We start from the raw sequence: 106,620 nt of genomic DNA, 5'->3' as shown, positions 1-106,620 counted from the left end.
ACTTCACATAGATGTTTATGGTCATCTCCATAGATGCATGAAAAAGCATTTGACAAAACTCAATGTCCATTCATCATAAAAGCGCTATTTCTTGGGGTCAAAAGGGGAGTTCCAGAGAAGAGGTGAGAAGCTGGGCAGACACCCCTAAAGGGGTCTGTTTCCAGGACTATCAGTTCTTCCAAGACAACCTGTTGACCGAGGCACCTGGAGGCCTCAGGGCATCTCCCTCTCCATCTTCAAACAAAATTCCGCTTTGTGCTTTGTGTCCTGGTCAAGAGCACAACCATCTTTGGGTTTACAAGAATTCAAAGCGATTATGACTGAGCAGCTGTCACAGAATTTCCTCTCTGAGCCCCGTGTGTTCGCTGTAGACATAAAATCATCAGAATTCATCTTATCAGGAAGCACCATCTGGATGCATTTTAGCCTTGCAAGCAGCTGGGCAGGGCCGGTGGCCGGAGCCTTGCTTCTGCTTTCTTTACTGGGACTTCTGACGACTGTGCTTTGCTGTCGGCCCGTGATGCCGAGTTTGAGGAAGGAGATGGATAGATGGCTGCTGGGGGCATGTATCAGGAGAATGGCAAGATTCCCTCAAGGCACCAAGTCAAGCCAAGCCTGAATGCTGGAGGTCGGCCCCTCAACCGGAAGGACTTCCTCATGGGGTCATCCAGGGAGCAGCACCATCATACATGCTAACGGTCAGTGTTTCATCAGCAAGGCTCTTCCAGGGGGAGATGTGCCCGAGGAGCGGGCATAGGAGACCTGGAGGAGCACCCTGGATGATGAAGTCTGTGCTTTTCTTGTGGGCACCAGGGCTGGGGTGGCTGCAGCAGTGACCTCTCCTGCAGTAAGGGTGCCCTGTGTACACCCACGGTCTCCTCATGGCTCCCAGGGAACTGTGGAGACATCAGGCCATCAGCTGCACACGTGCTGTTTTCTGCACACAAACTGCACCTCTGGGTGTAGAGACGGGGGTTCTCAGGCTGTCCGGCGAGGGTATGTTTGTTGAATGGAGAGAAATAAAATCAGTGGTCTTACCCAGGAGACCACTGGTAGCAAAGAGATGAACTGCGGAAGGTTCATGCTGTAGCATCATTCACTTGTGTCTTTAGAATGGTGGGAAAAAATTTAAAATAATTTAAAAAAGGGACTTCCCTGGTGGTCCAGCGGTTAGGATTTTGCACTTCCACTGCAGGGGGACACAAGTTTGATCCCTGGTCGGGGACTAAGATCCCACATGCCAGAAGGCACGACCAAAGAAAAAAAAGAATGGTGGTTCTCCGGCTTACTTGTCCTTTGAAGTCAGCTGGGCCATAGCCTGTGACCAACTACATCAGAATCTCTGGGGGAGGGTCCTCAGGATCTCTAAGTGTTAAAACTCCCCAGGTGATTTGGAGACGCAGCCGGTTCTGGGACATGTTTTCCAAGAGCAGTTAAGAAAAATCTCAAGGTTTCCTTTGAAGAGTGTCGAGACCTCAATATCCGTTTCACATCCTCCCGAGTGTAATTGGGTTTGAGTTGGTTTCTGGCTTGAGTTGAACCGATTCTGCCTCAGCTCCAGAGATGGGTACTGCCTGATCTAAGCCCATCCAGGTGAACCTAGCTCACAGTGACTCACCGAGGTAGTTCTGGTCTAAGCCTTGTTTGGTGATGTTTAGTCACTAAGTCGGAGAAGGCAACGGCACCCCACTCCAGTACTCTTGCCTGGAAAATCCCATGGATGGAGGAGCCTGGTAGGCTGCAGTCCATGGGGTTGTGAAGAGTTGGACACAACTGAGCAACTTCAGTTTCACTTTTCACTTTCATGCATTGGAGAAGGAAATGGCAACCCACTCCAGTGTTCTTGCCTGGAGAATCCCAAGGACAGGGGAGCCTGGTGGGCTGCCATCTATGGGGTCCCACAGAGTCGGACACGACTAAAGTCACTTAGCAGCAGCAGTCACTAAGCAGTGCCCGACTCTCTTGCGACCCCATGGACTGCAGCCTGCCAGGCTCCTCTGGCTATGGGATTTCCCAGGCAGAAATACTGGAGTGGGTGGTCATTTCCTTTTCCAGGGGCTCTTTCCTTCCCATGGATTGAACCCAAGTCTCCTGCACTGGCAGGCTTTTTTTTTTTTAACCACTGAGCCACCAGGGAAGCCCATCTTAAGCCTACCAGCATGGAAACTGGTTCTGGAATGGTCCAATTGGCCCCAAGTTCAGGACCCTTGCTCAGTAGCGAGGGAGGCGATGCCCTCTCTCAGGGCAGGTGAATGGGAAGCAACAAGAACGCCAGGGTGCCTGCTTAGAATGAAGGTGACCAGGCGGGTGGCAGGACCAGAAGACAAGAGGCCCGGAGGCCCTGCCCGCATCGCTGAGCAGCCTGCCTTCTTTGGGCACCACGGCTGCTTGCGTTTTCCTTTGTGAAAAGCCCAATCTGAGTTGGAGTTCCCATAACTGCCAATGAGAGTCCTATGTCATAAAAAGGAGTCTAAAACCAGGTAAGAAGAGTTGGGTACTCACTGATGGGCAGAGACTTCCCTGGGAAACACTGAACGGGAGCCATCTGTTGACAAATGGGTTTGGTGCCATCTGGCATGCGTTAGGTAACACGAGTCCACAGAGACATATCCAATTTTTCCAGTCTTGCCTGGGTCAAGGAAAAGGTCTCATCTTGGTGCTAGTCTGCCCTGGATCCCTCTGATTTTCCTTTTTAACCAACAAAGCAAGTCTCGGGCTCACAGCCCTCGGCAAGCGATGGCAGGTGGCACAGTTTCAGTCTTAACGTTTTGCCTTGTGTTTTCAGGGGTGCTACCATTAATAGCAAAGCACGCTGGTTGGACTTTTCTTGCAAAAATAATTTTCCCTTCTAAAAAGGGGAGTTGAAACATACCAAGTATGTAAAGCAGCTGTTAGGCAGATGTGGCAAAAATGACGAAGATGGCAGTGTGAATGAGTCGTTTGGGAGACACTGTGCTGGGGAAAGTAGGTGTTGGTTTAAAACCCGGGGCTCACGTGTCTTTGCGTTCACAGCAGGGAAAGCCTTTCTCAAGAGGGTAGTCTTCAGCCAGAATCAGGGCTGGATGGTGTGGCTGGGAAACCCAGGGGCTGTGGACTCTGATAGCCTGGGTCCAAATAAGCATCTCCTCTCTGCCAGGTGGAGTCTTGGGACAAATTGGCTTTGCTCAAGCATCATGTCCTGGGAACTAACACTCCTTTTACAATACTTTTTTTGAGGGGGTGGGGGTGTGAGGCAGGACTGTTTTGAGGATTCAAATTATCTTGGCATCTAGTGCCCTGCAACTAAACACTTCTGCGATGTTTGGAAAGTTCTTGTTGAGTCAATATGTGCTCAGGATGTGTGGTGAGCTTGGGGCGATTTTATGAACAGTGTCAAACTCCTGGGAAAGGTGGACTCTCCCCCCTGGCCTGGAGGACTCTGTATTTAAGCCTCTGGAGTCCTCTCCCCCGGGGGAAGCCAATACCAATAGAGCCAGCCCAGCAGATGCAGCCGTGCAGGCATCTTTTCACCTGCCATCCTCAACGCGGGGTCTTAAAAGTTTTGACTCCCAGATGGCTGTCCCTCTTACACAGCTGTTGCCTTCTGCTTCAGGCCTGATGGCGACAGATCACATGCGTGCTTTGGAAAAGGTCTTTATTTCTAGCCTCTTGCTTTATCAGCTTCCAGGTGAACAATCTGCTATCAGGATATCCATTTTGTTTCACTTGGTAGTAAGAAGACATTAATAAAGGTACAGCCAAATCTTTGCAACAACCAGTTTAGGTTTGAATGCCTTTACGCCTTTCTAGGGGGTACTGATGGTGTCCTGCTGCGAGCGTGGCGGTTGGTTTGCATCACAGATGCACACTGTACATATGCTGAAAAAAACAGACACCCGCAACACCTCATTTACGCGGTGCAGAGCATGTGTCCTGGAAATCCTGGGGCCCGTCCCTCCTGTATCCTCGTAGCTGGAGCCCTTTGAAAACACGACTCAAGGATTTTCAGGGTATCTGCAGCTATGCCTTACATGCAGATTTTTAAATACAACTCCACTAAGTCGTAATCCCTCTAGGATTCAAGTTCTAGTGAATATTAATTTTTTGAGAGTTTGTTGATGGAAGTAGCAGGATGCAAAGAATTGCCAATACTTTTCCAAATAATCATTTTGTGCAAGTTTTGATCCATTTTTGAGCTAACCCAGTAGCAGTTGGTAGAAAACACCTTTTTATCTTTTAACTTGCCTGTCTGGTTTATCTCAGTCTTTTTCTAGATCACGTCAAGGCGGCCCTTTAATAACTGGTATGTCGGAATGCATTTCAGTTTGGTGAGAGCAGTCTCTTGCCTTAATTTTTGGTCCTCTGGGGGTTGAGGAGTTATGTTCCTACATGACACTTTGGTGAAACATGCCTGCAACTGGTGCCAGGCCAATAAGCTACTGGGTGGGTTAGAAATAAGTGTCAAATGGGTTGAAAAGACCATTGCCTAAGGGAGGGGCAGAAGGCTGACCAGCTGCTCTGTGGAATCCAGATTCAGCATGCTCTACCTAACTTCTTGGTAAAAATCAGATCCATCACTCAGGCTAAGTGGCTCTCAAGCTGTAGTGTCAAGATGATCTGGGAGCCCCACCTTAAGATTTAGTCCACAGAGCAGGGAGACACCCGTCTATATGGCGGTACTCATTTGGCAAAAGCAAGGTGAATCGCCCCTAGAGAAGTGTTTCAGGTGGGGCATTCCTCAATCTTTGATATAAATCATTTTCAAATCTTTTTGCTCCCTTTTGAAGAAGTGTGAATCTTTACAAGTGGCTAGACAGACACAGCCATGGGGGTTGGGAGGGGGAGGAAGGGGCATTTCCTTTTCTGCTTGGAATTTAAGAGGGAACAAAGAGCTGTTTGCTGAAGACCCTCGTACTACTCAATGGTAAGGAACCAAAGATGGGACAAGAAAATGCTTCTACGTGCTGAAACGGGAGAGAAACCACAGTGCTTACTCAGTTTGAGTCTGGAACTTCTGGCCACAGAGGGCAAAAAGTGCTCTGGAATTTTGTTTTTCCTTGTTCAAAAGAAAATCTACAGGATTATTCAGTCTACAGTTATAGACCCTCTCTAATTAGAAGATGGCAGAAAGCCAGCTTTTCTTTCCAGATTATTCCAAAAGCAAACAGTAGCAACGGCATTGTTTTAAAATGGCTTTTATTGAGACACTTTCAGGACTTCTCCAACAGTTTTTACTGGGGAATCTTTATTTCCAGTCCTTAGGTGGCTAAACTCTTTTCCCCCTGCTGACAAGGCCCACTCACACCACCACAGCACAGAAGCGTCCTCATCTCTCTGCTCAAATGTCCAGCCCGGAGCACACCTCCCCACCCTCAACCCCTATACTGCACAAGTCTCACTAGTACTTCATGTAGGACTCACAAGACCAGGCTAAATTCTTCCTATTAGGCAGAGTAATTTCAAAGCAAATGTGAGATGGCTTAAATGCAGGTAAGACATGTTCTCAACGCCACCTTTTCTGATTAGGTAATCTGCAGCATCTTGGATGTCCACAGAATTTATAATCTATCTGTGTGACAGTTTAAAATAGCTCAAAAAAAAAAAAAAAAAAAAAAAAATTAGCTCCGTGCCAGCTCCAAACACCCTGAAGGTTCTAGTCCATTCTTGTGCTTTCTCCTATATTGTTCTGAGAGGCACAGCTTTACATTTTGGGGGGAGGCTGGTCAAACTTTTGCTCGGGTAACAAAAGCGTTAAACTGAACTTTCTGGAGTCTTAGAAATCATGGAAACTAGTCCACTTCAGAACTCTTTAAGCCAATGTCCCTGAAAGGTGACTGACCAGCCTCCGCATGGACTAAAGAGCATCCATCCCGTCATGTTACCACCACCAAACACACTGGACCACTTCTGCCACCTCCTAACTCCCTGTTCTTTGGTACGGGGTCACTCGCGCCCTACCAGCTCCTGCATCTTGATAGCCCCCAGAACATGTGCTCTCCAAAGCCTTTCTCTTAATAGCAAGATGGTCCAGAGTTAAAAGAAGAGTAGTTGCCTGGTTAGTACAACTGTTCCCATTATGAAGTGAAAACTAACATGGACTTCATTTAGAAGAAAGAACACCAGGGTAGTAAGATTCTGCTTGCAAATCAATGCTTATTTATGTTTACATCCTTTATCACTGAGACATTTACATATCTAAGCAGGTTCTGATCCTTAACAACAGGGGACCTGAAAAAATTCAAGGATGTTTATTTTAGTGATTAAAAAGGTAACAGACAAAAGCCAAACCGAACCAAAGAATGTGTAACAAGAGCCTTGAGAGAAAGCGTTCTTTATGCCATTCCTGGTCTTCCACAAGCTTCCTCGGTGGCTGTGCCTCCTTCTCTGATGAGGCATCAACTGGTACAAGATGTGACGGACACAGAGGACTGGAGGTGTAATAACGCAAGTAAGTATCTACATTAAGCACAATACAGCAATTTATTTAGATGCTTAAAATGAATACAAAGGGAAATAAAGATCACAAAATTATACATACTACAACAGTGTGTCATATATTAGATGGTATAAATGAATACACCAGGGTGGTGTTTAACTAAAGATAAAACTAAATATCCAAAAAGCAGCACTCATTGGCCTGCTGCTTCAACACAACACACTTCCATACAGATCTAAAAGGTGTCAAAATTAGTCGCTGCAAAGTCAATTCTTGCATGTGATTTTTAGCTTAAAAGATTTCAGAAAACATCTGAAATACCAGTTTTTGTTTTTGTCAGCTGTAATGTCAAGGATATTCAGAACAAGAAAAATTCTATAATACAAGAGAGTCCAGATATATATCTTACGTGGCTGGCCTCTGTCGCGAGATTGTACAAGGTTATGTGCAAAAACTAAGTCTGTCCCGAAGTCCACACTAGCGTAGTTTCAGGCTTTTGCTAGGTCAGCTAGATACAGCGCTTATTACACAGCAAGGGCAACACTAAAAAAGAAAAGAGTCTATGATGGGTACACAGTAACAGTATCGTAAGCTTCACTTGAATAGGTCTAAAAGACTGTACAAATATACATTTCAACTATTCAGAATGAATACATGAAAAAAATTGATTTCCCCGAAGTCTACTGTACACACTGGACTGGTAGCTTGTGTGCTGGCCCTGCACGACCATTGTAATCAGGAGAATGCTTCTCAAGGACGTCCAACCAGACACTGTTTTACAGAGGGAAAGAAATGGTGAGACGGCAGATAAAACAAACCTCTGCTTTTTCTCATGTGCGTTCATGAGCCACCAGCTTATTGGTTTTTCACATTTAGTTACTGTGTCTGTCACAGAGCGTTCTAAAGCCAAGATCAGCCAATCACGTGTCACAGACTTAGAAATGACCACTGGGACTGGAGTGGCCACATGTCCCCACCGCCTGATGACCCGGCACTCGAAAGGCAGTACCAGTTAGAACACAGCTTTGCAGTCGTAACTGAAAGGAGAACAGAGTTCCAGGCCGCAGCATTTGTCACCAAGGCCCGAGAGGCCGGCCCTTAAGCCTGCTGGCTGCTCAGTTTGACCCCCGTCAAGCTGCCGTGCATCGGGTCGGCCACCCCGTCGGCCATGCTGTCAAACTGCTCCCCATCCTCACTGTCAATGGTGCTGTTCTGCCACTCGATCTGTGGGGTGGATAAGCGCTCATCGTTTTCAGTGGCATTCTTCCACTGTGACTGGTCCTTGGACCAAAACCCTTCAACTTTTCCATAGGAACTATTCTTCCACTTCAACTGCTCTCTGTCTCCTTGCACGGTAGCCTTTTTTTTGGCAGCTGGCTTACTGCTCCTCGCGTCTTCACTCTGGGAAGACTCATCGGACCAGGTTCCTGCTTTCATCTCACACGTGTTGTCCTCAAAGTCTGACACCTGTTGGGAACCAGGGCCGCTCTCAGATGGAGAAGCACCATCTTTCCACTCAACAACATCATCTTGGTCAACCTCACTATCAGAGGCATCATGCATTAGTTTGGTTGGCTCCTCAGTCAAATGAATAGTTTCATATTTTGAACCATCCTCCGCTTTTTGGTCTAGCTTCTCAGATTCTAAAGCATCTTCAGAAATTACCTTCGGTATGTGTTCCTCTGGGTTATCATTAGGGATTTTAGGCTCAACTTCAAAAACAGGGTCAAAAGGGCTATCACTTCCATTGGATTCTTCCTCCAAATTTTCAAAACTGTCTGAGGAACTGTCATCTTCCTTCCCAAGATTGAGCTTTTTGTCTGCTGTTTTACTAGCATTGACTCTGGAATCCTTCTCATCGTGATTTTCAAAGAGCCACTCAGCATCAAAATCCATCTCATGCTTAACTTTGTTTAGCTCTTTCATGTTGAAGCCCAGTAACACACCAGGCTTGTACTTTTCACAGTCTCTGACACACTTCTTCCTCTTGTTACTAAAATGGGAAGCAATGTCACTCTTCCACAACCATAAGCTTGCCGCCAGCTTCTCAATTTCTCTCCTGGTGGGATAAGGTTGTTTGTTGAAGTATTTTGTTAGGAAGCTTTTCCTGGCTTCATAAGAATCATCTTCATGACCCTTAGGGTCTAAAGCTAAAACAACAGGCTCCTCAGGCTTCTCTTCAAAGAAGCCAGGTGAATCGCTATCTTCATCTAACTTTCGCTTCTTCAGCAAGGGGAACTCCATTTGCTCGTAAGTGCGCTTCACAGGTGCCAGGCCTGGGGACTGGTTAAGCCGCGAAGGTGCATTTGTCTTGTCTTGGCCGTTCTGGGTCTTTCCCACACCCCTGCAGTGAACCAGATGCAGAGTGATGGTGGAGGCGGTCATGTTGCTGGTATACACACCAAGGCAGTGGATGCACTTGTAGGTGAGCTTTTTCTCCACTGGGTGAACCGTCTGAATCACCTGGTGCCTCTCTCGTAAGTGATGTGCAAGTGCGTCAGATATGGGTCCTTTCAGGATTGAAAAGCAAAGAGGGCAGAGGGTTTTCCCGACATCTTTTTTATAGGGCACTGCAGCTTGAGGTGAGCTTTTAACAGGAATATCTGCCTTTTCCTGCACTTTTGGTTGTGGCTTTGGAGGGATGGGTGGGTTATTTTGGGCATGGTAAGCAACAGACTCAGCAGGAGCATCCCTCAGGTTATACGTGGTTACAAGGAGATGGATGTTAGTGTGACTACCCTGCTGCAATGTCAAATCAAAACTCAGAGTAGAATCTGTTTTAGGTCCCATCTCTTCGTCCACGTGAACCATGCGCATGTGAGCCGCCATCTTTTCCACGTCATTGAAGGTTGACCGGCAATACGGACAAGACAGACCATGAATTAGCATGTGGTTGAGCAGAGTGTCTGTGGGCAAATAGCGATTACAGTAAAGGCATTTGCTAGTGAAATTGTGTATTTTCATAATGTAGTTGGCTACTGCTGGGACTTTCTCAGCTTTATGTTCTTTTTCGAAGTGCACGCTATATACATTTTCAGGAAACAGCTCATTACAGATGGTACATATTTTCCACTTCTGAGTTGAGGAAGTATTGGGTGGTGGAGGGCCAGTGGCAGCTGCAGTTGGCTTGGAGCTGGACTGACCTAATACTCTGGATGCCTGTGACTGGGAGAGGGATGGAGACTTTAACTGGCCTGAAGAGAGAGATGGGGCATTCGGAGACTGCAGTGAGTATCTTGCTGGCGCCTGGGTCCTCTGCTCTGACCCAAGACCGTAAGATCTTCCATTTCCACTTGGAAGTAACTGCTTCACAGACTGAGACTGTTGAGGGATGGAAACCGGTGCGTTGCCACCTAGCCCCAGTCTCATTGACTGACCAACGCCATAGCCCTGGCCTACAGATTTGACTCCATAGTTGTTCTGCTGCAGGTGAACATTGGACATCATGTTGACACCTGTGGAATTTAAGTTAGGCTTTGGTATTGAGAGTCGATTCACCATCTGCTGTGATGGCAAAGACCGTACGTTTCCAGAAGCGAGGGAACCAATTCTTGACTGGAGTCCCATGCCCTTCTTCTCTTGAGGTTTGGGAGCAATTAGCATCAGGGGTTTGGATCGGGGAACCACCACATTTGTGTGACCAATCATGGCAGTGACCTGATAGCCTATGCGTTCATGGTCTTCAATGACATGTTGTACCAAAGCTTCGTAAGACTTTGGCATAAAAAGGCATCGCTTGCAGTGAATACTACTTTCCTCCCGGGCATTTGTGCCTAAGGGGACTGCACCATTGAGTGATTTTTCTCCTGCCTTTGCTATGTAAGGTGCTGCCACATGCTGAAAATGTTCCCTGTAAATGTGCTTCCTAACTATTTCATAAAGCGGATCTCGGTAAGTGCACTTCTTACAGTAATAAACCGCTTGCTCTACACTGTCAGCCTGCTTGGGTTTAAGGCCATCACTCTTGCTTTTATCTTTGAAAGTGCTGAGGCTGCTACTTGGTGCGCTGGCGTTTGGAGCATGAAATATTTTAATGTGTGTTTCCAAAGTCTTTTTGTCTGCATTGAACGTACAGTAGGGGCAATTAAGGAGAATCCTGTTTTCAAAGTCTTCACTATGGACATTCCGGAAATGACTTTTGTAGGCAGAGAAAAATTTTGAAGAAAATGGGCAAGCACTGCAGCAAAAAGGTTTTGTCCGATAGTCCTAAAGAAAAGACAAAAACTGGAATCAGAATGCCACTTCAGATAAGCATTAACAGGTTCTAGATTTTTTTCCCCAAGATAGTGTTGAAGAGACAATGCAATTTTTAGAACTGAAACTGTAATGCATTGATCTGAGTAAAACTTCCTTCTGCAAAATGCATAATTTATAAAACATTAGGTTGGTGCAAAGGTAATTGCGGTTTTGGACTGAATTTTAAATCATTATAACTAGGCTCAAACATATTTTTATAAATCAAAATAGGAACCACGACAATCAACACATTTTTGCCAATGAGAAGTAAGTTTGTTTATTCCTGCAGCGTGGTAAACACCTGTGCTTCAGGAGTCAACCAACTCTTGGAAAGCGTTTTCTGCCTCCTGCTGGTTGTGGAAGCGTTTTCCCTGCAAACAGCTGTCAAGATGCTTGAGGAAGTGGCAGTTGGCTGGCAAGAGTCCAGGTGGACACGGCGGCCGAGGCGGACCTTCCGGCATGTGCAGCCTGTGAGCGCCGCTGTGCCACGTGCGCCGGGTGGTGCTGTGCCCGAGAACCCGGCCCTTTCTGCTGACCAGTGCCGGCTGCAGGTGGTCGAGTTTTTGGTGCGTCTCATCGATTTGCTGAGCGTACTTCTTGTAATGATTTCGTCAGGATTCAGAAAGCTACAGTGGATCAGACAGGCAGCAGACCACCAGACTGTGACCACGTTCCTTCTTCGGTGCCAGCATGGCTTTGGGAAGTGCTGTGGAGCTTCCTCTCAGTCCAACCACTGAGCTGGTTGTCACCATCTGTCATATAAAATCCACTTCTTATTGCATGTCACAATCCGATAGAGAAACGGTTCACTGTTGTTGCGCAGAATAAGAGAAGACACTTCAAAACGACTTTTTGATTTTCGGTTAGCTTATCATGAGACACCCACTTATCGAGTTTTTTCACTTTTCCAATTTGCTTCAAATCGTGAACAACTGTAGAATGGGCAATGTTCAGCTCTTTGGCAACTCCTCATGCAGTAAGAAGATCAGCTTCGATGATGGCTCTCACCCGGTCATTGTCAACTTCCTGGTCATTGTCAACTTCCGATGAGTGATCACTACGTTCCTCCAAGGCTCTCGTCTCTTTCACAAAACTTCTTGAACCACCAGTGCACGTACGCTCGTTAGCAGCTCCTGGGCCAAATGCACTGTACTGCTAGTTGACTCCGCTGCTTTACAACCCATTTTGAACACGAATAAGAAAATCACTTGAATTTGCTTTTTGTCTAACATCCTTTCCATAGTCTAAAATAAATATAAACAGCAAGTAATAAGTCATTCACAAAAAAACATAAAGTGAGACATGTGCATTAAAACGTATAACATAACTACATTTATTTAAGTGTATTCCAACAGCAAAGGTAAATTTCAACAATACAAAAACCGCAATTACTTTTGTACCAACCTAATATAAACCCAAATGAAAACGCTGTTGTAAACTAATAAACACTTATTTTGGTGTTACAAATAAAAACTCCATTCAGAATTTTTCCTCAGTGTTTTTAGAAAAGAACAGTCACATTCAGTCACATTTGCTCACTGGTTTAGAGAAACCCAAAGACAAATGGCTTCAAGATAAACATTTTATAATTAGAAAGGACAAAGAATAAGCTAAGCGAAATCACTACAATTACTCTGTAAGTACAGCTGTTAAGTTGCTGAAGGTTCCAGACTCACTATACACTAAAACTCAGGCCCCAAAGTGTTCTAGTGCAATTAGGCCATACAACATAAAGACACACCTTTGATCCTTTCCATCATGGAAAAATTTTCATAGAAAAAAAAGGGCACATTTTCAAAAATTTCAAACATTCCCTCCTCTGATCTAAGTCGAGTGTAGCATTCGGATTTCACTGAGATCAAAACCCCACTGATCTGAAAAGTCAGCTTTCTTCTGTAAGCCACGCTGTTCCTTCTTCTCAAGCAAGAGCAGTTTCAAAAGAAGTAATGAAGTGACAGCTGCTCTGATTCAAATTAAGAAATTAAGTAAAAATTCCTACAGAATGTGGGGAATGCAGGATATTAAAAAGCCAATAAAACAAGCACTGCACAATTTACTAGTGTCAAAGAGCAACTTACAGAAACAGTTCATTAACATCTGTGCAGTTGGTCCTTTCATGATAGAGGAAACACAAGTTTGGTGAGAGGTGATCATTTTTTTCTTATAAAAAATCTACCTTGTTTCAGACACTGGTTACAACCAAAATGAAGTACTGTGCTTTTCCTTCTCTGGTATTGGTAAAACTGAATTAACTAAGTGATGTGTCCTACTGGAAGCTTTCCTATTTTAAGGCTGCTGGTTAATACCCTTTCCTGGGTTATTAATAAGAAAAGAACCAGATGACATCACATTTCTGAGGTGGCATTTAAAAGTACTAACTCCCTGCCAAGTATGTTCCAACGGATGAACAGATAAACAATCCAGAATTCAATCACCACTGAAATAAATGATGGTGCAGTTTGAGTTGATGATCACTTCTCCCTGGGAAGACACATCGCCCGTGGCCCTCTATCTTTTGTTGTAACATCACCTATTGCTATTTGTCGGCACTGCTGGTGCCTTTGATTACCTAATACCGTTTGTAATTCCAATCAGTAACAGTTAAGCTGCCCACCTCTACCACCCTACAGAGCCACCTATCCCACAGCCCGAGTGCTGGCTCAGACTACCCCACAGAGGCTGGGTGACGATACAGACGAGCAAGAAAACCTAAATGGAAGAAAGAGTCCTGACTTCCCCTTTATAGAAAAAAACAAGGACTGCAACACAGAAAAATGATGGATACCCTAGATAAACTGAACACTGGACGGAACACTTGAGAATCAGAAGAACCAGAATACTTTTGGCAGGGTGAGAGGAGGAGAGGGGATTCTGGTGCACACTGGGCGTTACAACTTTGAAGTGACAAACTTTGCTATTCCTCTTACATATAGTTTCAGGACAATGAAAAAAACTAGACCAAAGTTCTTCCTATTTTTCTCTATCTCTTAGGAAAGTATGAAATAATAAATTTTTAACACTTTCCACATTAGGTTGTCTACAAATAATGTAACACTATGAAAGGCCCAGAACTGAAAAGGGGAAACGCTGCCTTGGGGCAGCCTCCCGCGCCGCTTACCTGGTTCTTCGTAAGCGAGGGGTCCCACAGTCCTACATCCTCCCATGTAGTGTTTTTCAAATAAAAGTCATTAGGTTCAAACTGTTTAAAGTCCTAGAAAACAGTGAGAGAAGTTTCAAAAACATGGTATTAATTCTAGCCCAACTTGACATATAAATCCTCTCTCTTACTAGGGCTGGGGAGATGAACAGAAAGTCAACCCCACCCAGAACGAGACGAGGAGTCGTAAGGTTCTTAGGAAAAACAAAAGGGCACGTGGGTGTTACAGTGAACACGGTACATCAACTGAACATTCTCCTCATGGTCACCAGGTTTCCAAAGAAACCACTGGAAGCTCTACTTAAGTAAAAAATTAAGCCATGTATTGATACCAAAGCACCCTTCTTAAGAGCTGTACCTCATCAGCTGTAATATTAGAGCAGAGCGTAAGACAGCGACATTCACTCAGTCTTAGCACTACAAATGTGGTATTCTGGTTCCGTGAAGAAAAATGTTCTATGGAGATGGGGGTGGGGTGGGATTGGACTAGAAGGAAAACTCAGGATTTCTGAACCCCCAAAGGAGGACAGCTACTCAAAGAAAGCATGTGATATTATGTTAAATTACTCTTATGTAAAAATTTGACCCCCCCCCCCAAGCTTGAGCTAGGAATATTAAGTTTTATGGTAAAATTCCTCTTGTTCCCAAAAGGTTCACAGTTCAGTGTGGAATATCAAGTATACATAAATATATTCCAGAGTACGTAGTGGGTGTAATAGGGATGAACAAATCAAATGTAGGATAGGAAAAGTACCTTTAATATTTGCACTATTTATTCTTGTGAAGATTACCCCACTGCATGGGAAGTAAATGGACTACTTCATCAGGTAGATCTACCTGTACCTGAAGTATTGGAGAGGGTGTGGAGTGAACTTCCACACTGGGGATGACATAGCTAGAGAAATCCAATTCTGAGAAGCTTTAGTCTTCATGATATGCCCCTAGAGTATGTAAGGGAACCAGGAAAAGAAAACCTGTTGCATGAAGGAAATTGCTTTTTCACTTTCAATTTCTTCCCAACATTTACCAAGTGCCTGTTGCGTGCCCAGCACTGTGCTAGGTGCTGAGGAGACACAGATGGGCAAGGTAGTTACAGTCCCTGGCCAGCTGGAACATAAAAGGCTAGTGGGAAAAACAGCTTTAAACATTTCTTTCCAATCAGAGGTTTCTGATCCACTAAGCACAAGATCAGAGTAATGAGATCTAGAAGAGGAGACCACTGCACTGGTTATCCCACAGGGCTGGTAGAAAGCTCACAGAATAAAAGGCGAGAAAAACAGTTTGTAAAGTGCAAACTGTTCCCGAGGGAAAGACAATAGTCTACGATGGGTCAAAAAGGGCCTACAAACGCTCAAACCCGAGGAAAGAGACGACGAGCTCCCAAGCACTGCGCCTCAGCAATCAGGAGGCCGGCCAAACACTCAGGCACATCGGAAGGAGAACGGGCTCCGGAGTCCCACAGACAGACCTGCCACATGCTCAGCTGTGAGGGGACCTAGTCCTTTGCTGGTTCTTCACATGCGTATCTGAGAGAAGAATTCCTATACCCCCCTAGGGGCTGTTTTAAAGGATTTGAATTTAGAGACCATTTTAAAGCACCTAGTAGAAAACGTCCGACGTGGCACGTTCTCAGTGGTAACTGCTTTTGCTTCAGGACGCAAAGATGAAAAAGCCCACTTTAGGGAGAAGGGAACAAGTTAGGCTAATTGAGAAAGTTCTAGCAAAGCTAATGCTGCAGTTAAACTTCAGAATCGCACCTAAAAACGAACGATCCTGGCCACCGACACAAAGTAAGGGAGCAGAAGCTGAGTCGTGTGAAAATTAGAAAACGGCATGCTACTTACTTCTATGTGTTCTTTACAGTATTCCAACCCAATGTCACTAAGTATTTTTTTCACAGTTTTCCGGGCTTTTCTTAAACTGCCAAGATTGTTGACAGGAAGTTGGAACATAGTTTCTATTGGAAAAAAAAATTTAAGTCAAGTCAAAACACGAGCAACTTGCAATATTTACTAATTCCACTGATGGTAGGATCATAAACCCTGGCCCAGTATGACAAAAAAAGGTGAGTAGATATCCTTATCCAGTATGTTCTGAACCCTTAAAGGAAGCACAGCCTGACCTTCTCTACCTCTAACAGGACATTTTATGCTGTAGATGACATGAATCCAGTGAGGCAGAGTTCTGATCAGACCTTTAAAAAACTAGTTTGGGATGAAATATTTAAAGTTGAGAATTAGGATTATATCCCAACCGATTACTTTAAAATCAAATGTGAATGTTTTTCTCCTTGTGATGTTGAACCTCTGAAAACAGAAAAATGTTCACCATTTCAGTGTCATTACCACCTAATCTTGAGTGCCAGAGAAAGTAAGTTTGTGTTGCCTGGGAACTATCCTGCAGATTGTGACGGGACTGGGAGTTTCTGCACACTACCCAAACTAGGCATGGATGGCCGTGTATCCCGCCCCACAGTCGGCACCACTCCTGGACAAAGGCGCTCTCGTGCCGTGGAGTCAGTGCAGAGACAGGGACAGCCCGCACTAGGCGTCAGAACAAACGGTTAACTGACAGAATCAGGGGATCCTTCTGAGAAAGGAAAAGCTTCTGTGTATATGAGGGAACTGAAAAATTATTTAAATGACCCAATACATAAAAGCAGAAATTTAGATCCACTTTTCCAAGTTCCTTAAAAACAATGGTTAAGAAAATAAGATAAAACTTGGGCAACTGATAATTTGTATGGCTTGCAAAGTGACCATGAATGTTCCCTACAGAGCAGGGTAAAAATTTATCATTGACTTAATAATCTAAATAAAATTTACAGGCTATAACTCTAAAGACCAAAACCAGGCAGAAACAAAAGCCAATACATTAGGATTTAAAGTTCAGTACATGCAAATCTGGCTTTCTAATCATTAAGGCTGTCACTCTCATACCACCACCGTTTGTAAACCACGATCATAAAGTCAACTAATTCAACTGTGGTAAGATAAGTTACTGCACTACTATTCTAGAAATCAATATTAACTATGAAAAATGAGGGGGAAAATGAATCTTACCAAAAACCCCAGCAACTTCCAGAAATCCTAAATCTGGATATATTACCAGAACTTGGTATACGTGAGGCCAAAAGCAGCATGCAGCTCACTGAGACAAACGTCCTCACGATGGAACCCTAGTTAGTCATAAAGCATGGCTCTGGCGTCCTCTGCACAGTCTGCATCTCATTCTGCCCAGTATTTTAGCCAACAGACAGGGAAGTCAGTTCTGGTGCAAACTGATTTGCATTAAAGGCCAAATTCACTATCCCTTATGGAAATTTTACTGCTAAATTGTTTTGAACCATCTTTTTGATTCAAAAAATCTGTTGCTTAATAAACTGATTAAAAAGAAAAGAAAAAAAAAAAGGTTCCCACAAACTAGGTCATTTAGAGAAAACCACCTGACAGAAAAGTGTTTCAGAAATAAAGGAGGTGTTCTAGGCTAATTCTGAAGAGACCAAGCATCACAATGAATTCTGAGAAGAGACATCTTATTTCTCCATTCATTTCATAAACTCTCCATGGGCCCAAATCCAATTCTTCTGGAACTTCCATGTTAATCCCATTCCACTTCAGAGCAGAGATGTGACCCAAAGACAGCCCTTTCTGGTTTTCCCTGCCTCCTGGAAAAGCAGCTCAACATCTTAGTAAAACAAATATAGAAAGATTTGGAAATGTCACCACACACAGAAAACATCCTGGGGAGTCAAACTGCAGCTCAGGATGAAAGAAAACCCCATTTCCTACGGAGAACACCGGTGTTCTAAGTGCCTGCCCCACAACAGCTAACAAAGTTGGTGTAAGACTTCCGAGTGAGGCACACCTCACTGCTCCATGGTACCCAATGTTATCTACCTACAGCTGTGAAAAAGTTAGAATATGCTCATAAGGGAGCTTAGCTACAAAATCTTACATATAAAAGATGATTATTTCAGCCATAAAGTAAATTTCTTCAGTTTACTTGAGTTGAATGAAACAGTCTTATAAATAATGACACTGCTTACTGGAAAATGCTGTACAGAAAATGGTTATTCTACAATTAGCTAGGAGGAATCCAAGTTAAAGTTTACATTGAAAGATGAAAAATATTCTCGGTTAAGATGGTAACTGTCTTCATAAGCAGGTTTCTGACATTTCTGATCATCTTGGGAATTCTATCATTTGCCCCTTTCCCTGGATGAAGGTACCCTTCACGGAGACCATCTCCAAAATTTTGTCCATCTGGAGCTAGAATAACACATTCATGTGTGTTAGCACCCTCAAAAACAATTAAAACTTCCTCTAGCTTTTCACTTACTGAATAAAACACTTTTTTCAGATATAAAGCAGGTACATGGTATAGAAATACAATGAGTGAAGAAGGCTCCCTCCTACTCCTATCTTCCATTTCCTGTGTGTATTTCTTCAGTTTTTCTATGCCGACAACAAGCCAAAGATTCCTTGAAAGAAAGTCTCCAACAACCTCTATCAGCTAATGTTAGAATTATTATGGGTGATTAGAAAAAGAACTCAAGGGCCCTATGTTTTTTTATTTTTTTCCCAGCTCATTGCTTGCTGTTAAGAAACAACTTCAAATCAACAGCTTCCTTTGGGGTTCATTGATGTTATCTATTTGATTCTTGTTTAAAAACATTTAAAAGACACTGGCCTCTGCTTCACCCCTTAAAAGCCTTTTGAATCAGAAACTGAATCAAAGGGCCCACACCTTCCTATTTATTCTGTTCTTAACTGGGAAGGGAGAAGGACAGAGTAAATAGGCAGTTGACTGCCTGAGGTTAAGGGGAACTCCTCACTTCTGAACAGACCTGAAAATATTCACCATCATTGTTCTTAGGGAGGAAGGTGTCTTACGATAACATCAAACTGTCTAGAGGTGGGCACTGAAAGGAGTACAGAGGGATGGGCATGCTCTCCAGATTTGCCCCCAAGTGGCTAACCATTCTCATGAGCCTCCTTGGCTATCAGAATGGCCACTTTCAGCAGGTCAGCACCACTATCCGAATACTAAGGAAAGCTTCCTTTAGCCAAACCATACACTTCTGGGCTCACAGCATAAAGGGGAAAATATCCAATTTAATAGAATGAAACCACTGTTCATCGGTTCATCAATCATTTGGAGCACTTTATCCATTAATGTGCTAAATATAGAGAGCTGAACAGGATACAGTTCTTCCCCTTCAACAGCCCATCTTGCTTCTCGGGTATACAGCAGGCACTGGGTCACTGGAGTAAAGGAGACACTCGTTCCCCTCCCTGTCCAGCTTCCTCTTGGAACCGCCAGAGCAGAGAGTATATGACTCTGGTTAACCAATTAGTGTTCTCTCTCTTAAGATTCTGATAAAGTACAGACTTTGACATGTGCCCCAAACAGGGCTAACAGTGAGCATGAGAAAAGCACAGAACAGAAAACTTTCCCGCTGCTGCTGCTGCTGCTAGATCCTCAATCCAGCTGTGCCCGAAAGACAGTCCTCTTGATTTCACCATTCCTCCCCCAAACTTTTCATAAACAAGTACAAGCACATCATCACTTTTGCTTAAGTTTTAGTTCATGGTGCTTGCAACCAAAAGTTTTGGTAGTGGGAAACAGAAGAGGAAGTAAGTAAGAGGGAAGATTGGGAATTTTATGCAAAATAATTACATTCGTGAACTGGGAGTAGTAGCAATTTGTCAGGAAGATACAATTATTCTGAAAGAGGCATCGGGCCCTGGTTTCATTAATTAAAAACAAAAACACTTTATAGGAAGAGTAAAACACCTGGTAAATGCTAAAAGATTTTGGGAAAAGTTCAAACTCATTAATAATGGAGTTAACATTACTAAGTCTTTTATTAACTGAAGTGAATTTTGGTTAAGCATATGCCATCTGATGAACTACACTTAAATCTTCAATTTTTGAGAATGATTTAAATTCACTACTGAATATTTCAGCCATATTCCTTCTTATCAATCTCTGCAAAGTATACCCACACCTACTGATTAGGGCCAAAACACTAAAGTTTTACTAATAATCCCGGCCATATTCCCTCTCAGAAATAACTCCTTCCTCAGAAAGCAAGAGTCAGATGATTGAAATGAAAATATGTGATCTGAGGCCATAGGGTACAGATGATTTAAAACCATATGAATTCTAACTATACATAAGACTGATCAAATGCATGAACCTCTTATCTCAAAAGCAAAAATACTCCTTCACACCAACTACAAAGAGGTAAGTAAAAGCAGAAAGAGCCTGCCTCACGAGAAAGTATCTACAGGTCAAATCTTGACAGAAGGATCATGACACATCAATGACTGTGAACTTTATTTAGGCAAAGAGGTCATTAACTGACAAACACAATAACCATCGTTTCAGAAACGAGCTCTGCCAGGAGGCTTAAACCTTGTCAGGGGCTGCACTCAGGCTCATCTGGGCCAAGAACACGGAGAGGAGCCCAACAGACGACAGTGCTAGTTCAGGAGGCTGAAGGCAAGATGTGTAGGACCAACAGACAGCAGGGCTTGTCTGTACACTGCAGTCCCTCAGCAAAGACACCATATCAAGGACAGCATCATTTTGTCCCTGTTTTTAGAAGAAAAGCATTTATAATTGCACCATCAAAGTAAAAACAAAACAAAAAGAACCCCCATGAAACCCAATATTAAACCTTTGTCTGCTGCTGCTGCTGCTGCTAAGTCGCTTCTGTCATGTCTGACTCTGTGTGACCCCATAGACGGCAGCCCACCAGGCTCCCTCGTCCCTGGGATTCTCCAGGCAAGAACACTGGAATGGGTTGCCATTTCCTTCTCCAATGCATGAAAGTGAAAAGTGAAAGTGAAGTCGCTCAGTTGTGTCCGACTCTTAGCGACCTCATGGACTGCAGCCCACCAGGCTCGTCCTTCCATGGGATCTTCCAGGCAAGAGTACTGGAGTGGGGCGCCACTGCCTTCTCCGAAACCTTTGACTAGCCATACATAATTGAGTCAGGAAAGAAAAAAAAAACAACCTCCAAATCAAACTTCTACAGATTATATTTTAAATAACTGCAAGTATGGATCTAGTACAGCATTTTCCAGTATACAAATTCTTCATATTTTTATGTGCATTCTTACATGTTTCAAGTTGCTAATAAAAATATATGGTGCTAATTTAAGAGGCCAGCAAATACAGAAGTAAATACAGTAGTGTGTCCTGGTTTCCAGCACCTGCAGGCATAACTCTGATACTTTATGTAGGAAGTGAAATCTGAACATACGCTAGAATGACAAGTACTATATCAGTTATACTAGTGAATGCAAACCTACAATTTTCATGGAGAAAAGCATTTCTAACACTATTGAGAGGCAGACCAGACCAGGTTTTTGGTAAAACCTGAACATAAGTTGCTTAGTCTAAACCAGTGGTTTCCACTGCCCCCACCTGACCTTAAAGAGATGAAATCCTTGTTTTTAAAGAAATCTTACTTGGGGACTTCCCCGGTGGTCCAGTGGCTAAGACTCCTCACTCCCAATGCGGAGAGCCTGGGTTCGATTCCTGGTCAGGGAACTAGATCCCACATGCCACAACTAAGATCAAAGATTCTGTGTGCTGCAACCAAGATCCAGGGCGCCAAATTAAAAAAAAAGAAAGAAAAAAAAAGAAATCTTACTTGAAATATGAAAAGGATAAAAAATGGAGAGAGGGGCTCAGGTTGATAGAAAGAGGAAGAAGGAAAAGTTCTCCAAGTCTCTCATTGAAACAGTAACTTGTCTAAACTAAGCTCAATATGCAAATTTATGCCAAGGTCACCCAAAGCATTAAATCTGATAGCTAGAGCAGAATTCCAGTGGTTTACTGAAAATCTCCCCTGAATAAAATTACAGTCTTATCAGAATACAGTTACAGGAAGCCCACAGTAAGCTTAAGAATTAGGACACAGTTTATACTCCTCTGTTTTCTAAATATTTCTACATTAAAGCTGTTAAAAACAAAAACAAAAAAAAAAACACCTCTCTGGAAACATCTTTTTGGTAAGGAGTTGGGGAGAATCAAAGGCCAGAAATGATGCCATTACTAGTGAAGAAAAAAAAAAAAGGCAGCGATATATTCTAAGTCAATAAAAAAAATCAGGAAGACATTCAAATACATACTACAATATATACTACATTCAAATATACTACAGTATAAACAATTTCAGTTCTGGTACATCATCAACCCAAATTAATATGTAAGAAATTCAGATCCTAAATACTTAAAACAATATTCCACTTAATGTTGGTACAAGTATTTATATAACCCAAACTGGGGTTTTTAAGTCAGTATTTGAAATTTCTTTAAACCACTGATCTAACTAAATAATATTTAAAGTTATGCTCTTTTCTAAGAGGCGTAGGCATTTGAAGAGAAACAGGAAGAGAATTAAAGCATCAGGTACTCCACTGCTACCCATGATGGCACTTAAAAATATGTGTGTGATGTCTTTGTGGAAACATTTTGGACCTGTTAAGTTAAAAACTACTCAGGCAGAAGGAAAACTTCATTTCCATATTTCTGTCACCCCTCAGCAACATATTTAATACTATAAATATCACTCACTGAGTAAAAGTGTGGTCACTATAAAACACTTTCTTTTTATAACCAATTAAGTGTTTATCTTTCCTGACTATTCTGGGATCCCAAGTGGTGAACACAGACACCTTACATGCTTTTCAGGTTGTCACTAGCCCTACATTTAAATTAAGCCAGATGTAAAAAGGTTTATACATTTGTATTTTAAGGAAATGAACCTTGTAAAGCCTTTCTAGAACAACCCTCTGATGAGTGAACACATCGGGAGTGTAGAGCCTACATCCAGTCTGGAAGCAATCACCCCACTCAATCTTTTCCTAAAACACAGACCCGAACAGAAGCAGCTTATCTTTCAATTTCCTATAACTGTGGGCAAAAGACCTTCCAGATGCCACAGGCTCTTCACATAAAAGGCAGCTGGGTCTCCTCCTTTTCCTCTCTTCCTCAATCTCAAACACCACAAAACAAGTAACTGACTATCCAGGAATAGAATGCTACTCTGGATTAGTGGATAAAACTGTGCAGCATAAAAGAAAGTTCAGTCTCCTTTTCACCAGAAAATGTTCAGTAGTGCCAAGGAATTTGGAAAGCCCAGAGGGATCAGAAAAAGAAACTACTTCGCCAATGAAGATACACTTGCACCAAAGGTAAATTTAAATACTAAACATCAATTACGTTGCTTAGGATAATCATATTAGAACACTGTTAATAAAGACAAGAAGCAAATAGGAAATGTAACTAATTTTTCTTCTGTTCTTAACTACTAACTGAATTTTTCCCACTATTCTTTCAGTTTGATAATAAAAGAAACCCAATTAAAGAAACATTTTCAAGTTTTTAACCAAATCAGTTATTAAACCCCTTATAACTAAGTTTTCCTAACTATTTCTCTGGTAGGTAGACTGTATTTATGCAAGGCAAAATGTCTGTATTCTCTAGATACAGCATCCTGTACAGAAATGTTTTATCACAGGGACACTTCTGTCCCCTCTCTATAAACAGTGTGTGACTCTCTCCCACACACAGCTCTGCTCTAAGAGACTGTCTGCCTGACTGCTTAGTGTGAGCGAAGCACAAACCCCACCAGGCAGCTTGTCCCGCGCGGAACAGTTGTGTTCATGAGTTTACTCGACACGCTGTGAAAGCAGCCCACGACTCTCGGTTCAGCTGCGTAAGTCTAAACACTGAGCTGCCCAACAGCCTTTCCAGGTGTTCACCCCTCCCAGCTCCCCTCCCAGGAGCCCCCTCTCCAAGCTCCCACGCTCAGTGCTTCTCACAGCTCCTTCCCTCCTCACCTCAGCCAGTCCCCAGCAAATGGGCTCCAGCTGGCCAATCTCTGGTGCCCTGTTAAAACATGGTTACTTCAGGCGTGACATGATCAGGCCAAGAGGGACAATGCTTCCATAGTTCTCAATATGATTTTTAAACTAATGCTCCTAAAAGGTGCATCTGTATTGGCTGCATTCACTTCACACACACGACTACAAACAGCCTTTTTCATTTTGGCATCATGTGCCATCGTTTTCAGCATTAGCTGGTTTAGCTGATGAGAAAAAGATACTCTATTCTGAATACGTGTCTGGTTACAAAAGAAATAACTATCAACAATCTTTAGGCATCTTCTCATTGAAGGGGCATGGACATACAGGCCTTAAGAAGGACAAAAGATTAAGATTCATATTTCAAATCATAGTATCAACTGAAATCAATTATGAAAATGCAGCACTCTGAATCACTGAGAAGAATCTAGGGTTTTACTTAATCTAAACTCTTCTTGTTTTACAGAGAAGCAACTGAGAAGCACCCGGCTTAAGGGCAACGAGCGTGTCACTCACAGAGCTGGGTCTCAAGGTCATCTTCAGACCTAGGATGCAGTGTTCTTCCTATTATCCATGCAGAGGAAGCTCTGATCACTGACATTAATTAAAAGTAAACAATGCCTATGATATACACACATCTGAAAGTGTCAAGACTTTAATATCCAAGGATGAAATAACCATAAATAATTCAGTCAAACCAGCTCAAACAGAGATATAAGATTAAGAATGCATACATACATCTCAGATCAGATGGTCCCATTACCTTCAAAGAAGTGAGACATGAACTCAGCTCTGACTGAGACCACTTGCCCTACAGTGCTTTGAACATCACTATGGATGCCGACAGTTACTAGATGGTCACATCTGAGAGACAGCTTTCTATCCAAGTTGTAATGGCAGCATCTTGCAAAATGAGAACCACAATCTTAGAATCCTTAAATAAAATAGCTTTTAAAAAGCCAGATGTATATTCTAGGTCTCCCTTATGATAATGAACCAGTTAACCATTATCATGCTCAAAGAGTGTTCTGAGAACTGCCTAGAAAAAGCAGAGGCTTTAGCCATCTTTTTTCTTTCTCTAAGGGCAAGGGCAGGCGGGGGACTAGTCTGCTCTCAACTGCCTCTAAAGCTCAGGTTCCTTTCCCCTGCCAAATCCTGTTCATTACTGTTACAAAGGCAACTGAGAAATGAAAACACATGTCCAGGCAAAAGCTTGCACACACATGTTCTCCACATTATTCGTAATATCCAAGAAGGAGAATCAACCCAAATCTCCATCAACTGATAAATGGTTAAGTAAAATGTGGTAATATCGATACAATGGGATATGATTTAGCCATAAAAAGGAGTGAAATGCTGATATATGCTCAATACAATGAACCCTAAAAATACCATGCCAAATGAAAAGTCACAAATGGCCACTTATTGTATGATTCCATTTACATGAAGTATCTAGAAAAGGCAAATCTCAGAGACAGGAGATTAAAGTTGCCTAAGGTTGGAGGAGTTGTGGGGGCAGGGAGGGAATAGAAGGTGCCTGCTACTGGGTACTAACTAGGGTCTTGGTGGGGTGAAGAAAATATTTAAAAATTAATTGTGGTGATAGCTGCACAACTCTGAATATACTAGAAAACACTGAATCATATACTTTAAATGGGTGAACTGTATGAAATACAAAAAATATTTTAAGCTGTTAACAGGCCTAAGATTACAAAATGTAGATAAGGTGACGAACACAAATAATTTTACCCAAAGACAAGACAACAGTAAATACTGGGGTATACTTATCCTTCCAGATTTTATGCATGCATAATTTTTCTTAAAACAACAACAACACACACACAAAAAAAGGGAATCAATGTATTTTATTCAGCATTTACTCACACAGCAAGAAAACCCATATTGCTTGAAAATTTTCTAAATTAATTTTTAAGAATTATGCATTCCAATATAGCAGATACTAGCCACACATGGCTCCTATGCACTTAAAATGAGGCTAGTCTGAACTGAGCTGAGATGCTTTAAACTTCCGCCACACTACCATCACCACTATCCATCTCCACAACTCCTTCACCTTGCAGAACCGAAACTCCATCTGCATCAAAGAGCAACGCTCCATCTCTCCCCTCCCATATGCACCTGGCAACCACCACGCTGGTGGCCTCTATGATTCTGACCACTCGAAGTACTTCACAGAAGTGGAATAATAAATACCTGTCCTTTTGTGACTACTTATTCTACTCAGCATAAATGCCTGTAAGGTTTACCCAGCTGTAGCATCACATCAGATTTTCTTTCCCTTTCAGGCTGGACAACATTCCATGCTATGTAGGCATCACATTTATCCATTCACCTGCTGGTGGACACTTGCTCTTTCAGCTACTCTGAATAACACTGCTGGGAACATGGGTGTACAAGCAGCTCTCACAGACAAACGTGTGTGTTGCTACATCACGTGGTAACCCTGTGGCTCTGCCATTTACACTCCCAAGTGTACAGGTTCCAATTTCTTCACCTCCTCACCAACACTTGTTTTTCTCTTTTTGACAGTAAGCATCTTAATGGGTGTGAGGTTATTACTTTCATCATAATTTAAATTTGCTTTTCCCTAAAGATTAGCGATGTTGAGCAGCTTTCCATGCACTTTTTGGCAATTAATATATCTTCTTTACCCATCTAGATTTGCTTTTAAGCATAACATATATTTGAGATTTCCAATGCTTAGTATGAAAAAAAATGCAAAGTATCTCATAAATAACCTTCCAAAAATAGACTGCATGTTGAAATGACAATACTTTGGATATGCTGGATTGAAAATTATTCATTTCACTTTTTATTTTTTAAAAAGTAGCTACTGGAAACCTGGAAAAACCTCAAAGATATTATGCTAAGCAAAATAAACCTGTCACAAAAGACAAATATTCCATGATTCCACTCACTTGAGACACCAAGAGTAGTGAAATTCACAGAGATAGAAAGTAGAAGGTGGCTGCCGAGGACTGGCAGGGAGGGGAGAGTGAGGATTTACTGTTTAACAGGGACAGAGTTTGCACTTTGCAAGATGTAAAAGTTCTGGAGATGGATGGTGGTAACTGCTGCACAATAATCTGAGTGTACTTAACGGCACAGAACTGTACACTTGAAAGTGGCTGGTTAACGTGATGCATCGATTTTATGTCCTGTATATTTTACCACAATTCAAGTTAAAAAAAAAAGTGACTATCAGAAAAATACAAGACAAAAGTAGTGAATACAGAAGCAGATAAGGCTGTTATTAAGTATCTGTTAAGACTGTTTAAAGTTTCCTTTGAACAGGATAGATCCTTTAGAGCAAGTCCTGGATGTAATAAAAGAACTCTGAAGGCCTTTACAAATTTCTAGACCATTTTGGACTATATTAAATGAGCGCTTCTCTGGTAATACATGAATGGCCTCCAAACTGTTAAGTACTTAAAAAGATAAACCTTAGTAGAGAGTTCACTTTCCTGGCAAAACTGCTTCACTCCAAGAGACCAGGAACAGAGGACTATATCACTTTTGTCCAAGATTGTAAAATTCACTCTGTCTTAACCAACAGTTTAACCCAGGTAGGGTTACTTTAATGAGAAGTTCAATTATATTTTTATTTTGCAAAAAATTGAAATGATTCTACAGCAGGTAGCAGCAAGCAGTACAGAAATTTTCACATAATTTTCATGTATTAAACTTTCAAATCACCGTAAGTTTCTTTCAAACAGTTACAGGATAGAACTGGACAAAAGGAGAGGCCCTAGGAAAAACAAAACAGGAAGCCTTTCCAAATGTAACAGAATGCTGAAAAATTTAACAGCTTAAACAAGTACTGTTTCCTTTAGTGTTGGTGTGGTTCATCCGTACTGAACCAGAATCTAACGGGAAGTAAACCACCTAGTTCACCGCATTGTCAGTCACCAAAACTATAATCACATTGTGACTCACAAAGTTTCAACACGCTCGTCAGTGGCTGGCACATGGCATGTACTCAGTAAGCGCAGAATGAACCAATAGTCCCTGTCTACAAAGGGCTTACAGAGCTGACTCCCTATATGCACACACACACACACACACATACGTATATGGAAAAAAGAAATGCGTTCAGATGCGTCACAGATTAAACGTTCTGAGGCTAAGAGGGACAGTTCATTCTCGGCAGGGGTGGTCAGGAGAGGGTGGAAGAAACTCCTGCACTGTGGCCACCGTGTTCAGAGAAAAACCTGCATTTACTGCACGGCTGCTCCCTGAGCTTCTGAGATCTGAGGGAGCGCACACACTGCAGAGCTGCCTGCTCCATCTGGACAGTCTGCAAACAGCCAAAGCCTTAGGTGTAAGGTAACAATATACAGAAGTGATAGCAGAAGGACAGAGGTAAAAAGCTGAAGCGTAAAACTACAGCCGACCTCAAAATTTGTTTTCCAGCAAGACTATATTGGTTTTACGGACAAAAATTCAGCTTCCTATCAGCCACGTGTAAAAAATCTCTGCCCTTCATACCTTTAAACTTCTGTAATACAATAAGTAGGGCGACATAGTACAAGTACTTTTCTTGCCCTGCTAGAAAAGACGGTACAACATAGTGAAAAGTACAGCTCTAGAGCTCGACAGATCTAGAGATCTGTTTAAATCCTTGCTCTGCGGCTTACTAGGTTTGTGACTCTAAAAATGTTACTTAACCTCTGGAGGTCTGTTTCCTAGGCCATAACCAGTATAACACCATTTCACTGTTCAAATGTCAGAAGAATCAAGATGAAGCCAATTAATGCTTAGAGCAGTTATTACCTTAAACTAGATCAGAAGCTACAGCAATACCTTTGCAAATTATGAGTTCATACCAGGATATAGTCTTTTAAAAAGCACAGACTATTGTTATAACTGAGAATCAGATGTGGTTGCCATACATGTTCCTGAATGCATTATAATGTGCATTTATACTTACACAGATTAGTGTTTCTATACATCACTGTGAGCCATTTATGTTAGAGTTCGCATATTAACTTCACAAGTTCTGTGGCCCTTATAATAGTTAATGCAATAGAGCATCCACAAGTACCCAAAATAAACCTAGGTGACTCAGAAATACAAAGGTGTGATCTAGAATTTGCTTATAAAGTACATGTGTACTTATAATATAAAATTTGGGTTACTCCTGTTAAAAGGCTTTCAGGCAAAAAGACTAGTGCCTACAACTAGAAACTGTCACTTTTGAGTATTCAGATTTCAGACAAGAACCCTAGAGAAAATGACTAAGAACATGTCTTACATCCCAATCTAGCTTCAGGGAGGGTGTGAGATGGGAAGCATTTCCACATTTCCTCCATTTTAATAGGCGCCCCAGCAAGGCAGGGACACACCGTGGTGAGTGACTCCAGCACTACACCGCCTACGTGGAACTGCACAGCCTTGGAACGGCTTGCTGTCAATGGACAACCAGGTTTCAGAGATGTGACAGAGGGAAATCAAATGAATTCACAGGCAGGTCTAAGAGGACATCCAGATGTGTCCATTTATAAATGTGCATTCAATAGCCTAAGATAGAAAGTAAGTTATTTTCAATTCCTTAGTAAGTTTTCCATGCTCTATCAAAACTAGTCAAAATAATTTCCCCATAGTAATGGGACATGTTTTTCTTACTATTCTTGAATAACAAAATACATAATTTTCTTGAATTACCTTAAGCTATCTCCTACAGTCAAGGCTTAGCAAAAGCATTATTCTTACAGCAGGTTTTGCCACTTGATGACTCAATCCTTACACTTTCCACAAAAGCTTTATTTTTCTGATCTCAAACCAGGATTCTTAAGCACTCCCTGCATTTGAACACAGCGAGTCTCGCTTCGTCTTCTTCACCAGAGCAAGAATTAATTGCTGACTTAAAATGTACAATATGTAAATTTTAATAAATCCCACCACATTTCCTCTAGATAGAGGTTTCTTCAGATTCATTAGGTTTCAAGAGACCACTCATACAGGTCCTCAATTGTTGCCAGCTCCCACCAGAAAAGGAAAGCCTTACAAATTTTCAAGGGAAGCTCAAGTTTCCATAAGCTCTTAAACGGGAGCATAGAGGGTTCAGAAAAAGACAGAAAAGGCAGAAGGGCAAAAGACAGCAATTATCTGTCTAAGCAAAAATTACTGCTCAGAGGAGAGAAGGAACAAGACTGTCCTAAAACAAAACACTGGGAAGAGCAACAGACCATAAACAAACTTTCCTTTCAGATCCTTATACAGGCAACTTCAAACCTCACACAGTTGCTACTTCTTCAACTACCACTGGCACAACTCTCACTCATCAAGAAGCTAGTGTACAGCCAGATGCTTTAACTGCACGGCCTACCTGGGATCCTTGGGTGTTAGCTGACATCCAAACACACAACATCACTATGGAGTTACGAAGCACTCATCTGGGCCCTCATTAGCCCAACAGCTCACAGGGGCACTATAAAAGCCTGTGCTCCAAACACAGGCCTGGGAGCCGGGCCGGACACATTCCAAAGCTCACTTCACTGCTGCACACCGCAGTGCCTTGATTTCCCTACTTGTGAAACAAGGACAGTCCTCAGAGAATTGAGAATGGTTTATAAAGTGCTAAGAAAATGATACCAATATTAAAGGCTTTGACCAAATCATATGTGAAATGACATACAAACAGCTCAAAGCTAAGAGACTCAATTACAATCTACACCCTTACTGGAGAAGCAATTAGGATGTGGAAGGATTTGCTTTTAATTCTAAGAGATGGTCCACGCAGGAGTCTCTTACAGATTCCGTGCGTGTTTTTAGCTACAACGCAGTCTTATACTGTGGCATACGTTCAGGGCGGTCTTCCCCTGGTAATTCTATTCAAAGTCTTTCATGCTCTTCTCCTTAATTTTCAAGCCTTTATTTCTGGAACACTGCTAAAATTCTTGAGATAATCAAGATTTCTCTAGCTGCTGTCTTGGAACTAAGCTAGGGATCAATAAAACCAAGGAGGCCTGTGACTGCATCTGAAGACAGAGGACAGGAACACATACAAGGAGAGAAATTGTAACTGAGGACTGTAACAGTGAAAAGAATTCTGCATTTTACACTTATTAGAACACAAATGTGCACCCCCTCATCAAAACTCACTTTACATAGCTGGCTCACATTTTACCTGTGACTTCCTGTATACAAGCATATCCCTACATAATCAAGGTGAGAGAGAGATATGTATCTCCCAGTTTGAGAAGCCTGCTAATATACAGAGAGCCTTCTCCTTCCAGTGAAGCAGAGGATGAATTCTCATTTCCACCGACCCCTCAACTGGCAGATTATCAAAGACAGGTTGTGATCAAAACAAAGGTATAAGGGGTACTGAGACCCTAAGAGACTGAGGGAACCCTATCCTCCATCCCCTCACTTTCCAATGAACTGAATCAGGCAAACAAACAGAAAAATACAGTCACGTGGAGCGGTGGCCACTCAGCAATCCAGGTGGAAGGTGCCAATGTGTAAACAAGAAACAGCCTCGACGTTCAAAATATCAATTCACTTAATTAGTGTGGGGTTTGGCTCACACCAGGTTCAAACACCAAGTTTCCAAACTAACAACACAAACCGTGTAACCAACAGAGATGCACATCAGCAAAACCTGGCATTCACTCCAGACTTAACGCCGCAAGTTCTTATAGAACCAGGGGAGGAAAACCTTTCTAAGTTTACATGATGCTAGCAACACATCAAGGTCTGTGAATTTAATTATAATTAATACACAGTGAGTAACATTTCTCTTCATGTTCATGCCTCTTAGGCAAATAAATGAAAATTACACTCATGGAAAATATTTCACCTTCTGAAGATATAACAGACTCTATGAGGTTTTTTAAAAGTGAAAGTCCTTTGGAAGTCTAGGTTGAACAAGTAGTTTATTACATAACAGTACTTGAGCATCTTGATGTAAGCTATGAATTAGTTTCTAATCTTATAAAACAAGAATTAAATTTTTGTATTTTCACATTAAAAGAAAAGTTTAAGATTTAAACAGATTAAAAAAACAAACAAACAAAAAAAAAACACCCTGACATTTAATTGATTTTCTCCCCCTGTGCACTTAAATATATTGTTTTTAAACATTACGTCTGATATTCGGACCTTTTATCTGTATTTTATTTGTATATATCATTTCAACACTAAAAAAGTATAATGTGTGTGTGTGTGTGTGTATATATCCACCCATCTATTAAGAAAATCAATCTGCCAAGGTCTACGACAACTTATGCATTTTGTTATTTATGCATGGTTCTCAAAAGAAAAAATACTACTTTCAGAATAAATTCTCAAGTTTTCTTTTTATTTTTCCCCTACCCAAGGAGGGATCCCTACTTGTTCCTTTATAACAGAACAGCCCTATCTTCCTTATTAAACTGTATTTTTCACAATTAAATGTGCAGTCAGAATGTGTACATTAACCACCAGATTGCTACTTAAATACTAAAAACTACTTTTAATATTTTCTAAAACTTACCAGTAGTTACACTTCAATATATAATGCACCTAATGTAATTATACTTCTAGCAATCAAATACAAATAATAAACACATGTAGGAGTGTATGTCACTAATAAAATCAAAAGCCATTTTTATTTGATAAAAGCCTATTGATTATTTGCAAACAAGTACACATTCATGGAAAGGTTTGTTCTGATCAGAGAATGTTTCAGGTTTTTAGAAGCTTAGCAACTCTTGAGACGGGGTCATCAAAATAATAATAATCTAGAACTTACTTGCCATTTAATCTATCCAACTTGGTGGCATTCTATTCTTAATATAAACAGTATTATAACTTTTCCTGCACTCCGGTTTAAGGGAAAAAAGACAAACTGAAGTAAAACAAATTCATAACAGGTATGTTTAAAACCAATGACTTTCAGAATAAGGAGGACCAAGGATCTTTAGAGATTCAGTCCAACTTCCTCTATTTCCTACACAGAGACTTTAAGAACCAAAAACCAAAGAAAGTTCAAAGTAAAGCAGTCTCTAGTAAGGCAGTGTTAGGAAATTTTCAAAATGGGCCAAAGACAAAGGAATATTTACCTAAAGTTCAATTAAATAGAATACCCATTCCCCACCCTCTAGTTAATTGAGGCTTTTTAATAAACCCTCACAGTTTACCTAAATTTCAGCCCTTCAAGGCCAACTGTTTCACCTTTTTTTTTGAACGCCAAAATCAGGAAACCTTTGAAATTGCAGAATTTATGCTTTTTAAGAGCTCACAGCAAGTTTTCCTGTAGGGGGAAAATGGCTATTACCACTAAGGACATCAGTTAACATTGTATCTTATGCGTAATTTACTCAATCAAACAGAAACACCTTCACAAACTTCACCTCCAACATAACCCTCAAAGAAGAAACTTTATTCAAATTAGTCATTTAAAAAGTTGTACAACTCTATATCAAACACAAATTCAGGTCAAAATTTTATCTACTTAACAAATACTAAACAGTATTTAAAAATTACAAGTAATACCATTTAGATTATATATCTGATTCTTCTAATTACTAAACAAATTATAAAAGCAATTATAGTTAAGTCTCTAATGGAATACCTGAACCAAGCTGCCTCCTTTTCACTCACCAAAATGTTACTTGGTAGCAAATGTCCAATGCAAATTCTCCCTTAAGCATCAACTGGTTAAATATGTTTCAAAGACTACAACATTTATTTTCCCAAAGATGTACCTTGGTGAATCTTTATAAAACACTTGTATCAAGGTCTTAAAAGTACCCCGAGTGTCAATAAACACTGCCAATCTTTGGTAGCAAGTACATGTTCATGGAAAGGCCTGTTCTGATCAGAGAATCTTTACGGTTTCTAAAAGCTCAGCAACTCTTGAGATTGGGTCATCAAAATAACAGTAATTGAAAACTTAAGGTACTTTATACACAAGAGTGCAGAATGAAAATCATTAAAACAATATTAGCAACTTTAAAATTTTCTCTTAAACAAGCCACAAGTCATTTCTCTGTTCAGAACCCATGTCAGCAACCAGCTCTAACCAACCAGCTCTAACTGGTTCCTTGAGGAATGTGGCTAGGCTGAAATTTGGAAGTGTTGGCTTTGGTGGTGACCAAAGAGGAAGAAATCTCTGGCTTCCCTGTTGCTGCAGTTCCCACCCTCCAAAATGAATATACCCACCGGTGTGAATTGACAATGTGGTCCAAAGAGCAAGGCAGGAACGGAGTCCAGATCCTCAAAATGGTAGGACAGGGCATAACCACTAGGCCACCTATCAGTTCAGTACAAAAAGTACAACCCTGTGCATCATGGTGCAAAAGCTGGGGCCTAGGTTTCGCATTGTGCATCTCACACCTATGGAAATAACAAGAGGAGTAAAATCTACAGAAATCAACACACCCTAAGAAGGTGGGTGCTCACAGAAGACTGGTGTCAACACTTTTGCAAAGGCGGTTGGCTACTGGGATAATGAATGGCAATTTCAAGTCCAAAGTTGGAAAGAAGCAAAATTTTACAATCAACTCAGTTGAGTTTAACAGTGGAGAACTCAACATGGGCTTGACGTTTACCAACAAAGCTTTGCAAATCATGACACCCATCTACATGCTTATGAAAATTACTCCCCCACTAAAATCTAACATCCCTCAAGGATTTTGAACTCTCAAAGAGTTGAAAAGACATGGGGCCATGAAGAAGGAATGAAATCAACAATACTCCCCCAAACCTGTTACTCTCAGGTTTTGAACTTTTCCCTTTACCATCTGACCTTGGAAAGATATGGTGACACATTCAAAGCTTAAGGCGGAAGAATTCCAGAGAAGGGGGAATCTGTGTACCAAGATGTGGCAAGGTGATTCGTCAAGAACAAATGTGGATTGTCTAAGGGTCAACACTTTGAAAAAGTCAAAAGAGAAAACTTCTAAACTGCAGGGTGGATTCTTTAATAGAAATAAAATCACTGCTCTTGACTCACTTGATCCTTCACCATGTTGCTGTCAGCTCACCAACTAAGAGTGTCAGAGTGTCTTGCTGGGTCCATTTTCCCATGGTCTGTAGAAGGCGCTGTGAAGCTCATCCTGCTCTAGCTCTGGGGCCCTTCCCCCCTCTGCAGCCTTACCCAGTGCAGGGAATGCGCCCCCTACTGACTCCAACACTCATCGCCTTTAGCCGACTTGGCTGCGGTGCATTTTGGGTGGGGGCTGGTATTTTCTTCATGGCCATAAACCAGAAGCAACAATGCAGATTTATAAAGAAACTCTATCAAGCTACCCAGGAGATTTTTTTTTTCCCTTTCGTTTTGAAGGTTCAAGACATTGGCACAAGAAGCATGAGGGAAAGGGCTTGGGTCTGTGGGGATGGACAGCATTAAAATGGCAAACACAGGAAACAGTTTGGTTCTTTTTCCCTCCTAAGCCTTTGTCTGAGAAATGGGGTTACGGCAAGAACTGTCCAGAGGAACGGGGGAATGCAAGAACATCAAGAAGACTCAGTGTGGTATGTGTGTGGCTGAAAAGAATATTAGGTCTTAGCGCTTGGACTTGGGCAGAAGAGGAAGAGAGGTAATCGCGCCTTTTCCAGCAGACAGGCATCCAGATTTGGGGGGGAGGGGAGGGCAGGGAGGCAGTCCAGAGGAAGAGAAGATGTGAATAAATGGGTGCTCAAAGAACTATTCCCATTCATTGCACTAAAAAACCAAAAAACCCAAACCAAACTCGCAGCTTTCTGGACTTCCATTTTCACCATCTTATTGCAAAGTTGGGGCTCAGAATGCTCGCAAGGGGTCGTGCTGACCAGGCAGCTGCGATTGAGAAAAGGGGGTAGTGGAGGACTCCGCGGTCAGGATAGAAAGGAGCTGGCATGTTGGGGAGGAAGGACCGCACAGGGGAGGCAAAGACTTTCACTTCGTGCCCTGCATGCTCCCCGCCCCCCCAACCTGTCCCCCCTCCCCCAGCTAAAGGTGGGGAGACCCGGCAGAAGGCTCGTCCCAGGGATTGGGGGTGTGCGTGGGGGGCTCGTTTGGGGTGGGGGTCGGGAGAGAGGGATTGGTGCCAAGGATGGGAGCAGCTCGGTTCTCGCTGGGGGCGGGGTGGAGGGAGATGCCACTAGCGGCAAAAGCTCTGGCGGCCGGGGCGGCTGCCGGCCTCCGCGGGCTCGCGGGGCGGGGAAGAGGGGTCGGGCTGCAGGAGGAGGCGCCCGGACCCCGGAGCAGAGCCCGGGTAGCGGTCCGCGCCGGGGCGGGCGCTCCGTCGGCACCGAGTGCGCAAAGGGAGCGCGTGCGGTCCCAACAACAATGCGCCCGCGGGGCCGGCGGGCGGGAGCCGCGCGGGCCGAGGGTCGGGGGCCGGGGGCCGGGGCGGCCGCGGGTCCGCGCGCGCGGCGGCCGCCGGGCTTACCTTGACTCGGCCTCGAGGCGCGCGCGGGGCCGGCGTGCTCGGGGCCGGGCGGCGGCGGCGGCGGCGGCGGGCGGATGGCGGCGGCACGGCGCTGGCGGCGGCGCGGGCGCGCCCGGGGCCTCGTCGCGCTCCGGCTCGGCGGCCTCGGTGGGCTCCGGCTCGCGCCGCGGCCGCGGCTGCTGCCGGGGGGCGCGGCGGGCGCAGCAGAGCGGCGGGCGGCGGCGGCGGCGCGAGCGGATCCCTCCAGTCCCCGCGCGGGCGGCGGCGGCGGCAGCGTCGTCGAGCGGTGCAGACAAAGGAGGGGCGGAGGGAGGAGACGGAGGGTGTGGGAGAGGCGGCTTCACCGGCGCGGGCAGGCGGGCGGCGGCGGCGGCGGCCGCGCTCCTTTCGCTCCTCAGCAGCGGGGACCGAGAGAGGGAGCTGTGTCTGAGGAGACGCCAAAATCCCCCTTAGCGCTGCCTGCGGGAGGGGGAGGGGGCACAAGATGGCGGCGGCCGGGGGGGGCGGGAGTTCAGTTCATGGATCCCGGCGGGCGGCGGAGGGGAGACCGGGCCGGCGGAGGCGGCGGCGGCAACGGGCGGGGGAGGGGGCTGATCCCGCGTCTCCCCTCGGCAGACAATACAAGCGCTTCGGAGCGACTCCCCGAACCTGCCCTAGCCAAAATGGCGGCCGAGAAAGAGCGGAAGTGACGTAAGTACCTCATTAGCATAAGAGGACTCATTGTCCAGCTAAGTAGGGGGGGCAGTGGGGGCCAGTACCCCTTCCCCCCATGCCCCCCAAAGACAACTCTCACTTCCATATGTGCCTGCACGTAACTTTTTCTGAGGGAGGGTGGCATCAGCACCCCTATCCCCGCCTCAGGGAAATTATATAATCCCCACTGAGGGGGAGCTCTCGCGAGAACCAAAAGGATTTGCCATTGACCCACTAGGAGGCGCCGCGGATAATGGCCGCAGTGCGCTTCCATGGCCCTTGTGCACGGCGGGCGCCTTCCTCTGGTCACAGCGCCGACGGCGGAGGTACAAGCAGCGGGCCGCAGCACGCCCTGCACTCAGTCAGGTGGCCGTGCTGGGGATCCCTGCGCGGGCCCGGCTGGGCCTGGACTACATCTGGCGGGAGGGGCGTGTGGGCAGCCCCGCGGCTCCACGTGCTGGGAAGCCCGCGCTCCCGGGCTCGGCAGAAGGAAGCCTAGGACACCTGGCCGGCCATGCCCGACACTTCCTGCCTTAGAGGAGGCGTGAGGGCCTCGTGCTTCACACACCGACCAGAGATGCGACCCAACTCATGGGTGCTTGACCCCTTGCGGGTGGGGTGGGCTATTCAGTGGACAGGCCTGCATTTTACAGAAGGCCGGCTGTTACCCGGGGACAGGGCATTCTTCCAAATCAGTGATGGGCTCTTCTCTTTGGCCTGAAGAAAACAAATGGGATCCCTAGTTTTTTGAGGCCATTGGCCTAGTGAGCCAAGGATGAGAAATGATGTTGCCAGTGGGCCTCCATAAGATCCTCGAAAACCACAGACTAGTCCCAAAGACAGTCACTTTAAGTGCTCCCACAATTTGGATAGCACAGAACGTAATGGAGGCCTTTGAAGAGTTAGGTCAACCCCAGCCAACACATCATCTCAACATTCTTGAACCCATCTTTTATAGCTGAGTGTCTATCATTGGCTAAACATACTGAACAATGATGTCTATTGTGGAGAATTAACCAAACCCGTTAAGATGTGCTCTGTACATCTTACACTTATTTTGCTGTTTCTCTAAATTTCAAGTTAAGTGTCAAACAATAGGTAACATCCCCAAAGAAGCTGACTTAATTGAAAATAGTACAAATTATGGTTACATAGAGCTTACTGTCTAAGGCTTCAGTTAGCAGGTTTAACAAGCTGTTTCATCCAACTCAGTATTCCATTCATTTCTGAAATTGTGATAAAATAGATCTTTAAAAGCCAAATCAGTACTTCAAGGGAAAACAATAGCTAGAAAAAGTTGTAAAAAAAAGAAGAGGGGGGACACTGAAAACAGTTTGATTTTACAGAGACAAAGATGAAGAATCTAATTACATGTTGCAGAAGACACTAGCAACAACTAATATGAAATAAACAAAATAATTTTTAGTTTTTTTTTAGATACCATACTTAGATTCATACAGAGATAATACCAATACAAAGGGAGAACATCTGGATTTCATCCTTGGCCCCATTTACGAAGTAAAAAGGGATGCTGGATTCACATGTAAATGTTTAAATAGATTTTCCAGTGTTTAAGTCACTAGACTTACTACAAAAATGCATCTAAATAGTCCAGATTCTTTTCTAATAACTTCCAAATGGTCCAAATTTTCACTGCCCAAATACTTTACTGTGAATTCCAACAGTGATACTGTTGGAATGATTGTAGGAATAAGAATCAAAAGACTAAAAAAGGCAAAAGGTACCTAACCTACGCCAGTGACATCTGAGAAGGCAATACTTTAGTAGTGAGATCTCTGAGGTGGTTATTTAATCTCTGCTCCACATAGCTGACAATAAAGATTTAACTTTGGGTTTAGATGAAAAAGAAAACATACAAAAAATTATTTGTTATCTTAAAACTAATTTCACATCAGTGATGATAAATTTCCTAGCTGTTATCAGTGATGAGAGAAGTTCTTTCCCCGAGGGGTCCATGGTGGGCTCTGCACAAAAGGGAGACAGAATAGCACTGGCCCTTCTTAGAACATGTTCTGTGAATTCAACCTCGGAACAGGTCATGTTCAAAATGACACCAAAGGTTGTATACTCTGGTATTCATTTCTGCTAAGATCTGTTGGGAATGCAAATGAAAAAATCAGATTTTAAATTGCTTTAGCAGCCAAATTAAACTAGGAAAATGTAGTCAGAGAAATACTGTCCAATAAATATGTTTATTTCATTTAGAGACGCCTCTTCCTTTTACTTGTAAAGGAAAAGTCAACTTGATTTTAAGCTTATTTGCTTAAAGTATGTCTCACTCAAAATTTTAAAAGATACTACATGATCTAAAAGCTATGTTATAATCGGAAACTTATTTGCAGTAAGATCTTATTTGCAATACCTACTTAAAATGGGTAAACAGAGTATCTGTGCTGGCTTTACTGAACAACCTTTTAACTTGCAGAACAGTTTCCTCAAAAGAAGACATCTAGGGGATTCACTCATATGTATGCTTTGTTAAGGGTCCTGAAATAACATGGAGACAAATTATTTTGAGGGAAAAAACAGTTGTTTAAAAATTACTACCGGTGGTAATTCCCTGGCAGTCCAGTGGTTAGGACGTGGTGCTTTCACTGCCAGGGACTCCAGTTCAAGCCCTAGTTGGGGAAGTAGGATCCCAAGGCCTCATGACTTGGCCAAAAAATAAAAATTATTACAGCAGCTAGATTTATGCCTTAATGTCATCAATGTTTATCTTTACCAAAAGAAGTTTGTGCCCAGAAGAGAAAAAAACAACTATGCAATAAAATGTTGTTGCTTCCAATGCACGATATGTATTTTAAACCGACTTGCCCTGACAGGTGAAATGCTCTATCAAGTCAGCAGCTACAAAGACCCAAATTTAAATTGTGCTCTAAATGTATTATCTGGTTTAAGAAATTTGGGGTACATTTTAAAAGAGCAGGAAAGGTGTGTATTTTTCAGTTCATATAGAAACAGCCATATGTGTATTTCATGAATATGATTAGCACTCATCTTACTTCTGACACGTATTAGGTATGAATCCAGTCTTTTTCAAAATCTTCCCCAGGTAAGAAATCCTGCGTTTGTATACTTTAATGAAAGCAGCAGTATTTTTATGCGGAAATTCCATATACCTTTATTTATAGGTCTTAATACAGCAACATGTAAACGAAAAGTGAGAACACTGCTCCTTTTCCTAATCTGACGTATAAAACGGAGTTTCTCCAGAAAACAGACTTGCCTTACCTTATGATTTATGTTCTAAGAGTACACTTTATAAAAATCAGCAACCAGGCTTTTTCCATGTTTAAACTTAATTGAACATGATTAAGTATAAATGAATAACTTTCTTTTATGTAGTAGCAAAGAGAGTCAGTAATCCTTTCAAGAAAGAGACTATTTCATTTCCTCCCAACTTGGATTCACCATAAACACGATCCACAAATGATATTGGAACCTAGTTAAAAAAATATATGTTAAGTGAGTCTTCAAAAATATGAGAAAAGAAGTATAGCAGGCGTACAACAATTACTCATACAACAGAAACAAGATTGTTCCTCTGCTAGCAAGTCCTTCAAGGTTAAGTGCAAATTATGGGATTCTTACAGTAACCACCTGCATCTCCAAGTCTTCAAAATTAAACATAATATGCATATTATCTTAAAATAGGTCATATGAACCAAATCTACTGTTTTGAAAGGCACTGATCCTGAATATTAAGTTGGTTTACTCAAGCTTCAAGGAAAAATTATCATCCAAAAGTAAAATGGCCTGAAATTTTTCCAGTAGTCCATCAAGTTTAGTGTTCGTTTCTCAGTCATGCCCGACTCTTTGCGGCCCATGGACTCTAGCCCACCACACTCCTATGTCCATGGGATTTCCCAGGCAAGAATACTGGAGTGGGTTGCCATCCCCTTCTCCACCATCAAGTTCAGCTGTCGCTATTTTAGCACTAAGCTAAAAAATCTTACAACTTCCCCAAGAGCAGTGGCATTCCAGTCAGCTATTATCCTGCTCTGAATACGAGTATCAAACTGCTCCTCCAGTTCCTGCCCTTTGCATCTACTCATAGACCGTAGGGCAAAAGGGATTCACCAGGCATTTTTTTTTTAAAAAATTAACTAATTTTGGCCACATGGCACGTGGGATCTTAGTACCCCTACCAGGGATCAAACTTGTGCACCCTGCAGTGGAAACGGGAGTCTTAGCCACTGGCCCACCAGGGAGGTCCCACCCCGTTCATTTTTAACTTAAGTAGGTGGCTGACGGTCAAGACTAGGGGAAAAGCAGAAAACAGACTCATCCCATAATGCTGAGTGGTCAGAAGAAAAGGCAAGGATGAAGATACCGGTCACTTTTATTTATTTAAAAGGGAACACTGCCTTCTGTTAAGCTTTAGATCTTGGTATGTCACATATATTAATTTTAAAAGAATGTGAATTTTCACTCTTTTGCATGGACACCTGGAAGCCTTCCACATTTACTCAGTAGTTTATGAAAATTAACCTTTTATTATAAAAAGTCTAAACCTTGTTTCTTTATGAGGAATTGACATTATTTACATACCTCGCCAATAGTATAATTCAGCTGTCTTGCTCGAACAATCATCTCCATCTGGAAAACGTAGCCTTTAGAAATACATTTTCCTATTAATTTCTGTAAAACTTCTTTTCTGTATAACCTATAAGAAATTAAAATGTATATGAACACCTCGATAAATATACATTCCTACATGTACCCTGACCTTTCCAAAAGTTCACTGGTATTTATAAAAACTTAACTTTCACTGGCCATTTGTCTACAGAAAAGTTCTCACAGTTGATGATTATGATACATTTATCTTGAACTGGAAAGGCCATAAAAATATTTGGTAAATAATTTAGGACAATCGTGGAAATGAATCCTTAGTATCTTTTAAAGAGTTATCTTCCTATCACACTATTAGAAATTATTAAAATATGGTAAAGTGAATCATGTGGAGCAAAACCGCCCATTGTTTGTAGTTTCAAAATTTTTCTTGAAATTTAAAGTTGAAAAGGAAGAAACTGTTTCAAATGCTGGGACAACAGAGTTGGTAGATAATGAAGCACAATATAAACTCGATGACAAGAAAGAAGCAATTATCAGGTGTTTCCTCATAAATATCTATGAAGTTTCTGTTTCCTGAGATGTAAATAAATTCCTGGGATAAACTAAGTCCCTCTAGGTTGAGCCTGGTTAAGTTAGAGACAGGAAGTAGGGATCACAAGATTGAGGCAGTACTGGCGGGAACCAGCTATCAGTGACTGAGGTCACAGACAGACAATTAAGACAGATGAATGCACACCCTAACTTTAGAGGGACTGCAAGCCAAAGGCAAAGCTCATCAGGTTTACAAAGAGAGACAGGAGTGGGGAAGTCCTATGGGTGAACTCTAATCTTCTTCGGGAGCTCTGTTTTCAGTCACTGAGGTTAAAAAAAAAATTCCCCCCGAGCCTCAATGTATACAAAGGCAGCAATTTATACCTTTTTTCTTGTAGTTTTTGAGAAAGCTATGAGAGAAAGAGCTAGGTGATGAAGTGACTAGGGGAACTAGGACCCAAAGCAAAGTCCCCATCTCCACAACCAACTAAGCTACCCTGGGTCTTCATTCAAAATCACTGTAACACATGTGGGCTTCATATATTCATCTGCCTCGAAGTGTGGAACTGAAGGATGTATATATGGGTCTGTAGCTATCTTTCATACACCAAACTGTGCTTTCAAAACAACTTACATCTTAATTCTAGAGAAGTTTCATTATCTGACGTCTAATTTGTGATGGCTCCTCTCTTCACTTCTGACTCTCTTACTGTCTCTGAACTGCTATCCAACAGACTTGCAGCTGCATTTGAAGTATTCATTACCTTCAACAGCAGGCTCCTAATTTCTGTATTTGTGTGTTTTAACAAGGGCTTCCCGATGCAGGTTCGATCCCTGGGTTGGGAAGATCTCTGGAAGAGGGCATGGTAACCCACTCCAGTATTCTTGCCTAGAGAATCCCTTGGACAGAGGAGCCTGTTGGGCTATGTCCCATGGGGTCGCAAGGAATTGGACACGACTGAAGCGACTGAGCATGCGCACATGCGTTCTATCAAAGGTCAAAAGAATCAACACTTAATGGATAGAAGCGTGTACCAGGTAATATAATGTAGTAAGTAGTGCATGGAGTCTGGATCTTAAAGGAGATGAGGAGACATTTTAGTTTCAGAGATTAAAAAAAATCTGGCAGTCATCTGGCACCATCATACAAAGTAACCTACTGTATCAAGTCTAAAATTACACAAACACCAAGAAACAAGCAAAAATTTAAAAATCCCAAGGACCCAGCAAGAGGCTTTGCACCACTTAGACAAGAAGTGATGTTCTGAATGAGCAGTCAGTGGTCACCTCAGGCCCAAGGGCTGGGCGGTGACACTCACTGTAAGCACACCAGCCTGTCCTTCCTGCTCTTTAAAAGTACAGTATTTCCCTTAAGAAGATGTTTAGGATTCATTAGCACCTCTAACAACTTCAATCTGCCTTTTTTAGTATTCCAGAACAAAAATGGGGTGGAAATGAGAAGGGTTTCTTTAAGTAAGTCATTATAAAGCAAGAGATTTAGGCAAGAAATTGTAAATAGTAGAAAATATACAGTTACAAGTTTTCACTGTACCTGAAACTTCCTGTTAAATCAGATGCTCCTGGTCGCAGCAAAATCTGAGTTATAAAATTGGCCACACGGCTGTCAAAGAAAACGTTTTCTTTATAAAATACAGTTTCTACACGAAAGAAATACAGCCAAGTGCAGAGTGCTAAAAATGCTATACTAATTTCAAAAATGCAAGAAAAATGTTAACTCTATGGAACAAAGCAAGGATTTGTCAGTGAAAGGAGATCTGACAGTTCTCGTTTTTTACTCTTTGAATAGGTATTTTTTTATTCTTTGAATGTGACGTGTGGAGATGACCTATAAAACAATCATTTTCCAAACACTAGGTAAGAATGGCAATAGATTTTTAACTCCACTTGCATATCTGCCAAAAGTCATAACTTAGGATTGCGGACATCTGTCAAGACAGGAAAAGTGATCTATCAGGGATTTTAAGCTGCTTTTTCAGATTCAAATCACCAAGGGAGGGCTGTTTCCAATCTCAGTTTGCATTAAAATGGTTATTTTTTTTTTTAAGGGTGAAGGTGGGAAAGGGTTTGGGGTTTTGGCCATCTCTGGAAACTGACCTCTACTCTGAGACTATCCATTCTGCTTGGGTTTCTGTAACCCACAGACTGGGTGACTTAAACAACAGATACTCAATTCTCAGTTCTGGAGGCTGAAGAGTCCAAGATAAAGGTGTGTAAACTTGGTTCCTGGTGAGGATCCTGTCCCTAGCCTCCAAATGGTGCCTTCTCACATGGAGGGTGGAGGAGGGGAAAGGCCAGGCTTTCCGGCTTTCTTCTTGAAAGGGCACTAATCCCACCAACAGTGCCCCACCCACATTCAGGACCTCATCTAAACCCACTCACCTCTCCCAAACCCCATTTCCAAACACCAACACTCCCAGGGTAAGGCACACGTGAATTCGGAAACATTCAGCTCGTAGCAATGACTTTAGGGTCTGTGCTTCAAGCACAACGAAGTATCAATCAATTATAAGCTACTACTGACGAATAGCTATTATTAACATTTCAAAAAGATGTAAAGTACACTTGGAAAAAATGACTTTGGTACTGCAGCTGTTTTAGTGTGCTCAGATTCAGAAAACTAGTTGTTCTGGAGGGAGGGAAGGTGGCAGGGAAGCAGCGTGGAAAAAAGTTTCTCTCCAAGGCCAGGGGAACCATCAAGGTGCTCCTTAGGAGAGCCTATTTCATACAAAATACACAGCTAGGGATATAGTTGGGATAATGGCTAATAAAAACATACTCCCCTCCCTTCAATTTGCTTCTGATCGTTAAAAAGAATTCTAAGACATAATTTATCCCACAAAATGAATTTGACCCAAGGAATGTGAGAGTATATGTATTTATGTGTATGTGGTACATATGTATGTATATATTTATACATCTATTCAAGGTAATGCATTTTAAAATTGGGGTCTTTAACCAAAACGCTGCAAGTCCACGGGGTCCCAAACAGCTGGACATGACTGGACAACAACAATCAAAACAACAGCTAGAGTCACAGACTTGGGTTCAAATTCAGGTTCTGGACCATAAAAATGAGACCTTGAGCAAGTGATACATAATCTTTCTCACCAGTTTTTACTATAAAGTCAGTGAAGACATTAAGAAGTCATGACGGATACAACTCAATACAACTAAATGATCCAACCAAAAGTTGCAGACTGTCTCTCATTGGGACTCCCTGATTTTAAATATTAGTTTTAATGACCAAATTCAGAGAGGCCTGAGTCAGTGATCTCACTGACTTGCTGGTCTCAACCGTGGCTGCACAACAGAATCCTCTGAGAACCTGTGAAAACTACTGAGGCTTCTGCACCATCCCTGGAGATCCATTCAAATGGTCTCCAATGTGTGTATGCACAAAGGAGGGGAGGATGAATAGGGAGCAGATGTATATAATTTCCTCCTACATGATTCTGATCCTCAGAAAGAATGAAAACTGCTCATTTATCTAACCCCTTCATTTCACTGAAGATTGAGGCTTTTACATGTTTTAAGTTTCACAGTTACGAGGCAAAACTGAACCTAACAGAACCTTTGACAGGAACGGAGAGTGATAAAAAGTGCTATTAGTAAGAGTTTATACAAGTACTATTAGTAAGAATTCAGGTATGTTGTTACACCAAAAAGCAATAAGCTAGGTAGATCTTTTCGAGATCGAAACATCACTGTCCAACAACCTAGGTGAGATAGACTAAATGTGGTCAACAATTGTTTGTGGGTCTTCCCATCAAGAGGAGGATTCTATTTCTGCATCCCTTGATTACAAGCTTGCTCTGACCAGAGTTTAAAGTGGTGTCAGCCCCAGAGCTGAGCACCCAGGAGTGCTTGCAACTGCAGCTGTGGTGCTTCTGGGTGGTGCCCTCAGGAGGCCACGTAAAGCAGCTGACCCAGCTTTCCAGGTGAGTGGCTACGTGCAGGAGAACTGAGGTGGGCCCAGTCAACAACCAGTACCATATGCTAAACATATGAATGAGGCCATCTTGGAGTTACCAGCACAGCTCACCCTCAAGCCGAAGGAAACTGCATAAATGAGCCCAAGTGAAATCAGCGGAGGAACCAGTAGCCAAACCAAAGAATTTAGAGAAATAATAAATTTGTTTTAAGTCACTTAGCTTTGGGATGGTCTGTTACGCTGTAACAAAAAACTGAAACAGCTTGTTTTACTTCCATTTTATCATGAAGAAAACAAAGCTTAGAAAAGGCAAGATATGCAAGGGACACAGTAATTTAAATGACAGAATCAGGAGTTTAACCCAAGTCTGCCTCCAAAGCTTCACCACTTCATGTTTCTTAGTAAAAGCTGAAATCATGATGTATCTTAAATTATTAGAAAAATATATATTGAAAAGTTATTTAATCCAAAAATAGATGAATAATTCACTTAGAGCTGAAGGTTCACACAGAATAAATTTTGCTGAATTAGATAATTTCTATGAAAGGTTCAAAGGTTTATGCAGATTTTCCCCAAGTGAAAAGCATCCAAAATAAAATACTCTAACACAGGAAAGATTGTAGGTAAGAAGCTACCTGAGAATACTGTTTGGAAGTCACAATCTGATTTCACAAACCCCACATGGTAATTTATTCCAAATACTTTCTATATGTATATACCTGATTATTTTTCTTTTCAAATCCCAGCCATATACACCGCCATTTCCTTTGTAGCGAGTTCCGGAGACAATGTCAAAATTACCCTCCTTTTGCTTCCTGTAGAAAAAATAAATTAGCTATCAATTTAAAAAAGCTGCTGAGCTTTCAATGAAATTGCTAAAGCAAAGCTCGTATGTTTAATTCTAACAGATATCACAAGAAATTCCTTTCTGAAAAGGCTGTGAGTTACTAACTCACACTCCTTCCAGCCATCACTTGTGTCCATTTTCTACCATCTTATTGGTGCTGGGTGTATTGCTTCATAGGTTTTTAATTTTGAAAAACGAACGGGTAGCAAACATGTAACACACGCTTATTTTAATTGCATTTCCCTGACTACATCCCAGGGTGAGCACCTTCTCTTAGGTTTCATGAGCCATTTGCGTTTCTCCTACATACGGCCTGTTTGCATCTCTCATCCATTTTCTAGTCCACTGGTTCCACTGCCTTATCAGGTCAAAGGAGTTTGGGGTACTGGTGATCCAAGCAGAGAAGGTATTTTTGAGGTGACTATGCAGAGATCAAAGGAGTAGTAGTTGGCATTAAGGAGCTGTGACACAGCACTTCAGACAAAGGGGGGGCAGAGGATGAGTTCAGATCGCAAGGCAGGGGCCACTTCACAGAGTGGTTTGAATGCAAGTAAAGGGATGTGGATTCTCCATGTGTTCACAGAACTCCTGGAAGTGTTCTCAACAGGTTGGGGACACGATCTGACTCTGTTTTTCTATTTAGTTTATGTTCAGAACAGCTCCCAAGTTCTTTTTCTGAAAGGTGTCAAGGTTTCTTAGATTTTCTAAAAATGTTTTTACATTACCTGTAAATAAATAGAATTTTGTACCCTTTACTGATATATGCTAATTCTTATGTTACAACATTACTTAAAATTTCCGTATTTAATGACATCTGGTATACCTACAGTCACCGCTGAGTTTATTGAAAATTAATTCAATATTCCATCATTTGGTAAGTTTCATGGGGAAATCCACTGGTGGTTAGGACTCCTGCTTTCACTGCTGAGGGCCCAGGTTCAATCCCTGGTCAGGGAACTAAGATCCCACAAGCTGTGGTGGTTTAGTCGCTTAGTCGTGTCCAATTCTTGTGACCCCACGGACTGTAGCCCGCCAGGCTCCTCTGTCCATGGGATTCTCCAAGCAAGAATACTGGAGTGGGTGGCCTAGCCATGCGGTGCAGCAAAAAGTAAAAAGGTAAGACACCTCTAACTTAGCACTAGGTTGTCTTCAGTATGTTTAAGTGGTTTCCTTCTATTTCTATACTAAAATTTTAAGAAGAAATGGATAGTGAATTTTATGACATACCCTTTAGCACCTATAGATGTAATCAGACTGCCTCCTTTGTTAATGTGATAAATGAATTATTTTGACAGATTCCTGATTTTGGCATTCATTCCTAAAATAAAACCCATCTATTCATAGGGTTTTACCCTTTTGATGCAGGGTTTAATTCCATTTAACAGGGAAGATGTTTTTCATCTTTTTCTATAGCATTTATAGAAATTAACAATGGTTTACAGAAATTTTCTATAGTGTTTACAAAATTAGGTAATAAAGGGATTATTTTTCAGTTAGTCCTCTCAGGGCCCCTAAAATACTTCATTTAGTCTTGTAACTATATTCACATGCCTCAAATCTGTGCACTGGTTTTATTTTTGATAGCAAACTTAAAACAGCATGAGCATTTTAATGAATGAAAAATGAAGTAAAAAATCAATATAAGATAAATGACTTGAATCATAATTCTTTCAAATATTAGAAATACCTACCTAATGAATTCAGGAATAAATTTTGGCTGAAATTAAGAATAAACAGTAGGTCAGTAAAATAGGCTAAGACTATAATAAAGAGCTAATAAAGAAACATACCACTCACATGGTGTGAGAGGTCAGCATCCATGATGATTATGTAGTTGCCTGTGGCATGTTTCATCCCGTGAATATATGCAGTTCCTAAAAAGGAAAACATCTGTACCCATTAAAGGAAGTCACCGGAAATGCTGAGGTCTACATCTCAACAGGGAAGAAACCGCTAAGCATCCCTGAAAAGCCATTAGTCCTCTACAGCTGACAGTGAACTATAACCTCACTTTAGTCCTGGGCACCATCTTGGGATGCCTGGACCCCCACCTAACCTGTCTCTCTGCTTCTGCTCTTCCCATCACTGCTGCCCCACAAAAGCTACCCAGGGACTGTCTTCCACACCTTAAGCCTGGTACACAAGAACCCTGTCTCTGGGGCCACAGGTGCAACTAGCAATTACTTAGCCACGCTTATGCCTAAAGTTCCTCAAGGACTTGGCAGGTAAGGGTAACTGGTCAGGAACAGGAGATGCGAATTCCTGTGTTCTCTAGCCCCAATCCAACACGTATCTTATTAGCAAGGCTGAACTCTTCTGACTTCTGTTAAGAAGTGACTGACTATAGGTTTTTGGATTGCCACTGACTGGTTAGTAATTCTTGGTGGCTTTCAGGGCAGTTTCAAGATTACTTCCATCTTGAAGAACCTTCTGGATTCAGATATTCAGAACATTTGATCATGCCATGAAATCAAGGATCTTCAGGACAGCAGATACTCAATTTCCAAGTACTGTGTTTCCTCCACGCTCCCCCAATTTTTCAGTAATAACACTTTTCAACATAAAACAACTGTGACCAACAACAGAAATAAAGGCATTCAAGATTTTTATCTCAGAACGAGATTGAGTTCATTTGAGATTTTTCTATAACCTCTTACATTGTAAAACCAGAACAGCTTTTTAAAAAAAAAAAAAAAAAAAACCTTTTAAAAACGTTTAAAGAAATGTTCAAGAACTTACAGCTAAGGCAGTGTGCTGGTCCAAATGTTTGCCCTTAGATCCCTTCTCTGTTCTAAATATATCACAGGGTACTATATTTGTTCTCTTGTCAACTGATTTCCAAACAGCTTTGGGAAGCACAGGAAGAAGAGAGATTTCAAGCAGAAGGGGAAAAGTCCAAGAGTCCTCCCCCTTACTCCACCTCTCAGCATGGACCAGATTCCCTCCTCAGCTCCCGCTTCCACCAGGTATCCCTGACTCTACCATTAGAGCTCGTCTGGGCACGTAGCCTGGGTCCCCGGCTCTAAAAACACCTCCATCGCTGCTCCAGCCCCGGGGGGTAGCAGTGACCTCCAGTAGCACTAATCTCTGAGTAACCTCACTCTCCATTGGGCGTCTCAGGAATTCCTTCACTGGTGTGACCAGATGCTCTGTATTAAATCCCTTATATTGAAAGACTTAACAATAGTTTCCGTTTTCCTAAGAGGGCCTTGGTTGATACAGGCAATTCAAGTTAAACCAACTACATGTCATTAAGATCATTAAAAATCATCACAGGAGGTCACTGCATTTTGGCCCTGTTCCAAACTGGGACACTACACGTGGGAAATCTTACCAAGGTAAGGAGCAGGTATGGGGGGGTGGGGATGAGAGGGTCTGCTTACCTAGCCCCAACTTTTTCTCCCGTGGCCTTAGAAGCTGTAAGGATAAGAAATGGCATTTTAACACAAATAATCGAAAATCGAATAAAAACTTTTTAAATAAGTGCTCACTCATTTTAACAGAAACACTGCTGCATTTATTTGAACTTACAGCACAATATGCCTAACATTTTTTGCCAAAATAAAAACTGCATTTAGTAACAAGTAATTTAACAGCTTTTAAGGAAAAGTAACATTCTTTTACCCAAATCCCCCCACCCCAGACAAAATCTTAAAGTCTAGCCCCTCCTCCTCAGTGGAGGAGGGGCTAGAGTTTTTACCCACCAAAAAAACAATGTATTTTTTTGGTCTGCTGTTAAGTCACTTTAGTCCTGTCTGACTCTGTGTGACCCCAGAGAGGGCAGCCCACCGGGCTCCCCCATCCCTGGGATTCTCCAGGCAAGAACACTGGAATGGGTTGCCATTTCCTTCTCCAGTGCATGAAAGTGAAAAGTGAAAGTGAAGTCGCTCAGTGGTGTCTGACTCCCAGTGACCCCATGGACTGCAGCCCACCAGGCTCCTCCGTCCATGGGATTTTCCAGGCAAGAGTACTGGAGTGGGGTTCCATTGCCTTCTCTCAATCTATCTATTGATTCCTTCCTAAGAAAACTGAGGATTTAACTCACTTATACCTTTTTGGAATATTTGATAACCATACTTGTTTTCTCAATTCCGTCTTTGATTTTAAACGTTGACATTTCATCAACTTATCTTGATTTTATGCTTAGATGACCTTATCTCATTCTCTACTGGTCCACTCACATGACTTCAGGTTATATTCCTAAAAGATTTTCTTTCTCTTATTGCTTGTCAATTAAGTCTTTCTACACTTTCTGGTTCACATATAAACCCTGACTTATTTAGATCTTTCCTTTTTTTTCTAAATTTCTGGAAAAGTAGAATGCCAGTGTTTGACACCAAATTTCTGAGGTAGGGGGATGAAGACTCACCACTGAGCATTTCCTATCCACCCCCGGCACTGGGCAGTAAGTAGGCAGCCGGCCTCAGACTGCAAACCTCCAAACAAAGGATTTTCAATTTAATTCAAACAGGTTACACTTTTTAACTACACGCAAGCTGCTGTAGGTCTAGAGGAGAAACAAAGACAAAGTACATTCCTGCCTGGTGAGCTCGTATACAGGAGAGCCAGACATTCAGTCAGTGATCCATGGTAGTTACAATTCACTAAGCAAAATCAAATGACGTGTCAGGTTTTATCTGATGCTGTGCTTGATGGTTACCATCAAAATACTGACCTCATCTGGTATTTGCACTGAAAACTCAAATTCTTTACAGTTTATCTTAGATTTTCTATAACCCTGTGTTTTAGCTTAAAAAAAAAAAACTCATTTTCAAAGAATTTTATTATTTTTAATTTTCAGACTTTCAAAGGTTTATATTAAATAACTCCATCTTTTTTCCCCCCTGAAATATTACTTCCAGTCAGTTTGAAAGGCTAGCTAACAAAGCATCTATGAATATTTTATCTGAGATTTTGTACGGTGGTTCCTAATTTTTCTTCAATTTCCCCCCAACTGAATATACTTATGTGACCTAAAAAGCAAGCAAGTACCATCTTTGGCATAGCTTCTTATTGGTCACACATGCACACACACCCCCAGTAGTTTTCTTAAATGACCTAAAAGTGATAAAATAATGAGTAGGCAATTTCCCTGGTACCACTCAGAAATCGTGACAGTAAATGCTATTTTTTCCCTCATCCTTTTAAATTTTATTAGGTTGATGAGGAAAGCAGAATTCTTTGAAGACCATGTTGTTTTAGAATTTGAGGTCAATTCAGCAGGCACAATCAATCACACCTCAAGGTTGAGGTTCAAAGATAAAAGGATTCAAAACACTGTCAGGCTGATGTTTCCAGGTTAAATGGAACTACACAGTGAGAACATTCTATGCATTATGTGAATCAGTGCAGTGGGCCCTGAACCTATACAAGAGGAACTGAGGAACTGTTGGCCAAAAATATGAATCAACCATTATTGAAAGTCACTGCTAAAAGGATGAAAATCTAAGCTTTTATCTCCTCTGTAAACTTGTACATCTGGAAATATTCAGAGAGGACTGAGGTGTGACAGTTCTGTGAATTGTGCCTGTGAGATGGAAGGAAGCTCCATCACAGGATAGACTTACACTGTACGTAAGCGTAACATATTTCCTGGGACTTTGCTGATGGTCCAGTGGCTAGGACTCTGACCTTCCAATGCAGGGGGCCCAGGATCAATCCTTGGTCTGGGAACTAGAACCTGCATACTACAACTAAGACCTGTCACAGCCAAATAAATTCAAAAAAAGACAGTGTCACACACTTCCTTTCAACTCTTCTCATTAACTAAGCTCTCCTGTGACTGCATAGAAATTATTTCATTATTGGGATTAATCAAGAATATGTGAACTCAGAGTCTATTTTGTTTGATGCTTAATTGCTACTTCTTGAAGTGCAAGTATCAATAAAGGTTCTCCAAGAGACTTCTTTATGCATATACCAAAGGGCTCTCTTTGGCACGAGGTGGTAATTTTGCTGGCAAAGGGACGTCTGATGATGCCCAGAGGTATTTCTGGTTGCTGCACTGCGGGGGTCACTGCTGCATCTTGTGGGTAGAGTCCAGAGCTGATGCTGAACATCCTGTAACATACAGGACAGTCCCTCACAGTGAAGACCCTCAGGTCCCAAGGTCAGTAGTGCCAAGACTGAGAAATTCTCATCCATGCAAATTATAAAATACTGTCTAAAATGTGTTTTCTAATTAAATCTGGATGTAACTGTTTTTGGCCCAAGAACTGGCTGAAGTAAACTAAAAAATCTACTCCAGCATTCATAAAGGCAAACCATTGATCAAAAATAAAAATGCCCAAGTTACTCCTGTAGAACAACAGGCTTTAAGGTACAGTGAGAAAGTTTAAGACTTAGAAACTCAGTCTATTTCACAAGACTATCCTACAGATAAAACTGCCAGGTTCTTTGAAAAATCATGTTTCACATGAAAACAACCAGTCACCTTTCCCAGCTACAAGCTTTTAGCTGCAGATAGCATTCTCTACTGAAAGGACGAGAACACCTACAGAAAGTGAGCAAGAGAGATCAAGGCACGCATTCCTTTTTTGTGTGTGTGTGTGTAATAAAGTTTTATTAAAGTATAAAGGAGATAGAGAAAGCTTCTGACATAGGCATCAGAAGGGGGTAGAAAGAGTACCCCAAGGCACGCATTCCTAACTGCAACCTAGCTTTAAAACTTGTTGTTTAGTTACTGAGTTGTGTCCAACTCTTTTGAGACGCCATGGACTGCAGCTCACGAGGCTCCTCTGTCCATGGGATTTTCCAGACAAGAATACTGGAGTGGCTTGCCATGTTCTTCTCCAGGGGATCTTCCTGATGCAGGGATCAAACCCAAGTCTTCCTGCACTGGCAGGAGAATTCTTTACCACTGAGTCAGCAGGGAAGTTCCCAGTTCTATAATACTTCTGAATTCAGTATCATGCTTTAATTCTGCCCTTCAAGGAAACTGATTTGCAGAGTCAGACATAAAGAGTTCATCCAAAGGCCCACTGTTCTGCTGTAAATCTACCAATGACTCAACATACCAAAGGTATGTAAAACCTCAAGCACAATGAAAATGTATCTAAATCCCAAGCATATATCAGTGCTCTTTATCTTTTCAGTTTCCAGACAGACGGAATCCAAGCACTGTTCATTTATCATCTTTCCCCCATATAAAGGTAATTGATATGATAGAAAAATGACTTACAATTCTGTCTGACCCATAGATCTTCTCCAACTGCTCAGCAATGTCCCTTGTTCCATCTGGGCTTCCATCATCTATGATTATAATTTCATAGTTGAAACCACTAAAATAAAAAAAAAATTAAATTTGTATTGCTTGGAGACAGTAGTCTGAAACGAAAAAACAATTTAAAAGTCACTAACTCCCCCCTAGTGTAAGTGGCAATTTATTGCCATGTTAATTAACAAGGAAAACTTCAATTATCAATTGAAATAAATGTCAAATATTCAGAATGTCACTTCCAAACTATGTAAGTGAAAGTCGCTCAGTCGTGTCTGAGTCTTTGCAACCCCATGGACTATAGAGTCCATGGAATTCTCTAGGCCAAAATACTGGAATGGGTAGCCTTTCCCTTCTCCAGGGGATCTTCCCAATCCACGGATTGGACCCAGGTCTTCCACATTCCAGGCGGATTCTTTATCAGTTGAACCACAAGGGAAGCCCGCCAGGTGCCCTGGGGCCAGCAAGAGCAACTCTTGCTTATTGCTGGGCCCGGCTGCTGGAAAATGCTCCTGTACAGTCCTGCTGCTGCTAAGTCGCTTCAGTCATGTCCGACTCTGTGCGACTCCACAGGCTCCCCTGTCCCTGGGATTCTCCAGGCAAGAATACTGGAGTGGGGTGCCACTGCCTTCTCCAATACAATCCTGAGATGTTAAAATTCTCACACATAAAACATATTCTTTTGTTAAAAAAAATTACTGATCATATATTTATATATGACAGGATATCATATGAAATCTTACTTATCCACTTGGGAAATTTTATTTTGTGAAAGTGAAGTTGCTCAGTCGTGTCCGACTCCCAGCGACCCCACGGACTGCAGCCTACCAGGCTCCTCCGTCCATGGGATTTTCCAGACAAGAGTACTGGAGTGGGGTGCCACTGCCTTCTCCAATACAATCCTGAGATGTTAAAATTCTCACACATAAAACATATTCTTTTGTTAAAAAAAATTAGTGATCATATATTTATATATGACAGGACATCATATGAAATCTTACTTATCCACTTGGGAAATTTTATTTTAAAAATACATTTAAAAGGTATCAAGTCAGCTGAGTGGCTCTGGATGATTATTCTTTTTAATCCCCAACAGATTTAAATAACGAATCAGGAATCTGATTTTATTTCACCCTTAAAAAAACCCCACTTGAGGATGGTGATAGTCTTTGATACCACTATTTCAAATAATTGTACCTATTACCCCACACTATCAAATAAAAAGCACAGAACTACAAAAGACGTCAGTGCTTCTGAATTAAGGTCTTTCTATAGTTCTCATTAACTTCACGTGATAGTTTGCACTCAAAAAACAAGTCAGCAGAATACTTGGCAAGCTGCACCTGTGCTCACCATCACATCTTCCACCACCCCCTTTAAAGAAGACATTCTTTTTGTTAACTTTACTGGTAAACTTATGGGGAAAGAGGAGGTACAGATAAACCCCCATAACACAACATTATGTTTCCTCTGGTCCTGCTTTAAGAAACAAATGCACGGAAAACAACCAGAAAACACATTCCACTGTTAAAATGCTTTAAAAAAAAAAAACACAAAAGTCAGCCCCCAGCACACTTGGAAGAAAGCAAAACCCAGCCTATCTATTCTCTAACAGCAAAGACGACTTCAGTTCCCCACAGGGCACTAAATCTGGGCATGCGCTTTACAAGTCAAAACCAGTTAAGATGTTGATTCTATTTGTGGTGCTGAGATACTTCATTCATAAGCAAAATTACTCCCCTCTACACTTCAAAGCACCAAGACCACCTGAGGAAGAGGTAGCTAAAAGGAATCAAGCTGAGCAGACTTTAGGTAATTTGACTGCCACCTGAAAAGAAAACAGTTGTTCCCCATTAAACTTCATTCTCCACCCAGAAATCACTAAAGATAAACTGCACTACATCAAAGAACAGAGCAAAAAAACACCGTATAATCATGAAACAAGCCAGGACAAGATCAGCTACACGACAGTTTCTCTAACTGGGAAAAGAGTTTGAGAAATCAAAATAGAAATTTTTTAAAAAAGTTAAAAGCCATGAATAAAAACTTTGAAAAGCCATGAATGTGAAGATAATGATTTGATTCAAATAATTATAATCAAACAGCAGTGTTTTTCACTTATCAGTATTTCCCACGATGTAGGTTTAATAAAGCTGGCTGGTTCGTGAGGATAAAGGCCCCCTCTGATGAACGTTGCAGAATTCTAAGCTGGTATAATTTTTTTTGACAGCAATTTGGCATTAACTACCAATCTTAAGCACATCTCTGTCGACTCAGCAATTCGACCGCGAAGACTTTACCTCGGGTATACTAGTAAAAGAACGAATGCGTAAGGGGCACTTACTACAAATACGTCGTGAACAAAGTCTCCGTTCTCATTTGTAAAACAAAAGTCAAAAGAGGAAAAACAAAGTCTGGAAATAACTCGTTCTCGATTGAGAAGACTCGGTTGGAAAAATAAAAGCTATATGGTATTATCTAATTTTCAAAGCACTGTAATTTGAGAAGTTTGTATATGCTGATACCTAAAGATCAAAGATTTATACACGATCCCCAAAACAAGGTAATTCGTACTAATAGCATTTTCTGAAGACAGAAAAACGAAAAACTTTAAACATTTTCAAACTCTAACATCAACACCTCCCAGTTTTGTTTTTTTTTTTAAACAATCACATCAAACATCCACCTGCGAGTCTGCCCTTCTGCCTTCTCCAGAAGGGTTGCCCAGCCCAGCAGCAGCTCCCTAACCCACAGGGCCCAAACCTCCTGCTTACATAAGCCCTCGGAACGGGGGCGGGAGACAGCGGGCTCGCTCAGAGTCCCGGCTCCGGCCACAGCGCCCGATCGTCTACATAAGGGAGAAGCGAGGTCAGGTTTTCGGACCCGCAGGCATTAAAAAGGGTGGCCAGCCCTTCTAAGAAAAGGCGGGCAGAGGGCCGTCGGGGAGTGTACAATAAAGAAGTGCTTCAGAAAACCCAAGGGCGCGACTAAGAATCCGAGAGACGAAGAGAAGCGCAGAGGAATCCGCCTCTGCTTTCCTCGCAGGGTGGCGTCCTCCCCAGGGTCTCCCGCGGGGGCCGAAGAGAGGCCGGGCAGGGCCGCCTCGCGCAGCCGCCAACGGCCGACACCCAGGCCCGGAAAGCCAGCTCATCTCATTTCTCGGGGAGGGCGGCCCGGCGCGCTACCTCTCGGAGAAGCTCTTCACCAGCAGCCACACGATGAACGGTAAGTTCTCGCGCTCGTTGTACGTGGGCAAAAGCACTGAATACTTGTCTTGCCGCGAGACGCGCCCCTTCGGCTCCCGCCGAGACCTAGGAGAGCTACGACTTGCTTCCTCGGCAGCCATGGCGGAACTGCGCGACAGGCCGGAAGCAGAAATACGTCACGCGGGGCGGAAGGCTAAGGATTGGACTGGACCAAATCCCGAGAAGGGGGGGTGGTCTATGTGGACGAGTTCTAGTCTTCCTAAGGTTCATTTCGCAGTTCCTTTGGAAACAGTAAGAACTTGTGAGTCTTTCACTGAGTCTGAGGGTGGCGCAAGAAATGCAGGTCCATTTATCACCTGGCTCAAGCTCCATAAAGTTTTTGTTTTGGTTTACTCCGGCCTCGCGACGAAGAAAAGCCGGAAACGGAAATGCCTTTAACGACGACTTCCGGAAAGAAGCCCGGCATGGCGGCCAGGGAGGAGGTGCTGGCCCTACAGGCCGAAGTCGCGCAGCGTGAGGAGGAGCTGAGTTCCCTGAAGCAGAGGTTGGCGGCAGCCCTTTCGACGGGGCAGGAGTCAGCGCGCTCGGTTCCGGTGTCGCCCCTGCCTCCCAGGGCCGCCCTGTCCCGAGAGGAGATCCGGCGCTACAGCCGGCAGCTCGTGCTGCCGGAGCTGGGCATGCAGGGGCAGCTGCGCCTGGCGGCCGCGGCCGTACTCGTAGTAGGCTGCGGGGGGCTCGGCTGCCCACTGGCGCAGTACCTGGCCGCAGCCGGCGTCGGCCGCCTGGGCCTCGTGGACTACGACGTGGTCGAAGCGAGCAACCTGGCCCGCCAGGTGCTGCACGGCGAGGCCCTGGCCGGCCAGGCCAAGGTCTTTTCGGCGGCCGCTGCCCTGCGCCGCCTCAATTCAGCGGTGGAGTGCGTACCCTACGCCCAGGCGCTGACCCCGGCCACGGCGCTGGACCTCGTCCGCCGCTACGACGTGGTGGCCGACTGCTCCGACAACGCGCCCACCCGCTACCTGGTGAGCGACGCTTGTGTGCTCGCCGGCCGGCCCCTGGTGTCCGCCAGCGCGTTGCGTTTCGAGGGCCAGCTCACGGTCTACCACTATGGCGGGGGGCCTTGCTATCGCTGCGTGTTCCCCCGGCCACCCCCGGCGGAGACGGTGACCAGCTGCGCGGATGGCGGGGTGCTCGGGGCGGTCACCGGGGTCCTGGGCTGCCTGCAGGCGTTGGAAGTGCTGAAGACCGCTGCGGGCCTGGGCCCCTCTTACAGCGGCCGCCTGTTGCTTTTTGACGCACTCCGAGGCGATTTCCGCTGTATCCGGCTGCGGAGGCGCAGGCCCGACTGTGCCGCCTGCGGGGAGCGGCCCACCGTGACCGACCTGCAAGACTACGAAAGCTTCTGCGGTTCGTCGGCCACGGATAAGTGCCGCTCCCTCCGGTTGCTGAGCCCGGAGGAGCGGATTTCCATTACGGACTATAAGCGACTTCTGGATTCTAGGTCACCCCACCTGTTGCTGGACGTCAGGCCTCAAGTGGAGGTGGACATCTGTCGTCTGCCTCACGCCCTGCACATCCCTTTGAAAAGTTTGGAACGGAGGGATGCGGAGAGCCTGAAAGTCTTGGGAGAAGCCATCCGGGAAGGGAAGCAGGGCGCACAGGAAGGGGCGTCTGTCCCCATTTATGTGATTTGCAAACTGGGCAATGACTCCCAGAAAGCTGTGAAGATCTTGCAGTCCTGGGCAGACTTGGACTCTTTAACAGTTAAGGACGTTGTCGGGGGGCTCATGGCCTGGGCTGCCAAAATCGATGGAACGTTCCCGCAGTACTGAGGTGGCCGGTGGAATCTGACCAGCGAAGGGTGTGGGTTGCCATGTTACCTAAAGTTTTTTCACCTTTATTTATTTGCACTTTTTCCCCAGTAATGTATGGAGGAGCCTGGGATTCTACAGTACCTGTGATTAGGTGGACTACTTTTTATAAGAATCTTTTAAATTGTAATTTATCGAATAATGTAGTTATTGGGGTTATGACAATGTTCCTGTGACCTGTCTTATGTTTGCAGCACTTGCTGCAAGTAGTGTGTTTTAAATTCAGGTCATTCGCCTGCCCTGCGCCCCTCCCCCCGCCAAAATAAAAAGCTTTTCAGCATGTGAGGGCGATCTGGTTGTAATATACTTGCCCCTTTGACCGCCAGGGTTGATGTGACCGACCTGGCTAGCTAGGTGGGTGTTTCCTTCCTCCTTCACTGCTCCCATGAGCGTTTCTCCCGAAGCTGTGCCCTCAGTGAAATCGCACAGCCATCCCTGGTGGAGGAGGACGGGTCTTCAGTAAAGGGCCTAGGAGTAGCTGTGCTTTCCCCATAGAACTTCCAAGCAAGCTGCCAAGTTTACTCTTTAAATTGTACATTTTAATGCTTGGAAAGGTGTAGTAAACTTAGTTGATTACAGATAAAATAGTTAAGCTCAGTTTATTGTTTACTAAGACATTCAGACTATTTTGGGGGGCTCCAAAATCACTGCAGATGGTGACTGCAGCCATGAAATTAAAAGACGCTTAACTCCTTGGAAGGAAAGTTAGGACCAACCTAGATAGCATACTGAAAAGCAGAGACATTACTTTGCCAACAAAGGTCCGTCTAGTCAAGGCTGTGGTTTTTCCTTTGGTCGTGTATGGATGTGAGAGTTGGACTGTGAAGAAAGCTGAGTGCCGAAGAATTGATGCTTTTGAACTGTGGTGTTGGAGAAGACTCTTGAGAGTCCCTTGGACTGCAAGGAGATCCAACCAGTCCATTCTGAAGGAGATCAGCCCTGGGATTTCTTTGGAGGGAATGATGCTGAAGCTGAAACTCCAGTACTTTGGCCACCTCATGCGAAGAGTTGACTCATTGGAAAAGACTCTGATGCTGGGAGGGATTGGGGGCAAGAAGAGAAGGGGACGCCAGAGGATGAGATGGCTGGATGGCATCACTGACTTGATGGACGTGAGTCTCAGTGAACTCTGGCAGTGTGTGATGGACAGGCAGGCCTGGCGTGCTGCGATTCATGGGGTTGCAGAGTCAGACACGACTGAGTGACTGAACTGAAGACATTTTGGGGGTGTTATTTCTACTTCAAGTGCTGAAATACGTCCTAGAGCAGTGGTCCCCAACCATTTTGGCACCAGGGGCTGATTTCATGGAAGACATGTTTGGCGGTGGAGGGGTGGGGGCAGATAATTTTGGTTTCCATCACTCACCTCTCCACTTTGTAGTCTGTACATAACAAGCCACCAACCAGGACTGGGGTTCTGGATGCCTTTTATAGAGAAATCAGTATTAAAATGTAAATTATTTAAACATTAAAATTACCTGGGACGTGGTCACTTTATTGTTTTGAATTAATAGCCAAATAAGATACTTACAGTCTAGTAAGATAGAAACCGTGTTTGTAGTTTGTCAGTTTCTTTTATAAATCACTGATTTTTTTTCTAGATTTAGTTTCAGGTTCCACCTTCTGTTGTGCAAATAGATATTTCTAAACTGTTGTGTGGCTTGCTTTGAAATCTTCAGGTCCAAGTCCCAACTTTCTGCCCTCCCCTGTCCTTTTTTCTATGTTCAATCTGTTATTTTTATTTTTCACTTTACTGTGTGGCCAGGATGCCAAATACAATATTGAATTAAAGTGAAATAATACACATTTCTTCTCTCCTCCGCAATTTTGGGTGAAAAACTTTGAATATGTGACCAATATTACCTGTTATTGCTTTACTGTAGGTAAATAACCTCTCTCTGATTAAATTTCTATTTACAATTTGCTAAGAGTTTTCATTGAATTCATCAAATGCTTTTTCTACATTCTTATGTGTGTTTTCTCTTCTGTTAACATTGTGAATTCCTTTTTTTTTTTAATCATGGCAAACAAACACATAAACTTCACCCTCCTGACAGTCTCCATGTGTACAAAACCAGATTCCAGAAGCCCCCATCCTTCATGACTGAGACTTTACACCTACAGAGCATCTCCCCATCACTCCCCTTTAATGTACCTTTTGTATCTTTTAATCTGTTCCAGCATTTTATGTTGGTTTTCTTATGCAACAGCATTTTCATGAAATGGCAGGTAGTCTGCCCAACTTCCAACATATACAACAAAATTAAAAGCGAACATGTGGCCTATGAGTGTATATTAGAGTCAACCCACATATCCAAAGGGAGCCTCTCTTCTCCAGCTGATTGTTGTATGCAAGCTTATAATTGTCAGAAATCACAGATATAAAAGTAAAATGTTTGCATCTCTGAGTACAACTTTTAAAGTTTCAAAGCATTATGGGCCAGGACTTCTATGGTGGTCCGGTGGTTAAAAATCTGTCTGCCAATGCCGGGGACACAAGTTCAATCCCTGGTCTGGGAAGACTCCATGTGTCTTGGGGCAGCTAAGCTTAGGCATCTATCTACAGAGCCTGCGCTCCCTACAGTGCATGCTCCACAGCGGGAGAAGCCACCAGGATGAGGCACTCCAGCACAGACAAAGATACCTTATTAACTGTGAAAAAGATCTTGCAGTCTAAGGGACTCTCAAGAGTCTTCTCCAACACCACAGCTCAAAAGCATCAATTCCTCTGCTCAGTTTTCTTTATGGTCCAACTCTGACGTCCATACATGACTACTGGGAAAACCATAGCTTTGACTAGACGGACCTTTGTCAGCAAAGTAATGTCTGCTTTTTAATATGCTATCTAGGCTGGTCATAACTGTTCTTCCGAGGAGCAAGCATCTTGATTTAATGGTAGTCACCATCTGCAGTGATTTTGGAGCCCAAGAAAATAAAAGTCTGTCACTGTTCCCATTATTTCCCCATCTATTTGCCATGAAGTGATGGGACTGGATGCCATGATCTTAGTTTTTTGAATGTTGAGTTTTAAGCCAGCTTTTTCACTCTCCTCTTTCATCAAGAGGCTCTTTAGTTCCTCTTCGCTTTTGGCCATGAGGGTGGTGTCTGCGTATCTGAGGTTATTGATATTTCTCTGGGCAATCTTAATTCCAGCTTGTGCTTCATCCAGCCTAGCATTTCTCATGATATACTCTACATATAAATTAAATAAGCAGGGTGACAATATACAACCTTGATGTACCTCTTTCCCAATTTGGAACCAGTCCATTGTTCATGTCTGGTTCTAACTGTTGGTTTTGAACCTGCATACAGATTTCTCAGGAGGCAGGTAAGATGATCTGGTATTCCCATCTCTTGAAGAATTTTCCAGTTGTGATCCACATAGTCAACGGCTTTGACGTAGTCAATAAAGCAGTGTAAGATGTTTTTCTCAGCCACAGCTCAGAGGCCGGAAAACAAAGTTGCCTTACATCACTCTTCCCAGGTGGTGTTAGTGATAACCCGCCCGCCAGTTCAGGAGACCTAAGGGACATGGACGAGATTAAGATGACATCTCGTCCTCAGGACAACAGAGGATGAGATGGTTGGATGGCATCACCGACTCGATGGACATGAGTTTGAGTAAACTCTGGGAGTTGGCGATGGACAGGGAGGCCTGGTGTGCTGCAGTCCATGGGGTTGAACTGAACTGAATTGAACTGAAGAGGCGTGGATTCGATCCCTGGGTAGGAAGAGCCCCTGGAGGAGCGCATGGCAATCCGTTCCAGTAGTCTGCGTGGAGAATCCCGTGGACAGACGCGATCTACAGTCCATAGGGTTGCAAAGAGACACGACGGAAGCGACTTGGCTCTGGCACTGGCTCTGTTCTGAGTCAGTCTAAAGAGGGTGTGTCTGGTGAGCAGAGCCTGGTCACATACCTTTATCCTAGTTGCAAGAGACACTGGGATTTTGAATTCTGACGTTTACAGCAGGGAGGCAGAACTCTTAGCCCAAGTTTTTTTTCAAATTAGGGAAAGATTTTTCAGCAGATGGGCTGTTGAGAATATGACAGGTGCCCACCCATGCCATTACACGACTCAGATCTTTTTAGTCTTTGAAATTCACTTTTCTCTTGTAGCTAGGTTTTTACAGTCAGATGGGATTTGATCTACATAACTTTTTCCCTTTTCATTTAACATCAAGTGTACCAGTACTATTCTGAGCTCTGGGGTAAGGATGAACAAGAGGAAACTGCCTGGTGGTCCAGTGGTTAGGACTCAGAGCTTTTACTGCCAGGGCCTAGGTTCAATCTAAAAAACAAAGACCAAGAGATTTCCTATTGCTATGGAGCTTATATTTAAATGGGGGCAGGGAGACACTAGTCAACAAGTAACATGAGGTAACCCTGTCCAGGTCAGTGATAAGTGTCATAAAATAAATGAAATGGTGATGTTTTAGGTTGGAGAAGAAGGAGCTATTTTGAATAGATTCAGAGAGGGGTTGATATGAAACCCAAAAGCTGAGTGGTGAGAAGAAGCCGATTAGACCTGGTAAAATAGCTTATGCTGCTGCTGCGTCGCTTCAGTCGTGTCCGACTCTGTGTAACCCCGTAGATGGCAGCCCACCAGGCTCCCCCGTCCCTGGGATTCTCCAGGCAAGAGTACTGGAGTGGGTTGCCATTTCCTTCTCCAATGCATGAAAGTGAAAAGTGAAAGTGAAGTCGCTCAGTCGTGTCGGACTCTAGCGACCCCATGGATTGCAGCCTACCAGGCTCCTCCGTCCATGGGATTTTCTAGGCAAAAGTACTGGAGTGGGGTGCCATTGCCTTCTCTGAAAATAGCTCATACGAGAAGACAAACAAGTGAGAAGACCCTGAGACAAATACACTTGTAATGTTGGAGACACTGAAGAAGCGAGTTGGGTTGTGAACAGCTGGGGAGAAGTTTAGGGAGATAGGGAACATCTGTAGGTTGTGGACCATAACAGGAGATTTTTATTCAAAGTAAAATAACAACTAACACTTGCTGAGCACTTACTGGTGACTTGGGATTTGAAACCAGATGGTCTGAGCAGGGAGCCTGGGCCCTAAGCAGTATGCTGTGCTCGGCTGTGTGACTGTGCGTGCTTTCACTTTTGAAAAGCAGTCTATGCCCTGTTCATCAGGGAAGGGAAAGAGCTTGTGTTTCAGATGCAGCATGACTGTACTCTGCTGCACTTGGTCTGCAGACCTCTCTCTGGGGAAGGAGCCGCAGAGCGAAATCCCTGGGAAGCGTCTGATATTGATGTGTCATGTACGAGGTGTCCACTGTTGCATCGCATCCTTTGGTATGAAGGAGCCACTTGGGTCAGGGACAGAGAAATACAGTCTCAATGTAGAAGTCACAGCCGGTAAATGGAACGGTCTCCAAGGAGAGGGGCCAACACAGGGCAGTAAGTCCCCTGACAGTGTTCCCACGGAAGAGGAGTTGTTTTGTTTTTTAAGCTTGTTTGTATTTAATTAACTGCTCCCTCCCACAGCAGCAGAGGGTCCCCTCAGAGCCTGCGGTCAGGTATGTGGCCCAGTTTGCTCAGGAGAAGATTTCTTTCACAGGTTGTGTTTTCCCAGGGTCCCATATATACCCTGAGGTAACCCTGTCCAGGTAAGAGTAACATCTCATCACTTGAAATCATGCATCTGCCTTTAGGTTCAGATAATTTTGGAGTCGGTTGGGAATATTAGGGAAACAAGCATGGTGCAGGAGTGGGAAAGCAATTTGCAAATAAAAATAGTAAAGGGGGTTAATTACACCTTTGATGAAGTATAGTTTCCAGAGCACTCAGGATGTGGGAGAAAGCTAATTAAATCATCCCAGAATTTGGGTGATAAGTAGTTGTATACAGTTTACTATAATTTACTATGAAACTGACTCATTGGAAAAGACCCCGATCCTGGAAAAGATTGAAGGCAAAAGAATGGGGCGGCAGAAGATGAGATGGTTAGATAACATCACTGACTAATGGACATGAATTTGAGCAAATTCTGGGAGATAGTGAAGGACAGGGGAGCCTGGTGTGCTGCAGTCCACGGGGTCGCAAAGAGTCAGGCACAATTTAGTGACTGAACACCACCACCACCAACAACTATGAGGTCCTACATACTGACACTGATTCTTGTTTCTAATTTTAGTCCAGTTATTCACAATTGAAAAAAAAAATTTGACTTATTCAGGTGTTTTGTTCCTGACATTTAATGCCAATTGTTGGATAGCCTGCTGAAGATAAAGAAAAGGTTAATATCTTAAAATTTCCCTTCTTGGTGGCACTTTGGTTGAGAAGGTGCCAGAGTAGGCTGACATTGATGGAAGATGTTTGGGGCATTATTTTTAATTAGCAGTATTTTCCTTACTCAGTGCTTCCTGATTAGGGAGCCCCCCAAACCAGTCAGAATTTAACAGACCAAAGTTCAGGTGAGTTGAAACAGCTGACTCTCAAGTAGAAGAAATCTCCCAAGCAAGCCTTGCTTATTTCGTCGGAGCCGAGGGAAGCAGTGTTTCCACAACCTCGACTCGGGCACCTGGGGCAAACTTGGTTGTCCACCCCAAAGCCTCCCAACTCCCACCATCTTTCTTGCTGGCAGTGCTGAAGATGTCAGGCTCCTTTCCCAGCCTCCCCTGTGATTTTGGAAGAACCTGCACTTCTAAGCAATTCATTCTGTCAAATACAGTTTTCTCTCTCCAGTGCTGCCACCCCAATGGAGCCGTCTTTCCATCAAATGTATCATTTTTTAGGAACACACACCACCAATCATGGATTACCAAGAACCAAGTATTGGTCTTAGGTCTTAAGATAACAGAAGAGGCAGCTGTGGACAGCAGGGACTGCTGCTGCTACTGCTGCTAAGTCGCATCAGTCCTGTCTGATTCTGTGCGACCCCATAGACGGCAGCCCACCAGGCTCCCCCGTCCCTGGGATTCTCCATGCAAGAACACTGGAGTGGGTTGCCATTTCCTTCTCCAATGCATGAAGGTGAAACGTGAAAGTGAAGTCGATCAGTCGTATCTGACTCTTCGAGACCCCATGGACTGCAGCCCACCAGGCTCCTCCATCCATGGGATTTTCCAGGCAAGAGTACTGGAGTTGGGTGCCATTGCCTTCTCCGCAGCAGGGACTATCAGCCTATAAATGTCCTTTTGGCAGTCTTGAGACCTGTGAAAGAAAACAGGACTTTTAAAAAATTTATTTATTTGAATTGGAGGCTAATTACTTAACAGTGTTGTGGTGGCTTTTGCCATACATCAACATGAAGCACCCACGGGTGCACATGTGTGCCCCATCCTGAACCCCCCTCCCACCTCCCGCCCCATGCCATCCCTCTGGGTTGTCCCAGAGCATTGGCTTTGGATGCCCTGCTTCGTGCATTGGACTTGCAGTGATCATCTATTTCACATATTGTAATATACATGTTTCAGTGTTATTCTCTCAAATCACCCCACCCTCACCTTCTCCCACGGAGTCCAAAAGTCTGTTCTTTACATCTGTGTCTCTTTTGCTGTCTTGAATATAGGCTCATTGTTATCATCTTCCTAAATTCCATATATATGCATTGATACACTAAAACTTGACTTTTAGATCACCTTTCTCTTTATGACATAATGAACAAGACATCTATTTAGCACAGAGCTCAGAGGGATTTGCCAACTCAATAACGCCAGGGGCTAGGCAAGTAAAGAAATGAGCAAAGGTGGTCAGCCAGGTTCCCTGGTGAAGTAGAAACAGTCACTTGAAAGCCACCACACAGCTAGCTCACCGTGCCAGGCAGGAATGTGGGTACAGTGTGATGAATCTTCAGTGTTTTAACAAAATCTGAGGATTTCCCTTGTGGCCCAGTGGATAAGAATCTGCCTGCCAATGCAGGGGACACGGGTTTGATCCCTGATCCAGGAAGATGTCGCATGGCGTGGAACAGCTAAGCCCGCCAGCCACAACAACCGCCACAACTGCAGGAGCTCTAGGGCCCGTGAGCCACAGCCTACAAGCCCCTGTGCCACAACTAGTGAACCCTTGAGCTGAGCCTAGAGCCTGAGCTCAGCGCGCAGAGACACCACCGCGATGAGAGACCCCAGCCCGGTGAGGAAGAGTAGCCCCTGCTCTCGGCAACCAGAGAAAAGCCTGAGCAACAGCAAAGACCCAGTGCGACCAAAAGTTAAAAAGAAAAAATATGTGAGGAGGGAGGTGGGAGGGGAGTTCAGGATGGGGAACACATGTACACCCATGGCTGATTTGTGTCAATGCATGGCAAAAACCACTGCAATATTGTAATTAGCCTCCAATTAAAATAAATAAATTAATTTTTTAAAAATTTGTTTTTAAAGAAAATCTGAACATTTGGAGTTTTCTTGAAATCTCCTAATTTAAATTGTTGAAAATAAATTTTAATATTCCAAAACGCTTTTGCCATTGAAATATGCCCATAGGAGGTTGGATAGAGCCTTTAGGCTTAAATAGGAAAAACCAAATGAACTGACAAACAAACAGCCCAGAAACACATGATTTATCTTATTTAATTGGGTGGTCATGGAGGTTACTTACTGAGTGATGGGAGAAGCCTAAAGCAGTTTTAACAATTTGTTAACACCTGTTTTTTACGTTTTTCATTGTTTTCGTATTTAGAAGTTAATCATCTTAGATGGTTAAAGTTTTGAAGGGAAGTACAGTTTTCATTCATTTTAATGTCATGCATATTAATATGTAAAATTATAAAGTAATTTTTCCAAAGGCTGAAAAATTGGAATTGGGGAGCTGCATGCACTAGCAGTCAATATCTTTTATTTTTCCTCCTATTTTGGTGAATTGGTGATTGTAATTTTTTAGAAAAATATACCTGCATAAAGGGGATGACAGAGGATGAGATGATTGGATGGCATCATTGACTCAGTGGACAGGAGTTTGAGCAAACTCCAGGAGACAGTGAAGGACAGGGAAGCCTGGCGTGCGGCAATCCATGGGGTCACAGGACCGAGCGACTGAGCGATGACACATAGAAAATCAGAGTGGAGGTGGAAGAGCGTAGTGACGGAAATGAGAGTCTGCACTTGATACTTGGAAACTTTGCACCTGTAATGTTTGGGACTGAATGAGACCCATGAATGAACCTCTAATAATAGCAAGAAAAAGAGTTTTTGTTTAAAAGCATTGTTGAGAGAAATGATTCACAATGATTACCTGAAAGAGAGGTTTTATTATCCTCAAAAACATTTGCCTCTAATTTAAAGAAGCACTATGTCGTCAAAGCATCAATATCCCATGACTGTTAGGATCATACATTTCATTTTAAAAAATGCTTGGTTTTTACAAAGTAATTCATGCTCATGGTAAAATTTGAGCAGTCTAAAGGGATACATACTAAATGTAGTATGGGATCCTGGACTGAATCCTGGAGCAGAAAAAGGGTATCAGTGCAAGAGCTGGGGCAATGGGAACAAAATCAATAGTTAACTCCTTGGTTTTGACACAGGCACCACGGACACCCACGGTATTAACTTTGGAGAGACGGGGTGAACGGCACACGGGAACTCGGTTTACCAACGTTGCGCTTTAAAGTTCTTTAAAACAAAACAGAAAATGGTGTGTAAAGAAATTGCAACCCTTCCTTCCCGCTGCTAATTCCCATCCTTTCGGTTCCCCGCCTAAGGACAGGCTGTGTTACCAGCCTCATAGAAGTGCTTTTTGCAGATATACCTTTTTAAGACAAATGATATTTACACCATTCATTTACTTCATTTTTTAAAAAGTAGTGTATACTGTCCACTGTTCCAGTCCCTCTCACTTCACAAGGATCAGCTTCAGTGTTTTATTTTTATTTTTAAATTTTTTGGCCAGACCACATGGCATGTGGGAACTTAGTTCCCCAGCCAGGAATCAAACCAGTGCTCCACCCTCAAAATAGAATTGTGGCGAAGAGTATGTCCAGTCCTAGTGTTGGGTGCTGCTGCTGCTGCTGCTAAGTCGATTCAGTCACGTCCGACTCTGTGCGACCCCATAGACGGCAGCCCACCAGGCTCCTCCGTCCCTGGGATTCTCCAGGCAAGAATACTGGAGTGGGTTGCCATTTCCTTCTCCAATGCATGCATGCATGCTAAGTTGCTTCAGTCATGTCTGACTCTGCGGGACCCCATGGACAGCAGCCCACCAGGCTCCTCTGTCCACGGAATTCTCTAGGCAAGAATACTGGAGTGGTTGCCATTTCCTGCTGGGTAGGCAGCACCAAATTCCCTTTCCAAGGGCTGTATTAATACATACCAGTATGCTTAAGAAAGGCTGTTTCCCAACATCCTTGCCAGTCTTTTTGAACGCTTAGATCTTAGTCAATCTAATAGCTTTTAAAAATCTTATTGTGTTATTTTAGATTTTTTATTATAAGTAAGTTTGAGCAGTTTTTCATGTGTTCAAAAGTCTTCTCAAACAAAAAAATTCTGTTTATTCTTTGCTTACTTTTTTCTATGAGCTGTGTATTCTTTTTTTTTTTTTGATCTGCGTGTTCTTATTGATATATACAGTTAAGAAAAGACCATTTAGGGGGACTTCCCTGGTGATCCAATAGTTAAGACTCTGCACTTCCAGTGCAAGAGGCATGGGTTTGATCCCTGATTGCAGAACTAAGATCCCATATGCCTCGTGGCCATAAAAAGGAAAAAAAGAAGAAGAAAGACTCCCTAGGGGGGAAAAAAAATCTGTATTCCTTAGCAAAAGAGTTTTGAATTTATTCCTTCTACAGACACTTATTGAAAGTCTACTGTGTACCAGGCACTGGCCAGGCTCTAGGGATACAAGATAATGAGAATGTGGGGCTTGCCTTCCAGGAGTTCATGTCTCAACTATATACGTGTAATTGACTTACAGAGCACTTCCCCACTTACATTGCTTCCTTTAATCCTTCAACAACTCGGAGATCGAGGTAACTCTCCTTTGTTCATAGACTCGATTGTCTGTTTTTACCAACGATAGACTGTCATTGTTGCTGAGTCACTTAGTCGGGGCTGACTCTTTTGACCCCATGGAGTGCAGCGCACCAGGCTTCGCTGTCCTTCACTATCTCCCGGAGTTTGCTCAAACTCATACCCATTGAGGTGAATAGATTACCCCGAAATAACGTAGTTGGCAGGGAGCCGGGTTCTCACAGGGGAATCCTGTCACTAACAAGATCAGGCTGTCTTGTCCCTGTGTAGCCTTTTAGAAAAGTTTCTCTTGTAGACTGGATGAATTTTTCAGCTCTTCCCAAGTATTGTGTCTTCATCATCACCAAACTTGGAGCCGTAGTGGGACTCGGTGAGTGTGATGAATGGCCGCTGTGAAGCTTGTCTCCTGTTGGTTCACTGTTGGTCTCCGGACCGGGTCAGATTCATTTCCGCACAGACTTTGGTCTTCTTTTCAGACTGCATGGTTGGAGTCAGGGCACTTGGAACACCTAGACCCTTAGCAAAGCACAGATATTTCTGACACATTCTTTATTCCCAATGGATGGGTTGCATAAACTGCTTCATTTAAGATTCTCTGTGTGCATATTTAGGATACAGTTTCACACTTGAGTTTCCTGATCTGGAAGCAAGGATTTCATGGCAACTGTTTTTCCTTGGTTGAATTTTTAAAAATATTTATTCTTTTATTTGGCTGCGCCGGATCCTAGTTGTTGCCTGGGGGATCTTTGATCTTCGTTGAGTCACGTGAGATCTTTACTTGCAGCGTGGGGCATCTGGTTCTCTGATGAAGGATCCAATCCGGGACCCCTGCATTGGGAGGACCGTCTTAAAACACTGGACCACCAGGGACGTCCTCTAAATTTCTTTTTTTTTTTTAAGCCAGTCAATTCATGGTACTTTGTTACAGCCATCCTAGGAATCTGATACAAGGTCTATCCAAATTGTTGCCTGAGTGTTTCAGAAGTTTGTTCCTTTCTGTTGCTGAGTAATGTCCTGGTGTGGGTTGCATGGCATTTTATTTAATCATCTATCAGAGTGATTTCCAGTTTTTGGCTATTATGAAGAAAGCTGCTGCAAATATAGGCTGGTTGTTATCAATTTTACTTTCGTTTTTCAAGATAACTCTGAGAAATCTCCCCTTCACTGCTGTGTCCTGAAATCTGGGTCTCCATTCTAAGTAGATTTGCCTTGTTCTAGAGCGGGTTATATTGGCCTCCCAGGGCCTGCTGTCCTCAGCTCAGCTGGTTTTAAGATTTCCCAGCAGGTCGACTGGACTCCCATTTTGTGGAAGGGAGGGTAAGCTAAATTGGCCAGAGTTAATCCAAAACGAAGGTCTGCCCTGAGTGGGTGGAGCTCGGAAATGCAGTGTGAAGGCTCTCCCCCAGCCTTATCTGCTTACATCTGGGGATTACCGCTCTGTCCAGCTGACATGGCATATGGAGCCTTCCAGAAAGGCCCACAGACCACACGGGGTACATTTGCCGCTTGACACGCTTGAGGAGTTTGGAAGAATGTTCCGGCAGCCTGAGGAAGGAAGGCTATTGAATAGAGCGACTTAGGCAGGTCGGCTGAGGTTATATTTCCTTCTGTTCCTCAGCGGGGGGAGCGGTGGGGGGCGGGGGTTGGGTGTGGGGTGGGAATGGCAGCCCCAGGGCCTGGATTCAGCTTCTTGCTTGATCCTTATTTTCACATATTTTTCAAGCACTTCTCTGTGCTGGCGCAGAGGGTGCCGCAGTAAATGAGGTAGATGCACTCTTTGCTCCCAAGGCCAGTGCTGTCAAAGTGTTAGTTGCTCAGTGTTAAGAGAGAGAAGCATTAAAAAAAAAAAAAAATGGTAAGCATCCAACACAAGGAGGGCAAGTTTGATCCATGGTTGGGGAGCTAGGATCCCATATGCCTTGTGTTCAAAAAACCAAAGCAGGAAACAGAAGCAATATTGTAACAAATTCAATAAAGACTTTAAAAATAGTCCACATTAAAAAAAAAAAAAAAACTTAAAATGAGGTACACAAACAGAATCCAACCACACAATTTGCAGGGTCCCTTGTTTAGACACTTAAGGATATTATGATGGAAATAGCAGAACATTAAAGCATGCGTGGGATATTTGGCAATGTCTGGAGACATTTTGTTGTCCCCCTTGGAGATGGGCAGGGGAGTAGGTCACCAGCTTCTAGTGAGTGAAGGGCAAGGATGCTGTTAAGCAGTCTAAGATCCACAGTAGAGATACAACAACGATTTCTGTGACCCTAAATTTCAGTTGTGTCGAGGTCAAGAAATCCGGCTTCAGTCAATGCAATTTTGATATGGGCCAGAGAGAAGGGCAGGCTGCAACGCAGGAGACAGCAATTCAATTCCAGGGTCAGGAAGACCCCCTGGAGAAGGGATAGGCTACCCACTCCAGTATTCTTGGGCTTCCCCTGAGGTTCAGCTGGTAAAGAATCCACCTGCAATGCGGGAAACCTGGGTTTGGTCCCTGGGTTGGGAAGATCCCTTGGAGAAGGGAAAGGCTACCCACTCCAGTATTCTGGCCTGGAGAATTCCATGGACTGTATAGCCCACAGGGTCACAAAGAGTCAGATAGGATTGAGAGACTTTCACTTCACTTTCGAGAGAAAGAAAATCCAGAGGGGTTTATGAAAACACACAGCCAGAGGATCTGCTGTGGTCTGGGAAAGGCTTCTTGGAGCAAGGCTTCTTTTTAGCTAATAGGTGATGACTGCGTATGAATTAGCCAAGCCCTGAAGGAGGAGAGGAGGGGGCAGATGTCGGAGTTTTGGGGGGTGTGTGTCAATTCTTAACATCCTTTCCCTCCCTAGGGAGGTTCACAACCAAGTGAGAAAGAGATTCTACCTTAATAACGAGAAGAGCTACTTGGGGACTGTGCTTAGGTTCAGCCAACCTTGCTAATACACCATCCCCCCGCCCCCCCGACCCCCCTCCGACCCCCACCATGCACTCAGGGCGCTGGTGGGTAGGCTCTGCGCAAGGGACAGAGGTGCCCTACCGCTCAGAGTACCCCTCACACGCCCACCAGTCTCAGAAAAGGGCCAGGAGGGGACAAGGCACATATGCCCACCCACTTCCCTTCCCCCAGTTCATCAGCTGTAGAAATCATTCATCCTCCCTGTAGAGGCAGCCAAGGATGACGGGGTTGATGAGGTCAGGTCTCAGTATTTTTTTAGAACTCCACCTCCCAGCGTCATCTGATAAACTACAGGAGGCCTAATTAACTTTGTATTTCAGCTAAACGACAAATAAACTTTTCAGTTCAAGTAACGTCTCAAAGATTGCATGGATACATTTATTAATACATTACAAATGTATTTGTTATCTGAGGGGCTTCCCCGGTGGCACTAGTGGTAAAGAACCCGCCTGCCAAGGTAGGGGATGCAAGAGACTCGGGTTCGATCCCTGAGTTGGAAAGGTCCCTGGGAGAAGGAGATGGCAACTCACTCCGGTATTCTTTTTTTTTAAATTAATTAATCTTCTGGCTGTGCTTGGTCTCTGTTGCTGCACAGGCTTTTCTCTGGTTGTGGAGAGCGGCGGCTGCGCTCCAGCTGTGGAGCAGGAGCGTCTCATTGTGGCGGCTTCTCTGCACGGGCTCGAGGGCATGCGCGCAGTAGTTGCGGCTCCCGGCTCTACAGCACAGGCTCAGCAGTTGTGGTGCCCGGTCTTAGATGCTCGGTGGCATGGGGGATCTTCCCAGACCAGGGAATGAGCCAGTATCTCCTACAGAAGCAGGCGGATTCTTTACCCCCGAGCCACCAGGGAAGCCCCACTCCACTATTCTTGCCTGGAGAATTCCATGGACAGAGCAGCTTGGCAGGCTATAGTCCATGGAGCCGCAAAAAGTTGGATAGGGCTGAGCTACTGAGCACCTTAAGGGGCTGATCTGAAATACAAAGTGAACTGAGACGTCTTGGGTTTTTATCTGTGGGACCTGGAAAGCCTGTGAGCCCAGGTGATTCCCACCTGCAGCCAGGGTTGAGACCCACAGACACAGGGAGAGGGAGGAGTGGGGACAGGCATCGTGCTCCCACGTCCTCCCACCGTTGGTTCTTCTGACTGTAAAGCGTACAGGGAGGCCTGTGGGCAACCAGGGGCGGGCTGTCCCCATCGCGGGACTGCAGTCTCTCAGCCCAGTCCTGGGCCTGCCTTCCTGAACCCCAGAATCAGCCAGTGCTCCTGTGGGTCCTCCTGGAACAATGACTCAGCAGGGGGCTGGGAAAAACTCATTCTTTGAGTCAACACAGGCCTACCCAGTACTCTCCACTCAAAATGAGCTCTGTTATTTTCCCATCTCAAATTGTGTCCGACTTAATAATCCAATGGGCTTCCCAGATGGCTCAGTAGTAAAGAATCTGCCTGCCGATGCCGAAGACACAAGATGCTGGGTTCAATCCCTGGGTTGGGAAGATCCCCTGGAGAAGGAAATGGCAACCCACTCTAGTATTCTTGCCTGGGAAATCCCACGGACAGAGGAGCCTGGCTGGGTACAGCCCACGGGGTTGCAAAAGAAGTTGGACACGACTTAGCACCTAAACCACAATAGCATTGTTATCTAATATAGCTTATCAGAGGTGCATATAGATTGCACACATATATATTCCCATAATACAAGCCAACAGTACATTGTCTTGCATTCGAATAGAAAGTCTTTACAATAGTCTCTGGACAAATTAACGTCCAAAGATTCCCTGAAGCTGAAGGTGCAAATAGATTGAAGTCGAAAGGAAGGCTGAGGTCAAATTCCCCGGCCCTTCAGTTCAGTTCAGTTCAGTTGCTCAGTCGTGTCCGATCTTTGCGACCCCATGAATCGCACGCAGCACACCAGGCCTCCCTGTCCATCACAAACTCCCGGAGTTCACTCAGACTCACGTCCATCGAGTCAGTGATGCCATCCAGCCATCTCATCCTCTGTAGTCCCCTTCTCCTCCTGCCCCCAATTCCTCCCAGCATCAGAGTCTTTTCCAATGAGTCAATTCTTCACATGAGGTGGCCAAAGTACTGGAGTTTCAGCTTCAGCATCATTCCCTCCAAAGAAATCCCAGGGCTGATCTCCTTCAAAATGGACTGGTTGGATCTCCTTGCAGTCCAAGGGACTTTCAAGAGTCTTCTCCAACACCACAGTTCAAAAGCATCAATTCTTCGGCGCTCAGCTTTCTTCACAGTCCAACTCTCACATCCATACATGACCACAGGAAAAACCATAGCCTTGACTAGACAGACCTTTGTTGGCAATGTAATGTCTCTGCTTTTCAATATGCTATCTAGGTTGGTCATAACTTTCCTTCCAAGGAGTAAGTGTCTTTTAATTTCATGGCTGCAGTCACCATCTGTAGTAATTTTGGAGCCCCCAAAAATAAAGTCTGACACTGTTTCCACTGTTTCCCCATCTATTTCCCATGAAGTGATGGGACCGGATGCCATAATCTTCGTTTTCTGAATGTTGAGCTTTAAGCCAACTTTTTCACTCTCCACTTTCACTTTCATCAAGAGGCTTTTTAGTTCCTCTTCACTTTCTGCCATAAGGGTGGTGTCATCTGCATGTCTGAGGTTATTGATGTTTTTCCCGGCAATCTTGATTCCAGCGCCCTTACGCGTTGTCAAATCCAAGCGGTTAGGGTGTGAGTTCATCTCCCTCAGCTTGCATTCTGCTCTAGACCCAGGTCCCTGTCCTCCCCCTGCTGTCAGAAGAATCTTCCAGGCTGCTCCTCGAAGCTGCCCCGTGGTTCCTTGCCATGCGGCCCCCAGAGGCAGTTCAGGACCTGGCCACTTGCTTTTCTCCAGGCCAGGAAGAACACATTCGTCTGGCTTTTGTTTCAGACATCTAGATACCCTTGAAAGGGCTCACCTGATTAGGTCAGGCTCACCAAAGATAATCTTCCTTTTGATGGTCTCAAATGATTAGGTATATTATTTACAACCACAAAAATCCTTTTTGACTATAATGTAGCATATTGCAGGGGGGTGGATATCTCTCATATAACACTCAAGAGAGTCCCTAAATTACATAAACATCAGGGCCCCAAAGCCTGGCTCCACTCCGTTCCTCACCTTTCAACTCATTTCCTCTAGCCCTGACCCTGCAACCTTTTCTTTTCGCTCCCTGGCTCCTCCCTCCCCGTATTTTAATTCCCCTCCAAACCATTTTAGATTCTGTTGTCCATTGCTGTTATCACTTTCCAACATACTCCACACCCTTGCCCCTGCTGCTGTTATATATTTTATTGGCAAAATCGCAGCCGTCACTGAATCCAGCTTTCTGGTCGACTCCTGCACCTGTGAAGCTCAACGTAGCAGGAGAAAAAACTACGATGCTGATAAATGTTGCTGTTCAGTCCAGTGGGTCCTTGGGTTTCCCACTGGGAAGAACCTGCTTGAGAACTGAGCCAGAGGAGCAAAGCAGAGAGGAGATCCTCTCAGCCACTCTTTCCTGATGGGTCTAGCTAAAATCTCAAGATGGACTCTCATTGGACATTTAACAAAGGCAAGCAGGGATAGGATACTCTGATTGGACAGATCTGGGTCACATACCCACCCCTGAAACGGGGCTAGAGGTGGGGTAAGCTGCATCCAGTCCCATGGACTGCACGGGGAGAGGTCATTATTGTTTAAAAATGCAGGTTTTGTATGTATATTCAGGAAGGGTGAGGCTATCAGCTCAGGAGGTGGCTGCCACTGCAGAGATGGTTTTAGAGACTTCGCTGGTGGTTCGGTGGCTATGACTATGAGCTCCCCAGTGCAGGGGGCCTGGGGTTCGATCCCTGGTCAGGGAACTAGATCCCACGTGCCTCAACTAAAGATCCTGCATGCCGCAACAAAGACTCAGCCTGGCAAAATAAATAAATATCTTTAAAAAATAAAAGATGGTTTTATACCCACAGATTCTACGAGGTAGGCGTGTACCATGGGGGACCTACAACGGAAGCGCTAGGGTTGGTCAGCGTGAGGGAGACAGCAGGCTTCCTTGTGGTTTCCATGAGCCGGGACAAGGAAACAGGGTAAGTAGCCTCGGGACTGGCTGGTTTGAATAATTTCAGTGGGCTCTGGAGCAGAGGGGCTCCCCTTGTTGCTTGGTCCCTGGGTCTGGAGTGATTAGGGCCGCTGGATCGTGGCCTGGAGTGTGAGTACCAAACCAATAGAGGAGGTGATGGGGGTGTGGCTCCGAATTGGTTGGTTTGAATATAAAAAGCAAGCTCCAGGCAAGAAATGTACCATCATCTTTAGGAACTGACTAACCCTGAGAGGGATGTGTGTGCTAAGTCACTTCAAGTGGGTCCAACTCTTTGCCACCCCATGGACCATAGCCCGGCAGGTTCCTTTGTCCAAGGGATTCTCCAGGCAAGACTACTAGAGTGGGTTGCCATTTCCTCCTCTGGGGCATCTTCCCCACCCAGGGATAGAACCTGAGTCTCTTCCGTCTCCTGCATTGGCAGGCAGATTCTTTACCACTAGCACCACCCGGGAAGGTTGTTGTTGCTCAGTCGCTCAGTCGTGTCAGACTCTTCACGACCCCATGGACTGCAGCACACCAGGCCTCCTTGTCCTTCACCATCTCCTGGAGATTGCTCAAACTCACGTCCATTGAGTCGGTGATGCCATCCAACCATTTCATCCTCTGTCACCCCCTTCTCCCGCCTTCAGTCTTTCCCAGCATCAGAGTCTTTTCCAATGAGTCAGTTCTTCGCATCAGGTGGCCAAAGTATTGGAGTTTCAGCTTCAGCATCAGTCCTTCCAATGAATATTCAGGACTGATTTCCTGGGAAGGTTAGAGTCTCTTCAAACATCACAGTATCAGATCTGCATAATAAAAAGATGTGATTAATACAGTTCTCCAAATAAATAACTAATTTCTGTGGCCAGAAGTGGAGACAGACAGGTGCTGGGCAGGCAGAAACAAAAGATCCTACTGCGGAAATAATATTCTAGTTCTCAACCCAATTTGGGACTCTGCTTAGCTTGTCGGTTGTTCACCCTCGCACTCCCGGAGGGGCGCTCTCTTCTTTGTCCCTGGGATTCACCACAGCCTCGGGCCTCCCGGCTAGCCCCGTGCAGGGATCCCTGACAAAATGTCAGGCCTCTCCGCGCGGGTCGCCGGGTCCTCGGGCCGCACCTGCTACTGCCATTCATCCCGGGTCTCTGTGGGGAGAGGCCCACAGTTGCCAGCGGCTGCAGTTCTCACTTCCCCTGGCACCAGGCCCTCTTGTTTTATTTAAAGCCACCCAGAAACGGCGCCTGCTGTCGCCAGGAGCAGGGGGTGATCTGAGCCGTGTGAGATGCTTGTCTTCAGGCGGTAATGGCCTTGTTAGACTTCCTCAGAGCCACGACTGCTGGCCAAAGTGAGAGATGCACCATCCGGGCACTTGCTATTCATTTTGAGACGCTTTGGGCTGTTTAAGAGACTTGGCCCCTTTTTGTTCCCACCCCCTTCTGTGTTGAGCTCTTTCCCAGGGGAGCTGGGCATTCATTCGAAGCTGCAGATTAGGAAGCATCTCCTTTGGGGTTCGGAGGTTGAGCCACGTTGGAAGTGGGAGCTGATGAACCAAGGATCCAGGGAGCCTGGGGCCTGGATTCTGTTTGGGGAGGGGCTCAGGGCAGGAGGCCTTTGTGCTTAGCGATCATCCTTTTCTTTTCCCCAGCAGCCCCGTCTTACCTCTCAGCTCCATCAGTGGGAGCTCTGCAGACTCGTTCAACAGTTGCCTCTGCAGCTTGTAAACTGAGCTGAGCAGTTTCCCTGGTGCTGGACTGATGTTTGGGTCTCGTCTTGGTCTGTGTGAGTGCAAACAGGTCTGGTCTATGGCCATGATCTTCTCCCGGACCCACCCTTCCCACATCAGAGTCCCCAGCTCTGGAAGTGACACCCGGCTTCCAGGTGCGGAGGCGATGGGCTTTGTGAACACGCTGCCTCTTCTCTTCCTCCCACCTGCCCTCAACCCTAGGCTCTACCTGCAAAATACGCCCAGAATCTGCCTGTTTCTCACCACCTCCGTTGGTCCAAGCACCATCACATCTTCTTCCTTCTGAAATACTTATTTGTTTGGCTGGTGTGGGTCTTTGTTGCAGCGCTTGAGAACTTTGGTGTGTCCTGTGGGCTCAGGAGCTGCATCGCACAGGTTTAGCTGCTCTGAGGCAGGTGGGATGTTAGTTCCATGACCAGGGATCAAGCCCACGTCCCCTGCATTGGAAGGCATATTCTTTTTTTCTTTTTAACCTTTAATTCCCACATTTACTCAGGCATGGCTCAAAAGGTTTTTTTTTTCCTTCAATATTTCTCTCTCTCTCTCTTTTTTTTTTAAGCACTTTATTTTGTTTTGGGGCTTAGTCAATTAACAATTTCAGGTGCACAGTGAAGGGACTCAGCCGCAGGTATACATGTATCCAATCTCCCCCAGGCTCCCCTCCCATCCAGGCTGCCACATAACACTGGGCAGAGTTCCCTGTGCTGTACAGTAGGTCCTTGTTGGTAATCCATTTTAAATATGGCAGTGTGTACATGTCCATTGCAAACTTCCTAACTATCTAAAGGCAGATAGTTTTTTTTTTTATTAAAATGTTTATTTATTCATTTATTTTTGGTCCCACTGGGTCTTGGTTGCTGCATGCAGGCTTCCTCTAGTTATGGAGAGCGGGGTCCTCTCTCCTTGTGGTAGGAGGGCTTCTCATTGTGGTGGCTTCTCTTGTTGGGGAGCACGGGTTCTAGGGCGTGGAAAGCTCAGTAGCTGCGGCTCTTGGGCTCCAGAGCACAGGCTTGGTAGTTGTGGAGCACAGACTTCATTGCCCTGCATCATGTGGGATCATCCTGGACCAGGGATCGAACCCATGTCCCTTGCATTGCAAGGCAGATTCTTAACCACTGGACCATCAGGGAAATCCTCAGGCACTGTCACTTTGAGCCCGAACAAGCCCATCCCTGGTCTCTGCTCCCACCTTGCCCATCTCAATCTGATCTCCCAAAGCAAACAAAGGCAATCTAACCTCAGTGGTGTCCTGCCGCACCTGTGGCCAGACCCCTCCCCAGGCTCCCGTCTCACTCAGAGTGAAAGCCAAGTTGTCTGGACGACTGCCAGCTGCCCTCTCAGTTCGGTGGCCTGGCCTCCTGCGTGTCTCCTGCTCATCATGCTTCAGCCACAAGGCCTCACAGCTGTACCGCCAGCACACCAGACATGTGCCTTAGGGCCTTGGCATAGGCTGTACCTTCTGCTTTGCCCAAATGTCTCCTTCCCAGGGAGCCTTCATTTACTGAATTAAATCAAAAATTTTACATGCAGCTTTAGGGAATTCCCTGGCTGTCCAGTGGTTAGGACTCCAAGCGTTCGCTACCAAGGGCCTGGGTTTGATCGCTGGGTCAGGGAACCAAGATCCCATAAGCCGTGCAATCAAGTGCCTCCCCTTCCCCCTCCCCCAACCCTGGCCAGAAGAAATGTTAAATTGTATCTCCTCTTGGGCTTCCATGCTTTGATTTTCTCCATGGCATGTCACATGTCACCCTCTGACATCTTACATGTTTTTCCTTGTTCATTTGTTGACATCTGTCTCCGTCACCAGAATGTCAGCTCTGTAAGGCGGAGACTTGGGTCTGTTTTGTTCCCTGCTGTATCCCAGCACCGAGAACACAGTAGGTGCTCAATAAGGATTTGTCAAATGATTAATTGACTCACTCTGACTCATCCTACGGTCTGAATAAGGCTTTGGGATTGCTGATGACTCTTAAAGAAAAAATCTGCGTGATGTGTCTGTCTTGGGGAATGCATGAGGGTTCTGTTTTGTCCACAGCGTCTCACTTGCCAATTTGGTGGCTGGGGGACGGAGGCAACCAATTACCCTTCCTCATGAGTGAAAAGTTCCATTGTTACTGTGTCTACACATGCTTTGAAAATGTCAGTGGGGGTGAGTCATGGGCCAGGAGACTGCTCGATGACTAAATCTCCCCCACGTGATGTCACCAGAGTCGGAATGAGCCCCCAGCCTTCGCCAAAGGGGAAAAGCGTTTTCACTGGGGAGGCCTGACCCGACCTGGGCAGCGTGGTGGCCGTCAAAGGTGTGACCTCCAGGAACACTGCTGTCTGGCAAGTCACCCGTCTTCTTGAAGTCTCCTTGTGTGTAAAGTGAAGATAATACTCATTCTTTCAACCAGTCTTCGGTCAACACTGAGTAGGGGCTGGAGATGCTGAGGGAGTGAGCCAGACAGATCTGTTTCCTAGGAGCTCACAGCTGGTGAGACATGTAGATGATGAACAGGAAAGGAAAGAAGGACAGCACCTGCTCTGTTGAGAGTGTCACGAGGGGAATAAAACAGGATAGTGGCATCAAGAGTCGGGGGGTCAGCTGGGTAGGGAGCCAGTGTCCGCAGGCCATTCAGGAGGAGATGGCATGAGGCAGAGACCTGCAGGCGGGGAGCGAGCCACGTGGAAATCTGGGTGGAGAAACCACAAAGGCAAAGGATCTAGGGGGGAAATGTCTGTGCATTGAGAACAGAGGCTGGTGTGACTAGAGGTGGGAGGGGGAAACTGAGGCTTCCCGAGACTTCTCAATGTCCTCTGCTTTAGTTCCTTTCTGAAGTACCTAGAGAATAGTATTTGATGCAAATTTCTTGAGCTGTTTTGCACAAATGAAGCACCCCCCCCCCCAAACACACACACACAAATGGAATGTTAACTACTTGACAACCAAGAGCACATAGCCCCTGGCCTCCTGGAGCCTAAGGACCGTTAAAGTTAACCCTGAGTCTTTCAGCATCAGCCTGTCAGAGACCTGTGCACGAGCTGGTCTGGTGCCCAGTGACCCCCTCCTCCCTTACCTGGCCTTTAAAAATGCTTTGCGGAAACCCTTGAGGAGCTGGAGGCTTTTTAGGGCATGAAAGTGAAAGTGTTAGTCGCTCAGTCATGCTGGACTCTTTGAGATCCCGTGGACTGCAGCCCACCAGGCTCCTCTGTCCATGGGATTTTCCAGGAAAGGATACTGGAGTGGCTTGCCATTTCCTTCTTCCCAACCCAGGGATCGAACCCGGGGCACCTGCATTGCAGGTGGATTCTTTACTGTCTGAGCTACCAAGGAAGCCATTTTTAGGGCAGAAGCCACCACGTCTTGTATGGTCTGCAAGAAACCTTTCTCTGCTCCAAACTCTGACGTTTCAGTTTGGCGTCACTGTGGTCAGGCACAGGAAGGTGTGTTAACATGGGGGTGAGGAGAGTGCGTGTAGTCGCTTCAGTCGTGTCTGACTCTTTGCGGCCCCATGGACTGTGGCCCACCAGGCTCCTCTGTCCATGGGACTCCCAGGTAAGAATACTGGAGTGGAATTCCATGCCCTCCTCTGGCAGGTGAGGTGGGGGAGAGGATAAGTTCAGGCTCAGAGGATGTAGGCACTGGGAAAAATCGGGGTGTGTCCTATGGACCTACCAACTGCTACCTGCCATGATGTGCAAAGGGCAGCAGGGCAGGGAAGACGAGTCCTTCCTTCTGATGTGTGTCTTGGCTGGCAGGGCCCAGACCCACGTTAGAGCGGAAAGATCTGCTGGACTTTCCCTGGGCTTCCTCACACCTGTAGACCTTCCCCAGAGAAAACCAGGCCGGCCAGGACTGTGCCACCCTGGGGAACCAGAGGTGGGTCCTGGAGTGCGTGGTGGGTGGCTGGCTGGGCCTGGTCACCTTCACCTTGGGCCACATCGAGCCCTTGATGGCCGGTGAACAGCAGGGTCTAAGTAAAGGGAGCCACAGAACTGACGCCCACTGTTCTCATTTTGGGCTTCCTAAGTAGGGGACCCGCACGCCGCTGCTTCCCCAGTACCAGGAGGGGGCGCCAGATCGCCTTGGAAAAATTAGTCGTTTTGTATGCTTGAACTTTGGAAAAAATGGAACTTTCTTTAAATCAACTTTTAAAAATTAAAAACATACTTTAGTCTCATTTTAAGCAGTACCATTCATGAAGTCATAGGTTTGCTGTTCTGGTTTAATCTTTTCCCTAACGGACATGAAAATACATCCCAACCATCACAACTATAGCAGACCTTCGTACCTTCATACAGCACTTCCTGTGAGCCGGGTATTGTTCAAACAGCTTTAAAACAGGGCTTCGCTGGATTCACACGACCTTGTGAAGTGACTCCTACTTTCATCCCTGCTTTGAGGATGAAGAACCGGAGACAAGTTTACCTGACTTACTCTGGGTCCCACCCAAGGCTTACAAGAGGTACTTCTTCCCAGGTGGCGCTAGTGGTAAAGAACCCGCCTGCCAGTGCAGGAGACCTGAGAGTCGTGGAAGACCCCTGGAGGAGGGCACGGCAACCCACTCCAGTGTTCTTGCCTGGAGAATCCCAGGGATGGAGGAACCTGGGGGGCTACAGTCCATGGGGTCACAAAGAGTCAGACACTACTGAAGCGACTTAGCACAGCACAGAGTAGATAAAATCATAGAAATGAATGGTGGTTTCCAGGGGCTGGGGCGGTGGGTGGGGCAAATGGGGAGTCCTTCAGGGGGTATAGAGTTTCAGTTTTGCAAGTTCTGAAGGTCCGTTGCATAACGTGAATGTACTTAATACTAATGAACTGTGCATATAAAAACAGTTCAGGTGGCACATTTTATGATATGTGGCTTTTTATTAAACCAAATTAAAAATATATATATTTTTAAAGTAGACAGGATAAATATTTTTTCTTCTTCAAGGTCCTGCCACTTAGATATTCTCCACCATATAATAAAGGTTCAAGGACAATAGGAAGAAAGGTGTGTTCGGGAGGCCCGACAGCAGGGGTCCCTAAAAAAACACAGAGACTGGGGACCCCCCATCCACCATGTGACCGCCGGCTCCCCTGGGGTCACCCCAAGGGCCCTTTCCTGGGAGAGGACCCCGAGCATCGTGGACCATGCACTTGACCTAGTGAGGCTTTTTTTTTTTTAATTAAGTTTGTAGTCATTTTTCCAACAAATGTCATGAGACTATTAAATGTTTTGGTTTCAAGGATTAAGCCTCAGATTTAGTTAAACCTTGCATTTTGAACTTTTAAAAAAGATGTTTGTAATGTTTGACAAAATCCAAACAATACAAAAAGATAAAGAGCAAAAAGGAACTATTATTCAGCCCAACTCTCAGACCCCCAGTTCCCTGGCTCAGAGCAGCCATGGTTATCAGTGTCCTGCGTCTCCTTCCCGAGATGTTAAGTGTGTGCACAAGTACAGATGTAAAAACGTCCTTCTCTGAAATGTAAATATGACCATAATACATACCATTCTACACCTTTAACAATGTCCTTTTGGGATTGTTCTAATCAGTACGCATAGATAGCCTATTTCTCTTAAACAGTTCAGTGACTATCCCACGCTATGCTCGTTCAGTGGAGTTGAGTTCAGTTCAGTCGCTCAGTCGTGTCCGACTCTTTGCCCCATGAATCGCAGCACACCAGGCCTCCCTGTCCATCACCAACTCCCAGAGTTCACTCAAACTCATGTCCATCGAGTCGGTGATGCCATCCAGCCATCTCATCCTCTGTCGTCCCCTTCTCCTCCTGCTCCCAATCCCTCCCAGAATCAGAGTTTTTTCCAATGAGTCAACTCTTTGCATGAGGTGGCCAAAGTACTGGAGCTTCAGCTTTAGCATCATTCCCTCCAAAAAACACCCAGGGCTGATATCCTTTAGAATGGACTGGTTGGATCTCCTTGCAGTCCAAGGGACTCTCAAGAGTCTTCTCCAACACCACAGTTCAAAAGCATCAATTCTTCAGTGCTCAGCTTTCTTCACAGTCCAACTCTCACATCCATACACGACCACTAGAAAAACTATAGCCGTGACTAGATGGACTTTTGTTGGCAAAGTAATGTCTCTGTTTTTGAATATGCTATCTAGGTTGGTCATAACTTTCCTTCCAAGGAATAAGTGTCTTTTAATTTCATGGCTGCAATCACCATCTGTAGTGATTTTGGAGCCCCCAAAAATAAAGTCTGACACTGTTTCCACTGTTTCCCCATCTATTTCCCATGAAGTAATGGGACCAGATGCCATGATCTTTGTTTTCTGAATGTTGAGCTTTAAGCCAACTTTTTCACTCTCCACTTTCACTTTCATCAAGAGGCTTTTTAGTTCCTCTTCACTTTCTGCCATAAGGGTAGTATCATCTGCATATCTGAGGTTATTGATATTTCTCCCAGCAATCTTGATTCCAGCTTGTGCTTCTTCCAGCCCAGCGTTTCTCATGATGTACTCTGCGTAGAAGTTAAATAAGCTATGCTCATACCACAGCCAAATCAACCAGTCTCTTTGGGTGCAGGAGCTCTGCATCTTTTTTTGTGTGTTCTTGTCACTGAACACAGCTTCACGTGCCTGATGCACAGTGAGGTCGGACGAATCGAAACGTCGGGGTTTGGAGCAGAAGGTGGTTTATGGCAGAGCCGTGCAAGGAGACAGAGTGGCTCAGGCCCTAAAAAGCCTCAGACTCCCTGAAAGATTTTGGCAAAGAATTTTTAAAGGCCAGGTGTATACTTGGGGGATGGCAGGGTACGTGATCAGATCGAGCACAGTTCTGATTGGCTGATGATGAAGGCACAGGGTGGTGTCACCAAGGTTAACTTAATCAGTCCTTAGGGCTTGCTCCTCGGAAGAAAAGCTATGACAAACCTAGACAGCATATGAAAAAGCAGAGATATCACTTTCCGACAAAGGTTCATACAGTCAAAGCTATGGTTTTTCCGGTAGTCATGTGTGGATGTGAGAGTTGGACCATAAAGAAAGCAGAGTGCTGAAAAATCAATGCTTTTGAAGTGTGGTGCTGGAGAGGACCCTTGAAAGTTCCTTGGACTGTAAGGAGCTCACACCAGTCAATTCTAAAGGAAATAAACTCTGAATACTCACTGGAAGGACTGATGCTGAAGCTGAAGCTCCAATATTTTGGCACCTGATGTGAAGAGCCAACTCATTGGAAAAGAGTCTGATGCTGGGAAAAGATTGAGGGCAGGAGGAGAAGGGGGCGACAGAGGATGAGGTGGTTGGAGGTCATCGTTGACTCAATGGACTTGAGTTTGAGCAAACTCTGGGAGATAGTGAAGGATGGGGAAGCCTGGCGTGCTGCAGTCCCTGGGGTCACAAAGAGTTGGATAGGAACCATCTAGGCTACTGAACAACAACAGGAGGCTCCAGGAGGCCTGGGGCGACATGTTCATGGTCATCAAGGACTGTCAAGGACCCAGAGGGCCCTGCTCAGTTACAGAACCCGTGGCTGGTGCTCAAAGACCCTGAACTCCCGGAGATTTGGGGGGAGACATTTTTATAGGCAAAATCTGGGATGAAGGCGGTAACTTTCTTCTGGTTTGTTGGTGGTGAGGTAAGAGGGCGGTGCTCCAGGAAACTTGTGCTCAGCCTGAAGTTGCTGTCCTCCACCCAGGTGGGGGCCTCAGTTCCTGTGTGTCCCTCCCGGAGGAACCAGGACCCTCCTTTCGTTGCTGCAGTATCATTTCTTGGTCGCTCCTTCTTTGTTTCTGCCTTCCCTTTGTTCCTGTTCAGTCACTCATTTGAGTCTCTTCGCGACCCCACGGACTGCAGCACACCAGGCTGCCCTGTCCATCACCAACTCCCAGAGCTTACTCAGACTCAGGTCCACCGAGTCGGTGATGCCATCCAACCATCTCATCTTCTGTTATCCCTTTTCCTCCTGCCTTCAATCTTTCCCAGCATTCCCTTCGGATCATATCAGATCAGATCAGTCGCTCAGTCATGTCCGACTATTTGTGACCCCATGAATCGCAGCACGCCAGGCCTCCCTGTCCATCACAAACTCCCGGAGTTCACTCAGACTCACGTCCATCGAGTCAGTGATGCCTTCCAGCCATCTCATCCTCTGTCATTCCCTTCTCCTCCTGCCCCCAATCCCTCCTAGTATCAGAGTCTTTTCCAATGAGTCAACTCTTCGCATGAGGTGGCCAAAGTACTGGAGTTTCAGCTTGAGCATCATTCCTTCCAAAGAAATCCCAGGGCTGATCTCCTTCAGAATGGACTGGTTGGATCTCCTTGCAGTCCAAGGGACTCTCAAGAGTCTTCTCCAACACCACAGTTCAAAAGCATCAATTCTTCAGTGCTCAGCTTTCTTCACAGTCCAACTCTCACATCCATACATGACCACTGGAAAAACCATAGCCTTGACTAGACGAACCTTTGTTGGCAAAGTAATGTCTTTGCTTTTGAATATGCTATGTTGGTCATAACTTTTCTTCCAAGGAGTAAGTGTCTTTTAATTTCATGGCTGCAGTCACCATCTGTAGTGATTTTGGAGCCCCCCAAAATAAAGTCTGACACTGTTTCCACTGTTTCCCCATCTATTTCCCATTAAGTGGTGGGACCGGATGCCATGATCTTCATTTTCTGAATATTGATCTTTAAGCCAACTTTTTCACTCTCCACTTTCACTTTCATCAAGAGGCTTTTTAGTTCCTCTTCACTTTCTGCCATAAGGGTGGTGTCATCTGCATATCTGAGGTTATTGATATTTTTCCCTGCAATCTTGATTCCAGCTTGTGCTTCTTCCAGCCCAGCGTTTCTCATGATGTACTCTGCATAGAAGTTAAATAAACATTCCCTTAGGTCCCCGATTAGTAACTGATTGAATCTGCGCTTTGATACTTGGCGGGGGGTGGGGTGGGGGTGGGGTGGGGTGGGGTGTGGGAGTGTGGTCTGAGAGGCTGAAACCTTTATCCTGCGTTTAAGACAAAAAGGAACCCAGAAAGAAATGTGCCCAGGAGGGCCCCACAAGACCCTGCTCCGTTCCACCATAGCTTCCTTTGGCAGCCGGTAAAACTAATGGACATCTCAGAAAGAAATGTTTTTAAGAGCATAAAGTAAAATCCACAGGAACAGAAGGGAAACCAGTAGTGAAGGACAAGAAAGCCTGGCGTGCTGCAGTCATGGGGTCGCAGAGTTGGACACGACCGAGGGGCTGAACAGCAGCAACGCAAGAGGAGCCGACTGCGTGAAACAGCCCTGCCTCAGTCTGCGGATCCTGCAGTGAGGGCCCCCACCAGATGCCCAGTCTTTTTCCTCCTAAAAACTGCCTCAGTGAACTTCTCGCACTTATACCTACTTATTGCTGTGAAATAACTTTCCAGAAGTGGAATTGCTGGGGCTGTTGCCAAAATCTTGGCTCTCTGTGCCCCAATGTTAAAGAGCAATATGGAGACAGAGTTACGGAGAAGAGTGGCTTTATTACTTTGCTGGGCAAAGGGGAGCACAGTCGGCTAGCGCCTCAAAACCGCTGCCTCCTTCCACCCCTCCCCCTGGTGATTAGAGAGAGATTACAGTCAGGCAGGGATATGCGATCAGGACAGGGGCAGCCACAGTCGTCATTCCTTCTTCTGCAAAGTTGCGCTGTTTCCCCATCTGTTTGCTGTGAAGCGATGGGACTGGATGCCATGATCTTAGTTTGCTGAATGTTGAGTTTTTAGCCAGCTTTTTTACTCTCCTCTTTCACTTTCATCAAGAGGCTCTTTAGTGCCTCCTTGCTTTCTGCCCTAAGGGTGGTGTCATCTGCATATCTGAGGTTATTGATATTTCTCCCGGCAATCTTGATTCCAGCTTGTGCTTCATCCAGCCCAGCGTTTCTCATGATGTACTCTGCATAGAAGTTAAATAAGCAGGTTGACAATATACAGCCTTGAGGTACTCCTTTCCCAGTTTGGAACCAGTCTGTTGTTCCATGTCCAGTTCTAACTCTTGCTTCTTGACCTGCATACACATTTCTCAGGAGGCAGGTCAGGTGGTCTGGTATTCCCATCTCTTTAAAAATTTTCCACAGTTTGCTGTGATCTACACAGTCAAAGGCTTTAGCGTAGTCAGTGAAGCAGTAGATATTTTTCTGGAATTCTCTTACTTTTTCTACGATCCAACTGAGCAATTGAACAGTAACAGTCTCCTAGGCGGTCCTCTCCTAATCTTGAGGAGTCTTTCTGGTCCTTTAATCTTGCCTCAGGTGGTTCCGTTGTTGCAGGGATCGAGCTCCGTCCCTGGCAAAGGTCATGAGGAAGGAGGCTCGGCATACGCAAAGGTGGGATCAAGCCTCAGGAGTCTCCCTGGAAATTCTCGAGCATCTACCCCCCAAAACCAGAGTCTGCCTACTTTCTGCTTTGTGCTCTCACCTACACCTCTGACTTTACGGGGGCTGTCCCCCACTACCTCTCTCTGAAAAAAGAGTTAGCTTACAGCTCCAGTTAATAATTCCTGGGTGTGACAGTGTTTCAACCTACAAACTCCTTTGGAAGTCCTCTAGCCTGCCTGAATAGGTTTTTTCCGGCCACATGTGATTGTTCAGAGCCTCCCAACTGTGAGAGGCAGGAGATGTTCTAAACTGTCTAAACACAGATTCTTTTGAGTAGTTAAAAGATTGATTCGAAATTGTATTGGTGAAGGGTTTTTCACTTATTGGGCCAATGTTTGCTGCTAAGTCTCCATACCCCTTACCTACTGTGTCCTTGGCAGTGTATTGATTGATATAATGGGTGTATAGAAATGTAAGTAGTAGCCTCAATGTTTGTAACCTTGGACGCTTGAGTTAATTCTTTTCTTGATTGAGCCCACCTCACCTTTGCCCTATAGGAATGCAACTCTATCCAATGCTTTTTGGAGGCTGGCGCCTGACTTTAGAATAATCGCCTGACTTTGGAATAATCACCTTTAGAGAAAAATAAGTTTCTTAAAATGTTAACAGGCCTCCTGGCCAGAAGATGATGTAAATCACCTGAACTTTTGCATATGATAAGTTTGAAAGCCTGGCTTCGATTAGAACCAGGAACTGCTGTCCTTGCATGACTCCACCCCTTCCCCCATTATCCTCTATGCACAACTTAAGGTATAAACTACTTTGAAAAATAAAGTACACCCCTTTTTGTTCACCGAAATTTGGTCTCCCCATGTCGTTCTTTCTTTCACCTTCTGGCTGAATTTTTCCTCTGAGGCGGGGAAGCTCGTCAAGCCTACTAATTTTGCATGGGCTTCTAAGATCCGACTGGGGAGGCCTTAGTGTCTCCTCTCCTTCGGGAGAACGGGAGGACGCCTGCGGCCTTCGTAGGTGACGTTAATTCCCTGCTTTGGAATTTTATTCAGCCTCTTTTCTTCACTGAATTTTCCTACTGAGCTATCCTTATTTCAGCCGCTTTTCTCCACTAAATTTCCTCACTGAGCTATCCTCATTCTATTACTCTCTATATCCTTAATTAACGTTTAATTCAGCAATTGTTTCCTGATCTTCGCCTACGCCGTCTCTCCTTCGAATACCCTGGATCAGTCGGGGCTGGACCCCGGCACATTGTTGCTTCTCTGTTTGATTAGCAGCCTTCTGCCCTTTGGAACTCAGAGAGGGTCATGGAGGCCGAAGTATTGCCTACAAGGAATGGGGGACCAAAAGGCCTCCGTGCCCAGCCCCATGGGGTCCTGCTTGGCATCAGGGCAAAGATCTCAACTTTCCAGGAAAAACGACCTGTCAAATGCCTGCATGACATGGAAGAGATGTTGCTGCTCTGTTGTGTCTGACTCTGCGACCCCATGGACTGCAGCACGCCAGGCCTCCCTGTCCTTCACCATCTCCCGGAGCTTACTCAAACTCACGTCCATTGAGTCAGTGATGCCATCCAACCATCTTCACTTCCTCTTCACCTCCCACCTTCAATTCTTCGCAGAATCAGAGTCTTTTCCAATGAGTCAGTTCTTCGTATCAGGGGGCCAAAGTATTGGAGCTTCTGCTTCAAAATCAGACCTTCGAAGGAGTGTTCACAACTGATTTCCTGTAGGATTGACTGGTTGGATCTCCTTGCAGCCCAAAGCACTCTCAAAAGTCTTCTCAAATACCACAGTTCAAAATCATCAATTCTTTGGTGCTCGTCTTTCTTTTTGGTCCAATTCTCACATCCATACATGACTACTGGAAAAACCATAGCTTTGACTATACGGACATTTGTCGCCAAAGTAATGTCTCTGCTTTTTAATATGCTGTCTAGGTTGGAAAAGGTAATGGCACCCCACTCCAGCACTCTTGCCTGGAAAATCCCATGGATGGAGGAGCCTGGTGGGCTGCAGTCCATGGGGTTTCGATGAGTCGGGCATGACTGAGCGACTTCACTTTCACTTTTCACTTTCATGTATTGGAGAAGGAAATGGCAACCCACCCCAGTGTTCTTGCCTGGAGAATCCCAGGGATGGGGGAGCCTGGTGGGCTGCCCTCTATGGGGTCGCACAGAGTCTGACGCGACTGAAGCGACTTAGCAGCAGCAGCAGCAGCAGGTTGGTCATAGCTTTTCTTCCAAGGAGCAAGCATCTTGATTTCATGGCTGCAGTCACCATCTGCAGTGATTCTGGAGCCCAAGAAAATAAAGTCAGTCACTGTTTTAATCATTTCCCCATCTATTTTCCATGAAATGATGGGACAGGATATCATGATCTTGGCTTGAATGATTTTCCCGTGCCAATAAGAAAGGGTCTAGAAGAACATGGAGAAGAAAAGGAAGCCTTGGAGAGAATGTCTTCCAGATGCATAGACATTTTAGGGTTTTTACCTCCTATTAGAAGGAGAAAGGGATGACAGAGGATAAGATGGCTGGATAGCATCACTGACTCAGTGGATGTGAGTTTGAGCAAGCTCCAGGAGTTGGTGAAGGACAGGGAAGCCTGGCGTGCTGCAGTCCATGGGGTCACAAAGAGTTGGACATGACTGAGTGACTGAACAACAACCTCTTTTATGGAAATTTACAGGCTTAGACCTTTACAAGCAGGGTCATTGGGAAGAGCTGTCTGGACTCCAGGTTGTAGTTCTTAGATGAACCAGTAGGTGGGGGTGAAGGACAAGAAACAGACCAAACTGTAGCCTCTAGTTGGTTGCCGTCCAGGTTGAAGTCCAGGAATACAGAACGCCAGCTTCTGGCGCATTAATGTCTGAATACACGCGAGCTCCAAAAGAGCGGCGTCCCTGAGCATTTATGTCGCATCTGTGCCCAGGACCTCAGGCTTATTTGCTGGTAAATCTTTTCCCCTGTCTTCCTTCCTGCTACTGTGTAAGTCAGGCTCAGTTCTAAGTTCTCTCTTTTCATCCTGATTCCACAGCCACGAGGTGTAGACAGGGCGTCTCAGCATTTCCCACGCACACCGGTCGCCTGGAAAGCTCATTAACGTGCAGCTCCTGGTGCCGTCGGTCTGGTTGGAGCCTGAGTGTCTGCACTTCTACAGGCCCTCGGGTGAGGCTGATGCTGTACTCAGGTCCTTGGCCCTCATTTTGAATGCTGAGGGTTCCTTGTTGTTCTGTAGCCGCTAAGTCATGTCTGACTGTTTTGGGACCCCATGGCCTGTAGCCCGCCAGGCTCCTCGGCCCATGGGATTTCCCAGGCAAGAATACTGGAGTGGGTTGCCATTTCCTCCTCCAGGGGATCTTCCTGACCCTGGGATCAAACCTGTGTCTTCTGAATTGGCAGGCGGATTCTCTACACTGAGCCACAGGGAAAGCCCCTACTCTTTCTTCAGCCTAGTATATAAGCCCTAAGGCCTCATCGTTTCTTTGGGTCTTTGTCCTTATGAAGAAATATCACAGAAAAGTTTTATTAAATCAATTTTTATACTTTTCTCCTGTTTATCTTTTGTAACCAAGCCCAATTGAGAACCTAGAGGGTAGAAGGAAAAAGCTTTTTATTTCCCCTCCCTTACATCTACCACAGAGAAAATCCCAAATATTTCATATTCCATTACACTTGCTGTAGATATCTTGAAATATTTTTTATGTTTCAAAGCCCCAGGAGATTCTAGTGTGAGCAGGGCTGAGAACCTCTGGATAGCTTAAGAAAGAATCTTAGGTTGGCCATGTGTGATGGGTTCTGACTCCATGCTGCTCAGGGTCTGGATTGGCTGTGCCTCTTTGCAAACGTGAACGAAGCTGGGCGTCCCCTCACCTTTGTCTCCACAGGACACTGGTCCCACCTGTGTAGGTGTAGACCAGCGTTTCTCAAACTTCACCATGTACTCAAATCACCTAGATTCTTGTTGAAATGCAGACTCTGATTCCACAAGCCTGGGTTGGGGCCTGACCACCTGCACTTTTTAAGAACCTGCATTTCTTTCTTTTAAAAAAAAAAAAACAACTCTTTGTATTGGGGTATGGCCGATTAACAAACAATGTTGTGACAGTTTCAGGTGGACAGCGAAGAGACTCAGCCATGCGTATACAGGAATCCACTCTCCTCCAAACCCCCGTCCCCTCCAGACTGCTGCATAACTCTGAGCAGAGTCCCGTGTGCTATTCAGCAGGTCCTTAATGGTTAACTATTTAAAAACAGCAGTGTCTACGTGTTCACCCCAAGTTCAGTTAAGTTGCTCAGTCGTGTCCCTTTGCGACCCCATGGACTGCAGCACGCCAGGCCTCCCTGTCCATCACCAACTCCCAGAGCTTGCTCAGACTCGTGTCCATCGAGTCGGTGCTGCCATCCAGCCACCTTACCCTCTGTCGTCCATCCCAGACTCCCTAACTGTCCCTGCCCCCCACCCTTCCTCCCGGCAGCCGAAAGTTTGTAGAAACTGCATTTCCAACAGGTGTCCAGGGGTCACAGGTCCATGTTTGGGTGGCAAGGGTTCAAAGCACACTCAGGTTCACTGGAAACAGCCTCTATGGTCACCCCAAAACTATGAGCCGAGAGAGGCTGTGATCAACCCAAAAGCACACCTGCGTCTGCTGAGGCAAATGCAATCCAGCCCCCTCTCTACCAGGTCGCCTAGGCCCCAGGTTTGCAGCAAAAAGTAGCTGCTGAATATATTTCTGCTCAAAAGCCAACGCACACCTCTTGCAGGCCGCACCCATCACAGGCGCTGTCTTATCTGGTTTGCTTTCCGATTATTGGATCCCTCCTGCTTGGGTGCAGTGGGGCTACATTTCGCATCTTTCTCTTCCCTTCTCTCTTCATTCTCTTTTCACTCCACAGAAGCCTGGGTCAGTGTGCAAATGAAAGACCGTCTTCTGGTAAACGACAACTCTTGCTGGGCAGCCTTATTGGAAAGAGATTGAAATAAAAGTTATTTTCTCTCTCTCCTCCTGCGGCAAGTAGAGACAGATTTGTTGAAATTGCTGGAAGGGATGACACTGAACTTTGAGCTTCTAGGAATGCTGTTTTTGAAGAGTATCTCAAATCGCTGCAGTAGCAGCCAACGGCCTCTGTCGCCTCCTACTGCTGCTTACGTAGAATGGCTCCAGGGCTGGGCAGTTCAGCACGGTGGAGCAGGGTGGTATGTGATTTCGGCAAGTTTCTTTTCCTAGGTGTAAAATGGGGGTACTGACTGCTTGCTGAGCTGGACATACCCTGTTATCCCCCCAGACCCATTCTCTGCCCTGAGAGGCTGATCACTAGGGCCTGCACCCTTAACTGTCTTCTGGCTTTGGGTTGGGTTTGCAATGGGAGGTACCTGCAGAAGACACGTGCTGTTATTTATTACCTGTTCCATCCTTACTATAGGCGGCAATTGTGCATTTCTCTCTGCCCACCGCTCCTGCCAGGAAGATGCTTCTACAGCTCCAGCCCTGAAATGTTTGCTAATTACTAATTATTGCTTTTCAGCTCCAGATTCAACCCTTCAATGCCAGCTCTGCCATGATGGCCAGTTCCTTTTCAGCATCTTTCCTTTGCATCGAGTGCAAAGGTTTCTCAGTAGAGGGCGCTAGAGGAACGCTGCTTGGCGGCTTCTGTTTTTAGCCTCTTTAACTTTCTTGAAGAAACGGGAGTAACAGACCACCTGACCTGCCTGCTGAAAAACCCGTATGCAGGTCAGGCAGCAACAGTTGGATCCAGACATGGAAGAACGGACTGGTTCCAAACTGGGAAAGGAGTACATCGAAGCTGTATATTGTCACCCTGCTTATTTAACTTGTATGCAGAGTACATTGTGAGAAACGCTGCGCTGTCTGAAGCACAAGCTGGAATCAAGATTGTTGGGAGAAATATCAATAACCTCAGATATGCAGATGACACCACCCTTATGGCAGAGAGCAAGAGGAACTAAAGAGCCTCTTGATGAAAGTGAAAGAGGAGAGTGAAAAAGGTGGCTTAAAATTCAATATTTAAAAACTGAAGATCATGGCGTCCGGTCCCGTTACTTCATGGTAAATAGATGGGGAAACAATGGAAACAGTGTCAGACTTTATTTTTGTGGGCTCCAAAATCACTGCAGATGGTGACTGCAGTCATGAAATTAAAAGACGCTTGCTCCTTGGAAAAATAGTTATGACCAACCTAGACAGCATATTAAAAAGCAGAGACATTACTTTGCTGACAAAAGTCCGTCTAGTCAAAGCTATGGTTTATCCAGTAGTCATGTATGGATGTGAGAGTTGTACCAAAAAGAAAGCTGAGCACCAAAGAATTGATGCTTTGACCTGTGGTGTTGGAGAAGATTCTTGAGAGTCCTTTGGGCTGCAAGGAGATCCAACCAGTCCATCCTAAAGGAAATCAGTCCTGAATATTTATTGGAAGGACTGATGTTGAAGCTGAAGCTCCAATACTTTGGCCACCTGATGCGAAGAGCTGATTCATTAGAAAAAACCCTGATGCTGGGAAAGATTGAAGGCAGGAGGAGAAGGGGACAACAGAGGACGAGATGGTTGGATGGCATCGCCGACTTGATGGACATGAGTTTGAGTAAGCTCCAGGAGTTGGTGATGGACAGGGAGGCCTGGCGTGCTGCAGTCCGCGGGGTCACAAAGAGTCAGACACGACTGAGCGACTGAACAACGACAGCTTGCTGTCCAGGAGTTGAAGCATGTTTCCAGGACCCTGCCCATCGGAACACTGCCTCCTCAGGGCCTCACTGATTGACTCAGAGATGTGCAGGTGGTCTGGGCACCAATCAGAGTGAATCTCTGGGCTTAAGGCAGGAGGAGCTACCCCAAAGATAGCTTGCTTTTTCCTGTTCGACACTTGAGAAGATGCGGGGCTGGGCTGCTGCAGCCGTGTTGTCACCAGGAAGGGAGAGTCTTGAGCTGCCTGGTGGAGCAGGAGTGTTCACCATGGGAACATGACAGGGTGGGGACCAGCAGACGGGAGAAGCATGCCTCATGACACTGCGTTATGTCCTTGGGACTTTTCAGTGATGTGAGTGTATAAGTGTCCTCTCTATACATTCCTTTCTCCACCACCACATTCCTTCCCACTCACCCATCACAGTTTGAGTTGGATTTTCTGCTATTTAGAAACATAGCAATCCTGCCTGACAGAATATCCCTTTCTTTTTTTTTTTTTTTACAAAATGGCTTTAGGGAAAAAAAAAATACTATCACTAAGTATCTACTCTTTGCCAAGCACTTCACTGCATTATCTCATTTAATCCTCTCCCCATCCCCTTGCAGCCCTTGCAGGGAGGAAGGAAGGTGTGCAGTCCTTACCCTCATTCTGTAGTGGAGGGAAACAGTGCTCAGAGAAGACAGGTAACTAGCTCAGGGCCACCCGGCCGGCCAGTGATGGACGCGGGTGGTGGACCCAACAGGGCAGCAGGCAGTAGTCCTCCTTACGTGGCCAGAGCCGTGCGCCACAGCAGAGGGGGTCCACCCTGGCTGCGGAGGAGGCAGGGCTGAAGTCCAGCTCCCCGAGTAACTGTAGAGGAATGCAGCCCCCCACATTCACTCTCTGCTAATGAAAAGAGCCCCAGATTATGGCTCTGCCAAGTCTTTTGGAACGAAGTGCGAGCACGCATTTGTAATTAGCAGCCAGTGTGCAGACAAATGGGAAATATGCCAAAGTCCCTTGAAATGTTATAGAAAGTCAGGCCAAAGCCTGCTTCCGTTACCTTGTATATGCTATTACTTTATCAGACCTAGGTCATTGTTTCTGGCTGAGTTTGGAGAGACTAGTAAACCGTCTTAGCAGTAGCTACTATTTGCAAGCGCTGGGGGTGGCCAGCTTCTGTTCCTGATGCTTTGTCTTCTTTGCTTCATTTAATCCTCATGTCATCCCAGTGTGGTGGGGGTGACTGTTCCTTCCTTTTTTTTTTTAAACAGAGGACGAACTAGATGTTCAATAACTTGCCCAGGGACACACAGCAAGGTAGTGACTTATCACAGAGTTGAACTTGAGATTCTCTGGCTTCAGAGCCCAAGTTCCTCCTGTTTGTCCCGGGACTTGCAATCCTTCCTGCTCCTTCAGGGTGTCCCGCTCACATAATAGTATGTGTCTGTTCGGTGTGATTCAAATTAAGAAAGTTATGTGGACTGACTCCTCTGAAGACCAGTGTGCTAACCTCAGCTTGAAGATGCTTTTGTTGATAAAGGTGTCTTGATCGATGCTAAATGTCACAGGATCGTTCCTGGACTTATAAGTCAATTCCAGTATGTATCAGTCAGTTAAAGATGACCGCAACCTAATTTATTGGATCACATGAATGAAAAACCCAGGGGAAGGGATGGCTTCAGGCACCGCTGGATCCAGGGGTTCCTAGTGGACATTAGAACCTAGTTTCCCTCTTTCCATGTCTTGGTTCTGTTTCTTCTGTATTGGCTCCATTTCTAGGCTCCTGTATATAAACCATTCAGGTTTGTGTCCAGCGAGGAAGAGAGAGGGTCTTTGATGATAGGGCTTATATAAATCCCAACACTGATTTGGAGAATGGAGTCCAGGATGTGGCAGCCCTAAGATGCCCCCAAGGACCCAGGTACCAAGTTCCTGTTCTGCCATCCTTGGTACGTGGCTTATACCTTTAGAGTCACCTCACTGTCCAATAGGGCTGCAAGAGACCTGACAATCACATCTGCATTCCAGGAACAGAGAGAACAGAAGAAGGATCATTTTCTCCCTCGTTAAGAGCCTTTTCAAAGCCCCTACAAGTCTTTGCTTTTATCTTACTGGCCAGAACTGTTTTCATTTGGCCATATCTAGCTGCAAAGGAGGCTGGAAAGTGCAGCATTTCTCTCAGAGGCAGTGCACTTGGATAGAACTGGGGCTTGTTAGTAAGGAGGAAAGGGAGAATGGGCGGTACATGAGCCCCTAGAGTTTCTGTCCCAGTGGCCATTGCCAGAGGCTGGGGGTGGATGCTGGGGAGGCAGACCACAGGCGCCCGCCCAACTGGGCAGTTAGTGTTGTCCTGGGTCTAACAACTCCTCCTCAAAAACGATGTTTTTGAAATAGTTCTGGATTAGAGGTCAAAAGTTCTGATCGCTGATTTCAGCTCTGCCACTAACTGGCCATGTGGTCACATACACCTCATCTTGCCTCTTGTATCTTGGTTTCTCCACCTGTAAAATGGGAACAGTAGGCACATCAGCTGGATCTGCCTCTGATTGCAAGCAGAGAATGCCTGACGAGCAGTAAGGTGACCAGCTCATCCTGGTTTTCCTGGGACTTTTCTGAGTTTAGCACTGAGTGTGTGTGTGTGTGTGTGTGTGTGCGCACGCTCAGTTGTGTCCAACTCTTTATGTCCCCATGGACTGTCAGGCTCCCCTGCCAGGCTCCTCTGTCCATGGAATTTCCCAGGCAAGAATACTGGAGTGAGTTGCCATGCCCTCCTCCAGGGGATCTTCCCACCCAGGGATCAGAGCTGCATCTCTCATGTCTCCTGCATTGGCGGGCAGGTTCTTTACCGCTAGCGCCACCTGGGAAGCCTTTAGCACTGAAAGCCAATGCAGCGTCCTGGGAAATCCTGAGTTCTAAGCAAACTGGGATGGTTAGTTCACCTAAGTAGCAGTAACTTAGATCAGAAGGGCATTTTGGGGACTTCCCTGGCGGGTCAGTGGTTAAGACTCCACCCCAAGACCTTGCTAGATACCGTAAATCTTGGTGTTTGGGGATGTACTTTCAGCTGGGCCTTCCAGTTTATTCTCCTCTGAAAGCAAAGCCCGGGAGAAGGCAATGGCAACCCACTCCAGTACTCTTGCCTGGAAAACCCCATGGACGGAGGAGCCTGGTAGGCTGCAGTCCATGGGGTCGCTAGGAGTCGGACACGACTGAGTGACTTCACTTTCACTTTTCACTTTCCTGCATTGGAGAAGGAAATGGCAACCCACTCCAGTGTTCTTGCCTGGAGAATCCCAGGGACGGGGGAGCCTGGTGGGCTGCCGTCTATGGGGTCACGCAGGGTCGGACACGACTGAAGCGATTTAGCAGCAGAGAGCAAAGCCCAGCCGAGCAGCCTTGGATGCGTAAGACTGAGTAACTGAGGGCAAAGAATAAAGCTGTCGCGTCTCTTCTGCCAGTGCCTCTCCTTTCCCCACAACTGTCCCCAGAAACCTTGGTTAACTCTCACTGCTGAGTAAATTTTATGCCTATTTCAAAAACCCCTGAGCTTCTAAAATGAGACATTTCCCATTTAATCATCCTTATGGAAAAACAGCTTCTATCTATTTAGCAGTGGTTTTGTTGAATGGGGTCACACACCACCTCCTTGGGCTTGTCCTTATTACATAGCTGTATCATTTAGAGAATGAGTCTAAGGACTTCTTTATGGGGTCTCATGTATATAGAGTAATAACATGGGGAGTGCCAATAGCTACCCAATAATTCAGACCTGGGATGTAATCCTATTAGGCGTTCCCCTGCATTTTTAAAGGCAAGGCTAGTTGGTGGCTTTAAATTTATTCCAACAAATTTATTTATTTGCACATTTACTGGTTCTTTGGGTAAGTGGCATGTTCTTTTCAGAAAAGAAAATGAAAAAATTTTGTGGGTTCTGTTTTATGTTTTCAGACTAACTCCCACAGTATCTTGTTATAATACATGGATGTTGGTGGAGGACCACATTCACAGGTGGAGGTGATTTCCAGGCGGAAATCATCAGGTGACCTTGGGTGGGGGTGGGTTATTTGCTTAGTTGTGGTGCCGGTAAACAGGAATAGATTATAATGAGACTCATGCCACCGTAGGTATGGACAAATGTGGTTGATGTGTGTATGTATTTTGTAGGCCTCTGTATAGAGTAAGGGATTCACAGATTCGTTTAGTCAGCAAATATTTATTGAGTACCTACTATGTGCCGGGAGCTATGACAGATGGTTGATACTGTTGTGAGGTCCTAGCCCTCCTGGAGCTGGTCATCTAGTGGAGAGACAAAGCCCAAGAGCAATAAATACATAAGGTATTGGATGATATCTAGGCTCTTCGAGGAGGATGAATCCGGTTTAGAGGCTGGGTGTTTTAAAGTATAGATTTTATTATTATTCAGGTATGGCGAGGCCAACAGGTCAGGAGACAATTGCCACTGAAAAGAGAGTTTATTATACTCATAGTTCCCCAAAGAAGGGTATGTCCCACATTGTGGGGGGCCACGTGGGGAAGAACCAGTTTCTGGTCAGAGGCAGAGGGAGGGGAAACTGTGGGCCAGAGCTTTGCTGTGGTTTCGAGAGAAGGAGTGGGCAAGGCAGAGTGAGCAGGCTCAGGACGGGCCAGTCTGAACAGTTGCAGTAAGCTCTGGTCATAGGGCTGTGCTTGGTGGTCTGATCTGGCGCTGGGTGATTAGGACAGGTGGAGAGTGGCCTGGTGTGTGAGACCCCGAGAAGGGAGGTGGAAAGAGGTGGTCGAAGGAAAGCAGGTTGGCTGCTTTGTATTTGAAAAGCACACTTGTGGGTGTGTGGTTCACCATCTTTAGGAACTGGCCATCCCTGGGAGGAGCATCCCTGGGTCTGCCAGGCCCTGGATGTCCAAGCATCAGAATACAGAAGAGCCGTGGTCAGTACCCTGGGGCATGCTGGCAGCATGGTCTTTTGAGCAGGCTGCTGGCAGGAGGTCAGATGCGGGCTCTCTGTTTAAGTGACGTCTGAGCAGAGACCCTAATGAGGAGAGAGGGGGCACGTGGATGTACCTTAGGGGAGAGCCGAACAGGCAGAGGAAACAGCAAGTGCAAAGGCCCTGAGGTCGGACCATGTTTGGCCTGTTCACTGAGTAAAGAGGTTGCTGTAAAAGGAGAGATAAGGAGACCAGGAGACCAGGTCACGGAGATGAGGCTGAGAGAGACTCCGGCTTTGATTGAGTGGGATGGGACATCAGCTGGTTGGGGGGACACTCTGAACAGTGGGTGAGTGTGATCTGACTTGCATTCCAACAGGGCCCCTCTGCTGCTGTGCCGAAAACAGTTGGGAGGGGAGGCAGGCGAGCGGAGAAACCGAGGAGGGGGCTCAGGCAGCAGTCCATGTGAGAGGGGCTGGGGACCGGCCCACTGGAGCGGTTAAGTGGCCAAACTCCCCATACACGTTAACAGGACTGGATGGGAAGACGGGAGAACACTGTCTTTTTTTTAGGAGGAACACTGTCTTTTTTTTTTTTTCTGAAAGAAAATATAAGTAAGGCCATTTTATTAATAGCAAATGCAAATCTGAATGTAAACCATGCTTCCTTTAGTTGATGTCTTTTTTTTTTTTTGCCACATCAAGCAGCTTACAGGATCTTAGTTCCCCGACTAGAGCTTGATTCCGGGCCCCAGCAGTGAAATCTGAGCCTTAAGCACTGGAATGCCAGGGAATTCCCAGCTCTCGTCTTTCCCTGTGCTCGTACCGCCCTGGGCACCTGCACCCGATCATCCCAGATGTGCAGAAGTCTTTTTCACGTGCACTTTCCCCAGTGACTTGCCAGCCCCTCTGTGCTGGGCGCCGAGTCCAGCTCTGCCATTTGCTTGCTTGTTTTGTCCCCAGCTGCTCTGAGAGGGCCGGGCTCAGAGTGAGGTCTCTGGAAATGTTTGTTCAGAGTGTCCACTGTGCAGACCTGAGTCTCCTCCCCGGGAGGAAGGCTGCTCCCGGGGGGCCCGTGTTTCCGGGCTCACAGGCTCCCTCGACAGCTGGTGACATGCCTGGGGCCTCCCACCTCCGGGCTTTGCCTGCTGGGAAGGCTGCCCCGCCCACCCCTCCAGGTCCTCAGTGCGAGGTCACCTCCCCTGAGAGTCCCTCCCGACTGTCTTCGGGGCCCACTCTCCGCCTGTCCCTGGCCCCAGTCACTGTCTGCCGGCTCATCCTGTGCTCACCATCAGCAAGTGTTTTTTTCAATTCTCATTTCACTGTTTCTCTCGCTCTCCCCATCGCTGTGCGGGCCCCGTGAGGACGGGGGCCTGGTTCTGGAAGGTTCACTCTGGTAGGGAGAGGGGTTGGGGGCCATTCTGATCCCCTCCAAGGGGAAGGGGCCCATGCCCAGCAGTGCGGTGCCAGGGGCTATGGGCTTCTGCCTGCACTTCTTGGGACACGGGCTTGGGTGGCCGGAGCAGGGCCGCAGGAAATCCTGGGGGTCCAGGCAGGAAGCGAGGCGTGTGGGTCTGAGTTACACAAGTGCAAAGGCAGATCCTATCTTCGTGGTGGTCACTGTGAGTTTATAGAACATTGAGCACTTTGGCCAACTGATGTGAAGAGCTGACTCATTTGAAAAGACTCTGATGCTGGGAAAAATTGAGGGCAGGAGAAGGGGACGACAGAGGATGAGATGGTTGGATGACATCACTAACTCAATGGACGTGGGTTTGGGCGGACTCTGGGAGTTGGTGATGGACAGGGAGGCCTGGCGTGCTGTGGTTCATCGGGTCGCAAGAGTCAGACACAACTGAGCGACTGAACTGAACAGAATCTTGATTTAAAAATTACTGCATTAAAATATGATTTATCTTGATGACCAAGTTTTTTTTTTCCTTTTTTTTTTTGCTTCCCCTGAATTCTGTGCCCAAGGTGAGAGATCCCAGCCCTGCTTAAAACGTGGGCCTGAGAATCTGTGTTGTGAAATCAACCTTCCTCAACTCCCACTGTGAGTCTTAGGGCAGCGCCGGGCTTAGCTGGAGAGGGGGGAATGTCCACGTGTCCTAAAAAACTAAGATACACTGGGGAAGTTCTGATTTGCCATTTCCTCCAGAGCAGTGACTGTCTCTACTCGCTGTCCCCAGCTGTATGGAGCTAGTTGCCTGTATGGGGGTCAAAAGGAAGGCCCCATTGGGGCCAGGGGAAGAATTGGGCCCCTACTTCAATCAGAATGGCTTTCATTTAATCTGATTTATAGCTGGCTTTCTGCATCAGATTTCATATTTCTAAAAAAAAAGAGTGGAAAAGCCACGATGGTCAAGTTGATGATGGTGTTAGAAGTGGCTAGTTAGCTGTCCTGAGGCCTTGGGATTCTTAATTTGAACCAAGGATCCTTAAGCCCCACTCTGGGCATGAAGTTCAGTATCTCGAGTATTTGTCCCTCAAGGGAGGCCTTGAGAGGTGCCCGTGTTTGGGTCTCCACCTTGGCCACTGGCACAGACCAGAATCTGGGCAAGAAGATGCCAGAAGCCTGGACCCTCAGCGACCCCGGCTCCTCTTCTGTCCTTGGTGTGGTGGAGGCACAGCTCTCCTCCCAGCGAGGCCCATTCAAGGCTCCCCCAAACCCCACCATTTCCCCTCCCTGGAATCTTTCTTTAAAATTTAAATTTATTTATTTTTAATTGGAGGATAACGGCTTTACAATATTGTGACGGTTTCTGCCATTTATCAGCTTCTCCCTGGAGTTTTTAAAGGCTCTGTCTTAAATCTCTTCGTGTCCCATTTCTGTCTGTTTAGCATTTTCAGCTGTCTCCCATGTCTCTTAGCCACTTTGGAGTGGGGAGAAAGGTCATTCCATAAATCTAAGGTATTATTACTGTGACGGCAGTGCCGATCGCTGTGACACCCGCCGGGCTGGGGACGGTAGAGCCAATTAGTCGGAAAACTTACTTTTCAGGCGTGCGCCACTGGAAGCAGGTGTCAGGGGAGACTTTAACGAGGCTCTCGTGACTTGTGTGGTATTTCCAGCCTCCTTGTCTACTGTGCAGAGGAAGCCCTCGTCCAACCTCCCCGCCGGGGAATGAGAGAGAGACAGAGAGAGCGAGAGAGAGACATGGGGATGGGGAGCGCGAGAGGCGCCCAGAAGCCCCAGTATCCAGCGTTAACAGCGAACGCCTTTCCGCTTTCGGGCGGGCTTCCTGTTTCCCCTTCCTCTTTCACTCACTGCACGAGTGTTTGCTGAGCGCCGGCTGGGTGCCGGGCCCTGCGGTGGGTGCCGGGAGTCGCTGTGAGCTCTGTGGCTGAGTCCCTGCCATGTGCGCACGGGGCTCCCCGGGCACAGACCGCAAGGGAGGAGCAGAGAAGTGAAGGAGCGGCTCCAGGGCCCATCAGCGGGTGTGAGGACGCACTGGGTGAGGGAGACAGCGGTGGCCGGGCCGCTGGGGCGGACCCTGTACAGCGAGCGTCAGGGCGGCGGTGGGAGGAGCCAGCGCAGTGCGCTTCACGAAGCCTGCTCCCCGCAGAGGGACGTGATGTGTGAAGGCCCGCGGTGGGCAGGGCTGGGTGCTTCTACACCGCGGCGTGGAGGCCGCTGTGACTGAGTGGAGTGAGTGAGAGGCGCGGCGGGCGCAGGCAATGCCAGGCATTTGGGCGTCATTCTCAGCACGATGGATACACCTCTGTGGGTTTAGGCGGGACAGTGATGGGGCCAGATTTGCTTTGTTTACTTTATTGTTTTGGCTGTGTTGTGCGGCACGTGGGATCTTAGTTCCTTGACCAGGGATTGAACATGCTGTCCCTTGCGCTGGAAGCGCAGAGTCTTAACCACTGGACTGTCAGGGAAGTCTCGGGTTTATTTTAGAGCTTGCTTTCTGTAGCTGGCCCAGGGGAGGGGTGAAGAAGACAGCGACACTGCTGCAGCATCTGAGAGTGGAGGCAGGCATGTGACCGCCGCCTGGACGGGAAGCCCCTCCCCAGATGGGCACCAGAGGCCTCTGAACCCTGAGAGCAGAGCAGACCTGGTGGGCTGGCCTGGGGCTCAGGCCCTACCCCGAATCTTCCACACTACATGAGGTCGTGAGATGTTCCGGTCGGGTGGGTGCTCTGCGGGTCTCTGAGGGGCCCAGAGAGACCCTTGGGGGCTTCAGACTGTGTTCTCAGGTGGCCCAGAAAACTGAGATCCATTTTCCCAAAGCATCAATCCAATGCAATCTAGGTTTACATTTAGATTTAGGTAAATGGTTTGAAGCATTTCCACCCCCCTCCCAAAAAAATTAAGATAAATGTGGCATAGAATAAAAAATACACACTAATTTTTAAAGATAAAATGAAGTGACTTCACCTTTGTAGTCAGCAGGGCTGACTTGGTGTCCACTTCACTGTTGGGGGTGCCTTAGGCGGAAAGTTTGAGAAACAGGCCTTAAGGTGCAAAAGAGGAGAAGAGGAGATGGGAGAGAAGGAAAAGGTGGGGAGGAAAGCCTCAGAGAGGGGAAGAATCGAAGAGATAGAAGAGTGAGGGGCTGTGGTATTTACCAGCAATTTCCCAAAGGTGTCTACCCTGTCTCTTTCCCCCAACCTCACGGGGCCTCACCGGGTAGGAAGGACCCAAGGAAAAAGGCTAACCCAATACTTCTGGTACCACACTGGCTGGCTTACTGGAAAGTGCCGTTTCCTCTCTTAACAGAGCCCCAGGGAAGGCTTTCTTCTCTTTTTCACCGGTTTTCTTTAATTGCACGCGATCCACACTCAAGACAGACTTGTAGCTGCTGTTTGTATTGTTCCCTAGGCAGCCCCACAAAGCGAGTCTTTGCTGGGCATGTTATTTACATGGTGGAAAGAACAAGCCATCTCCTCACTAGGGAAGGGCGTGGGGGCTGGGGCGGGGGGTGGGGGGGTACTGTCAGGACTGTGTGCTGGGCTTCACATCTGGACTTGGGGGACCAGGGTTCCCTGCCGGGGTGGGGCCATCTTCCCTGGGGCGTGGCTTGGTCCATCCCAGGCCAGGGCTGCGCTCAGAAGCAGCACGTGCCTTTGGAGGCTTCTGCAGCGATGGTGATAGCGTTAAGCCTCAGAGGGTGGGCAGGGCTGGGGAGCGGGGGGCGCATCCTGGCGGTGGCGGTGGCGAGGTGCGACCTCTGGATTCAGTTATTGTCTCTGGTGTCCGAGGAGGCACTTCCAAACAAGATGTCACTGTCGTGGGACATGCTGCTCAGCTGCGACTTGGTCTTGATGAGAAACTGGGTCCTGCGGAACATCACCCTCTCCTGCTCCTGCTTGAGCTCCAGGTAGGAGCGGGAGAAGGTGTGGAAGATGGAGGTCACGGGGAAGGCCATGAGGAGGATGCCGCTGAGGATGCTGCTGAGAGCCACCACCTGGCCGGGCGTGCTCCGGGGCACCATGTCGCCATAGCCCACGGTCGTCATGGTGATGACGGCCCACCAGTAGCAGGCAGGGATGCTGGTGAACTCAGGGCTCTCTGCCATCTCGTTCTCGATGACGTAGAGGAGCGGGGCGAAGAGCGCGATGGCCACGCAGAGGAAGAGCAGCAGGAGCCCGAACTCACGGGTGCAGCGGCGGGCCGTGAGCCCCAGCGTCTGCAGCCCCAGCGAGTGGCGGGCCAGGCGCATGACGTACAGGATGCGCAGCGCCCGCAGGACTCGCAGTACCAGCCCCACCTTGTCCAGGTAGCTGTTGCCCGTGCCGGGCTTGCGGCGGCCCGCGGAGGCGCCGTCCACCAGCAGGGTGACGTAGTAGGGCAGGATGGCCACCATGTCGATCAGTGTCAGCGGGCTCCGCAGGAACACGAACTTGTTGGGCGCCTGGATGAGCCGCAGGAGGAACTCGAGGGAGAACCAGCCCACGCACACCGACTCCACGATGAAGATGTTGCGGCACATCTGGGAGCACCGGCCCTGGGAGAGTGAGAAGTGGGGGAGGTCAGCGGTTCCACCGCGAGGAGCACGGGGCTCCGTCCTGGGGGGTGCTACCTGGGCCAGGGTGGTCTGGGCACTATGT

At 45.4% G+C, this 106,620-nt stretch overlaps 5 protein-coding genes across 9 annotated transcripts in view; 2 read left to right on the top strand and 3 right to left on the bottom strand.

Moving 5' to 3' along the window:
- Positions 1-6,281: 6,281 nt before the first annotated feature.
- Positions 6,282-36,758, bottom strand: ADNP (activity dependent neuroprotector homeobox). Of its 5 annotated transcripts, XM_070381036.1 has the most exons (6): positions 36,079-36,758; positions 33,866-34,039; positions 32,842-32,954; positions 15,653-15,765; positions 13,770-13,862; positions 6,282-10,621 (listed from the first exon to the last, which is right to left on the bottom strand). In XM_070381036.1, exons 4-6 carry the CDS (start codon positions 15,758-15,760, stop codon positions 7,514-7,516), a joined length of 3,309 nt encoding a protein of 1,102 aa, XP_070237137.1. In that variant the 5' UTR covers positions 15,761-15,765; positions 32,842-32,954; positions 33,866-34,039; positions 36,079-36,758; the 3' UTR covers positions 6,282-7,513. The 5 variants fall into 5 exon arrangements, with proteins under 5 accessions (XP_070237137.1, XP_070237136.1, XP_070237140.1 ...); XM_070381035.1 differs by lacking the exon at positions 32,842-32,954; XM_070381039.1 differs by lacking the exons at positions 32,842-32,954; positions 33,866-34,039.
- On the top strand, positions 35,740-36,531 carry LOC138990558 (uncharacterized). Its single transcript, XM_070382154.1, has one exon. The coding sequence runs from the start codon at positions 35,740-35,742 to the stop codon at positions 36,529-36,531; it is 792 nt and encodes a 263-aa protein (XP_070238255.1).
- A 3,129-nt stretch (positions 36,759-39,887) lies between the features above and the next one.
- Positions 39,888-57,287, bottom strand: DPM1 (dolichyl-phosphate mannosyltransferase subunit 1, catalytic). Its single transcript, XM_005899622.3, has 9 exons — positions 57,099-57,287; positions 53,878-53,977; positions 50,081-50,114; positions 48,495-48,571; positions 48,389-48,414; positions 46,570-46,665; positions 43,451-43,519; positions 41,344-41,458; positions 39,888-40,234 (listed from the first exon to the last, which is right to left on the bottom strand). The coding sequence occupies exons 1-9, from the start codon at positions 57,257-57,259 to the stop codon at positions 40,130-40,132; spliced, it is 783 nt and encodes a 260-aa protein (XP_005899684.1). The 5' UTR covers positions 57,260-57,287; the 3' UTR covers positions 39,888-40,129.
- A 248-nt stretch (positions 57,288-57,535) lies between these two features.
- Positions 57,536-60,918, top strand: MOCS3 (molybdenum cofactor synthesis 3). Its single transcript, XM_005899621.3, has one exon. The coding sequence runs from the start codon at positions 57,548-57,550 to the stop codon at positions 58,949-58,951; it is 1,404 nt and encodes a 467-aa protein (XP_005899683.2). The 5' UTR covers positions 57,536-57,547; the 3' UTR covers positions 58,952-60,918.
- Positions 60,919-105,201: 44,283 nt separating this feature from the next.
- KCNG1 (potassium voltage-gated channel modifier subfamily G member 1) overlaps positions 105,202-106,620 on the bottom strand; it is a 16,948-nt gene continuing 15,529 nt past the window's right edge. Inside the window, exon 3 of the mRNA XM_070381034.1 lies at positions 105,202-106,517. Coding sequence (XP_070237135.1) covers positions 105,747-106,517 — 771 coding nt within the window. The 3' untranslated portion in view covers positions 105,202-105,746. The remainder of the gene's footprint in view (positions 106,518-106,620) is intronic.

The sequence above is a fragment of the Bos mutus genome, chromosome 13, assembly GCF_027580195.1.
Source record: "Bos mutus isolate GX-2022 chromosome 13, NWIPB_WYAK_1.1, whole genome shotgun sequence".
NCBI classification, from domain to species: Eukaryota; Metazoa; Chordata; class Mammalia; order Artiodactyla; family Bovidae; genus Bos; species Bos mutus.
Note: the sequence above shows the minus strand (reverse complement) of the source record. Positions and strands in the feature narration are given on the sequence as shown.

Bases quoted from the DNA above. Each gene is read 5' to 3' on its own strand.
- ADNP (XM_070381036.1), bottom strand. From the start codon at position 15,760: ATGTTCCAACTTCCTGTCAACAATCTTGGCAGTTTAAGAAAAGCCCGG. The intron at 13,863-15,652 runs GTAAGTAGCATG...ACTGTTTTCTAG, and splicing joins ACTGTAAAGAACACATAGAA to GACTTTAAACAGTTTGAACC. The intron at 10,622-13,769 runs GTAAGCGGCGCG...TCTTTTCTTTAG, and splicing joins CCTCGCTTACGAAGAACCAG to GACTATCGGACAAAACCTTT.
- LOC138990558 (XM_070382154.1), top strand. From the start codon at position 35,740: ATGGGAGCAGCTCGGTTCTCGCTGGGGGCGGGGTGGAGGGAGATGCCA.
- DPM1 (XM_005899622.3), bottom strand. From the start codon at position 57,259: ATGGCTGCCGAGGAAGCAAGTCGTAGCTCTCCTAGGTCTCGGCGGGAG. The intron at 46,666-48,388 runs GTAGGTATTTCT...TTTTTTCTACAG, and splicing joins TTTATTCCTGAATTCATTAG to GAAGCAAAAGGAGGGTAATT. The intron at 41,459-43,450 runs GTACAGTGAAAA...AATTTCTTATAG, and splicing joins GATTTAACAGGAAGTTTCAG to GTTATACAGAAAAGAAGTTT.
- MOCS3 (XM_005899621.3), top strand. From the start codon at position 57,548: ATGCCTTTAACGACGACTTCCGGAAAGAAGCCCGGCATGGCGGCCAGG.